General features: G+C 42.7%; 4 protein-coding genes across 6 annotated transcripts; 2 read left to right on the top strand and 2 right to left on the bottom strand.

The window, feature by feature from the left end:
- Nucleotides 1-20,298: 20,298 nt before the first annotated feature.
- LOC139460417 (C-type lectin domain family 4 member F-like) lies at nt 20,299-22,019 on the bottom strand. Its single transcript, XM_071241911.1, has 2 exons — nt 21,981-22,019; nt 20,299-20,979 (listed from the first exon to the last, which is right to left on the bottom strand). Exons 1-2 carry the CDS (start codon nt 22,017-22,019, stop codon nt 20,299-20,301), a joined length of 720 nt encoding a protein of 239 aa, XP_071098012.1.
- Nucleotides 22,020-33,669: 11,650 nt separating this feature from the next.
- Nucleotides 33,670-43,878, top strand: LOC139460812 (uncharacterized). 3 transcript variants are annotated; one of them, XM_071242286.1, is made up of 6 exons: nt 33,678-33,864; nt 37,241-37,291; nt 38,443-38,478; nt 40,271-40,321; nt 42,051-42,281; nt 43,779-43,878. In XM_071242286.1, the coding sequence occupies exons 1-6, from the start codon at nt 33,744-33,746 to the stop codon at nt 43,784-43,786; spliced, it is 498 nt and encodes a 165-aa protein (XP_071098387.1). In that variant the 5' UTR covers nt 33,678-33,743; the 3' UTR covers nt 43,787-43,878. The 3 variants fall into 3 exon arrangements, with proteins under 3 accessions (XP_071098388.1, XP_071098389.1, XP_071098387.1); XM_071242287.1 differs by lacking the exon at nt 38,443-38,478 and having other exon boundaries at nt 33,670-33,864; XM_071242288.1 differs by lacking the exons at nt 37,241-37,291; nt 38,443-38,478 and having other exon boundaries at nt 33,670-33,864.
- A 7,403-nt stretch (nt 43,879-51,281) lies between these two features.
- Nucleotides 51,282-116,527, top strand: LOC139460811 (uncharacterized). The gene is made up of 42 exons (XM_071242285.1): nt 51,282-51,552; nt 56,980-57,403; nt 58,622-58,777; nt 59,600-59,717; nt 66,386-66,506; nt 68,090-68,244; nt 69,439-69,552; nt 70,127-70,261; nt 72,119-72,184; nt 73,738-73,803; nt 74,797-74,978; nt 77,940-78,040; nt 78,438-78,586; nt 79,778-79,833; nt 80,892-81,039; nt 82,216-82,292; nt 82,673-82,783; nt 85,561-85,728; nt 87,121-87,264; nt 88,751-88,832; nt 88,923-89,070; nt 90,671-91,100; nt 92,137-92,292; nt 95,029-95,146; nt 95,661-95,781; nt 96,828-96,982; nt 98,184-98,297; nt 99,411-99,545; nt 100,357-100,422; nt 101,603-101,668; nt 102,085-102,266; nt 103,299-103,399; nt 103,913-104,058; nt 105,353-105,408; nt 106,496-106,643; nt 107,625-107,701; nt 110,630-110,740; nt 111,178-111,345; nt 113,462-113,602; nt 114,135-114,216; nt 114,514-114,682; nt 115,679-116,527. Exons 1-41 carry the CDS (start codon nt 51,282-51,284, stop codon nt 114,658-114,660), a joined length of 5,712 nt encoding a protein of 1,903 aa, XP_071098386.1. The 3' UTR covers nt 114,661-114,682; nt 115,679-116,527.
- A 6,671-nt stretch (nt 116,528-123,198) lies between these two features.
- LOC139460883 (uncharacterized) lies at nt 123,199-142,420 on the bottom strand. Its single transcript, XM_071242358.1, has 4 exons — nt 142,333-142,420; nt 124,620-124,706; nt 123,996-124,136; nt 123,199-123,461 (listed from the first exon to the last, which is right to left on the bottom strand). The coding sequence occupies exons 1-4, from the start codon at nt 142,418-142,420 to the stop codon at nt 123,199-123,201; spliced, it is 579 nt and encodes a 192-aa protein (XP_071098459.1).
- Between the last annotated feature and the right edge of the window lie 1,759 nt (nt 142,421-144,179).

The following is a 144,179-nucleotide window of genomic DNA, read 5'->3' as shown; positions in this document are numbered from 1 at the left end:
AGAAAATATATAAGACAAATTAAATGAACATTTGATAATTCCAAAGTTATATTTGGGACAACCCAGGAAAGAAAAGGAGTGTTTTCAGAGCTCAATACTGAGAGCTTTTACTTACTAAGAGAACGAGGTCGCGTCTGATTCACACACTAACACACATCACACTCTGGTCTACTTCAAACGTTCTGAATGAGATTGTACCGTGTGCACTTTCTTACAGCGATAATAAAATAACTACACATCTGCCTGAGGAATTTGGTGAATATGACTTAGAAATGTTCAAGATACTGTTCAGGCAACCCATGCCATTGAGTGGGTGGCATTCCTGACTTGTAACTGTTCGGGCCTTTATTGAGACCTCACCTCGTTGTGCCTGTAACGACCGCACCTGACTGTGTCTGCTCACTCGACCATGTACTACGCCATACCGCGAGTATGTGTAATATGGCCGCGCTTGAGTAAACAGACTAAAACTCTATTCAGGGTACCCACCCCTCTCCCCGCGAGTATGTGTAACGGAACGCGCCACGTCCTCGTGGCCAGTGTTGTCGACAAATACGCGTACATGACAGTATGTTCACATGGTCAGCGTATGTAGAATCAGGCCAGCCGCTTCAACACCGCTAGATCAATACCGTCTGTGTGTCTGTGTGTGTGTGTGTGTGACAGAATGCCCACATGCTCAGAGTATGTAGATTCAGGCCAACGCTTTAACACCACTTGATCAATACCACGTGTATGTGTGACAGAATTAGGTCCGACCTGTGCAGAGCAACTCTCTCCTTCCCCCTCACACAGGCGCCTTCATGTCAACCGCTTTAACACCACTTGTTCAATACCACGTGTATGTCTGACAGAATTAGGTCCGACCTGTGTAGAGCTACTCTCCCCAACCCTCCCCCCCTCCCTACACACACACACACACACACACTCGCGCCTTTATACACCTTCCATCTATATCTTATGCCAAAATTAGCTTTGCCTGCCATCAGTGAAGAATAGACATGATGGCATGGCCCAAAGCTTTCTCCAGGTTCGAAAAATTGTTCTGGAATATGCCATACGAGCGTTCATTGGAAAGTTCTGAACCCAGAATGATTTTACCTGAAGATATTAAAATGATTTATTTTGCAACATAATCTGCTTCCACATTGATATACTTATGTTGGCGGGATTTTTTCCCAGTTTGCGAAGAACCTTTCGTGGTGATGGCGGTGGAGATGTAAAATGCTTCCACTGTTTCGATTTATGTTTGGACCCAAGCCCATGTTTTGTCCATTGTCACAGATCGTTGCAATAACCTTTCTCGATCAGCTTAAAAAAGAGCTGACCCGTGAAGATCCGGATTAGAATAAGTCTTCAGTAACCCATGGTTGTCGTAAGAGGCGATTAACGGGATCGGGTGGTTAGAATCGCTGACTAGGTTGATGCATGTCATCGTATCCCAATTGCGTGGATCAATGCTCATATCAGTCACTCGACTATATACTGCTATACATATAGCTGTAATAATGCTGAGAACGGCGTAACACAATACACAAACAAACAATCATAAAGCGCTGGACTATCACGAAAAATGTTCCTGGTAGTGTTTGGTCAGGTGTCGCAAGCTTCGGAACCCAACCGCGTAACTGATACGCTCCTCAATACCAAAGTTTCTGTGATAATGGAAGGTACTCTCTCCAGGATAGTTCCTAGTGAACTAACCAAATGACGCCCAGTCATTCGCTGGTCGGTCATCTCCGTATCGTGCATACCCTGTGATACGTCGAGTTATTTTACTGTCCGTTGTGGACAAGTTCTTTTCGTTTACGTGTATTTATTAATTATAACCTTTGAAAGTCGATATGGCTGGAATATTACCGATGTGACTTTAAATTTTAACTCACTCACTCACTCTCCGTATTTTGGTTTCTTGGACGCTTCCTGGAGCTGCTGATGTGACAAACCTTTCAGGACGGGGATCGTCTTCAGGGCTCTCCGTGCTCCTTCCTGGAGCTGCTGATGTGACAAACCTTTCAGGACGGGGGTCGTCTTCAGGGCTTTCCGTGCTCCTTCCTGGAGCTGCTGATGTGACAAACCTTTCAGGACGGGGGTCGTCTTCAGGGCTCTCCGTGCTCCTTCCTGGAGCTGCTGATGTGACAAACCTTTCAGGACGGGGGTCGTCTTCAAGGCTCTCCGTGCCAAGCTTAAACTCTGTTGCCCATGTCTTTACAGTGGCTTAGGAAGGGACATCCTTCTCTAGTGTTGAACCCATATCTTCATGGATGGCTGTGTGTGTTACCCCTTGGTAACGCAAGAACTGATCCCTGCATGTTTCTCAAGGTTGTTCATTACCCAAAGTACACAGACCCTTCGTCTTTCATGAAGTTGTCACAGCGAAACAATTGCTCAATTAACTCGCGTTATTTGTGGATACACCTCCGTGACTATGTAGTGTCCACAACAAAGGTCACTATTATGCAATTTCTTCCACCTGAGGCTTAGAACGTTTAAGTCTTAATACTCGGAAACAATTGGAGTTTGATTTAGTTGTGGCTTGTGAATGTGAATACCCGTGTCTTAAAACAAAAGCATCTTCTCTGTATCAAACGAAAAGCAGAGGGGAGGATGGTAGGAGTTGTAATATGATGTTACTTTCGGTAGCAAAGTGCGGTATCGATGTTATTATTATTGAAAATATATTATTGAAATATATCTTTGAAAACCCCCAAACCTGACCCATACGGCGTGTGTGTGTTATGCACTCATAGCTGTGTGTTGTACCACATGGTTGTGTGTCTTGGACCTTGGTAGCTATTATTATACTATTATATTTGAGGCTGCATTTATGCGTTTCAGTTCGGAGACTGCCTAAGTTATCCTTACACTGGTTAACTCAGGATTGTTCTGGTCAGCCCCGGTTCCCTGGTTCCCTGGTCAGCCCTGGTTCCCTGGTTCCCTGGTTCTGGTTCCCTGGTTCCCTGGTTCTGGTTCCCTGGTTCCCTGGTTCCCTGGTCAGCCCTGGTTCCCTGGTTCCCTGGTTCCCTGGTCAGCCCTGGTTCCCTGGTTCCCTGGTCATCCCTGGTTCCCTGGTTCCCAGAATTATAACCTCGATTGAATCAGGTCACTCAAATTTTAATATTACGCGTCTTGTGTCACGTGAATTGAGTCCAACTTCCCTTGACACAAATGCTCCCCCTACCCCCAATCCCCAGCCCCCACAGCCCTCCTAACATTAGGTGTTGGCGAATCGAGAAGATCCCGACGCATACAATCCTCCCCCTCCCCCCCACCCCACCCCCCCAAAAAAAAGATCAAAAAGAAAGGAAAACAAAAAAAAACCACCAAAACCCACCCTCCCAAACCCATACCTCATGTATGTGTAATACAGTCACGCCCCATTGATCATGATAGAGCTATGCACTGATCAGACTTGGATCCAGGTCACTGGGCAGGAATGCTGTCTTTTCCAGATGGTTTGATGTCTGTGTGACATGCCGTGATGTGACATGCCGTGACAGGTCATCTCGGTGCGTGTCCATCACGTGCTGCAGTGAGAGACATCAGTTACCGTGTTACTGTCAGGCGACTGTCAATCCCCTTTTGGTACGCAGGATTCGGGGTTCTGTGTAGAGGGTACTCCGGACTCGGCAGTGTGGTACGCAGGATTCGGGGTTCTGTGTAGAGGGTACTCAGGACTCGGCAGTGTGGTACGCAGGATTCGGGGGTCTGTGTAGAGGGTACACGGGACTCGGCAGTGTGGTACGCAGGATTCGGGGGTCTGTGTAGAGGGTACACGGGACTCGGCAGTGTGGTACGCAGGATTCGGGGTTCTGTGTAGAGTGTACTGAGGACTCGGCTGTGTGGTACGCAGGATTCGGGGGTCTGTTGAGGGTACTCGGGACTCGGCAGTGTGGTACGCAGGATTCGGGTTCTGTGTAGAGGGTACTCAGGACTCGGCAGTGTGGTACGCAGGATTTGGGGGTCTGTGTAGAGGGTACACGGGACTCGGCAGTGTGGTACGCAGGATTCGGGGGTCTGTGTAGAGGGTACACGGGACTCGGCAGTGTGGTACGCAGGATTCGGGGGTCTGTTGAGGGTACTCGGGACTCGGCAGTGTTGAACGCAGGATTCGGGGGTCTGTGTAGAGGGTACACGGGACTCGGCAGTGTTGTACGCAGGATTCGGGGCTCTGTGTAGAGGGTACACGGGACTCGGCAGTGTGGTACGCAGGATTCGGGGTTCTGTGTAGAGTGTACTGAGGACTCGGCTGTGTGGTACGCAGGATTCGGGGGTCTGTTGAGGGTACTCGGGACTCGGCAGTGTGGTACGCAGGATTCGGGTTCTGTGTAGAGCGTACACGGGACTCGGCAGTATGGTACGCAGGATTCGGGGGTCTGTTGAGGGTACTCGAGACTCGGCAGTGTTTAACGCAGGATTCGGGGGTCTGTGTAGAGGGTACTCCGGACTCGGTTGTGTTGTGCGCAGGATTCGGGGTTCTGTGTAGAGGGTACACGGGACTCTGCAGTATGGTACGCAGGATTCGGGGGTCTAGGTAGAGGGTACACGGGACTCGGCAGTGTGGTACGCCGGATTCAGGGGTTTGTCTAGAGTGTACTGAGGACTCGGCTGTGTGGTACGCAGGATTCAGGGGTATGTTGAGGGTACTCAGGACTCGGCAGTGTTGAACGCAGGATTCGGGGTTCTGTGTAGAGGGTACACGGGACTCGGCTGTGTTGAACGCAGGATTCGGGGGTCTGTGTAGAGGGTACTCAGGACTCGGCTGCGTGGTACGCAGGATTCAGGGTTCTGTGTAGAGGGTACACGGGACTCGGCAGTGTGGTACGCAGGATTCGGGGGTCTGTGTAGAGGGTACTCCGGACTCGGCAGTGTAGTTCGCAGGTATTGATACATGTTAAAGATACGCACGGCTGTTTGTTTGTTGTCTAACGCCGCACTCAGCAATATTCAGTTAATGATTCGTACTACTGGTACACATTGACACCTGTTAATGGTTGGTTGGTTGGTTTGTTGTTTGACGCCGCACTCAGTAATATTCCAGCTTTCTGATGGCGGTCCGTAAATATTTGAGTCTGGACCAGACAATCCAGTGATTAATATCATGCACATCGATCTACGCAATTGGGACCGATGATATGCTTCAATCAAGTCAGCGAGCCTGACCACCCGATCCCGTTACTCGCCTCTTACGGCAAGCATGGGTTGCTAAAGACCTATTCTACCCCGGATCTTCACGGGTCCTTCCGTGTTAATGATTCGTATTATTGATATATATTGATAGATGTCAGTGATACGTGTGAATGGTACGTATTGATACACGATTGTACATATGTACATACTGAAACACGTGAATGATATGCATGTGATTCATCAGCTGATATAAACAGTGCATGTAATTGTTTTCAGTTTGTCAGTATGGCTGTTTCCTTTGGGCGTACGCTTCCCAACACAAGTTGACCCTCACGGATCCTGGTCATGGCCACAGACATATTGTAGATGAGCGTGACTCACGTTGTCTCGTGATGTTTATTTAAAATTGTTCTAAAAAATGTTGTAATCACGTAAAGAGCTGAAATTCATATCATGGTTCAGGTTTAACTCATTCACTGACCGCCATGCTAAATCTGACAGCAGATCGTCAGTCAGCCGGGTATTAGTCGATCTATTGTGATGGTACATGTAGCTATACCACTGCTCTCATGTTTTGTTGACTCCAGTTGTTCTCCGAGTGTTGACTGAAACGTTCCTATCCTCACATAGAAGGAATTGCATCATAGTATCCTTTGTCGTGGGAATTACATAATGTCCTGGAGGTACATCCACAAAAAAACGTGAGTTAATTGAGCAATTGTTTCGCTGTGACAACTTAATGAAAGACGAGCGGTCTGTGTACTTTGGGTAATGTTTGTTTGTTTGTTTGTTTGTTGTTTAACGTTGCACTCAGCAGTAATCCAGCTTTGTGGTGGCAAGCTGTAAATAATCGAATCTGGATCACACAATCCAGTGACTGACATCATGAGCATCGTTAAACGCAACTAGGATATGATGACATGCATCAACCACCCAACCAGCGAGCCTAACCACCCGATCCCGTTAGTTGCCAGACAAGACAATTCAATGATTCTGGACCAAAACTTTTAATGATTGACATCATGAGCATCGTTTCAGGCAACTATGATGACATACGCAACTAGCTAGGATGCGATGACATGCACCAGCCAAGCCAGCGAGCCTGACCACCCGATCCCGTTAGTCGCTCCTTAAGACAAGCATAGTCACCGGTTATGGCGAGCATGGGTTGCTGAAGACCTATTCTGCAGTGATGTTCAGACAAGAAGGTGATGCTCTGGGGAGGAGGTGGAGGGTGGAATGGATGCGTCGAACAACTGTGTGGCAAACTGTCCTGATGTAGTCAGATCGCTGGTCGGTTGGTTGGTTGTTTAACACCGCACTCACAAATATTCCAGCTATATGACGGCGGTCAGTAAATAATCGAGTCTGGACCAGACAATCCAGTGATTGACATCATGTGCATTGATCCACGCAATTGAAATCGATGCATCAACCAAGTCAGCGAACCTGACCACCCATTCCCGTTAGTCGCCTCTTACGACAAGCATAGTCGCCTCTTACGGCAAGCATGGGTTGCTGAAGACCTATTCTACCCCGGATCTTCACGGGTCCAGCCCGGTGGTGTTGGTGTTGGTAGTGGTAGTGGTGGTGGAGTGAGGAGGGTGTGGTGAGAAGGGAAGGGTCGAGCCGATGTAGTCAGCTCGCTGGTGGTGAGAGTCTTAGTGGTGGTGGAGTAAGGGGAGGGGGTGAGAAGGGAAGGGAAGGGTCGAGCCGATGTAGTCAGCTCGCTGGTGGTGGGAGTCTTAGTGGTGGTGGAGTGAGCGGAGGGGGTGGACAGGAGGGGATGGAATCCCAATCTGTCTTCCGGCACGGCTTAATGTATATATACATGTCCTGCCTGTATAACAGAGTAGCCCAGTGTCGCCCCGCATCGTCGTCTTGTTTGCGGTTTCTTCCTGATCACAGAGTCGGAGGTCGGCGTGTATCACTCCGCGTGATGATGTTGAAGGGTGTGACACAACACCCACGTGACTTGCGACTGATGAGGCTGGGGAGTGTCCCCGTTGATGATAGTTAGGTTATGGTAATGTTGACCTGGGAATTTTTAAAATGAAGATTGACCCTGATCGTTTCCTCTTTTTAGCTACACAAGAAGACAGCTGGGCGTATGAGTCATCCTGTTTCCCGGGAAGCAGAGAGATGTAGTTTCGACATCCCCGGATGTAGTGGGACCAAGGTAGCGTCCGACAGACGGACACAGACAGACAGACATAGACAGACAGACATAGACAGACCGACGGACACAGACAGACATTTTTATTCAGTATAAGGCCACTGGCCCAAGATACATTATCAGAGCAGAGATATAATCATCTACGCAATATAGTTACACATACTACACACAGGAGTAGATGTGTATTTGTATCAAAAATAATTTGAGGTACTCTATTGCTTATTTGATCTGCCTTCTGGAGGACTACACTTATGTTGTGTAATATATCATAATCTTATGATGAAATCAGGTTGATGAAAGAGTGTATGGATGGGGGTGGATATATACTGAACCAAATTAAAAACTTCACAATCCTAAAATTTTAACATTTTGACCAGTTATCATTGTGGGCCCTTATTGTATATTAAAACAGTAATGGGCACATATTGTCTTCCGATAACACCCGTTTTTGTGCAGGTGAATCGATCAAAATCATGTGCACAGCACTATAGTGGCAAAAGTGTTTTTTCACGTGCAACTGGTCACGTGGCCATAATACCGCACGTGTTTTCAGCCATACTTGTTAGCAGTCATTAACAAAAAAAGAAAAACACAAGAAAACAAAAGTCTTTACGGCCATTTGTCATGCCACGCCTTTCAAATGTCCTTCTTTGGACATTAATGATTAAAAATTACCATTTGTCCGTTGTATATCATATATGGGATTACTTTTAAAAAGTTTTTAATTTGACTTAGTATAAATTTACCCATTAAGTTTTTTCTTTGGACATTATTAAATTCACACGCAATTGTAAGGGAGAATCTGCCACAGAGGAAATATCATCAGCAAACACTATGGCATATATATCTTTACAGTCCTTTGAAAATATAGGAAAACCTCCCTTACCTCCAAAATCCTCCAGTAATGGTATCAGCTTGTTTGTGTACATAATACATCTTTGCAGGTGCCAGTATTGCAATTGCAATAGCTTGTCAAGCCATCTGAACTCCTCACACAAGCACACAAGCACACAAGCACATAGGTTTGAGTACATCGATGAAAGTACACTCTTCCAAAAAAGAAACGCATAGTTAAAAAATAAGGATATTTATTAAGCGGATGTAAAAGTATCTACACAGAATATGCGTGAACACAATCAAATGAAATTAGACACAGTGATCGACAAAAGCATTGTCGTCATTGTCAGCATCAATTCAGCTCAGTCATTCATTGCACATGTGTAGCAACAAGGGGGCGTCATGGTCAGTACCTGGTCACACCACCTCTTGCAGCCGTCACTGCTCGACACCTCCTTGGCACAGATTGCACAAGTCTTCGGATATTTTCCTGGGGATTTCTTCGCCATTCCAATTCCTCCTGTAAGGCGTTGGCGGGTTGTGCCAGTGTGTGGGGACGCCGGTGACGTTGATGGACGTGCCGATCAAGTTCGTCCCACAAATGTTCAATCGGGTTGAGATCAGGCGATTTGGACGGCCATGGAAGGACATTGATGTTCTCATTAACAAGGAAATTAACTGTTGCACGTGATGTGTGGGGCCGAGCGTTGTCATGTTGGAACAGCTCCCTTTGGCGGTCCAAAGTTGGTAGGATGTGTGGACGCAGAATTTGGTGTATGTATCGATTTGCTGTAAGATTGCCCTGGAAAACCACTTACTGCGATCTACCCGTGTAGGATATGGCTCCCCATACCATGGCACTCCCTCCACCAAATCGGTCCACCTGTCGAACGCAGTTCGGCGCAAAACGTTCATGTCGACGTCGGTATACACGTTGTCTTCCATCCCGTCGTTAAAGAAGAAAACGTGACTCATCGCTGAACCAAACGCGTCGCCAGTTCCCGAGATGCCATGCCTGTGCTCTGTTGCACCAACGGACACGTCGTTGACGGTGTAGACGTCGTAAGACAGGTCCAACTTTTGGTCGTCTCGCTCGAATTCCCACTTCCCTCAGACGATTTCTGATGGTTTGGTCGGAAATTCTTCGCATACCAGGCACTTGTCCTGCAGTGTCCGTTGCTGTAGCAAATCAATTCCGAAGGTGATGCAACCGGATGTACCGATCCTGAGCAGGGGTGGTCACTCTTGGTCTTCCACTTCGGGGATGATCTTGAGTCGAATTAGTGCGGGTATATCGATCCCATAGTCGAGATATGGTGCATGGGTGAACATTGAAGTGTCTTGCAACGGCAGACTGGGACTCCCCTGCTTCCAAACGTCCAATGGCGATATTTCGGTCAGCTGCAGTTAATCTTGGCATTTTTCGATCTCTGTCCACGTCAGAAAATTCGTAATGAACTGATGAATTTTGTACGGTCTTTTATCGTCAGTGTCTCAACTTTTGTTTCCAACACTTTGCACGTGCATTGGGCTGAAAACGTTTTCTGAAAGCAATGTCCGGGCATCCTTTGCAATTTTGCAGATAAACGTTTACAAAAAAAACATTTTGAGATGTGTTTGCGCGCAGTGCACAACAAACATGACATGATTAACGGGAATCAAACATAAGAATTGTCTTTATGACGATTGTTGGGGAAAAATCTAATTGGAATTCTGAAAACACCTATGTGTTTCTTTTTTTTGAAGTGTATATGTTATAAAATATTCCAACACCCTTGATCCTCCGAAAAGTAAAAAAAGCGGCAGTAAAATCTCCCCCTTATTTTTTTCCATGCTTATTTCAGCATCATTGCTTGGAGTGTGAAAATATTGTCAGTAGTTAAATAGTTTGGTCTAAATCCAGGCTGTTTTTCATCAATTACCTTATTTTCTTCGCAATACTGTTGAAGTCTGGAATTAAGTAGCGATGTGAAAACTTTATACTTTTCAATCAACCGGTGAAATGCCTCTGTAATTGTTGACCTGACCCCTGAAGATCAGGGGTAGAATAGCTCTTCAGCAACCCACGCTTGCCGTAACATGTGACTATACTTGTCGCAAGAGGCGACTGACGGGATCGGATGGTCAGACTCGCTGACTTGGTGGATGCATGTCATCGTATCGTATCCCAATTGCATGGATCGATGCTCATGATATACTGGACTATTACTGAGTGCGGCGTTAAACAACAAACAAGCGAAAAGTGTTGACCTCCTTCTTGTCATCAGATTTAAATACTGGACAAATAATACACCTGCTGGGGAAACACACTGGAGGCACGTGACATCGTTTTAATGTTCCAATTAAGTTGATCGGATGTCTGAATGATGCACACAACCATCTGCATGACGTACACAGTCATCTGCATGACGTACACAGACATCTGCATGACGTACACAGCCATCTGCATGACATGTACAGCCATATGCATGACGTACACAGCCATCTGCATGACGTACACAGCCATCTGCATGACGTACACAACCATCTGCATGACGTACACAACCATCTGTATGACGTACACAGCCATATGCATGACGTACACAACCATCTGTATGACGTACACAACCATCTGCATGACGTACACAGCCATCTGCATGACGTACACAACCATCTGTATGACGTACACAGCCATCTGCATGACGTACACAACCATCTGCATGACGTACACAGCCATCTGCATGACGTACACAGCCATCTGCATGTCGTACACAGACATCTGCATGACGTACACAACCATCTGCATGACGTACACAGCCATCTGCATGACGTACACAGCCATCTGCATGACGTACACAACCATCTGCATGACGTACACAGCCATCTGCATGACGTACACAACCATCTGTATGACGTACACAGCCATCTGCATGACGTACACAACCATCTGCATGACGTACACAGCCATCTGCATGACGTACACAGCCATCTGCATGACGTACACAGACATCTGCATGACGTACACAACCATCTGCATGACGTACACAGACATCTGCATGACGTACACAACCATCTGCATGACGTACACAACCATCTGTATGACGTACACAGCCATCTGCATGACGTACACAGCCATCTGCATGACTTGTACAGCCATCTGCATGACGTACACAGCCATCTGCATGACGTACACAGCCATCTGCATGACGTACACAGCCATCTGCATGACGTACACAGCCATCTGCATGACTTACACAACCATCTGCATGACGTACACAACCATCTACATGACGTTCACAACCATCTGCATGACGTACACAACCATCTGCATGACGTACACAACCATCTGCATGACGTACACAACCATCTGCATGACTTACACAGCCATCTGCATGACGTACACAACCATCTGTATGACGTACACAACCATCTGTATGACGCAATCAAATATATATATGACGTACACAACCATCGGTATTAAGCATTTAACCATCTGTATTAAGCATTTAACCATCTGTATGATATACACAACCATCTGTTTGACGCATTCAACCATCTGTATGACGTACACAACCATCTGTATGACGCATTCAACCATCTGTATGACGTACACAACTATCTGTGTGACGGATTTAACCATCTGTAGGACGTACACAACCATCTGTATGACGTACACAACCATCTGTATGAGTGAGTGCTTGAGTGTGGTTTTACGCCGCTTTTAGCAATATTCCAGCAATATCACGGCAGGGGACACCAGAAATGGGCTTCACACATTGTACCCTTGTCGGGAATCGAACCCGGGTCTTCGGCGTGATGAACCATCTGTATGATATACACAACCATCTGTATGACGTACACAACCATCTGTATGACGTACACAACTATCTGTATGACGTACACAACCATCTGTATGACGTACACAACCATCTGTATGACGTACACAACTACTCATCTGACGTATTCACCCTTACCTTTATTCCCCAGGCTGGCTGAACGCCGAGTAGGAAAGTCAGCCTCCCTTGAAAGAAACTCGCGACTTTGCTGAGTGAAACTCTCGCCTGTGATCATTTTACTGGCGCTTCACGGAATTTACAGTGACAGTCAAGCTTCCCCAAGAAACACCAGCAGGTAATGCCTGACGCACCCGTTGTGTGAGGCGAGTTGGACCAACTATCACTACTATACAGGCCACATGTCAAGTCAGATGCCATAATCACTGGACTGTATATAGGGCACTGCGGGCACTGGCGGCAGATCAATTGTGTTTTGTTGAGGATATATTTTGTATCAGTTGAGGGTCACTTTTCTCCTTTCAATAATATATTTTGAAAAAAACAACACACAGTTACATGATCATGAGACCGCTTCCGCGGTCTAGTGGTAGAGCGTCCGCCCGGAGAGTGGAAGGTCCGGGGCTCGTCATTCCGGTGAGTGAGTGAGTATAGTTTTACGCCGCTTTTAGCAATATTACACCAATATCACGGCGGGTGATAACAGAAATTGGCTCCACACATTGTAGGGAATCGAACCCGGGTCTGACGAGCGAACGCTTTAACCACGAGGCTAACCGACCACCCCCGCAGACACAGCGCTACGGGTTGTTCCAATGTTAATACATATAAGTATATAATTGGGGGCACTCCCTCACTCACTATAAGTATATATTCATATAAAACGTCAACACCAGGGGGCCCGTGAAAATCAGGGTAAGAATTGGCCTTCAGTAACCCGTCTATATCGTAAGAGGCGACTGGTGGGTTCGGGTGGCCATATTGGCTGACTTGGTTGATGCATGTCATCGTATCCCAATTGCGTAGATCGATGCTCATGATGTCAATCACTGGATTGTCTGGTCCAGACTCGATTATTTACAGACCACCGTGATGAGCGATGACAGAAGAGATGGTCAGCGGCGTTATGTAAACATGTATCTCTGATTGATACCCTGAATGTAGGTAAGAGATGGTCAGCGGCGTTATGTAAGCATGTATCTCTGATTGATACCCTGAATGTAGGTAAGAGATGGTCAGCGGCGTTATGTAGGCATGTATTTCTGATTGATACCCTGAATGTAGGTAAGAGATGGTCAGCGGCGTTATGTAAGCATGCATCTCTGATTGATACCCTGAATGTAGGTAAGAGATGGTCAGCAGCGTTATGTAAGCATGCATCTCTGATTGATACCCTGAATGTAGGTAAGAGATGGTCAGCGGCGTTATGTAAGCATGCATCTCTGATTGATACCCTGAATGTAGGTAAGAGATGGTCAGCGGCGTTATGTAAACATGTATCTCTGATTGATACCCTGAATGTAGATAAGAGATGGTCAGCATCGTTATGTAAGCATGTATCTCTGATTGATACCCTGAATGTAGGTAAGAGATGGTCAGCAGCGTTATGTAAGCATGTATCTCTGATTGATACCCTGAATGTAGGTAAGAGATGGTCAGCAGCGTTATGTAAGCATGTATCTCTGATTGATACCCTGAATGTAGGTAAGAGATGGCCAGCGGCGTTATGTAAACATGTATCTCTGATTGATACCCTGAATGTAGGTAAGAGATGGTCAGCAGCGTTATGTAAGCATGTATCTCTGATTGATACCCTGAATGTAGGTAAGTGATGGTCAGCGACGTTATGTAAGCATGTATCTCTGATTGATACCCTGAATGTAGGTAAGAGATGGTCAGCGGCGTTATGTAAACATGTATCTCTGATTGATACCCTGAATGTAGGTAAGAGATGGTCAGCGACGTTATGTAAGCATGTATCTCTGATTGATACCCTGAATGTAGATAAGAGATGGTCAGCAGCGTTATGTAAGCATGTATCTCTGATTGATACCCTGAATGTAGGTAAGAGATGGTCAGCGGCGTTATGTAAGCATGTATCTCTGATTGATACCCTGAATGTAGGTAAGAGATGGTCAGCGGCGTTATGTAAACATGTATCTCTGATTGATACCCTGAATGTAGGTAAGAGATGGTCAGCGGCGTTATGTAAACATGTATCTCTGATTGATACCCTGAATGTAGATAAGAGATGGTCAGCGACGTTATGTAAGCATGTATCTCTGATTGATACCCTGAATGTAGGTAAGAGATGGTCAGCGGCGTTATGTAGGCATGTATCTCTGATTGATACCCTGAATGTGGGTAAGAGATGGTCAGCGACGTTATGTAAACATGTATCTCTGATTGATACCCTGAATGTAGATAAGAGATGGTCTGTGGCGTTATGTAAGCATGTATCTCTGATTGATACCCTGAATGTAGATAAGAGATGGTCAGCGGCGTTATGTAAACATGTATCTCTGATTGATACCCTGAATGTAGATAAGAGATGGTCAGCGACGTTATGTAAGCATGCATCTCTGATTGATACCCTGAATGTAGATAAGAGATGGTCAGCGGCGTTATGTAAACATGTATCTCTGATTGATACCCTGAATGTCGTACAGATAACATACACACAACATTTGAAAAATGCTTTTAGTTTATTAAAGTTTCGACTTTCTGCCTAAAACGTCGTCCAAGAAGTGGACCATATGAACTATTAAATGTTAATCTGTTGGAGATGCATGTGCTAGGTCTTGTTTCTGACCAGTGCCAATCGTCCTGGGAATAAGAGCATTATATTATGTCAGACAAGTATATCTAATGCGTGTTCATAAGAGCTTATATTTGAGTGAGTGAGTGAGTGAGTCCCGTTTTGCTTTCGTCTGTTGAATAGAACCCAGACTGCTACTGAAAGTACGCACCACGTTTCTTGAAGATCTGAAACAAACAAAGAAGCAAGCTTCATTCACTTCTGACCATCGGCTATATTGGCTTCATATTGTAACGGTGGTCTACTCGATGAGTGAGTGAGTGAGTTGGGTTTAACGCCACTGTGAACAGTATTCCAGTTATATCACGGCTCGTCAGCTTACTGTGGGAGGAAAGTGATGCGGTTCTCAGACGTTTACCATTTTGCTAAACCCACGAGCACGAGCAGGGAGCTAAAAAAATCTAGTACCATAACCTACGATCATAGATTTCTTGCAAGGGACACAACTATGTACAGCTAATTGCTGCGCCTGTAACGACTGTGAACCGTCTCACTGACGTTTTAACAGAATCCCGCTCTTTTCTCATATCTGAGGATATACGCATTTTGTTACATGTAAATGGCGATGATTATATCGAAATAAAAGTGATTTGCAGCCCACTACTACTACTACTGCTGATAACGACGACGACGACGACGACGACGACGACGACGACGATGATGATGATGATGATAAACACAGTAACTTAAGCGACATGATGGAATGGCTCGATCCTTTCATTACCCTCTTCGCCATGCTTATGGTTTTGAGGCAGAGGTCCATCCATGGTACGACCCGGAATAGTTGGAAAGCGTCATGGAAAAGGATAAATACAAAATTCTTTGGAATTATCCAGACGTATCCAGAAGTAAGTAAGTGGACTTACCTGTAGTCGCCATCTGGCACCTGTATCCATGGGTAACGCGATGGGGATCCGCTTGATCCGTTTGGCTGTAGTACTTTGGAATACCAGTATTTCCCTGGAACGAGATGACAGTGACAGGTGTGTTACAGGTAGATGAAATAACCGTTTGCTCCCACAGCTAAAAAGACCGAGGAAACATCGACGTGAGCGCCGCGGCGAGGTACCCCGCATGTGTTAAGTGTGCAGCAGAAGAATCTACGATTTGCATGTATCCCACAATGCGCCACGACGCCTGACCCACGACCACACCTCCCTGCCCTCCTGTTGTCTGTGGACTGCGTGGATTATGCAGATGCACGGGTTAAAAGCTCAGGTAGCATTTGTTTTGTTTGTTTGTTGTTTAACGCCGCATTCAGCCATATTCCAGCTGTATGACGGCGGTCTGTAAATAATCGAGTCTAGACCAGACAATCCAGTGATTGACATCATGAGCATCGATGATCAGCGAGCCTGACCACCTGATCCCGTAAGTCGCCTCTAACGACAAGCATAGTCGCCTTTTTCCGCAAGTAAGGGCCCTTATGGGTGAAAAATCACATTTTGACTTTTCATTATATTTTAAAACTACAGCATCTTCGGAACACAAAAATACAGTGCGGCTTTAAACAACAAACAACGAAACAAACAAGAATCTTCTATCGTGTGTGAGATACAGATGTCGTGAGTGAGACATTGTTTTACTCCGCTTTGAGCAATCGAACACGGGTCTAATATTGTGCTGACGCTCGTCTGTCGTCTGTCGTAATAATGTGTATGCCGCTCGTATGTCGTCTGTCGTAATAATGTGGTGTCTGCCGCTCGTATGTCGACTGTAGTAATAATGCGTCCGCCGCTCGTTGGTCGTCTGTCGTAATAATGTGTCTGACGCTCGTATGTCATCTGTCGTAGTTATGTGTCTGACGCTCCTACATGTAAGTCGTTTGTCTTAATAATGTGTCTGATGCTCTTGTGTCGTCTGTCGTAATAATGTGTCTGACGCTTTTATGACGTCTGTCGTAATTATTTTTTGTCCAACGCTCGTGTATCGTCTGTCATAATTATGTGATGTCTGATGCTGGTAATAATGTGTCTGAAAGCTCGTATGTCGTATGTGGTAATAACGTGTCTGCCGCTAGTATGTCGTCTGTCGTAATAATATGGTGTCTGGCGCTCATATATCGTCTCGTAATAATGTGATGTCTGACGCTCGAATGTCGTCTGCCGTAATAATGTGGCCGACGCTCGTATGTTGTCTGTAATTATAATGTGTCTGACGCTTATTTGTTCTCTGTCGTTATAATGTGTCTGAAAGCTCGTATGTCATCTGTCGTAATAATGTGCCTGAAAGTTCGTAAGTCGTCTGTCGTAATAATGTGTCTGACGCTTGTTTGTTCTCTGTCTTTATAATGTGTCTGACGCTCGTATGTCGTCTGTCGTAATAATGTGCCTGACGCTCGTATGTCATCTCGTAATAATGTGTCTGACGTAGCCTGGTTCAGAAGTGTATCGCCAGCCTCTTTCGCGTGTTCTGAATGAAAACCAGCTTGTGTGAGACGGACTGTGTAACGATAGGGGCATCAAGTTGATACAAGACAAGACATACTCTGCCTTTGAGAATACGGCCCACACCATCTGGGAGGTGACGGTGACATCGGAGCAGCTCTGTTGGCTGAGCTGGTTTGACTCCTTCCTTCCTGTCCTTGTCATCGTGAGACCATGGGCACTACAGATGTAGAGGGTTTTGCCTGTAACATGAGGTGTGTGGAGCTTGTCATACATTTATCCTTTATATAATAAATTAATTGCATAGATTGTGTAGATTTGGAGTATGGAATTGTTTACCAGATTCGTAATGATGACGGCAACTTGAAGTGTGTGGAGTTTGTGATTGTCGTGTTTACTGAAGGTGGCGGCAGCATAAAGTGTGTGGAGTTTGTGATTGTCTATCGTGTTTACTGTAGGTAGCAGCATGAAGTGTGTGGAGTTTGTAATTGTCCGTGTTGTTTACTGTGGGTGACGACAGCATGAAGTGGGTGGAGTTTGTAATTGTCTATCATGTCTACTGTGGGTGGGGCTAAGATTTTGTACTGTGATTAGACATTGTGTCGTCTAAAGCTACAATACCAGATATTTAATTATTTAAAACCAGGAGCCTGATTTGTTTTTGTAGCAATATCATTTTTTAGTGGGAGGCAATTCTTTCGTTTTCATCAGTCTGATACATTATCATTCTTTTCAAGAAGTTTCAGGGACAATTTATTTTTTTGGATAAAATCCCAACACCTCACCAAATCAAGGTAAGGCTTTGAAATGACTGAAATTCTGTTCTCACTCATTCTTACCGTTTTTGGACACAGCAAACCTGGATGTAGCTGGTGCACGTGCCTTTGTAACTGAGCGACGTTTGCCCCTGTATGAGGTCTCCCTAATGATAAAGCTGGGTCCTCTGATGTAGCTGACGAAGAAGGTCCTGTAAGTGACAGCGCATATCTAGCCATTAGGTATTGCAGGTGTGTGAAGAAGGTCTGTAAGTGACAGCGCATATCTAGGCATTAGGTATTGCAGGTGTGTGAAGAAGGTCCTGTAAGTGACAGCGCATATCTAGCCATTAGGTATTGCAGGTGTGTGAAGAAGGTCTGTAAGTGACAGCGCATATCTAGCCATTAGGTATTGCAGGTGTGTGAAGAAGGTCTGTAAGTGACAGCGCATATCTAGCCATTAGGTATTGCAGGTGCGTGAAGAAGGTCCTGTAAGTGACAGCGCATATCTAGCCATTAAGTATTGCAAGTGTGTGAAGAAGGTCCTGTAAGTGACAGCGCATATCTAGCCATTAGGTATTGCAGGTGCGTGAAGAAGGTCCTGTAAGTGACAGCGCATATCTAGCCATTAGGTATTGCAGGTGTGTGAAGAAGGTCTGTAAGTGACAGCGCATATCAAACCATTAGATATTGCAGGTGCGTGAAGAAGGTCCTGTAAGTGACAGCGCATATCTAGCCATTAGGTATTGCAGGTATGTGAAGAAGGTCTGTAAGTGACAGCGCATATCTAGCCATTAGGTATTGCAGGTGTGTGAAGAGGGTCTCTAAGTGACAGCGCATATCTAGCCATTAGGTATTGCAAGTGCGTGAAGAAGGTCCTGTAAGTGACAGCGCAAATGTAGCCATTAGGTATTGCAGGTGCGTGAAGAAGGTCTTGTAAGTGACAGCGCAAATCTAGCCATTAGGTATTGCAGATGTGTGAAGAAGGTCGTAACGAATCGAGTTTCGACCAGACAATCCAGTGGTTGATGCAACCGACCAAGTCACTGGGTCTGACCACCCGTCTATTCAGATGCCTCTCAAGATAGGTACACGTCGCTTGGGGCCTCTCTTCTTGCCTACAAGAAGCGTCAAGATCCGGGGTTTGCTTGTCGTAAGAGGCGACTAACGGGATCGGTGGTCAGGCTCGCTGGCTTGGTTGATGCATGTCGTCAATCCCAAGTGCGTGGATCGATGCTCATGGTGTCAATCACTGGATTGTGTGTTCAAAAGTGTGTTGTTATTGTATACAGGAAGATGACAATGGAAGTATGTCTGATTACTACGACAGACACGGAACCTTTTTTTTAGTTTGATTAAAAACATGAAAGGTTTAGAAAATATTTGTTGACAACGAGTTTGCGGTGCACATGCTTTGCAACTGCTGCAGTCGACCGAAATCTGCATGACACTTTACGAACCGGATTTCGATTTCGGTGCGCGATTTTGATTGGGCTATGCATAGACTCGTTAGTCCAGCCAACATGTAACTTCATAACACCAGCCTAGTTCGACAAGGGTGGAAACTGACTTTTATAGTCAGTTAACTCCCTTGCCTCGGGAAGATGAGAGAAAGGCGGAAAGAGACACAAAGGGAAAGAGAGAGAGAGAATAAGAGAGAGAGAGAGAGAGAGAGAGAGAGAAAGAATGAGAGAAGTACAGAGAGGCAGACAGAGAGATAGAGAAAGAGAGTGGGAGAGATAGAGAGAGAGATAGACAGAGAGAAAGAGAGGGAAGTAGAGAGAGAGGCAGACAGAGAGAGATAGAGAGAGAAAGCGAGAGAGAGAGAGAGAGAGAGAGAGAGAGAGAGAGAGAGAGAGAGAGAGAGAGAGAGGCAGTAAAGAGAGACAGGCAGACACAGAGAGATAGAGAGAGAAAGAGACAAAAAAGAGAGGTAGAGAGAGAGAAAGAGAGAAGTACAGAGAGAGGCAGACAGAGAGAGGGATAGAGTGAAAGAGACACAGAGGGAAAGAGAGTGACTGACAGAGCGGAGGAGAAATACATACGTTTATGATCATATTTCTCAGTTGCCTTCGTGATCGGAGATACAAACGTCATTTGCCCGCCAATAACTAACAACAACGTCTTCTGTTTCCACCAATACTCCATGTGTGTTATAGCAGGGAAGTCCAACCTCTCCTCAGACAACGCACTATGTGTCTCCAGATTGTAGAACAACACATATCCGTGCGTCGTCATGACAACAAGATCGACTTCCTTTGGTGATTCTGTCAGAGTGGGTGGTCTGGATGTCGGACTGGGTAGTCTGGATGTCGGACTGGGTGGTGTGGATGTCGGACTAGGTAGTCTGGATGTCGGAGTGGGTAGTCTGGATGTCGGACTAGGTAGTCTGGATGTCGGACTGGGTGGTGTGGATGTCGGACTAGGTAGTCTGGATGTCGGAGTGGGTAGTCTGGATGTCGGAGTGGGTGGTCTGGATGTCGGAGTGGGTAGTCTGGATGTCTGACTGGGTAGTCTGGAAGTCAGAGTGGTTGTTCTGGATGTCAGAGTGGATGGTCTGGATGTCGGAGTGGGTAGTCTGGATGTCGGAGTTTGTTGTCTGGATGTCGGAGTGGGTAGTCTGGATGTCGGAGTGGGTAGTCTGGATGTCGGAGTGGGTAGTCTGGATGTCGGACTGGGTGGTCTGGATGTCTGACTGGGTAGTCTGGAAGTCAGAGTGGTTGTTCTGGATGTCAGAATCGGTGGTCTCGGTATCAGAGTGGGTGGTCTGGATGTCAGAGTGGATGGTCTGGATGTCGGAGTGGGTAGTCTGGATGTTGGAGTTTGTTGTCTGGATGTCGGAGTGGGTAGTCTGGATGTCGGAGTGGGTAGTCTGGATGTCGGACTGGGTGGTCTGGATGTCGGAGTGGGTAGTCTGGATGTTGGAGTGGGAAGTCTGGATGTCGGAGTGGGTGGTCTGGAAGTCAGAGTGGGTAGTCTGGATGTCGGAGTGGGTAGTCTGGAAGTCAAAGTGGGTAGTCTGGATGTTGGAGTGGGTAGTCTGGATGTCGGAGTGGGTGGTCTGGAAGTCAGAGTGGGTAGTCTGGATGTCGGAGTGGGTGGTCTGGGTATCAGAGTGGGTGTTTGTGATGTCAGAGTGGGTGGTTTGGATGTCTGACTAGATAGTCTGGATGTCTGACTGGGTGGTGTGGATGTCGGACTGGGTGGTCTAGATGTCGGAGTGGGTAGTCTGGATGTCGGAGTGGGTAGTCTGGATGTCGGACTGGGTGGTGTGGATGTCGGACTGGGTGGTCTAGATGTCGGACTGGGTGGTGTGGATGTCGGACTGGGTGGTCTGGAGGTCAGAGTGGGTTGTCTGAGATTCAAAGCTAGTGGTCTGGATGGCAGACTGGGTTGTGGAGATGTTGGGCTGGGAACTTTCTTTAGGCGAACATCCGGCGCCCCACGTAAAGTCCTTTATTTCTACAAATTATGGGTAAAGAGTGAAACGTTGTTCAAAGCCACAGCATAAAGCAAACAATATCACGATGGCTTGTCATTATGTGATTTAATTTAATTTAATTTATTTGATTAAAATAACAGATAGCCATGACTGAAAGCATGTGCAATGTTTTAAACCCCTCTAACCCACGAAGTTCACCTGGGATCATTTTGTAAAGGCAAAAGTATGCATAAGTCGTTATGATTTCTTATAAAAATGCATTTCTATAGATATATAAATAATACTTTGTTTGTGTTTAAGTATTTAAAAAAAGCATAAACAACATTTGTCTTCACAAATTACACCTCAAGCAGTCAACATATCAACAAAGGAAAAGACAAAGAAATAAATCAAGACATTACCTCTGTACCTCCAGGCAGGTAGAATCTCAAGTTGCCGTCAAGGCACACAGGAGCGTTGGATGAGGATAAGGTCAAGAGCTGACAGAGGCCAGACAATTTGTTGTATGCATGGGCCTTGGCATCAGACATGGCGATGCAGACTGCGCATGACAAATATGTCGGAAAGGACCCCGGAACAGAGACAACTCCGTAATTTGGGATCACGTGACAAGGTGTGCTGTGGTAGAAGGCTATGTGAATGTAAGGTGTCAAATGCCCTACCTTCAGGATGACGAACAGAAACGTTGCAAGACCAGTCATGCTTAATACAAAATTATGTTGCATTGAGAGTTACGATCTGCAGCTACACAATGCTCGAATGTAAAGCACACTTGGATTTGCTGAAGTAGAACAATGTTTCCATCAACAAGACTCATGCTGCTGCCACTGGTGCCTACTCGCTTTGATGCTACAGGAGACTTCAGTTGGGAAATGCTGCTCAGTCAGACTCATACAACCACCGTATATCATCTGACAACCTTATCTCTGGTATAAGGTATATTTACAACAAGAGTACTGATTGCATCTTTTTTTATCGAACGATTTCCTGCTTATCGTATTAAATAAACAAAACAAAAGTACTTTCCTTTCCATAGGATAAGAAGACATTTTATCCTATCTGTCATACAAATCTTTGTTTCTTATAGTGACGTTGAATAGGATCGTGACCTGTGATTTTCTAAATGATGTCACAATTTCCTTCCTGTGTACGTGTTCACCTACAGCTTTTCACCAAGAGAATTTCTACATTGTGATAATCTGTATAGTATAGATTTGATACTTATTTGTAACCACCGAATTCTTGCCTACTTGCCAACTTCCAATAACATTCTGGTTTCAAGAACGGAGAACCATGAACAGAGGGCCTACTACTTATTGTTGCTGCCAGTTTTTTGACAAATTGTATTGCCTATTGTGATGTTAGACTTAATACTGTGTGCTGATTATTCATTGACTTTGTGGGAAAATGTGCTCATTTAACAATGTAGTTCTGTGCATAGCAATTTCAGCATTAACCTTCGCGTATCAAGATAGAAATCACGTCATACAGACATTGTACCCATGTGGGAAACGAACCCGGGTCTTTGGCGTGACCAGTGAACGCTTTAACCATTAGGCTACCCCACCGCACCTATTTTGTAGGAAGACTTCAAGCAGTTGGTACACGATGAAATAATAACTCACAAGCAAAAAATCTTCAAAGACCACTAAGGTAAGAGTATTTGTGTTTCGAGCAACACAGCTCATTTCTGTGGGTGCCACCTGTACTCTCTCAGACGCAGCTCATTTCATAACGTGATAAAGATTCTTTAATGAAATTACTCACGTGATGACTACTTTCTTCCGATGAGACTAACAAGGTATTTTCTGGATGGAAAGGTTTTTACCAGATTGTGGTTAACGAAACGTGATACGATTTCAGCTGACACCTTCTGGCCTAGCTTGCATCAGAATGTGCCACAATGTTGTAAGATTTGTCAGGTGGCTGAAAACTTAATCAGAAAATACTCCCTACCCCTTTGGAGCCCATGCAAGCGTTTGATGAGCTGCTCAGTCATTAGTATGTCATTTGTTTCTGAAATTAAAAGAGCAAACATTAAATTAAAACGGTTAAACTACTTTCAACATATAACTGTTTAATACAGAGATAATATGATCTCATGTTATGCATAAAATGTAATCTTTGTTGACTTGATGAGGAGTGGGGGGACTTTGAAAGCAATCTATTTTTGTCCCAGCTGCTTCCTACAAACTATGTGATAACTGGGCACCATCAAACAATCAATTCAGTTTCAACATAGGCACACATTTATGTGTGTGGATAATGTCCACAAAACAAACTATTAATGTTTTACACCGCTTCCTTCAAACAATTCATTTTTGGCATATTTCTGAACAAATCATTCATTATCAAAATCTTCCTAACACCAGAGTGGGTGGTCGGAATGTCGCATCATGCTGGTCACGGGGTGGTGTGGATTTCGGACTTGGTGTTCGGGATTTTAGTCTGGGTGGTTGAATTGGAATCCTGGTTGGTTGGAATGTCAGTCTTGGTGGTTGGAATGTCAGTCTTGGTGGTTGGAATGTCAGTCTTGGTGGTTGGAATGTCAGTCTGGGTGGTTGGAATGTCAGTCTGGGTGGTTGGAACGACATCCTGCGTGGTTTGAATGTCAGTGTGGGTGGTTTGAATGTCAGTCTGTGTGGTTGGAATGACATCCTGCGTGCTTGGAATGTCAGTCTGGATGGTTGGGATGTCAGTCTGGGTGGTTGGAATGTCAGTTGGGTGGTTGGAATGTCAGTTGGGTGGTTTGAATGTCAGTCTAGGTGGTTGGAATGTCATCCTGCGTGGTTGGAATGTTAGTCTAGGTGGTCGGAATGTCAGTCTAGGTGGTTGGAATGTCAGTCTGGATGGTTGGAATGTCAGTCTAGGTGGTTGGAATGTCAGTCTGGGTGGTTGGAATGTCAGTCTGGGTGGTTGGAATGTCAGTCTGGGTGGTTGGAATGTCAGTCTGGGTGGTTGGAATGTCAGTCTGGGTGGTTAGAATGTCATCCGAACATTTGACGTTCCCGCAAAGTGCCCCTTTTCTTGGAATAATGTGTTATGAATAAATGAGCGTTGTTGAAAGCGTCAGTAATATGCCAGCTGCATCACGGCGACCCGTAGATCTTCGGGTCCCGAACAGATAACCTACTGACTGAAAGCATGTGCAGCCTTCCCTCTAATGACACCACCTGGGCCCTGACACGGAGGCTGACCGAGTGATTCAGTTTCATCGATTCTTACAGCAAACGTTGGAGTATAGGACTTGCACCAACCCGAATCATTCTGTTACGACAAATGTGTTTACAGTCGTGATCGTTTCATAAAAAAAGTATTTAAGATCACTTGGATCAGCTTTATTCTTCAGCAAATATCTACAGATTATCCTGACCCGTGAAGATCCGGTGTAGAATAGGTCTTCAGCAATCCATTCATGCCATCAAAGGCGACTATGCTTGTCGTAAAAGGCGACTATGTTTGCCGTAAGAGGCGACTAACGGGATCGGGTGGTCAGGCTCGCTGACTTGGTTGATGCATGTCATCGTATCCCAATCGATGCTCATGATGTCAATCACTGGATTGTCTGGTCATGCGGCTGGAATATTACAGAGTGCGGCGTTAAACAACAAACAAACTACAGATTATCCCCACAAATTACATTGCAACCAGGTAGCCTGCCAACAAAGATATTGATCTTAATCCAAACATGACCTCTGTGCTGAGAGATCCAGGCAGGTAGTATCTCTTGTTGCTGTCATGGCACACAGGAGCGTTGGATGAGGATAAGGTCAAGAGGTGACACAGACCAGAAATGTTGCTATATGCATGGCCCTGGCCCCAGACGTGGCGATGGTGACTGCGGATAACAGAAACGTTGGACGGACGCCGGAACAGAGACTACTTCGTACGTTTGGATCACGTGACGTACAGATTATCCTGACCCGTGAAGATTCCGGGGTAGAATAGGTCTTCAGCAACCCATGCTTGCCGTAAAAGGCGACTATGCTTGTCGTAAAAGGCGACTAACGGGATCGGGTGGACTTGGTTGATGCATGTCATCGATCCCAATTGCGTGGATATCAATCACTGGATTGTCTGGTCCAGATTCGATTATTTACAGACCGCCGTCATATAGCTTGAATATTGCTGAGTGCGGCGTTAAACAACAAACCAACCAACCAACCGTACGTTTGGATCACGTGACAAGGAGTGTTTTGGTAGAAGACTGTCTGAATGTAAGATGTCACCTAGACTAGTCATGCTGAAAACTGTGTTGTGATCTTAAGAGACAATGACAGTGACGGTCTTCATTTGTATTGATACGTGCAACCATCTTTCAACCACAAGCGCCTAACCACAATTAATCTATAGGACACTTCAGGAGAAAAAGGGTGCTTTCTCTGAATCATGCGACCCCCTTGCACCAGATGACTTCCGTGTACCGCATGACATCTGCAGTAAAGGTACCATTTACAACTGATTGCGTCCTTTGTTATCGCGAAATTGCTGCTTATCGAAGTTTATTTATAGGAAATCTAGCTTACAGATAAAGACATGTACACGATGTTAACAAAACAAACCATGACACCTCTCCCTTCATTCAGATAGGAGTCCGACCCGTGAAGATGCGGGGTGGAATAGGTCTTCAGCAACCCATGCTTGCCGTAAAATGCAACTATGCTTGTCTCAAGAGTTGATTAACGGGATCGGGTGGTCAGGCTCGCTGACTTGGTTGATGCACGTCATTGTATTTCAATTTCGTAGATCGATATGCATGATGTCAATCACTGGATTGTCTGGTCCCGACCCGATTACTTACAGACCGCCGTCATATAGCTAAACTATTGCTGAGTGCGGCGTTAAACACCAAACAAACACACAAATAAAGATAGGAATACATTTGAAGATTTCTCTTCGAAATCAGTACATCATGTTTCTCCTGATGACATTGAATAGTAGTTCGGCCTGTGTGGTTCTGAAGCATGTAACAATGTCATTCTGTGTGAGCGTTTACCTACAGATATCTACGAGAGCAATGTCTACATTGATAATCTAGGATGGATTTACACTGTATTTTAAAGAGACATCACGATGTTAGAAGTGGTTTAAGAGTTAGTTACACATCGGAAAGACTAATGTCTTAATGAGCAATAAAATTGAATGAATGTACTGATCTGATACTAACATAATTAGTTCATTTTATTAATACCTACCAAGTCAAAAACAGTAGGTGAATATTGCTAAAGCCGCACCAACATATATCCTAATTAGTCCAGCAAATATATGACGACGATCACTAACATGTCCCTCATATAAACTGAAAATAAATTGAACACTGACAGAACTGTCATCACTCAGTTTGTAAAACAAAATCTGTGGCTGGGTAATATTGTGTGAAATTGTATTGGTTCAATGAAGACTGGTGTAAGTAATAAACTTGCAACCACATCCCCCCAACCATGTTGGAATTGTAAACTGATGCCGAAAAGAGGGAATTGGTTGATTTTCGGGGATAAAATATCTATGATACGCATCACCAGTATTGTAATTTTAATATAATTATTTTTATTGTATTATACGTACATATATTTTTTACACTTTTAGTCAAAATATGTTTAAAAAAATTAACGTTTGGTTTGAAGGACGACTGTCCATTTTTTTAAATATATTATCGCTAACTTATAGTGTGAGTGAGTGAGTGAGTGAGTGAGTTAATATTTAACGTCACATCGGCAGTATTTCAGCCATATCGTGACGAGAAGTACATTAATAATACACATAATTATACGAAAAATAAAAACCTGTCGACGAAGGACAGTAAAATAACTAGATTTATCACAGATCATGTCTAAAACTAGTAGTTAGCAATAAAAATATAACAACATACGAAACAATACAAGATAAAAATGAGCTATAGATCGCCAGCCACTGAAGAGAGATCACCATGCCAGGGTCCATGGGGACTTACAGTACTTTTGCTACCTGCATGGACCCTAGCCGGATGAGAGAGAGAGAGAGAGAGAGAGAGAGAGAGAGAGAGAGAGAGAGAGAGAGAGAGAGGGGGAGAGAGAGAGAGAGGGAGGAGGGAATGTTCTAACTGAGGCACTACAATGCTCTATACAGGAAGTGATACACGTCCGCGGCCCTATTATGTTGTAGAAAATGCTAAAAAGTGAAAAACACGTACCGCTTGGGCAGCCGAATCTACATGTGTAATAAAGGTGTGTACGAACGGCATGTCAGACACTCTGACTGAATATAAATCAAAAACAAAACACAACAGCCATGCCACGACTGACACCCGACACCCGACTGACACAACACGAGCGGGCCCTGTGTATGAAACAGATGGGAGCAACACATGCCGACATTGCTAGAACTTTTGGGCAGACATCAGACAACAGGAAGACCAAGGGTAACTGCGCCCAATGAAGACCGGTAGGTGCGTACTTTGCATCTCCGTAATTGATTTCTGACAGTGACGTCATCAGCGACGAATGCTTAAGGGCATATATGTAGTGTAGTTGACGGACAGTACTAGTGGAAGGTTCAAGGAAGTACGGCTTACAGATCCTACAGAGGACAGTTATTGACAAATTCAATCTAGATCACCAAGGGACTGACCCTGATATTACATGTTTCTAATCAGTGACCAAACGTTATATCATGTTTCAAAAAAAATAAAGATACACCTCCCCGTAAGATGTGTTAAAATAGGGGTTATATGAATAAGTTATTGTCGTCGTGATCACAGGTTGCAGATGAGAATTAATAAGATGAAGTTCAACCAGTGCAACCAAGTTTTTGGCCATGATGTCCACTTGTAACATGAGGACGCTGAACCAATAATTCAGATAGCGAGTGACAGACGTAATCACGGGGACACAAACAGGAAAGACTAGAATGGAAACGTGAGATCACGGGTTAACGTGAACAGCGTCATGACGCCCCTTATATGGCGTTACTCAAAAGTGTACCTCATAGCAGGGTCCATTACTGTCGGCGCGTTTCTGGTGTCCCCTGTCGTGATATTGCTGTACTAGTGCTGAACAGCGGTGCTAGACCATACCCACTCACAGTACCAGTGTATGATTACCGTTATATCAGAACTTGGTGTTTATTAAATCTTTGATGTCTGCTTTATACCAGCGTCTCGTGTTAACTTATTCTAATACGGCATATGTTAACGTATGGCGTTCGTTTGATACTGTGACTGCATTAGTTGTTGCCAATAATGTGTCGTGATAAGCGGGCCTTTCCTGGGAGTCTATGCATGAATGGTATTGTGTATATCAAAGCGTTGCATATTTCATAACGAGGGATTCAAACGTGGGACGACGCTTTGGTCGAATAAAGCGACTCCCCGAAGAGAGAAAGGTATCGGGTTCAATCCCCGGCCGCGTCAGACCAAGAGACGTTACAAGAAGGTACTTGTTGTTATTTTACCAACCGCTGAGCATAACGGAGAAAAAACAAGGCCTGGTCGGCTCGGAGTATGGCCCCATAAAACCGGCATTAGTCCATACTAGAAAAATCAGCCACACACATGCACACACACACCCACACACACCCACCCACCCACCCACCCACACACACCCACACACACCCACACACACACACACACACACACACACACACACGCACGCACGCACGCGCGCGCGCGTACACGTTGCTTTGTGAGTGCAATAACATAGAACGCCACATCAAACACCCATTTAACCTCACCTGTTACACTCACTCCCCTCTCTCCATTTAACCTCACCTCATTCTCTCTCCCCTCTCTTCATTTAACCTCCCCTTTGGGACCCGTCCTCAGCACCCCACTGCTGGTCGTAAAATGCGAAAATGGACAGCCTGTTTGCTGTGGGCTGCGACCCTGTGAAGAAGTCTGGTGGTCTGGTGGTTGAGGGCGACTTTGCCGGCAATAGTGCTTCTTAGCCCAACACAACACTTCGACCCTTACTTTGCCAAGACGGGTGGTAGAATGGGCCCGATTCTATCTATCGGTTGGTCATGTCATGCCCTGTGCATACAATATTCCACGCACACTGTTGGTATTCAAAAATATATTTATTCTAAATGTCTTCAATATATGTCTAAAACTATCAAACTTGCTTAGAGCCCTATGTCCAGAAGGCGGTGGCTCATGGGCCAATCTGGTGATGCTGACCTCCGAATTCTGTACGTCTCCAATTAATTGTCATGGGCCGATAGTTGCAGCTTTTCGTGTCAAATTTGCTGGAGTATGCCACTTCTTTATCCTCGGTCTTTGCAGCTTGGAAATCCGCTGCAGTATGAGACTGTCCTTGTAGACATTCAACGTAGGGTGGGGAAAAGGGGTGCTGAATATTTTTTTCCTTTTGACCCTGGTTCAAAACGTAGATACATTGAGTGTGACAATTCACCTGACGAAAATACCCCGAACCGATCTCACAATTGGCCTCGTTTTTTTATTATCCACACTTGTGCCAAAGAACCCATAAAACTGAATCCGTTTGCAATCTCCAAAGATATCGCTGGTATCTGTGGAGAGGTTACAAATGACACCAAGCTTCGATCCGGTTCTCTCCTTGTGGAATGTGCACGGAGACAGCAATCCTTCAATCTACTCAAATTATAAGAGTTTGTAAATATCACGGTCTATATACTATGGTCTGAGGCGCCGCAATTCGCTGTGCAGAGTTGCGTCCATTGACTTCGAATCCCGGTTCGCCCCGATTATGTTTCTAGGTTTGTCAGTGCCATAGCCGTGCTCGTGGGTTTCACCGAAGTGGTAAACATCTGAGACCTGCATCACTTCGGGCTTTCCCCCCCCCCCCCCCCCCCCCCATATTAAGCTGACACGCCGTGATATAACTGGAATACTGTTAGATGTGGCGTTAAACTCACTCACTCACTCACTCACTGAACACAGGACACTGAACTCATGCAAGGGATTTGTCCGCGACAGAGCACGCTGCCTGTCCGGCATGACCGAGGATGAAATCGTCAAAGAACTTGCCCAACAGTCTGCCACAGCTGTCTAACGATTTACTGTCAAAAAGGATGATGTGGTTGTGCAGAACAACACCTATCTCCAAATTCCACAATCGATCAAAGCCGGTTACTGTAACATCGGAGTGGAAGTGTATATCCCCAATCCACTCCGATGCTACACCTGCCAAGCGTTTGGACATGGATCCAAGACCTACCATGTCTCTACTGTTTGTTACGGCTGCGGTGACACGCACAAGACCACTGACTGCAGGAAAGATGTGAAGTGTTCAAACTACGGTGGGAACCTTACGGCTCCTGCCACGTGTGGAAACGGGAATCAAAATCCCTCCTACCATGAAGCAAAACAGAGTGTTTTTGCACTACTGCAACCACCTCTACCATTTCCTACTCTGCTGCTGTCTCTCGTCTTCCTGTCACCACTGCCTCCATCGACTGCCAGATCTGATCTGACATGGTACGTCTGCCACTGCATACCGCTTCATTACAAATAACAGCTGTGACACCTTCGTCTGTGTCAACAATAGATTTGTCTGGTACTTGGAGACCAATGACCTTCTGAGTGACATCCAGTGTGGTTGTTGCACGGGTGGCCCAGTCGTCTAAGGCGCCGCGATTCGCGGTGCAGAGTTGCGTCCCTTGGGCACGCCAGAAACCTATGATTGTGGGTTCGAATCCCAGTTCGCCCCGATTACGTTCCTAGGTTTGTCAGCACCATACCCGTGCTCGTGGGTTTCACCAAAGTGGTAAACGTCTGAGACATGCATCACTTCGGGCTTTCCTCCCACATTAAGCTGACACGCCGTGATATAACTGGAATACTGTTAAAAGCGGCGTTAAACCCAACTCACTCACTCACTCCAGTGTGGTTACCGAAAAAAAAATAGAAGTACTATTGGTCATTTGGTGCGTTTAGAATCATTTATTAAAAATTCTATTGTCAATAAACAACACTCTGTATCAATCCTTTTCGACCCAGAGAAGGCATATGATACCACGTTGAAACATGGTATTTCAAAAGATTTGCATGAATTTGGATTAAGGGGCAGATTACCTCAGCTCATATCTTAATAATTTCATACTTTGAAGATTACACTGTTTCTTTCATGCTGATTGGCTGAAGGGTTAGTCACGTGATCTGATATTTGGAGTTCACACACCTGTGAACGGACAGAAAAAGTTCACACGATGTGAACATTTTTTTGTGAAATTGATCGTGTGAACTTTTGCCGGAACCACTTTCCGGGGTTTCCCCGAATTCTCGATCGGTGTTTTTCTATTTTCTTTTTAATACCTGCATATATCAGCAATATAATCAATTTAGTATTTTTGCCTGGTCTTGCAACATTTCATCTGACTTATATATAAATAAATGCTTTGGTATGGTGATTGATGTTGTCCAGTTGCCACATATGAAACAAAATGGATTGTCCTTGCGGTGAATTGGATATTCATGGAATATGGAATGGCTATCTTTCAATACTAATAACGCAAGTGAAGAAAATTATTTCTGTAAAATTACTGATGTGAACGAAATTGATCTATTGAGCGATTTTGACTTTGATGCCTTGTTTTCGGAAATGACAGGAATCTCGCACCAATGAAAACAATGTCGTACCCTGCTGACACAGAGCAAACGCGACAGCTGCTGACCAATCCCAAACAAAAACCCGATTTAATTTCGTATCGGGAAAAAAATCTAAGATTTTGAGAAACCATAAAACATAAAAAGGTAAGGAATGAAACTTTTTTTTTCAAAAACTTAAAAAACTTGCCTACCTTCTTTATAGATTGGTCATTGGAGACTAGAAATCTACTGTTCTGGTTTCTGAGTTGGCCGACCTTCTCCGTGCATTCTAGGCTGAGAAGCGGCGGCACATGGGGAAGGACGGGGCACAGAAATGAAGCTGGTATCAGGTCATACAGTAGGTCCATCTCAGGTGACAAGAAACACCAGCTAAGCAAAGTAGTATAGCACACGCAAAAAATCCCAAACTCCAAATATAACACGCCCTGACGTTGAAAATTAACACAAAACACACACGTTTCAGAGCACTCGGTTCAATCCCCACCACTCCACCCCGCATCGTCCGAATTTGTTTGCGATTATCCAAAAACAAGCAACACATTCATTAATCGGTGATATTCCAATATTATTCGGCGAGACCAGTAAACTACAAAGTCTGAAATTATAAGAATTGAACGTCAGTTTGGATGGGTTCATGGAAGTGCGAACGATTTCAAAGCGCTGGTTAAACTGTGTGAACCTCCGAGCTTTCGTTCAATTCTTAAATGTTTAAACATCAGACAATTTCAAGTACGGGTGAGCTCTACCCTGTCTGATCATTTCGATCAAAATCAGGGCGTCCCTCACGCAGCATACCATCAAGTCACACTTCTCGGGATCAAAGTTAATAGTTTCACTGAAGTATTAAACAATAGCGATGATGGTTCACTTTTTGTGGACGATTTCAACATTTCTTTTCGTGGTAAGAATATGAATACAATAGAACGACAGCTACAGATCTGTCTGAACAAAATTCAAAAATGGGCTAACGAAAACGGCTTCAAATTCTCAAAGTGGTGAGAGGATCAGACAACCCTCCTTCACTTGTACAGATCGTTAATACGCACCAAACTAGACTCTGGATCCATTGTCTATGGTGGAGCTTGTAAAAGCAATTTAGAAAAATAAGATACAACACACCATCAAAGCCAAAGACACTGTCTCCTTGGAGGTTTTAGGACCTCTCCCGTGGACGGTTTGTTTGTGGAGGCTGATGAACCTTCACTCGAACAGCGCCGCATTAAACTTTCACTGCATTCAAATAAATCCAATCCAGCATACAATTGTGTTTTCCACCCTCAATATGAAAACCTGTTTCTGTCCAACTTGATTCTATCAGTGTACTGCACTAGTGACCAAGATTACAGACGTAAGATAACATTACACTTTCTCATACAAATTATTATCACTGGATAGATAGACGTACTCTGGGTTTACATTGAATGATATTTGTTTGTTTGCTGTTTATCGCTGCATTCGATCTTTATGACGCCGTATGTATGACAGATCGGCAAGACAATATAGTGATCGGTAGTATGACCAAAGATCCACGCTGTCGGGTACCATACACCGTCAACAAATCACTCAGCATGACCACCCGATCCATTTGGTCGCCTCTGACGGCTAGCGTAGATTGTTGGGGACCTACTCTACCCGGAATCTCCACGGGGTATTTCAACGTCGGTGCCTTTGTTGTAAATATTATCGGCCAGAAATATTCGTCCAGTTTAACAACAGTAATGAGCTAATCTTGACAAACCCTCACGCCGGCGTTATCACGACACTGCGACAACCTCTCCCGCGACCATCCCGCCTGGGAACCTCCAGGTGGCGCCAACCTTGGGTCTGTTGTCGTCCTACCCCGCCGTCATACCAGAGGGACATGATGAACAAACAGAATACCAACCAGGGGGCGGGGCAGGGGTGCACGTGGTGGGGGTGCACGTTGTGGGGATGCGCGTGGCTGCTGCTGATGATGACGGTGGCGGTGATGGGCACGACAGGTATGTTGCATGTTTCTTGTCTCTGTTAAGATACACATTTGTTCCACGGTATTTTTAGCTTAACGTCGCTTTTAACATTATTTCTGTTATATCATGTCTTGACAGCTAAAGGCAGGAGGATGCAGGTCTAATGTGTTTATGAAACACATGGGTACGGGTCCTGACAAAACTAGAAATATAATCAGGGCTGACCCACGCTCATAGTTTTCTAGCACGTTTAAAGGACACAACTCTGCAGAGCGAATTGCATCGCCTCAGACGCCTTGCCTCCCAGTGCTTACCCTGGGTATGTTGACACTAATTCATAACATAATGCTGAGAAGTGACAAATGAAATAATATATATATGCTCAGCTCCAAAATAAACGCACATCCTAAACTATGAATTGTAATATATTACCTTTTCGTTTTCACACATTTCACACGTGTATATTTTGGAGTTGTTCTTAAAACTCACGTTTGTGTTGTTGAGTGGCTCTGTGTGGTGTACACAGCAGATGACGAGATAACGCCAAGAGGTCACACACCCAAGTTGGTCGTGTGTTACAGGTGAAACTGGCCCCACGTCCTGTGATTCCATTGGTTAAAGCCGCACTCAGCAATATTCCACCCATATGTTGGCGGTCTGTAAATAATTGAATCTGGACCAGACAATCCAGTGAATGACATCATGAACATGATATTGCCGGAATATCGCTATAGCGACGTAAAACCATTCTCACTAACTCAGTAGTGTCCCATTTGTTGTAGACAAACGAGATCTAAATTTGTAAATATTTGGCTTTTAGAATGAACAAAGAGACACAAAATGGTATTCATCTCTTGTGCCCAAATGGATGGTGGCTATGGACATTGTCCAATATCAATACCTTATCATCTGCCATGCATTATACGATAGCTACGCGATAAATCACAAAGCAGAATGAAGAACGAAGCATGGTTTATTTCACGATAAAACATTGTTCTAACATGACGTCATTTCTGGAGATTCGAACATGCGCTCGCAACCTGATGACGTGACGTCGTATGTTTGACACGTTATTTGTGAGAGGGAAGTGTCTCGTAAGTTGTTCCCCATAGATGTAGCAGGCAACACAGAAAAACGCGATGACCGAACGAATGCATCCAGCATGGTGAGATATGACAATCGGCACAGAGACAAAGGTACCAGTAATCAACGTGAGGATTGTGAGAATATGCGGGAAATACCCTGTTGTGCATAAAATGGACTTGTCCGACGTTGCCGATATCGGATTTTACAGACGAAGTCATCATTATTTAAATAAGGGTTAATATTTTTAAAGCGTGTTCGTTTTATCAACATCCTCAAAAAGGCTGTACATAGTGCTGATATCTCATATAAGAAATAAATAACTCGTGGTCGTTGTTTATCGTACAATAAAACACTGCAGGGTGACTGCGCCCCTCATGGTTTATTCTCTCTGCATTTATTCTTACGATAAACAACGACCACTCCCACAACGTTTTAAATCTACTCGACGTAACCTGCTGGGCACAAGAAAGCATGCACTCGAAAATTGGATTTGACCCCAAAATTACAAACGCTATCTAAACGTTACTCAGTTGAAAACAGTCGCCGGAACACTGTATACTCAAGGTTAAAAACACATATCTGATACCAGTACAAAATGCATTAGCATCGAATAATCATTTCTTCTTTGTTTACTTATAAGCCGACATCAAACGTGGGTGTATACTTCCTTTTGTCCGGTAGTTTCCTTAACACGTAACAGTTGTTTTGTGTTCAGCTTCAGAGGCTGCATATTTAGAACACCTATTCCGCCAACGATGTAACATAACAATATTACTATTTCATTTTTCTTTCTTTTTTATTTTATTAAATTATTAAATTATGTGTTTGTATTGTTATCTATCGTGTAGTTGTCCGATTCTCGGACACAAACGTTGATACTACCTAATTTCGTTTATCCGACATACTTGTTAATCCGACATACTTGTTAATCCGACATACTCGTTAATCCGACATAATCATATGCAACCATCGATGTCGGATTAACGGGACTTGGCTGTATTCAATAAAGGTTTTTATTTCCAAAATCTGTCATTCTTGAGCGACGTATTTCTTTTGGTGTTAGTGAATGAAGGTTCGGTTAGATCTAACACGGACAATGTGAACGGAAAGTGTTTTTGTATGCAATGAACGCTGACAATATGGAAGGAACTGTGCATAATCTCAACAGGTAACAGACAGATCCGATCAATGAGGATTCCAGATAGGACCAGGTCCCAAGTACACTATGCTGGTCGTAAGAGGCGACCCAGTGGATCAGATGGTCAGGTTTGGTGACTTGGGTGCTGGCATGCCATCCTACTTTAACGGCGTGGATCGCTGGCAATATCAATCACTTGATTGGTTGGTCCAGATTCGATTATTTTCAGAACGCCGTCATACTGCTGGAATTTTGGGGCGTTGTGCAACAGAAGAATACTCACAGTCAGGTCATTTATGTCAAAGTCAAGTCATGGTCATGTCATTGTTACGTCAAACTCGGCTTATTTCCGGTCATCGTCAGGGCATGGACAGGTCATAGTCAGGTCCTACACGGTTCATACACGGATTATGGCCGGTCATGGTCGAGAGATGGTCAGGGCATGGTCAGGGCATAGTCAGGTCATACACGGTTCATACACGGATTATGGCCGGTCATAGTCGAGAGATGGTCAGGGCATGGTCAGGGCATAGTCAGGTCATACACGGTTCATACACGGATTATGGCCGGTCATGGTCGAGGGATGGTCAGGTCATAGTCGGGTCATCCACGGATTATGGCCGGTCATGGTCGAGGGATGGTCAGGGCATGGTCAGGTCATAGTCAGGTCATACACGGTTCATACACGGATTATGCCCGGTAATGGTCGAGGGATGGTCAGGGCATGGTCAGGGCATAGTCAGGTCATACACGGTTCATACACGGATTATGGCCGGTCATGGTCGAGGGATGATCAGGGCATGGTCAGGGCATAGTCAGGTCATACACGGTTCATACACGGATTATGGCCGGTCATGGTCGAGGGATGGTCAGGGCATGGTCAGGTCATACACGGTTCTTACACGAATTATGGCCGGTCATGGTCTGGGGATAGTCAGGGCATGGTCGGGTCATAGTCGGGTCATACACGGATTATGGTCGGTCATGGTCAGGGCATGGTCAGGTCATAAGCGGGCCTCAGCCTCTGATCAATCCCTTTCATCTGTAGTTATCTCCTTCAAATTAAAGATTCCCACGAAATTCACAGGTCTCGTTCTCGGCATCAACTAGGCCCCACAGCGTGCCGAATAAGCGTCGAATGTCAGAATCATTGTTCACCTCAAATTCTTTCTTTGCCTGTTTCAGAAAGTCTGACTACCCATGAAACTGACGACAGTGCCCCCTCTATATTTCAAGGTTAGAGTGTCACTTATTAGAGAAATCCTTTGTTTTCGAAAGTTGATGATTAAGAATAGTGGACCGCCTCTGGTCTAGCGGTAGAGCGTCAACCAGGAGAGCGGAATGTTAGGGGTTTGATCCTCGGCCGCGTCATACCAAAAGACATTAAAAGCGGTACTTGTTTTTACCCTGCCTGGAGCTCGGCATTAAGGTGAGGTGAGGTGAAATGGGGTTTAACGTCGCGGCCAAGATTATTGCACTTATATAGCGACGTGCATGTATTTGTGTGTGTGTGTGTGTGGCTGCTTGTACTAAACCGTACTGATGCCGATTTATAGTGCTAGCTCACTGAGATACCATGCCGCAGTTTAACATGAATACCCCACTCAGACACAGTATACTGACTCCGAGCCAACCAGTCCTTGTTTTAGCCCCTTAATGTCGAGCGCCAGACAGGGTAACAACAAGCACCATCTTTTAACGTCTTTTGGTATGACACGGCCGGGGATCGAACCCCGGACCTTCCGCTCTCCGGACGGACGCTCTACCACTAGACCACGGAGGCGGTCCTCGGCATTAAGGGGCTAGAACAAAAGACTGGTCGACTTGGAGTCAGTATACTGTGTCTGAGTGCGGTATGTTAAACTGCGGCATGGTATTGATTGATAAACACAATTACCCCTGATTGATATGCATAATTACCCTGATTGATATATACAATATCCCTGATTGATATATACAATTACCCCTGATTGATATACACAATATCCCTGATTGATATACACAATATCCCTGATTAATATACACAATATCCCTGATTGATATACACAATATCCCTGATTGATATACACAATATCCCTGATTGATATACACAATATCCCTGATTAATATACACAATTACCCCTGATTGATATACACAATATCCCTGATGGATATACACAATTATCCTGATTGATATACACAATTACCCTAATTGATATACACAAGTATCCCTGATTGATGTATTCTTTTATATTTTCCACTTTTATAATAATTTCGAAGTCAAATTGATTCTTTAATTACATGAAATGTACAACTGCTATCACAAACATATCTGACGATGGTAATGACTGCTCTTTGAACACTTACAACAGCTATAATTGTGTTATGGTTAATTTATTCCGTTTCAGTGTTTAGTAAGATGATCCAGGATATCAGTGATGCCGGTACGTAAGCATGGAGATGTGATGTGAGGTGAAATCAGCAAGGGGAATAGACATTGCTGTACTTGTCACGCATGCGTGTGTGTTAACTGTACCCCTGGAAAATGTCACGTACTTGAAATTGTTTTCATGAGCTGTGTATTATTCAAGTCATGGTGTTCATGTATGTTGTTTTGTGCCGCAGTATATATGAAATAAAGGTATATCACGGCCGCATGTAAATAATCGAGTCTTGGGCAGACAAACCTGTGGTTGATCTTATGAACAACATCGCCCGCCTTCGGGGAGCCATGGCATTCCTATTCAATTTAGACCGCATCCGTGGCCTAGTGGCTAGAGCGTCCAGCTGGAGATTGGTAGGTCGGTGGTTCGACCAGCGGTCGCGTCATACCAACAGACGTTAAGAGATAGTACTTTTGCTAGCCGATCCGAGAAGATTCCGGGGTAGAATAGGTCTTCAGCAACCCATACTTGCCGTAAAAGGTAACTATGCTTGTCGTAAAAGGCGAATAACGGGATCGGGTGGTCAGGCTCGCTGATCTGGTTGATGCATGTCATCAATCCCAATTGCGTGGATCGATGCTCATGATATTAATCACTGGATTGTCTAGTCCAGACTCGATCATTTACATATTCCGTCATATAGCTGGAATATTGCTGAATGCGGCGTATAACAACAAACAAACAAACCAACTTTTGCTATCCTGCCTGGAGCTCGGATTGAGGACTGGTGGGATCCATCTTCCCGAGGCAAGAGAGTAAACTGACTATAAAAGTCCAGTTACCACCCTTGCCGAACTAGGCTGGTATTATGGAGTTACATTTTGGCTGGGCTAACGAGTCTATGCATAGTCCAATCAAATCGCTCACCAAAATCGAAATCCGGTTTGTAAAATGTCATGCAGATTTCTGGCGATTGCAGGTTTTGCAAAGCATGTAAACCGCCAACTCGTTGTCAACAGATATTTTCCAAGTCTTTTCATGTTTTTAATCAAGGTACTCACGTGATTTGATGCACTTCGCGATGTAAGACCCGTTTTATCACAATATAGATCTTGATTATCATTCAGATCGTTTTGACTGGGCGCCGCCATTTTGTTTGAAACAAATGCAAGTGATACGAGAGGTGGAATCTGATTGGTCCATAGGAGAGTCTTAGAAGGAACATAACTCGTATGACCACTGGTGGCGCTACGGTCGAGCCCAGGAATTCCCGCCTAGTTCGGCAAGGGTGGAAACTGGACTTTTATAGTCAGTTAACTCTCTTGCCTCGGGAAGATGGGTGGGATCGGTATCCGTGTTAAACTGAGACATGATATCGCAGTGGGCTGGCACAATAAAACCGACGTTAACCACGTTTCACCTCAACTCACCTACTCAATGTCGTGGTGTCGTGTGACAAGCATGAGAGTGATGGGGAGCTGTTCCAGTGTGGATCCAACAGTGATCCTTACATACACATTACACATAATTATTAGGGGGCACGGGTGGCCCAGTCGCCTGAGGCGCCGCGACTCGCTGTGCAGAGTTGCGTCCCTTGGGCACGCCAGAAACCTATGATTGTGGGTTCGAATCCCGGTTCGCCCCGATTATGTTTCTAAGTTTGTCAGCACCATACCCGTGCTCGTGGGTTTCACCCAAGTGGTAAACGTCTGAGACCTGCATCACTTCGGGCTTTCCTCCCACATTAAGCTGACACGCCGTGATATAACTGGAATAATGTTAAAAGCGGCGTTAAACCCAACACACTCACTCACTCACACTCATATTTATTAACGGTTTTTTTTGGTTTCAGTTTCACAAAAGCCCCACGTTTCAACTACCGTTGCAGCCATACTGAATAAAGGTAAGGGGGACAGGCAAGAAGCAGCCACTGTCGGGATCCCAACAACACTTTCACTCCGCAAATTGATGCGCGAACTAAAAAACAGAGTGAAGAAATAAGCATAGTGTTAGGTTATCTGTGTTACCTGTAAATAACACCCCCAGTTCGCCCCGACTATGTTCTATGTTTGTCAGCACCATACCCGTACTTGTGGGTTTCGCCAAAGTGTTTGTTTGTTTGTTTATTTGTTGGTTAATATAACAGCTATATCACGGCGGTCTGTAAATATTCCAGTCTGGACTTGACAATCCAGTGATTGGCATCATGCGCATCGATCCACTCAATTGGGATACGATGACATGCATCAAACAAGTCATCGAGCCTGACCACCCGATCCTGTTAGTCGCCTCTTACGACAAGCGTAGTCTCCTTTTACGGCAAGCATGGGTTGCTGAAGACCTATTCTAACCCAGATCGTCACGGGTCTTCGGTTAACATCTGAGACCCGCATCACGTCGGGCTTTCTTCCCACATTAAGCTGACACGCCGTGATATAACTGGAATACAGTTCCAAGCTCACTCACCTGTACATAAAACCGCGCTCAATTGAATTATGAACGGGCGTGCACCTAAGCGCTTGTCGTTTCAATTAGAGGTCCTATTTTTGCTTTATAAACGCTGATTCACCCATCGGGATCGTGTATATTCTAAGGTCATGGTGGTTTCAAATTCTGGTTCTATCAGTATATCGGTTGTATCAAAATATGTCGGCTTATATCCTTGGGCTCGTATAAACCTCACTATCGTCTATTGAAGTCATACAGGAAAATCGATTATCTATATTTGTGGAAAGCTATTTTTCGTATCAGATGTGTATTCCATTTTTCCATTTAAAAGCGAACAAAAAAATGCCCCAAATCAGAACGACACAATACAGGATCTGTTTTCCATACCCGTTTTATATTGCTACTTTTACACCCTCAACAAGAACATATAATATTCTACTTATCATCTTCCCGAGGCAAGAGAGTTTACTGACTATAAAAGTCCAGTTACCACCCTTGCCGAACTAGGCTGGTATTATAGAGTTACATTTTGGCTGGGCTAACGAGTCTATGCATAGTCCAATCAAAATCGCGCACCAAAATCGAAATCCGGTTTGTAAAATGTCATGCAGATTTCTGGCGATTGCAGGTTTTGCAAAACATGTAAACCACCAACTCGTTGTCAACAGATATTTTCCAAGTCTTTTCATGTTTTTAATCAAGGTACTCACGTGATTTGATGCACTTCGCGATGTAAGACCCGTTTTATCACAATATAGATCTTGATTATCATTCAGATCGTTTTGACTGGGCGCCACCATTTTGTTTGAAACAAATGCAAGTGATACGAGAGGTGGAATCTGATTGGTCCATAGGAGAGTCTTAGAAGGAACATAACTCGTAATGACCACTGGTGGCGCTATGGTCGAGCCCAGGAATTCCCGCCTAGTTCGGCAAGGGTGGAAACTGGACTTTTATAGTCACTTAACTCCCTTGCCTCGGGAAGATGTATACTTATCTGCATAATTGTATACTAAGAGGTACACACAGTGCGCAATAGAAGAAGACCCGGCATCTGGGGGTTAACTTAACAGGAAGGTGATGCTGGAGACCAAAGCTCTCTGTTTACAGATTTAAAGATTGCCGTCCTCGTACGTCTAGTCAGTCTTGGACGTAACCCTGACGTCACCTTTCTTGTCATTCAGTTAAGTCCGCTTTCGATGACGCCCAATTTGCCACGTTACGCGCAGGCTGGTTCCTGCAGTGTATCGACATGTGTCTCCACGGTGACGTGGACGACCACGGCGCCTTCTCGAACCTCTTCAACGTGAACAATAACGTCACCGTCGAGGCGCTGTTCAAGTGCAATCACTTCTGTGTCGACGCCGGGCCTAACTTTAACAACAAGAACCACTCACCAGACCACATCATTGTCGGTGAGTATAGCCGGACAATATCAAAGTCGGTGAGTATAGCCGGGCCATGCTACAGCAGCAAGAACCACACACCAGACAACATCATAGTCGGTGAGTATAGCCGGACAATATCATAGTCGGTGAGTATAGACGGACTATATCAAAGTCGGTGAGTGTTGCCGGACAATATCATAGTCGGTGAGTATAGCCGGACAATATCATTGCCAGTGAGTATAGCCGGTGCAGCAGGCTCGAATCAGTCCCTTAAAAATTCACTCTAGAGTGTTTTGAGCCGAGGCTGGGATCACTCTAGAGTGTTTTGAGCCGAGGCTTGGATCACTCTAGAGTGTTTTGAGCCGAGGCTTGGATCACTCTAGAGAGTTTTGAGCCTAGGCTGGGATCACTCTAGAGTGTTTTGAGTCGAGGCTGGGATCACTCTAGAGTGTTTTGAGCCTAGGCTGGGATCACTCTAGAGTGTTTTGAGCATGGCTGGGATCACTCTAGAGAGTTTTGAGCCTAGGCTGGGATCACTCTAGAGAGTTTTGAGCCTAGGCTGGGATCACTCTAGAGTGTTTTGAGCATGGCTGGGATCACTCTAGAGTGTTTTGAGCATGGCTGGGATCACTCTAGAGAGTTTTGAGCCTAGGCTGGGATCACTCTAGAGTGTTTTGAGCCTAGGCTGGGATCACTCTAGAGTGTTTTGAGCCTAGGCTGGGATCACTCTAGAGTGTTTTGAGCCTAGGGTGGGATCACTCTAGAGTGTTTTGAGCCGAGGCCGGGATCACTCTAGAGTGTTTTGAGTCGAGGCTGGGATCACTCTAGTGTGTTTTGAGCCTAGGCTGGGATCACTCTAGTGTGTTTTGAGCCTAGGGTGGGATCACTCTAGAGTGTTTTGAGCCTAAGCTGGGATCACTAGAGTGTTTTGAGCCGAGGCCGGGATCGCTCTAGAGTGTTTTGAGCCTAGGCTGGGATCACTCTAGTGTGTTTTGAGCCTAGGCTGGGATCACTCTAGAGTGTTTTGAGCCTAGGGTGGGATCACTCTAGAGTGTTTTGAGCCTAGGGTGGGATCACTCTAGTGTGTTTTCAGCCTAGGCTGGGATCACTCTAGTGTGTTTTGAGCCGAGGCTGGGATCACTCTAGTGTGTTTTGAGCCTAGGCTGGGATCACTCTAGAGTGTTTTGAGCCTAGGCTGGGATCACTCTAGTGTGTTTTGAGCCTAGGCTGGGATCACTCTAGAGTGTTTTGAGCCTAGGCTGGGATCACTCTAGTGTGTTTTGAGCCTAGGCTGGGATCACTCTAGAGTGTTTTGAGCCGAGGCTGGGATCACTCTAGAGTGTTTTGAGCCGAGGCTGGGATCACTCTAGAGTGTTTTGAGCCTAGGCTGGGATCACTCTAGAGTGTTTTGAGCCTAGGCTGGGATCACCCTAATATCTGTTGGTATATATGTTGGTATATATGTAGGTATGTCTGTAGGTATGTCTGTCGCAATTCAAACGTTTATACATCTTTTGTCTTCAGGGCGGTGATGACGTCACGCACGTACTTGGATTAAAGGCAGCTATATAACGCACAAGCATATGTAATGTTTCATGTAAATATATCAGTTATTTGGAAACTAGCAGGTTTACTGTTATCCACGGACGGGGGCTGAATGGTGAGGGAGAAATATCCACAGATTTTGCCCGTAGTCAAATCATCGAACCACAGAACAGGAGATGAACCGACAATGTTTTCAAATTAGAGGGGCGGTCGGGTAGCTTTGTGGTTAAAGCGTTCGCTCGACGCGCCTAAGGCCCGGGTTCGATTCCACACATGGGTACAGTGTCTGAAGCTCATCTGTCGTGTCTCTCGTCGTGATATTGCTGGAATATTGGAAAAAGTTGGTAGACTCATAATTCTTGAATTTGGAAAATATTCGATTCTGGTTGGTCCATCACAGGTTTCAAATCACGATTACCACCTCTTAATGAAACGCACCAAAGAACTTCTTTTTTAATCATTACAAATACTGATATTACAACTACAGGTTACAACAATATTCAAATTATTTGGGGCAGGAGATGTCGGAAAGTGAGTGAGTGAGGGAGTTGGGTTTAACGCCGCTTTTAACTGTATTTACAGTTATATCGCGGCGTGTCAGCTTTATGTGGGAGGAAAGCCCGAAGTGACGCAGGTATCAGACGTTTACCACTTCGGTGAAACCTAAGAGGACGGGTATGGTGCTGAAAAACTTAGAAACATAATCGGAACGAACCGGGATTTGAACCCACAATCATAGGTTTCTGGCGTGCCGAAGGGACGCAGCTCTGCATAGCGAATCGCGGCGCCTTAGACGACTGGGCGACCCGTGCCTCAGATGTCGGAAAGAAAAATAAACTGAGAGAGTGTATATCAGGTTTAGGGGAAACAAGTGAGCTTGAAATCTGGCGCCTTTCTATACCTGATTGTGACGTCACATACTTTGCGTCACAAAGTAAACGGCTTGTCTTCATGATAGCGATTTGCTGTGAAGAGCTAAACTTTGCAGTGCTTCATTGTCTTAAGGGATGTCAACTTTATGTCAGCTAAAGACGTAGCTATGCTTCACACTTTCAATACTTGAAATATATGCGAGTAAAATCTTATGATGTAAGGCAACAATGTTTGAACACATACAGCGCCATACTTTGTTCATATGCTGGTATCGTTGTTTTGTTAATTCAGATCGGACCCGTGAAGATCCGGATAGAATAGGTCTTCAGCAACCCATGCTTGCCTTAACATGCGACTATGCTTGTCGTAAGAGGCGAATCACGAGATCGAGTGGTCAGGCTCGTTGCGTTTGTCGAAGCATGTCATCGTATTCCAATTGTGTGGATCGATGCTCATAATTTCAATCACTGGATTGTCTGGTCCAGACTCAATTATTTCCAGACAGACGTCATATAGCTGGAATAGTGCTGAGTACGGCCTTACACAACAAACAAACAACAACCAATGGTGTCGGCGTTGTGGGATCACAGGACGTAGGGCCAGTTTCACCTGTAACACACGACCAACTTGGGTGTGTGACCTCTTGGCGTTATCTCGTCATCTGCTGTGTACACCACACAGAGCCACTCAACAATACAAACATGAGTTTTCAGAGCAACTCCAAAAATATACTCAATCCGAGAAAATCGCACACCCACAAATGTGAAATGTGTGAAAACGAAAAGGTAAAAGGTAATATATTACAGTTCATACTTTAGGATGTGCGTTTATTTTGGAACTGAGTATATATCCATATTTACTCTGGCCATTAAATAAGCATGTAAATATGGGATATAACTGAATATATCATCAATCGTACCTTGTGTGTAAATATAGGAATGGTCACACATTAACAATTTTGTTAACTATATGCACACTCTATTACTTGTTCGTGTTCATGAAGAAGGCCTCGTCATTTCTCGGCAGTGTGATTATTTACAGACCGCCGTCATACAGCTTGAATATTGTTGAGTGCGGCATGAAACAACAGACCAAGCAACTATAGCAGGATCTCTCGGGGGACATGGGTTTTTTTGCTTCCCGCGAGAGGGAGGCAAGAAGTATGAATAAAGGGGGACGCATAAAACTTCATGTACCCCGAGTAACCCTGCAACAACGAATTTACCTGACCGACATGTTTTAACATTTGACATTGTAAAAAGATTAAAACAAATTCAAAATTGATGGAAAACAGCTGTTCGATTGAGCTGAGGTGAACTTGTGCGATGTGCGAATTTATTGACTCGGGAAAAGCGTGAGGCCTTTTGCTTTGAAGCGGGATATAAAAGGATTTATTTGGGTTTACCGTACCGAAATGCGAGCCCTGGAGATACCGTATTAGACGTAATAAGCGCCAGGCTCATCTGTTGATGTCCTTTTATGATATATAAAATGTACATATCAAATCACTTTTGCGTTTCTTGCACTAACATACAATATATATATTTTAAAAGATCAATTTTAAAAATTTGTACGCTGACACGTATTACTGAAAGACACATTTGTTTGGGTGTATTCCTCACATACTCATGTTAAAATACACAGCGTTTCATGGCGGTAGTTACTGGATTATTTAATTTCTTTCTCCATATCTTTGCAACATCTGATATGGCCAAGAACTTTCGACCGTCCAGTGAAACACACAATGAAGGTGTGGCAACTCTTCACCGGGCATCTGTGCTATGTGTATCATACTAACATCTATGTCATGTAAGGATATCTAAACAATGAAGGTTTTAATCAGGTCTTTGAAAGGCATTTAGAAGTGATACACATAAGGAAGAGAATATATGGTTCTAATTACCCCCAGCCACCCGTTTGACCAGTGTCCATTACCTATTACTTATCTATGATACTGGAGTACTGGCTTACAAAATATAAGCGCTATTACTGTAAAGTGTTGGCTTCCATTGTCTATTGCTAATCACCTATCACCGCCAATCATCTGTTGGCTTCTCTTGTTTTTTTCTACCCTTTGTCAGTTTCCACATTTTGTTGTCTTATTATTTTTGTTGTCCTTACATGTACATTTAGATACTCTCTGCCTCATTCATTCACCTGACGAAGAAGTAAGCATATACAGTCAAGTCCCGTTAATCCGACATCGATGGTTGCATATGATTATGTCGGATTAACGAGTATGTCGGATTAACGAGTATGTCAGATTAACGAGCATGTCAGATTAACGAGTATGTCGGACAAACGAAATTAAGTAGTATCAACGTTTGTGAACGAAAAACGGACAACTACACGATAGATAACAATACAAACACGTAATATAAAATATAAAATAAATATTCATATTATGTTGCATTGTTGTCGGAATATGTTTTCTAATCATGCAAATTCTAAAGTTTAACACAAAACAACTGTTGTGGACTGTATGACTTATTCAAAATACTTTAAAAAGCATAGTCTGGAACGGAAGTCGCAACTTTGAAACTGGTACCTGATGCTTAAGAAAGCTGCTTTCTAAGTGGCTTACGTCGACTTTCTAAGTGGCTTACGTCATTTCATTGGTAGGTCATAGTTCGCGAAAGGTTGTTCTGACGTGACCTGTAAATGGATGTCCTCGTCGATAGCGAGAACTTGTATATGATTTTAATAAGATTGAGGTAATGTAAGCATGTGATTTATCCTGTGTTCTTTATTTTAATCATTAATTGTTTATTGTTGAGAAAGTTTATCTCTGCAGCCCTTTACTTCCGAAACGTTGTGTTCCTCATAATAAAAAAGTTGACATCCATAAATTCTCTTTCTTATGTAAGGTCTTAATGTATGAAAATATAGGTTGGGAGGGTCGTTTGACTTTTGACTTGTCTGACAGGAGATAACGACATTACACAGTGGCCATCCTCTCTAAGTCGTCCATTAACTTTTGACCTCCCTGGCTGGAGATAATAGCATTGTGCAATGCCCATCTTCTGTCAGTCGTCAAGGGCATCACGCGAAATGGGCGATAGGCTCAGATACCGGCATTACACAGTCGTCTCATATCTGTGTTTCTGATGTGGGATGACAAAAGGCTGTTAACTTTAACGTTATCTTCAGACACCTGTTGCGTAAATGGAGTTGGCGCAAGTGGTCAACCTTGGTCTTTCACTTCTGGAACGATAGGATGTCTGGCCAGTTTGGTTGACACTTTTCAGCAGTCTCATTATCAACTGAGGGGCAATTGAAACGCTACCAAATAAATAGTGGTCGTTATTTTTCAACAAATTTGCCAAACAGCAAGAAAACGGTTTGGGACACATAGCTGGAATGCAACTTACCTATTCCCTGTGAACATGTGCACGCGATTCACTTGATTTGCGAGAAAAGTGAATTTAATCACCAAAGAATGCTAAACGTGCACAAAGTTACCCGTATGGCATTATGGTATAAAACTTGAGCAGGATGGTACTCTCTCATCACATGAAACCGTTTTTAAACAACGAACATGCCTCGACTAACCGCAGAGCAGAGTAGTGAGTGAGTGAGTGTGTATGGTTTTACGCCGCTTTTAGCAATATTCCAGCAATATTACGGCGGGGGACACCAGAAATGGGCTTCACACATTGTACCCATGTCGGGAATCGAACCCGGGTCTTCGGCATGACGAACAGAGCAGATGAAGAGAGCCATCGGTATGTTGCAAACGGGAGCGACGCAGGATCACGTTGCCAGGATCATGGGCTGCTTCAAGTGCACCATCGCCAGACTTGTCACACGTCACAGGCAAACAGGCAGTACTGCAGACAGGCCGAGGAGTGGAAGACCCGGGGTCACGACCCCACATGAAGATCGGTGTTTACAGATGCTTCGCCTGATGTCCAGATTCCTAACTGTGACGTCATCATCATCCGTAAAGAGTCTTGGACATCCAGTCAGCAGAAGGATCGTTGCTAGACGACTCCGCCTGTATGGTCTCCGTATCGACCTTTCAAGGGCATGACGTTAACGTTCCTACACCGACGTCACAGACTGAGATAGGCCAGGACTGTACAGCAGTGGCAGCACAGAGAAATTGGCGAGGAGTGCTCTTTGGCGACGAGAGTAGATGCCAGCTCTTCAAGTCTGATGGGCGGGTTCGAATCTACCGACAACGTGGTGAATGGACGGCACGTTGTTGCGTCCAAGAAGTGGAGCCTTATGGAAGCGGTAGTGTCATGGTCTGGGGTGACAGAAGACAGATCTGGTCACATCGACGGAAATCTCACTGCATGTCGTTACATTGATGTGGTTTTGCGGCCTGTGAAACTGGCTTTCCTGCAACGACAACCATGGACGCTGTTTCAGCAGGACAACACCACCCTGACACAGCTCGAGTCACTAGCGACTTTCTGAACGCCAACAACGTGACCGTATTACAGTGGCCAGCCAGATCACCGGACCTGTCGCCAATAGAGCACCTCTGGGACCAATCGCCAATGACGAGGGATGCCTAGGCAATTGCCCTGCAGAAAGAATGGCATAGGATCCATAATCAGGACGTCAGGAGACTCGTGTACTCAGTTCGACGTCGTGTTAGGGACTGCATCGTTTCTGGAGGGGGTCACATCCGATACTGAGCCATATGTGTAGAACGGGACTTTAAAAGAGATCGACGTCAGTTCTGCAGGTGTGATCGAATACTGGACAGTGTCTGCAGAACTTTGAGTACATGTTTTTTTTATCTTGACATTTTCAAATACTATATTTTTTAATAATTATTTTTTAAGAAAAACATTAACTGTTACTAGATTTGCGTCTGTTTGTTTTTTAGACCAGAAAATTGTTTGGTGGCGTTTCTTTTGTCTGTTGGCTTATTTTGATCTATACAGCAAAAGGTTCTGGCAATGTCGCTGTTGGAAGCCCCAAACTGCGTCATACCGACGGCTACGTCTCGCTCCGCTGCTTAGAATATTGACATTTTACTGTTGTGCATTTTTGGATTCTGAATTCGGATTCTTTTATATACTATTCATGCATTACATGCACGTGCAACTACAGAACATCTTTCACATCATTGAGATGAAACGCATTCGTCGTGGTGTTCTGGCGTCACAAAACGCGATGGTCGCGTTAAGATCGTCAATTTTATCTTGATTTCCAAACTACTTATGTACATATTTTTCAAAGAATACCCAAATATCAGGTACTATATATTGTACTTCCCTTTACTTCGTGAAGCAGAAGAAGAGTTGAAAGGAAATCTCAAACCATCGATGAAATAGCAAAACAAAACTATCTCTTAAATACTTAATATCATATAATATTAACAATAATAATAATAGGCCATAGGCCAGGCCAACAAACCTGATCTTGTCCTTTTTGATACATCCAATGAAATCATTTATATCATTGAATTTTCTGTCCCTTTTGACAGTAATGTGATTGGCGAGATTGAGGAAAAACATGGCAAATATGCAGACCTCGTTTTCGAAATGTCAAGCTTGCACCCCAAGTACCAAGTTGTCCGACTCCCCGTTATTCTAGGTGCCTTTGGTTTGGTACCTCCCAATCTGTTGACTGACAATGGGAGAGTACTCGGGTTTGCTGCCAGGAATACAGCCCTTCTGACAATCTGGGTAATGCAGAAGGCTGCAGTGTTGGGGAGTCTTCTCATTCTCCGAAAAGTTCTGGGTGGGTTTGACGAAGCAGTGATTCCTGGGAGAAGTCCCATTCGCTGTTTGGCTGCGTGTAGAGAGAGCAAGGGCCCTGAGCTGATGATGAGCCTATCCAGCGTGACAGTGCCAGAATCACCTAAATCCTCTTTGCTGCATTCTGTATTTTAAGCTGTACAGAATAATAACGACAATCATTATCATAATCACAATACTAGGTAATTTATAATGTGCCTGGCTTTCAACTGGAGAGCTACTCAAAGGAGTCCACCGGGAATAAAGATCACACAGGCACATGGGCGTCTTGAAACAAACGAGTCTTTAACAATCTTCGGAGTGGGCAGAAGTTTCAGCTGACTTTATGGAGAGAGGAAGAGAGTTGTATGTGGATGGGGTTGCAACAGAGAAGGATCATTCGGTTTTATTCGGTTTTCCGGAACCTTTAAATTCATCGTATCGGCCGAAAGTATAGTGCGGCTAGAGCGAACAAGCAGTTGGTCTGTAAGGGCACCTTGCCTCGTCCTGGCAGACAAGTGGTCAATAGTGTTGGCAATGTTCGAGGGTCCCAGCATTCCCCGTGAGGCAGAGTATGTTGATTACACAGCTCAACTACATCTCATAGATACCCAGTCATCTTACACACATGAACATTTCCAAACAGCCAGGTACAGAAGCCAAGGCCGCTGACAGATCAGAGGATCCGTGCGAGTTTTATCTCCTGGGGTTACTAGCTCAACCATATAAATAAGCAGGCTTGACAATATGTTTACAGAGACTTGGTGAAGGGTGATCACACCTATGTATTAAGACAGGCTTCAGCGGATAGTGCAAACCCGCTACGAGATCTGTACAAAGTGCTAGTGAGATCTCACTGTAACAGGCCCTAACAGCAGCTCAGTGGTGGTGGTTGTGTTCCTCTCTGATCATGGCTTCCAATAGTTATGAGCTCCCGGAAAAGGAGGACCAGAAGCCTGGTCTCCGTGTTTCCCCCATCACTGGGGGAGTGTTGGCGTTTCTGGCTATAGCTGTGGCTGTTGGGGTAGGACTGATCGTGCATTTCGTGGAGAAAGGCAAGGAGGTCACGTGTGTGTGTTCCCCCGCCATTGGGACTGCAACCCCGGGGGAGTCCGGGCTCCATAGGGATGCTGCTGTGGAAGGATGCAAGGCTCTAGCCAGAGACCCCATGTCAGAAATATGTGAGTATTTTGATGTGCCTGTTTGTTTGTATCTTTAACGCCACACTCTGCATGAGGGGGTGGTCGGATAGCCTAGTAGTTCAAGCGTTCGCTCGTCGCACCGAAGACCCGGGTTCGATTCTCGACATGCGTACAATGTGTGCAGCCAATTTCTGGTGTCCCCCGCCGTGATATTGCTGGAATATTGCTAAGAGCGGCGTAAAACCATACTCGCTCACTCACTCTAACTAGTGGCCTATGTGAGTCCGGATCATCCAGTGATTGATTCTTAAGCAACGCTCCACGCTGTTGGAGAATGCTGACACACAGCCATCCAAGTCAACGTGGAATCCCTCGAAGGTGTGTGGATTCGGATTGAACTAGTAAACAATAACTGCTTAGGAACTGATCGCACATACATGATGCGTAAACATTTAGCCATCATTCCATCAAGTATTATGGTTTATTTGTAATGTCTAAATCCCGCTTTTATCTTTTCCGCTTTGCATGAAATTTCAACGAAAAAAGAAATTACATGTCAAACTCTGAGAATTCAGAACTTTGGAAACTGGTAAATAATAATAAACTCTCATTTTGAAGTTTAAGGGATTTCCAATGGTTTGATTTGGTTTTTTTGCTGATCACATGACCCGTTCTTTTTTCAACAAACTTCAAAATGTGACGTTTACAGAGTATAATCGACCCCTATTACATCACGTGTTCGTTTGAAATGTGAACAATTCCAAATTCAGACATAACACTGTGTAGCATTTTCTCCTATTTTGAGAGATTCGATAGCTCTATGTTTTTAGAATATGCTTGGAAGAGTGTCGTATCAATAATTAGGAAATTAGAAAATAGAGACATTCAATGATTTGGTAAAATCGACAAAAATTGTCAAAGTTTCCGTCCTGTGTGACGGCATGATTGACACAAAATCATGCACAACGAAAACTTTTACCGTCATTTCTGACTAATTCTCTTGGTTAAAATGAAACACATAAAAACAAATAACAATATGCAGATTGACAGAACGTTTCAGACTACTTACATGGCACATTTATGTATGTACGATCCTTGAATGAACAAAAGTCCCCACATACAATCCCGCATACTGATGTCAAAGGACACACGATTTTGAGAAAGTTGATCACCGGCTGCGGTGTCATACATCAAAATATATTGTACATATTTGGTAACTTCTTTGAGGTGGAGGTTGGGTGAAAATGAAAGTCATTTCTGATGTTGAATTAATAACTCTTTGATTAACAATGAGTCGTGTTTTTTAATATTTATATTAACGGAACTGGAACTACTTTGTTTTGCGTAAGTGTTAAGAATATATCCGCTATTGGGTCATGGCATGCCAACATGACGGGTAACGTATATTGTCTCAAATGTGCGTCACAGTAAAATTGACATCCTTTAAACTTCAAAATACGAATTTATTTCATTTCTTAACAACATTCCATTTGATTAATTCATCACAAATATTGGAAAAACAAATTTTGGTCATCCATATTTTCAGACATCCATTTATATACCGTATTTGAAGTAATAAGCGCCCCGCTCCAATAACGTCCACGGCGATAACTGCTCATATTTTGGCTTGTGACAATCCCAATTAGCACCCCTTCCGATCGATCAATGTACACAAGACTTATTTATTCGCGTAAAATACGCGCTCGTGGTTATATGCACCCTTAATTATGGGCAATTAAATTCTGAAAAAAATATATCTGTCGTATGTAAACATTTCAGGCTGTCAGCATAAACCACGAAATTTATCTTTCAACTCTTTTTTCCACCAAAATAATATTCTAATAAGAGCCCCCTATTTCTAATTTTGAGGCGTATTTATATGTTCAAATATATGTTACAAAATGCAAAGTTTCCGTTACTACAACATACAATGAATGTTTGACAGTATATTTCGTGCACAGAATACGGTAGAAAGAGAAATGTATTTAAAGTTTTGTGGACAATAGAAAACTTGCTATTTGACGCTTTTCTATACTGAACCGCAACATAAACGTCACCATGGAGAAGATATATGAGAAACATTATTTTTCCAAACACTGTAAACATACTTTGAGACATATTAAAAATATGAAACTTGGCAAAACTGATCATCAAGGTTGAAACTAAAGTGTTAAATGTTCTTAAAGTGAAACACAACATTTGTCTCTGTGAAAATGGCAGCACAAGTCAGTATCTCGTGTGTCCGCCATGTGCATTGATGACTGCCGTGCAACGTCGATACATGGAATGGATGAGGCGGTTGATGAAGGCCAAAGGCACTTGAGCCCACACTCTGAGGAACGCCTGACGCAGTTCAGCTGCAGTTGTCGGCCTTGGTCGGACGTCATTCACCCGTCCATTAATCTCGTCCCACAGGTGCTCAATGGGATTTATATCGTGACTGAGGGCAGGTGACTACATGGTACTGATGCCATTCAGCTGGAGGAAGTCTCTTGTTGCTCTCGCAGTGTGGGCACGGGCGTTATCATGCTGAAACTCGTGGTTGTGGCGACGTGCCAAATGAGGTATGGCGTGTGGTCTCAAGACTTGATCAATGTACCGAGCTGCTGTGACACCATTGCCTCTACCTGGACCGATGTTCTAGACCACAGGGCCGACCCTCTGTGCAAGATCAATTCCACCTCCCACCACACAAGCATCCGAATAACGTTCCACACGGCGTCGCCAGACTCTCTCTCTGCCATCTGCTGCTGAGATACAGTAACGGCTCTCGTCTGAGGAAAGGACTCTTCTCCACTGCTGGTACGCCAATGCTGGTGCGGTGCTGTGTTGGCCACTGAAGACGGTCCCAGCGATAACGTTGGTCCTCGGTGTGGCCTGTGACAGTTGAGGCTTCTGCTCGTCAATCGTCGACGCACGGTGTCCGAATTTATGTGTTGCTGGTGTGTCCACATGGTCTGTCGAGCAGTTTCAAAGCAGTAACAAAGCGATCGTGGAGATGCTGTCTCACAGTATGACGATCCTGATGTCGGTTGGTGACCCTTGGTCTTCCACGACGTGGTCTGTCGTCTGTAGTGTTGGTGGTCTGTTACCGTTGCTGGGTCCTGTATATGGTCCTTACGTGGATTTAAAATGCATTGGCTATTTGCCGGGCGGTTTCTCCAGCTTGCAATCGTCCAAGAGCGTTGTGTCTCTGATTTCTTGTCAATCTTGGCTTGTGGTAGCAATTCAATAACGAATGAATGTTATCCGATCTGGGTGGATTTTTACAGGGCAAGAAATGGGGGAACGCATATGTATTTCAGTTTGCATGGAACTCGTGCATCGGGTTACCATGGCCGTTGCCGTGATGCCTTTGGGTGATCGGTTTTATTGTCATCTGCTTTTTTTTATCACCATATTGCATTTTTCCGGTCAAGGTAATGTTAAATTTTAGAAACTTTGACAAAAATTACCCAGATATTTAAATGACAATTTTTCATGTTACTTTGGGTGACGTTTCTTTTGCGGTTAAGTATATATACGAATGTGACGTCATATCTTTTGTGTCATAATTAGCGATAGGACGTCGTAATAATCACGCACGATGGAGAACGACACCTTTGAGAGGCTTTCTTAATTTTCTGCTTAAGCATAGAGAGCGCCATATTTTGTTTAGGGGCTCCTGTCGGTGATTCCGTAAAAGTCAAACTGACAACCCACTCAAAACACTGGACTCAACCATGACGCATTACTCAATATATTTGCTGACACGAATGAGTTCGCGTTTTATTTAGTCATGGTAGAATGGAGCTAAACATACTGTGTTTTCAATGAAGATCAAGGTTACCTGTAGATTTATCTTAGCTGAATTTAATATGGAACCGAACGCGTGTATCGCCAAATTACGCTTTACACTTTAATCACAGTATTACTCCCGCACCGTACATACGTTCACGCAGGTAATTTCAAGTAGCAACCGAACACACCAGACTGGATGTTGTTTAAGCTTGCACCTTAGTCCCAGCTCACCGCACCGTCTGCATGTACAGCATGTAAAGGACAGCCGAGATAAATACGCGCTGCATGGCAACACCGACATGTTATTGTGCAATTGTGTGCACTCACGCTGTTCCGCTAATATATATGTATGCTTGATTAGACTTGTTTGTTTGTTGTTAAACGACGCACTCGGCAATATTCTAGCTATATGACGGCGGACTGTAAAACTCGCGTCTCGACCTGACAAACCATTGATTGAAATGAAGAACATCGATCCACGCCAATGGAACACGATGACATGCATCAACCAAGTCAGCGAGTCTGACCACCCGATCCCGTTAGTCGCCTCTTACGATAAGCATTGTCGCCTTTTACGGCAAGAATGGGTTGCTGAAGACCTATTCTACCCCGGATCTTCACGGGTATCCTAGATTAGAGCGAGGCCGGGTTGCACCCTGATACCCTGTGAGTGTAGCAGGCTGCCTTGACCTTGACCATGCTTCCATGATCACCTTATGCTGCGGACACGGTCAGCCAAGTTGTCTAAGGTGCCATAATTGTTGTTCGGAGTTGCGTCCCTTGGACGTACCAGGACCAGGATTTCTTCAACTCAGTACCTTCATCCATGGACTTCATCAAGTGATGAAAAAACACCCTTCATCATTTGATGCTTTTCTTACCCTGTTTTATAATTGAAAAACTGTCAAAACAAACCAAATTCACTCACAAGCTCACCAATGGTCCATCTAGTTTGGGAACAGCGTCTTGACACGTTATCTCGATCAGGTAAAGATCAGCCTCGATTACCCAGTGTAGTATGACGCCAATCTTTTATGACAAATACCCGTGACTCAAATGCCAAAACCTGCTTCATTTCGGAAGTGGAGTCATCATGTCAAACTGTATAACTAACTTTTTATCTTTCCATTTCTAGCGCAAAATTGCAATTTGATTAGAAGGACTCCAGCATCAAGTAATATGAATCTGGCTTCCATATAGCTATTTCCTAATGAGGTCATGTATTGTATCATAATGGATTTGGGAGTGAGTGAGTGCGTGAGTTGGGTTTAACGCCGCTTTTAACAGTTTTCCAGTGATGCAAGCCTCAGACGTTTACCACTTCGGTGAAACCCACGAGCACGGGTATGCTGACAAACCTAGAAACATAATCGGGGCGAACCGGGATTCGAACCAATAATCATAGGTTTCTGGCGTGCCCAGGGGACGCAACTCTGCGCAGCGAATCGCGGCGCCTTAGACGACTGGGCCACCCGTGCCCCCCACATAACCCTGAATAATGGTGGGTCCTTATACGAGATGTACGTACGTTAGCCTTGCTCCATGCTATAGTCTTCGGCAAGCCCAGATAAGCTTACATTACATATCTAAGGACGCCAGTCTATTATAAGGAAAACGTGTTCTTATTGTCCAGAAAATCTAGAAATATTAATTGGAACTCATATAATCATTGTTTTAATGTTTCAGGTGGGATATGCAAAGCTGCAAAACCAAAGGAAGATGTTATATTCCTTCCTAAAACTGTCAAGCCGATATTTTATGATCTTGAAATGAGACCAAATATGTACGAAGGGGACCCGTCGGCCTTCACCTTTAACGGTCATGTGAAGATAACTATTGAGTGTCTGCAACCATCGAATGACGTCATTCTACATGCTAACAAACTTGACATCACTTCCGGGTCAGTTGAGTTTGGGGCGGACGATAATTCGGACGATGTGAAATATGTGTCACATGATCTTGATTCAGGCAATCAGCTTCTGAAAATACATTTGAACAAAAACATGGTCAAGAACAGGGTCTATTACGTGAAGATGAGCTTCACTGGACCTTTGAAGGATGATCTTGTGGGGTTTTATCTCAGCTCCTACAAACGTGGAGACACAACGGTGTAAGTACCTGCTTATTGTTCTCTAATTTAAACGTTATTTGTAGAGTAAGTAACGCCCTGGTGAGGTCCGGGTTAGAATTGGTCCTCAGTGGTAAATATACAAACAACAGATGACTTTCTCGATAAAAGAAGAAAGTTTATTTCGCTTGACGTTTTTAATAAAAAAAATGACTGAAGTTGATTCTGATGATTTGGCATTCTATTTGTTGAGAATACTATCATGGAATACTGGACACTGTCGGTCGTTTATTATACTAATCCATATCTTACCTTTTAATAGTTTCCAGCTTCAAATCAAAGCATTTTACAATATTCTGTTAGATTCTAAGTTCAAACAAAATATGAGTTTAAATGGGAGGAGATTATTAAGGAAGTCTATTCGGACTTTGAGTGGTAAAAAAGCCCATGAAATATCATTATATGAACAGATTACGGGATATGGTGATTCTTCATTATGTCTTTTCTGTAGTGATGAACCTTGTGATTTTGCACAAGTGTTTTGTCAACTTAAACCAGACTGAAATCCATCATTGGATAAACACCAACGCTTCTCTAGGAAGAACATTTACGAAAGTAAATGTAATATTAGTTTTTTTAACTTCAAATAACGATACATTGATCTCAATGACTTCGGCTCTTAAAGATCTTATGATCAAGTACCATTCATGAAATGCTCTGCTGAATACACAGAGGATCCAGATGGTTGAGGGATTATTGTATAACAAACCAGTGTTCAGCCTGTTCAACATGTAATAATAACAAATTTGTCAAATTCTATCTCGTTGCTACACCACAGATTTAGCTTCTTATTGAATGTTCTTATTCATAGTCAATACGAATCTAAGACTTTCACATGTACCATGTCATATGTATTGTGACTTTAATGTACTGAAATGTGTATGTTGTGTCCTTTACAAAACCAACAAGGGCAACGATATGAGGATGAACTTTACTAGATCTTTGAAGGATGATCTTGTTAGGTTTTATCTCAGCTCTTTCAAACGCTACAAACGTGTAAATATTCTATGGGCACAGTGGCCCAGTCGATGTGGAGAGTTGCGTCCCTTTGGCATTGCAAGATCCAATGACCATGACCCGGAATGCCACATTCGCTGTTTGCCGTGAATCACTATGGTTTTCGTTACAGCCGTGAATGTAACTGTTGTTTGGAGTGTCGAGAACCAAACCCACCCATTGTACGCAGGTTGTATGTCGTAGGTACCTGGCCACCACCCAGTTCGAATCTACAGACGCCCGCAAAGCCTTCCCGTGTTTCGATGAACCTGAACTTAAAGCTCACTTCAACATCACCTTAGTACGGAGGCAGGATCTCTCCACAATCTCCAACATGAAGTTACAGAGGACAGAGAATAGGTGAGCAGCCGACGTTTGCGTCCACGTTTGTTTGTTTGTTTGTCTGTTGTGTAACACCGCACTCAGCAATATTCCAGCTATATGACGGCGGTGTGTAAATAATCGAGCTTGGCGAGACAACCCTGTAATTGACATCATGAGCCTCGATCTGTGCAATTGGGATACAACGACATGCATCAACCAAGTCAGCGAGCCCGACCACCCGATCCTGTTAGTCGCCTTTTACGACAAGCATATTCACCTCTTGTTGCAAGCATGGGTTGCCGAAGACCTATTGTCTACCCGGATCTTCCCGGATCGAGCAGCCTCACGGCTGAAGAACATCAATTCACTGTGAATATCAATACATAATTTTAGTTGCAATCTCCCGAATGGCAGCCGCAATCCCTCACAGCCTCAAGGACAGGGGTTGCCCAATCGTCAAAGTCACTCAACAGAGTTGCGCCACTTAGGCACACCAGAAACCTATGAATGTGGTTTCGAATCCTGTTTCGTCCCGATTATGTTTGAAAGTTTGTCAGCACTATTCCCGTGCTCGTGGGTTTCACAAAAGTGGTAAATATCTGCCACCTTCTCTCTCGCATACTGACATACAGTGATATAACTGCAATACTGTTAAAAGCGGCGTTAAACTCAATTCCCTCACTCACTCACAGCCTCAAAACAGTATGTGAGAAAACTAATACACGCACCTGAAACACACGCAGTGTTATATAATGCTTATAGTGACACATGCTGCTTGTCAAATGAATGTGTTAATGCATTTAGCCTGTACAAGTAAAGTTGACCGATTTTCCAGTGCCATTTGTTTTGTTTGTCAAGGGAACCTGGTTTCGTTGCCGACATCTACCCAACAACTCCTATCATGTCCACGTATCTCGTGGCCTTCATCGTATCCGACTTCCAGTATCTGTCCAACACGACCAGGAGAGGGCTGGAGGTGAACTTTGTCAAGACGTTTTGACACATCGAGTGCATCTAGCGCAGAGCGGGACCCAACAACATCGGAACGAGGGGGCTCGGGGGGGGGGTCACGTGTATAGCGCGTGATACTTGAAGTGTTGAAGTTAGTCTGACGTCTTATGGCAAGCATCAAAGGCATGTGCATGGTATACATGAATGAACGAATGTACCATCCAGGTAACATTGATTAACTGAATGAACGAATGTACTATCCAGGTAACATTGATTAACTGAATGAACGAATGTACCATCCAGGTAACATTGATTAACTGAATGAACGAATGTACTATCCAGGTAACATTGATTAACTGAATGAACGAATGTAGTATCTAGGTAACATTGATTAACTGAATGAACGAATGTACCATCCAGGTAACATTGATTAACTGAATGAACAAATGTAGTATCTAGGTAACATTGATTAACTGAATGAACGAATGTAGTATCTAGGTAACATTGATTAACTGAATGAACGAATGTACCATCCAGGTAACATTGATTAACTGAATGAACGAATGTACTATCCAGGTAACATTGATTAACTGAATGAACGAATGTACCATCCAGGTAACATTGATTAACTGAATGAACGAATGTACCATCCAGGTAACATTGATTAACTGAATGAACGAATGTAGTATCTAGGTAACATTGATTAACTGAATGAACGAATGTAGTATCTAGGTAACATTGATTAACTGAATGAACGAATGTAGTATCTAGGTAACATTGATTAACTGAATGAACGAATGTAGTATCTAGGTAACATTGATTAACTGAATGAACGAATGTAGTATCTAGGTAACATTGATTAACTGAATGAACGAATGTAGTATCCAGGTAACATTGATTAACTGAATGAACGAATGTAGTATCTAGGTAACATTGATTAACTGAATGAATGAATGTACTATCCAGGTAACATTGATTAACTGAATGAACGAATGTAGTATCTAGGTAACATTGATTAACTGAATGAACGAATGTAGTATCTAGGTAACATTGATTAACTGAATGAACGAATGTAGTATCTAGGTAACATTGATTAACTGAATGAACGAATGTAGTATCTAGGTAACATTGATTAACTGAATGAACGAATGTAGTATCTAGGTAACATTGATTAACTGAATGAACGAATGTAGTATCTAGGTAACATTGATTAACTGAATGAACGAATGTAGTATCTAGGTAACATTGATTAACTGAATGAACGAATGTAGTATCTAGGTAACATTGATTAACTGAATGAACAAATGTAGTATCTAGGTAACATTGATTAACTGAATGAACGAATGTAGTATCTAGGTAACATTGATTAACTGAATGAACGAATGTAGTATCTAGGTAACATTGATTAACTGAATGAACGAATGTAGTATCTAGGTAACATTGATTAACTGAATGAACGAATGTAGTATCTAGGTAACATTGATTAACTGAATGAACGAATGTAGTATCTAGGTAACATAAATTAACTGAATGAACGAATGTAGTATCTAGGTACCATTGATTAACTGAATGAACGAATGTAGTATCTAGGTACCATTGATTAACTGAATGAACGAATGTACTATCCAGGTAACATAAATGAACTGAATGAACGAATGTAGTATCTAGGTAACATTGATTATTTGAATGAACGAATGTACTATCCAGGTAACATAAATGAACTGAATGAACGAATGTACTATCCAGGTAACATAAATTAACTGATTGAACGAATGTACTATCTAGGTAACATTAATTAACTGATTGAACGAATGTGCTACCTAGGTAACATTAATTAACTGATTGAACGAATGTACTATCTAGGTAACATTGATTAACTGATTGAACGAATGTGCTATCTAGGTAACATTAATTAACTGATTGAACGAATGTACTATCTAGGTAACATTAATTAACTGATTGAACGAATGTACTATCTAGGTAACATTGATTAACTGATTGAACAAATGTACTATCTAGGTAAAATTGATTAACTGATTGAACGAATGTGCTATCTAGGTAACATTGATTAACTGATTGAACGAATGTACTATCTAGGTAACATGAATTAACTGATTGAACGAATGTACTATCTAGGTAACATAAATGAACTGATTGAACGAATATACTATCTAGGTAACATTGATTAACTGATTGAACGAATGTGCTATCTAGGTAACATTGATTAACTGATTGAACGAATGTACTATCTAGGTAACATTAATTAACTGATTGAACGAATGTACTATCTAGGTAACATTAATTAACTGATTGAACGAATGTACTATCTAGGTAACATTAATTAACTGATTGAACGAATGTGCTATCTAGGTAACATTAATTAACTGATTGAACGAATGTGCTATCTAGGTAACATTAATTAACTGATTGAACGAATGTGCTATCTAGGTAACATTAATTAACTGAATGAACGAATGTACTATCTAGGTAACATTGATTAACTGATTGAACGAATGTGCTATCTAGGTAACATTAATTAACTGATTGAACGAATGTGCTATCCAGGTAACATTAATTAACTGATTGAACGAATGTGCTATCTAGGTAACATTAATTAACTGATTGAACGAATGTGCTATCTAGGTAACATTAATTAACTGATTGAACGAATGTGCTATCTAGTTAACATTAATTAACTGATTGAACGAATGTGCTATCTAGTTAACATTAATTAACTGATTGAACGAATGTGCTATCTAGGTAACATTAATTAACTGATTGAACGAATGTGCTATCTAGGTAACATTAATTAACTGATTGAACGAATGTGCTATCTAGGCAGCATTAATTAACTGATTGAACGAATGTGCTATCTAGGTAACATTAATTAGCTGATTGAACGAATGTGCTATCTAGGTAACATTAATTAACTGATTGAACGAATGTGCTATCTAGGCAGCATTAATTAACTGATTGAACGAATGTGCTATCTAGGTAACATTAATTAACTGATTGAACGAATGTGCTATCTAGGTAACATTAATTAACTGATTGAACGAATGTGCTATCTAGGTAACATTAATTAACTGATTGAACGAATGTGCTATCTAGGCAGCATTAATTAACTGATTGAACGAATGTGCTATCTAGGTAACATTAATTAACTGATTGAACGAATGTGCTATCTAGGTAACATTAATTAACTGATTGAACGAATGTGCTATCTAGGTAACATTAATTAACTGATTGAACGAATGTGCTATCTAGGCAGCATTAATTAACTGATTGAACGAATGTGCTATCTAGGTAACATGAATTAACTGATTGAACGAATGTGCTATCTAGGTAACATTAATTAACTGATTGAACGAATGTGCTATCTAGGTAACATTAATTAACTGATTGAACAAATGTGTTATCTAGGTAACATTAATTAACTGATTGAACGAATGTGCTATCCAGGTAACATTAATTAACTGATTGAACGAATGTTCTATCCAGATAACATTAATTAACTGATTGAACGAATGTGCTATCCAGATAACATAAATGAACTGATTGAACGAATGTGCTATCCAGATAACATAAATGAACTGATTGAACGAATATACTATCCAGATAACATAAATGAACTGATTGAACGAATGTGCTATCCAGATAACATAAATGAACTGGTTGAACGAATATACTATCCAGATAACATAAATGAACTGATTGAACGAATGTGCTATCCAGATAACATAAATGAACTGATTGAACGAATATACTATCCAGATAACATAAATGAACTGATTGAACGAATGTGCTATCCAGATAACATAAATGAACTGATTGAACGAATATACTATCCAGATAACATAAATGAACTGATTGAACGAATGTGCTATCCAGGTAACATAAATGAACTGATTGAACGAATATACCATCTAGGTAACATAAATGAACTGATTGAACGAATGTAGTATCTAGGTAACATTAATTAACTGATTGAACGAATGTACTATCCAGGTAACATAAATGAACTGATTGAACGAATATACCATCTAGGTAACATTAGTTAACTGATTGAACGAATGTGCTGTCTAGGTAACATTAATTAACTGATTGAACGAATATACCATCTAGGTAATATTAATTACCTGATTGAACGAATGTGCTATCCAGGTAACATTAATCAACTGATTGAACGAATATACCATCTAGGTAACATTAATTAACTGATTGAACGAATGTGCTATCTAGGTAACATTAATTAACTGATTGAACGAATGTGCTATCGAGGTAACATTAATTAACTGATTGAACGAATGTGCTATCTAGGTAACATAAATGAACTGATTGAACGAATATAACATCTAGGTAACATTAATTAACTGATTGAACGAATGTGCTATCTAGGTAACATTAATTAACTGATTGAACGAATGTGCTATCGAGGTAACATTGATTAACTGATTGAATGAATATACCATCTAGGTAACATTAATTAACTGATTGAACGAATGTGCTATCCGGGTAACATTAATTAACTGATTGAACGAATGTGCTATCTAGGTAACATTAATTAACTGATTGAACGAATGTGCTATCGAGGTAACATTGATTAACTGATTGAACGAATATACCATCTAGGTAACATTAATTAACTGATTGAACGAATGTGCTATCTAGGCAGCATTAATTAACTGATTGAACGAATGTGCTATCTGGGTATCATTAATTAACTGATTGAACGAATGTACCATCTAGGTAACATTAATTAACTGATTGAACGAATGTGCTATCTAGGTAACATTAATTAACTGATTGAACGAATATCGTATCTAGGTAACATTAATTAACTGATTGAACGAATATACTATCCAGGTAACATTAATTAACTGATTGAACGAATATACCATCTAGGTAACATTAATTAACTGATTGAACGAATGTACTATCCAGGTAACATTAATTAACTGATTGAACGAATGTGCTATCTAGGTAACATGAATTAACTGATTGAACGAATATCGTATCTAGGTAACATTAATTAACTGATTGAACGAATGTGCTATCTAGGTAACATTAATTAACTGATTGAACGAATATACCATCTAGGTAACATTAATTAACTGATTGAACGAATGTGCTATCTAGGTAACATTAATTAACTGATTGAACGAATGTGCTATCCGGGTAACATTAATTAACTGATTGAACGAATGTGCTATCTAGGTAACATGAATTAACTGATTGAACGAATATCGTATCTAGGTAACATTAATTAACTGATTGAACGAATGTTCTATCCAGGTAACATTAATTAACTGATTGAACGAATATACTATCCAGGTAACATTAATTAACTGATTTAACGAATATACCATCTAGGTAACATTAATTAACAGATTGAACAAATATAGTATCCAGGTAACATTAATTAACTGATCTGTCTCAGTGTTGTACTGCATTAAAACTGTGTGTATTAAGGGACGTATAAGCACATTTTTTCTGCTTCAGGTTTTTATTTCGACGTGTGATGTTATGATATAAGCATCTTAAAAGCTTGCAACTGTTTGATTAAGATAGCTAAAAGAATATGTTTTATACATGTTTTATTGAACCCGAAGATAGGTTACTTAGATTGAAGTGGTAATTAAAGACATAGGATTTTCTGTGACTCACACATTAAGTGACTGTCTAAAGGATTCATGTTTTGGGGAAGTCAGGAATAGAGCAATAGGAAACCTGCTTCTGTTGTTTTTTTAATTCAAACACGTTTCTGGAAGATGTTCAATTTCAATTTTTTATTCAACGTACTGAGGAGGCCACAGGCCTATAGTACAATCATGATTACAGGAGCAATTGGTACAATCATATCATTTCCAAACTTGATTTTCTTTGTATAAAAGCATGTTATATGTACATAGAAAGATTTCTTATGGTTTCAATGTTGCTTGTGGTCAGTAATAGTTTAAACTTAAATGTACAATGGTTTACATGAAAATATTTGGGTAAATATACTTTTCTTAGTTCATCATAATGCGGGCATACTAGTAAAAGGTGATACTCGTCCTCAATTAATCTGGATGATGTTAAAACTCCTATAGTAAATATAATTATTGGAAGGTGATACTTATGACAATTCGTTCTCACATTCAACATGCGATACAATTATAGTGTGACAAACTACACATAATGGCGGAGATTTTGGCACGATGAGGGCGATGTCGGCCGAAACAACACCATGTCATCACCGCCATGACGTTTCATATTTGATTTCACTGTAGCAAATCAATCTTTGATGTGCTGGTGCCTATCGCAATGTTGGCATATAGGTTTAAATAGCTGTGACTGGTTTACCAGGCGTTGTATTTCTTTAAGTTAGCCACAAAGCCGCCAACTACCGGCTTAGAATTGGTCACAGCGTTGTCTGTCGTTTCATTGGTTGGTCAGGATCGGTTGATTGCATGCCATTGTATCCCGGCGTCGTGGGACGTTGCTCATTACATCACTCACTTGTTTGTCTGGTGGCCCAGACTCGAGTAAAACAAACAAATACTTACCTAAGACAATAATGGGCATTTCTATCATCACCATCTGTGTATCAATCATTTCTGTTTCAAAGTTTTTTTCATTCAGGCACATTGGACGTCTTTCGAAATCATTTTTCACACATGTCAAACGATTGTTATGTTTCTTGTATTCAAGTACCGTATCTGGGCCCAGAATGAATCCATGAACGCCCTCCAGTATGCCATGAGTGTTGGAACCCGGACCATCTCCTTCTATGAAGAATACTTCAATATATCCTTCCCACTCCCAAAGCAAGGTAGCCCTACACAACACTCAACTTCCAAACATGCTTCCCACACCCACCAGGTAGCCCTACACAATACTCAACTTCCAAATATGCTTCCCACACCCACAAGGTAGCCCTACACAACACTCAACTTCCAAACATGCTTCCCACACCCACAAGGTAGCCCTACACAATACTCAACTTCCAAACATGCTTCCCACACCCACCAGGTAGCCCTTCACAACACTCAACTTCCAAACATGCTTCCCCCACCCACCAGGTAGCCCTACACAACACTCAACTTCCAAATATGCTTCCCACACCCACCAGGTAGCCCTACACAACACTCAACTTCAATATATGCTTCCCCCACCCACCAGGTAGCCCTACACAACACTCAACTTCCAAATATGCTTCCCCCACCCACCAGGTAGCCCTACACAATACTCAACTTCCATATATGCTTCTCACACCCACCAGGTAGCCCTACACAACAATCAACTTCCGTATATGCTTCCCACACCCGCCAGGTAGCCCTACACAACACTCAACTTCAATATATGCTTCCCCCACCCACCAGGTAGCCCTACACAATACTCAACTTCCATATATGCTTCTCACACCCACCAGGTAGCCCTACACAACAATCAACTTCCGTATATGCTTCCCACACCCACCAGGTAGCCCTACACAACACTCAACTTCAATATATGCTTCCCCCACCCACCAGGTAGCCCTACACAACACACAACTTCCAAATATGCTTCCCACACCCACAAGGTAGCCCTACACAACACTCAACTTCAATATATGCTTCCCACACCCACCAAGTAGCCCTACACAACACACAACTTCCAAATATGCTTCCCACACCCACAAGGTAGCCCTACACAACACTCAACTTCCATATATGCTTCCCACACCCACCAGGTAGCCCTACACAACACACAACTTCCAAATATGCTTCCCACACCCACCAGGTAGCCCTACACAACACTCAACTTCAATATATGCTTCCCACACCCACCAGGTAGCCCTACACAATACTCAACTTCCATATATGCTTCCCACAACCACCAGGTAGCCCTACACAACACTCAACTTCCAAACATGCTTCCCCCACCCACCAGGTAGCCCTACACAATACTCAACTTCCATATATGCTTCCCACACCCACCAGGTAGCCCTACACAACACTCAACTTCCATATATGCTTCCCACACCCACCAGGTAGCCCGACACAACACTCAACTTCCATATATGCTTCCCACACCCACCAGGTAGCCCTACACAACACTCAACTTCCATATATGCTTCCCACACCCACAGGGATGGTGGGTGGGTGGTTGAGTGAGTGAGTGAGTGAGTGAGTGAGTGAGTGAGTGAGTGAGTGAGTGAGTGAGTGAGTGGGAGAGATCACAGACTCGTCCTGATTCTGTTTCTTGGTTTGTCAGCAACTTTCTATGTTCATGGGTTTCACCAAAAGTGAAGATTAAACGACTATGACAACTTCCCTCCCACAGGGTGACACGCTTTGATATAACGAAAATACTGTAGGGCGTGACATCCCCCAAAACAAACCTCACACCTGACCAATCTGACATGTTTTGCAGACATGGTTGCGATTCCTGATTTCGGTCCCGGTGCCATGGAGAACTGGGGCTGTATCACATACAGGGCCATCCGCCTGTTCTACACTGACGGCGTCACAAGCTCCTCTGCTAAACAGTCCGTGCTCGTCGACATCACACACGAACTGGCTCATCAAGTTTGTTTGTTTGTTTGTCTGTTTGTTTGTTTAACACCGCACTCAGCAATATTCCAGCAATATGACGGCGGTCTTTAAATAATAGAGTTTGGACCAGACAATCCAGTGATTGAGCATCGATCCACGCAATTTGGATACGATGTCCAAGTCTTAGAGCCGGACAACCAGATCCAGTTAGTCACCTCTTACAATAAGCATAGTTGCCTTAACGGCAAGCATTGGTGGCTGAAGACCTATTCTACCCCGGATCTTCACGGTTAATAGTTATAACGTCTCCGTTTCAGAAGTGGTGCATTGGTGGTCCAGTCGTCTTATGCGACGGAATGTTCTGTGCAGGATTACTCCAAAGAAGATGCATCAATTCAGTTTTTCCTCCAATTCAGTTTACTTATCAATTATTCACGCTAATGTCTACGTCACCTTAGCTTTAGATCGATCGAGTGGTCAGACTCTCTGACTTGAACGATTGCATGTCATCACTGGTTTGTCTGCTCAAGACTCGATCATGTACAGACCGCCGTCATCAAGCAGAAATATTGCAAAAACAGTGTGGCTTTAAACAACAAACAAATCAACAAATATATTTTTTATAATTGTATATTTATTCCGAACTCGCGTCCAGTCTAGCCATTTTGGATGGTTGTTAATTGCATGCTTATGAGCAAGAGAGATTCTGTGCCAAGTTAGTAATACAAATGTGTTGGTGACGTCACTTCCGGTGATGACTGATGGGTGCAGGGTATTCATCCCCTTAGAATGAGGAGTTGGTGACGTCATTTCCTGTGAAGACTATTGGGTCCAGGGTATTCATCCCATTAGCATGGGGAGTTGGTGACGTCACTTCCTGTGATGATTGATGGGACCAGGGTGTTCATCCCATTAGCATGAGGAGTGGGTGACGTCATTTCCTGTGATGACTATTTGGTCCAGGGTATTCATCCCATTTGCATGGGGAGTTGGTGACGTCACTTCCTGTGAAGACTGATGGGTCCAGGGTGTTCATCCCTTTAGAATGAGGAGTGGGTGACGTCACTTCCTGTGAAGACTGATGGGTCCAGGGTATTCATCCCTTTAGAATGAGGAGTTGGTGACGTCACTTCCTTTGATGACTTATGGGTCCAGGGTGTTCATCCCATTAGAATGGGAAGTTAATACACTGGATAATGGAGGATAATCTGATTCTTCCTGTTGCAGTGGTTTGGCGACCTGGTTACCATGAAGTGGTGGGACGACCTGTGGCTCAATGAAGGCTTCGCGACATTTTTTGAATATTTTGGCGCAGACCACATCGAGCCCGACTGGGATATGGTGAGACAGGTTCACTTACACAGAGCAGGTTCAATATACGTAATGTTACACCTTGTCTTAAACCATTAGTCAATAATAACAACTGAACTAATGATGGAGACAACGTTAAAGGAAGCCAATGCGCGGCACCCAAAGGTTGGGAGACCTAACATAACACGTGATCTCAATACGTCACAATGGTACACGGGACACCAATGAAACAGCTACTTGTTGATATTTTATGTAGACAGTCCCGTTTGCCAAACATTTTGCGAAAACGTAAGTCTGGATTTAGGATTAAGCAGCTCTTGGAATGACTGTTCCTTTGACTGCCTTTGAATTCAGCATTTGACAAGCTGCCTGCATTCCATCGTAACATATATGATCTTTTTTATTCCTTCGACATCAGATGTCCGATATTACAGACTATCTATATTCCTGATGTCATCACTTGACATACAGAGACGCACAAGTACATAAGTAACTTGTTGTGGTCTCATTATGTTTTTCATCAGTGTAAAATGTATGGTGGGTTTTTTTTACTTTTAGAATTAAATGATATATTTTTTTGGATTTACGTACCTCGTTGTTTCAGTATAACCAGTTTGTTGCTGAAGAAATCATCCCCGTGTTTGAAACTGATGGAATAGTGACGTCACATCCGGTTTACGTTGATGTGAAGAAACCCGATGAGGTTGAACAGATTTTCGATGACATTTCCTACAACAAGGTAAGCGGGTTTCATTTGCTGCGTTTCCAAATAAAGTTCTTAGTTGAACTTAATTTACAACAATTAATAAAAAAATGAAATAAAAATGTGCAATCGTTGTACAATCTCAGAAAATTACAGGCCGCAAAGATATATACGATGTGCGATTGTTGTTCATGATATCAATCCCAGACAATTACAGTCCGCAGAGAAATATACCCTGTGCAATCCTTGTTCAATCCCGGACAATTACAGTCCGCAGAGAAATATACTCTGTGCGATAGTTGTTCAATTCCAGACAAGTACAGGGTGCTGGGAATATATACTCTGTGCGATAGTTGTTCAATTCCAGACAAGTACAGGGTGCTGGGAATATATACTCTGTGCGATAGTTGTTCAATTCCAGACAAGTACAGGCTGCTGGGAATATATACTCTGTGCGATAGTTGTTCAATTCCAGACAAGTACAGGCTGCTGGGAATATATACTCTGTGCGATAGTTGTTCAATTCCAGACAAGTACAGGCTGCTGGGAATATATACTCTGTGCGATAGTTGTTCAATTCCAGACAAGTACAGGACGCAGTGAAATATACTATGTGCGATCGTTGTTCAATCCCATACAATTACAGGCCGCAAGGATGCAGTTGAAATAGCGTTAACCACTGTGTACAAACAACAAGAAACAAATAGACAAACTTACAGTTCGCCCTACTATCGGTCTTAACTTGACATCAAACACTGGGCCACGCTGGATTCTTGACTGACTATAGCTGTAATAGTGCTGACAGTGCGTTATCAGACCCTTATCCCATATATTATCATATGACGTCACTGACTGTTGTGTGAGGATAGTTGGACCTCCTACTGGTCTAGCATCCGCCCGGAGAGCAGGAGGTCCTGTGTTCGATCCCCGGCCTTGTCTACAGGAAGACGTTACAATATGGTACTTGTTACCCAGTCTGCGCTGCATTTTCTTAAGGTGCTCAGACAAGGAGTGGTCGGCTCGGAGTCAGTAATCTGTGTCTGAGTGGGTTTTGCATGTTAAACTGCGGCATGGTATCTTAGTGGGCTGGCACTATAAAATGGGCATTAATCCAGACTAGTACAATCAGCCCAACACACACGTACATGCACGTCGCTATATAAGTGCAATAGTCTTGGACGCAACGTTAAACCCAGTTTTACCTCACCTCTCACTACATTGTATTTGGCGAATGATAAACACCACTGTATGAGTCATGGCTTCCAGAGCTGACTTCTACGTAAGCCGAAAAGTGGCATTTTAGTACCAGTCTTTTTTTGTAATCGAAATTCCTCGTCACTTCGATTATTTTCTCGTTATCTCGTCATTTCAAGTTTATTTCAATTATTTTCTCGAAATTACGATTTTTTTCTCGTAACTTCGATTAAGTTCTCAAGACAAATAATTGAAATAACGTGAAAAAAAGAAATGTCGAGTTATTTAAAAAACCTTGAAACAACGAGAAAATAATCCAAGTAACGAGAGAAAAAACGTAATTTCGAGAAAATAATTTAAATAACGAGATAAAAAAATCGTTTAAGTTTTTGTAATAAATGTGAAACAACGAGAAAATAATCGAGATTATCAGAAAACAATCGAAGTAACGAAAAAAATTGAAATAACGAAAATATGATCAAAATAACAACAGAAAACTACAAATTTCGAGAAAATAATAAACAACTCAAATAACGAGAAATTTCGATTTGAAAATAATTATAAATTTATATGCTACCAAAGTGGCACCATTAGGCTTTCAAAGACTTTAGCTTGGCGCGACATTACAAAATATTCTAAATTCTGATTGAAGCATTGTTGATGCGAGACATATTCCCATGTCATGTTTGTGTGATTCAGGGAGGATCTGTGCTGCGGATGTTGAAGTTTTTCCTGGGTGATGGAACCTTCCAGCGAGGACTCACCGTATGTGTGTCAATACGTGATAACGCAAGGATGGGCTCTCAGCTCAGGGATTCACTATATAATCCCCCACTCAACTCCATATCCCTGTACAACGAATCATTATCAGACTACACACTCAACTCCAAGGAACCAGTACAACGAATCAGTATCAGTTGCCCACTCAACTCCATATTCCTGTACAACGAATCATTATCAGACTACCCACTTAACTCCAAGGAACCAGTACAACGAATCAGTATCAGACTTCCCACTCAACTCCATATCCCTGTACAACGAATCAGTATCAGACTCCCCACTCAACTCCATATCCCTGTACAACGAATCAGTATCAGACTCCCCACTCAACTACATATCCCTGTACAACGAATCATTATCAGACTACCCACTCAACTCCATATTCCTGTACAACGAATCAGTATCAGACTCCCCGCTCAGCTCCATATCCCTGTACAACGAATCAGTATCAGACTCCCCACTCAACTCCATATCCCTGTACAACGAATCAGTATCAGACTCCCCACTCAACTCCATATCCCTGTACAACGAATCAGTATCAGACTCCCAACTCAACTCCATATCCCTGTACAACGAATCAGTATCAGACTCCCAACTCAACTCCATATCCCTGTACAACGAATCATTATCAGACTACCCACTCAACTCCATATCCCTGTACAACGAATCAGTATCAGACTACCCACTCAACTCCATATCCCTGTACAACGAATCAGTATCAGACTCCCAACTCAACTCCATATCCCTGTACAACGAATCAGTATCAGACTCCCCACTCAACTCCATATCCCTGTACAACGAATCAGTATCAGACTCCCTACTCAACTCCAAGGAACCAGTACAACGAATCAGTATCAGACTCCCCACTCAACTCCATATCCCTATACAACGAATCATTATCAGACTACCCACTCAACTCCATATCCCTGTACAACGAATCAGTATCAGAGTCCCCACTCAACTCCAAGGAACCAGTACAACGAATCAGTATCAAGCTCCCAAACAGCTCCATATCCTTGAATATCCTACGAAAATCGTTTGATAAACATAACAGATCAAATTCCTTTTTTATATTGAGTAATGTGTTTGGGCTGGACGTAAGTTGAAAGTTGGTGATCAGATCTAAGAACCTATTTGGCTATCCTCACATCATCGCTCAGAGTGCAGGTCTGCTAAGATCAGGGTTGTGTGAGGGAGTACTAGTGGGTACCAGGTGAACCATAATCCCCCTTAAGAGGAAGTCATCGAGCGATACCCACAGGCCGAGAGATCTTAACTAACACGTGACCAAATATGTAGTTTCTTTATGGGTACAAAACACCAGTGTTGTACCAATTTATATTATGATTAATTTGTAGAAGAAACTGTGTGTCTAAAATAGCCAGATAATGTCAAACCGTTTTGAGTTCAAGCAGCGCTTTGAATTTGTGTTCGAGCTACCGTGAAGACAGTGATGTGAATGTTAATGTGACTGCATGTTCTACAGAGATACCTTGAAGACAGTGATGTGAATGTTAATGTGATTGCATGTTCTACAGAGATACCTGCGATCCCGGGCCTATAGCAACGCTAACCACGACGACCTGTGGGCGGCCCTTGAAGCGGTGAGTTCATTTATCTAAAGGAGACATGTGTGGCAATATCGTCGAGGGCGCCGCCATTCGCTGTGTAGAGATGCACGCCAGAAACCTATCATAGTTTCCAATGCCAGATCGCCTCGATTATGTTCGAGAGTCGTCAGCACCTTATCCGTGCTTGTGGGTGTCAGCAAAGTGGGAAACATTGCGTCGGCTTCTGCTCCCGCGTCAAGCTGATACGCCATTATATAACTGGAATAATGTTCAAAGCGACGTTATACCCGACTCATTTACTCACATACTCACTTATCTTAAAGAACACAATTAATCAATATCAGCAAAATCCTTCTTGAATTTATAACAAAAAATACTTTCTCATCAATGCCATAACAAATTCATTATCATAAACATATTTTTTGTCTCTAAACACAAAGTACAAAAGTATCTATGTATTTAATATTTAACAAGGGGATTGTACATGAATTAATTACCTGTACGTCTACAATCATTTCCAATGGACGACTGGGGTCATAGCTTTTCTCTTCACATTTTGATCACAAAAAATAATTGTTGAAAGAGTGCTTCTGTTTTCCAAATTTCGAATTATATCACATTTTTATGGGTGATAAAGATTTATATTTTAGCTTCGAAAACAGAACCACGCGGCTTCTAAATATTCCTGAGGTGACAGAAATCAAACACGTCATCGAGTCGGACCTCCGTGTGGTAGCGAGATGAAAGCATCTCACAGTATTTTAGTAATTACAGTAAACTACGGTTATAACGAACTCAAAGGGACTACTAATTTTAGTTTGTTATAACCGTAATTCGTTATAAGCATATATACAGCATAACTACAGCATATAGTCGGGACTAAAAAGTTAGTTCGTTATATCCGTTGGTTCGTTATAAGCGTGTTCGTTATAACCGTTATTTACTGTACCATTATTTTAATCCAATCGTGGAGCTATATTCTGTAAACAAAAGATGGTGAAAATAAAGCTGACGGTGTTTTATCAGCAAGCTAAAGAGGAAAGTAAGGACGTCCCTGTCGCCGACACGATGAAGACGTGGACGCTGCAGATGAACTACCCCGTGGTCAGCGTGTCCAGGGCGGGGAGCAGCCAGCTGCAGCTGAAGCAGGGTCGGTTCCTGCTGGACCCATCAGCAGCGGATCCTGGTACCTACCCGTCCCCCTTCCAGTACGTACATCATTAAATGTGCTCACAGAGTGAGTGAGTGAGTGAGTGAGTGAGTGAGTGAGTGAGTAAGATGTTGTTTTACTCCTCTGGGCACGTCTTTCTTCCAGTACGTTCATGAGTAAATGTGTTCACCGAGTGAATGAGCATGTTTTTTCGCCGCTATTACCAATATTCCAGCAATATGACACCAGAAATGGGCTTGTACCCTTGTACAGAATCGAACCCTGTTCTTTGACGTGACGAGTGAATGCTTTAACCACTAGGCTACCCACCACCCTGAGTGAGTGAGTGAGTATTAGTTTATTCTCTGGACACGCCCCGTTCCAGTACGTCTAAGACTAAATGTGTTCAGCGAGTGAGTGAGTATGGTTTTACGCCGCTTGTAACAATTTTACATCATAATCACGGCGCGGAATCCCAAGGACAATACAGTGGACTTAACACACTGTGATCCCTTCCCATACTGACAAGATTGTACGATTCCGACGACATATCACGATATATATACCAGGGGAAAAGTTAGCTTCAAGATTGCTGGTGCGGCGTAAAGCAATATTCACTCACTCACTACCCCAACACAGGTCACCAGGGGTTAATTTTGAAAAGTTGTTGCTTTGGTTGTAGGTAATGTCAGTGTGTATTGGTTGCAGGTAATGTCAGTGTGTATTGGTTGCAGTTAGTGTCAGTGTGTATTGGTTGTAGGTAATGTCAGTGTGTATTGGTTGCAGTAAGTGTCAGTGTGTATGGGTTGTAGGTAATGTCAGTGTGTATTGGTTGCAGTTAGTGTCAGTGTGTATGGGTTGTAGGTAATGTCAGTGTGTATTGGTTGCAGTTAGTGTCAGTGTGTATTGGTTGCAGGTAATGTCAGTGTGTATTGGTTGCAGTTAGTGTCAGTGTGTATTGGTTGCAGGTAATGTCAGTGTGTATTGGTTGCAGGTAATGTCAGTGTGTATTGGTTGCAGGTAATGTCAGTGTGTATTGGTTGCAGGTAGTGTCAGTGTGTATTGGTTGCAGGTAATGTCAGTGTGTATTGGTTGCAGTAAGTGTCAGTGTGTATGGGTTGTAGGTAATGTCAGTGTGTATTGGTTGCAGTTAGTGTCAGTGTGTATGGGTTGTAGGTAATGTCAGTGTGTATTGGTTGCAGTTAGTGTCAGTGTGTATTGGTTGCAGGTAATGTCAGTGTGTATTGGTTGCAGTTAGTGTCAGTGTGTATTGGTTGCAGGTAATGTCAGTGTGTATTGGTTGCAGTTAGTGTCAGTGTGTATTGGTTGCAGGTAATGTCAGTGTGTATTGGTTGCAGGTAGTGTCAGTGTGTATTGGTTGCAGGTAATGTCAGTGTGTATTGGTTGCAGGTAATGTCAGTGTGTATGGGTTGCAGGTAATGTCAATGTGTATTGGTTGCAGGTAATGTCAGTGTGTATTGGTTGCAGGTAATGTCAGTGTGTATTGGTTGCAGGTAATGTCAGTGTGTATTGGTTGCAGGTAATGTCAGTGTGTATTGGTTGCAGGTAATGTCAGTGTGTATTGGTTGCAGGTAACGTCAGTGTGTATTGGTTGCAGGTAATGTCAGTGTGTATTGGTTGCAGGTAATGTCAGTGTGTATTGGTTGCAGGTAGTGTCAGTGTGTATTGGTTGCAGGTAATGTCAGTGTGTATTGGTTGCAGGTAATGTCAGTGTGTATGGGTTGCAGGTAATGTCAGTGTGTATTGGTTGCAGGTAATGTCAGTGTGTATTGGTTGCAGGTAATGTCAGTGTGTATGGGTTGCAGGTAATGTCAGTGTGTATTGGTTGCAGGTAGTGTCAGTGTGTATGGGTTGTAGTTGGTGTCAGTGTGTATTGGTTGTAGTTAGTGTCAGTGTGTATGGGTTGTAGTTAGTGTCAGTGTGTATGGGTTGTAGTTAGTGTCAGTGTGTATGGGTTGTAGTTAGTGTCAGTGTGTATGGGTTGCAGGTAGTGTCAGTGTGTATGGGTTGCAGGTAATGTCAGTGTGTATTGGTTGCAGGTAATGTCAGTGTGTATTGGTTGCAGGTAGTGTCAGTGTGTATTGGTTGCAGGTAATGTCAGTGTGTATTGGTTGCAGGTAATGTCAGTGTGTATGGGTTGCAGGTAATATCAGTGTGTATGGGTTGCAGGTTGTGTCAGTGTGTATGGGTTGCAGGTAATGTCAGTGTGTATTGGTTGCAGGTAATGTCAGTGTGTATTGGTTGCAGGTAATGTCAGTGTGTATGGGTTGCAGGTTGTGTCAGTGTGTATTGGTTGCAGGTAGTGTCAGTGTGTATTGGTTGCAGGTAGTGTCAGTGTGTATTGGTTGCAGGTAATGTCAGTGTGTATTGGTTGCAGGTAATGTCAGTGTGTATTGGTTGCAGGTAGTGTCAGTGTGTATTGGTTGCAGGTAATGCCAGTGTGTATTGGTTGCAGGTAATGTCAGTGTGTATTGGTTGCAGGTTGTGTCAGTGTGTATTGGTTGCAGGTAATGCCAGTGTGTATTGGTTGCAGGTAATGTCAGTGTGTATTGGTTGCAGGTAGTGTCAGTGTGTATTGGTTGCAGGTAATGTCAGTGTGTATTGGTTGCAGGTAGTGTCAGTGTGTATACCCCATGTTGCTACTTTAAGGGTTGGTGTGCAATGTGTTTCAGATATTGGTTGCAGGTAGTGTCAGTGTGTATACCCCACGTTGCTACTTTACAGGGTTGGTGTGCAATGTGTTTCAGATATTGGTTGCAGGTAGTGTCAGTGTGTATGCCCCACGTTGCTACTTTACAGGGTTGGTGTGCAATGTGTTTCAGATATTGGTTGCAGGTAGTGTCAGTGTGTATGCCCCACGTTGCTACTTTACAGGGTTGGTGTGCAATGTGTTTCAGATATTGGTTGCAGGTAATGTCAGTGTGTATTGGTTGCAGGTTGTGTCAGTGTGTATACCCGACGTTGCTACTTTACAGGGTTGGTGTGCAATGTGTTTCAGATACAAGTGGAACGTCCCCTTCACGTTTACAACCAGCTCCCAGAAGAACTTCAATGTGACTGATGCGGACATTGTCTGGGTGATGCGAAATGCTGAGTCAGGTTGGCGCTGACACAATCCGTTTTTCTATGTTTGTTTGGTGTTCGCCGCACGCAGAACTATTCCAGCTAAACAACGGCGGCATGGGACTTATCGACCGTCGGCCAGATAAACCAGTGGTTGATATTATGAGCAATACCTTACCTCGTCAAAGCGGATATTTCATATTCTAGTAAATGCTCCTCATGGACCATATTGTAATTTTATAATCGCTAATAAACTTGAAACATATTTAATACACATTCCTCCCCACTTTTCCTTTAAATTGCTATTCTTTAGGAGAATCTTGTGACCGGCCGCCAGTAGGAACCGGAAGATGGGATAAAACTCTGTTGTAAGGACGTTTATGCAAGTTGTATGATAGTTTTGACAAAGTAAAATCACTTTTGTATTTTTCAGACGTGTATCCTACCAATGTAAACATACCGGATACAAGTGATGGCTCGAGTTGGATTCTGGGTAATGTGCAACATCACGGCTTTTACCGCGTCAACTACGACGTGGACAACTGGAACAATATCATCAAACAACTCAAGCGGGACCATAACGTGAGATCTTTGGTTTTATCATAACAATGTTAAGGCTTAATGACACGATACATCCAACGTATAAAAAGGTATCTGTTAGGGTCACGTACGCATACATGTCCCAGAAGGAAAGGTCGTGTACACAAACAAACATGGCGTCGCCCTTGTCTATCGGCGATCGGGTCAGAATTAGTAATCGAGGATCTGGATAATTTCTCGGATAATTGTTATGATTACGATATCATCAATCAGTTTCGGGAAGGGAAGCAGATGAGGCATTTTACAAACTTTGGCATCCTTAAAGTTGTAAACTGAGAAATTGGAAAACTGTGTAGCGAGGATAAGTTTCCATATCTGCTGCTTGGGAATTTAATTAAATGTTTCCCCTCTTCATGTTCTTTTGGAGACATCTGACTGTATTCCTAACGTTATGACAGGCCAGCCGGACTCTAAACAAGAGTGACGTCTGTTCCTAACGTTATGACAGGCCAGTCAGACTCTAAACAAGCGTGACGTCTATGTCTAAAGTTATGACAGGCCAGTCAGACTCTAAACAAGCGTGACGTCTATGTCTAACGTTATGACAGGCCAGTCAGACTCTAAACAAGCGTGACGTCTAATACACTGGATATGTTTCCCTTGATAACTTGATAAAGGGCAATTACTCAATCGATGTACCGATGGACTACCGCGAAAGGCCATCACTGACCAAATAGAAAATGTCCACTGCCTCATCACTGACCATGTGAATTAACATATTAATGTGCTCACATTCCAGGACAACTTGCTATGTTTAGGTGCTGATTGTGAGTGATGAAAAAATGTTTACAACAGAATATAAGGGTGACATTGTATGATAAAGAGTCTATTACAACTGTTTTGGGATGATAAATATCGCGTTTTAGGAATAAACGCTAAGTATTTATAATGTTTGTTCCTAATACAGGATACTTCCCCCAACACACAAGCGTGATAACCTCTGTATATTCGAAATATGTACACATGGACGGGAGACAGATTCATGTCTTGTAGCGCGCGTCACTGGAAGAGTTCATTAAGAGACTGCTGTTCTGTCTTGCTTTGAGTTATCATCATGAAGGGTTGGTCAGTATGCAATACCATTTATTAAGACGAAATATTCGATTAAAGAGATTGATTTGCCGAGGTAGCCGTTACATGAATATCATTATCAGCCTTCCAATGTCTCCACAGGCCATCATTCCAATCAACCGAGCTCAGATAATTAACGACGCAATCGACCTGGCAAGGTAAGAATGGCTTTCCTTGAACTGTCATGAACATGAGCGGGGTATCACTGGCGTCTAAAACGTGAAAGCATTGTTTTTTATATTGTTGTTTATCATTACCGTTCGTTTGTTTGTTTGTTGTTTAACGCTGCACTCAGCAATATCCCAGCTATATGACGGCGGTCTGTAAATAATCGAGTCTAGACCACACAATCCAGTGATTGACATCATGAGCATCGATCCACGCAATTGGAATACGATGTCATGCATCAACAAAGTCAGCGAGCCTGAAAACCCGTTCCTGTTAGTCGCCTTTTACGGCGTGCAGGGGTTGCTGAAGACCTATTCTACCACGAATCTTCACGGGTCATATCATTAGTAAATAGCAACAAAAATATATCTAGCAGCGATCAACATTGTTTAACTGCATGAGTAAATGATTTTGACGTGACGTGACGTGATGTGTAGCATATTTCCATAAATCAGGTTTATGCCCAATGGATCATCTACATAGTTTCGTATAAAAGCAATAATGTTCACGTGATTTTTCAATTCATATTTTTTTTATATAGAATGAGTGAGTGAGTATGGTTTTACGCCGTTTTTCGCAATAATCCGGCAATATCACGGCGGGGGACACCAGAACGGGGCTTCACACATTGTGCCCATGTCGGGAATCGAACCCGGGTCTTCGGCGTGACGAGCGAAAACTTTAACCACAAGGCCGCCCAACAGCCCTTTTTTTTTAAAGAAATGGCCTATATTAACAAACGATGTTTATTTGAACCCTTCCAGCACCTTTCGACTACGTAATGCCAACAAAGATGTCCTTTTAAGGTCCTGCCAATTATCATCTGTGACGAAATGTCAAATATGACAACTTATGTTTATAACGCCTTCCACAAGCAACCTCTATGTGACGCGTGACCTGTGCAAACACATACAAAATTAGTTGAATCCTTTCTGGGAAATAATGTCAAAAAAAAAAAAAAAAAAATCCTTTCTGGGTTTCCCCACCCCAATCAAGCTGAAAGATTGTTCAAGGGCGTTAACCCTAACTCTCCCCGTGCCCCCCACAGATCCGGGCTGCTGGACCAGCGTGTGGCCCTTGGGACACTGGAGTACCTCTCGGCGGAGGTGAGCTACTACCCCTGGACAGTAGCCCTTGCAAAGCTGGACTATATGGACGCCATGTTGAGGGACACAGAGGTTTATGGCGCGTTCCAGGTGCGTGTACAACAGGATTGTCACCGATCGGTCCGTGAATTTCGATTTTACGATTCGATACACGATGCGCCTACCCGCGTACCTATTCGTGGGTTAATTTCGATTTTATAATTCATGAGTAATATTTGTGAAGTTTTGCATAAACATGATAACTAATAGGGCATTATCACGCAAGGGTTGAGTGAGTGGGTTTTCCGCCGCTTTTAGCAACATTCCAGCAATATCACGGCGGGGGACACCAGAAATGGGCTTCGCACATTGTACCCATGTCGGGAATCGAACCCGGGTCTGCGTAGTGCGAGCAAAAAAATGTGTCATGTTATCTGAGAAGTTATGTATGGTTTGCTATTCTAAGTATCTTTGAGAAAAGAGAAGTCGTCCAGGGAAATAGACAGCGCCATTATTCAGTATTTGGTCATTGCGTGCATGGTGTGATGTTGAAATATACTGAACAACACACGTGTACAGAACAACACGTACAAAACAACATACGTATACATTGCATCACACATGTACGTACAGAACAACAAGTCTACAGAACAACACACGTCTGCAGAACAACACACGTGTACAGAACAACACACGTGTACACAGCATCACACGTGTACAGAACAACACACATCTACAAAACAACACACATGTACAGAACAACACGTACACAGAACAACATACGTCTACAGAACAACACACTTCTACAGAACAACACACGTCTGCAGAACAACACACGTCTACAGAACAACACACGTCTACAGAACAACACACATCTGCAGAACAACACACGTCTGCAGAACAACACACGTCTGCAGAACAACACACGTCTGCAGAACAACACACGTGTACAGAACAACACACGTGTACACAGCATCACACGTGTACAGAACAACACACGTGTACACAGCATCACACATCTACAAAACAACACACATTTACAAAACAACACACATGTACAGAACAACACGTACACAGAACAACATACGTCTACAGAACAACACACTTCTACAGAACAACACACATGTACAGATCAGCAAACATGTACAGAACACTACACGTGTACTAAACGATGCACGAACAGCAACTCACCCAACACGTGGAAGGACCAAACGTTGTTACTCAGCAGATGTCGATAAGGATACTGGCTCATAACACAGTTGTTGCTGACGTTTCTTGCTGTGACAGGGGTTCCTGAGAGCAAGCAGCACGGCGGCCTTCCAGCACTATGGGTTTGAGGACTCCGGCACAAACCACATACAATCGTATGTAAACTGTCCTCATACATGAATCATCACGACGTCAGAGTAATTCATAAACACACGCCCAGATATAGCAGGAGTCGTACAATGGACTCTGTGTGAGCAGAGATTACTTATACTTAATGGAATGGTTTTGTCGGTTTTATTTATAATTATTTTCAAAGTATTTATTCATAACAATAATGACAAACATCACATGCAGTCGTACACTTTATGAGACTAACTGAGAAACGAATCACAGGCACACACACGTAGTACCATCTCATCTATTCTATATACGACTTCTTAGCATTGTCGAGCGAGGTTTCCGGACCAGTCCGCGCACTGGGTATTGCTTTGGAGGTTTTGTGGTTATTGAAAGTAAGTTTTTTGTGTTATGCCAGGATTGCTCAGAGGGTGATTGTCAACGCAGCATGCTCGTCCTCGAACCCAGCGTGCCGACAACGTGCCACGGAAATATTTCAGGCATGGAAGGAAAATCCACACGCAAATCGGTACGTTCTCTGTTCCTGCTGCCGTGATTGTTGATGTACATGATCGTGATCGGAACTGCCATTACCTGCACTCCTTCCGTTACATGCAAGCTGCAGGTTGGATGGGTGGAAGGATGGGTGATGGATGCAGAGATATATAGATGGATAGGTGGGTGGATGGATGGATGATGGATGCATAGATATATAGATGGATGGATGGGTGGATGGATGAATGATGGATGCAGAGATGTATAGATGGATGGATGGGTGGATGGATGAATGATGGATGCAGAGATGTATAGATGGATGGGTGGATGGATGGGTGGATGATGGATGAAAAGATATATAGATGGATGGGTGGGTGGATGGATGGATGATGGATGCATAGATATATAGATGGATGGATGAGTGGATGGATGGATGATGGATGCATAGATATATAGATGATGGATGAGTGGATGGATGGATGATGGATGCATAGATATATAGATGGATGGATGGGTGGATGGATGGATGACGGATGCATAGATATATAGATGGATGGATGGGTGGATGGATGGATGATGGATGCATAGATATATAGATGATGGATGGGTGGATGGATGGATGATGGATGCATAGATATATAGATGGATGGATGGGTGGATGGATGGATGATGGATGCATAGATATATAGATGGATGGATGGGTGGATGGATGGATGATGGATGCATAGATATATAGATGGATGGATGGGTGGATGGATGGATGATGGATGCATAGATATATAGATGGATGGATGGGTGGATGGATGGATGATGGATGCATAGATATATAGATGGATGGATGGGTGGATGGATGGATGACGGATGCATAGATATATAGATGGATGGATGGGTGGATGGATGGATGATGGATGCATAGATATATAGATGATGGATGGGTGGATGGATGGATGATGGATGCATAGATATATAGATGGATGGATGGGTGGATGGATGGATGATGGATGCATAGATATATAGATGGATGGATGGGTGGATGGATGGATGATGGATGCATAGATATATAGATGGATGGATGGGTGGATGGATGGATGATGGATGCATAGATATATAGATGGATGGATGGGTGGATGGATGGATGATGGATGCATAGATATATAGATGATGGATGGGTGGATGGATGGATGATGGATGCATAGATATATAGATGGATGGATGGGTGGATGGATGGATGATGGATGCAGAGATATATAGATGGATGGATGGGTGGATGGATGGGCGGCAGGGCGGTTTAATGGATGTATAGATATATAGATGGATGATAGATAGACAGACAGACAGACAGACAGACAGATAGATAGATGATGCATAGATATATACATATATACTCTTCACACACAAAAAACGCAAATCCAGATGTTTGTGAGGTGGGAAATGAGTGTATACGAGGAACCGTACAAGGTATTGTGCCAAAATGTTGTATAGAGAACAATTGGTGATTGTTACATAGGAAACGTCCAAGGTGAAGGTCAGCTATCATCAATAACGCGTATGTCCCTCGTTGGAATCGATTGCCCATGGAAGAGACGAGTATGCGAATCACATCCTGGGGCATGGTAGCCCTCTCGGCCTGCAACGCAAAAGCCAACTGCTGAAACGTCTGGGGTTGTGGTTTACGACGGCGTAGCCGTCTTAAATTCATCCCACAGGTGCTCTATCAGGTTTAGGGATCTTTAGGGCAAGGGGAGAACATCAACGTTGTTGTTGTGTCGGCAGGCTCTTGTGATCCATGCTGCATGCGGGCGAGCGTTGTCCTGCTGGAATACACCGTTGCCGTTAGCTGCAATTGCGAGGATGTATGGAAGGAGAATTTCGTTGATGTATCGTTGAGCCGTAAGATTGCCCTGGGTATGGACCAAACCTGTCCTACCATGATGAGAGATAGTTGCCCACATCATAACGCTACCCACACCAAATCTGTTTACTTCCTGTACGCAGTTCTTCTCGAAGTCTGTAAAACTGTGCACTTCCATCCTTTCGGAGAAGAGAAATCTTCATTCGTCGCTTAACCAGAAATCTCTCCATCGCAGTTGAGGTCACACCCTGTGTTGACGACACCAATGCAGTCGTTGTCGCAATGTTGTCGACTCAATAAGACACGTCGAACAGGACGTCTTGCTCGTAGACCTGCTGCTCTTAAACGGTTTCGTACGGTCTGGTGGGAGATTCTGCGCGGGTATTTGGAATGCGGTTGAGGTGGCTGTGGTTATCCTTTCACATAGGTGGCGCATTCGGATGTAGCGATCTTGGGCGGGAGTGGTTACTCTTGGTCGTCCCGACTTTGGCCGATCACGTGTTGACCCATGCTGTTGTAACCGATCCCATAGCCGATGGTGCTGAGTGCTGCATTGAAAACCTGGCTACAGCTGATCGGGATTCCCCTGCCTGCAAGCGGCCTATGACGTTGGCGCTTTGCACTTCTGTTAATCTTTGCATGTTGTTAAACTGTCATTGTTCGATTGACCCAAATGCCAGGCAATAAAAATAAATTATTCATTTTGCACCTCTTGGTCCGCTAATTTTGCTCTTATGGCCAAACATACCCGTTTTGCGCTTCTCCTTTTTTTTGAAGAGTATAGATGGATGGATGGATTGGCTGATGGTTTGGTGGAAGGAAAGATAAACCTATTCCCAAGCGTTTGACTAAAGAGTTACATACAGCTCCTGCTAAACCGGTCAGATCTGTTTTCATCAATGTATCCCTTCCGTGGTACGTTGAAAGTACTGTCGTGACACAATGTATTCTAATTCCAGAATCAACCCCGACCTCCTGCAGACAATTCTCTGCACTGGCGTCTCTGACGGTAATGCTGATGACTGGAACGTCCTCTACGACAGATACCAGGCAGAGACGTCGCTGTCAGTCAAAGACGACATGTTGATGGCGTTGGCTTGTTCTAAGGAACCCTGGGTCATTGACACGTGAGTACTGGAAACTGGGCACATTCTTTTCATCCAGGTTTCATCCAGACCATTATATAACAGCTTTTGTTGTCAATTCAAAAGACCAGTGCGATAAGTATGCAAATAAGACCACCACCAAGTAGGAAGTACAGTAAACTTCGTTTAAAACGAACACGCTAATAACGAAGTAACGAATATACCGCACTGGGGTTTTTTTTAGTCGCGGAAATTTGCTGTTTTATATCCTGTATATATGCTTTTAATGAACTACGGTTATAACGAACCTAAATTAGCGGGCCCTTTGAGTTCGTTATAACCTTAATCAACTTACATTTATGCTTTATTCATAGACTGCTTTAACAATAAACTATTCGCGGGCGTTCCCACTAAGGGTGGACAGCCCTTGTGTTCAGGTGTGTGGGCGATGTGTGAACAACCATGGCTGCAACCCATTTAGCACTACAGTAAACTACGGTTACATATGCGTCAAACTCATATATACTGTCCATATACAGCAAATGGGCGGAACTAAACAATGTTCGTAATATCCGTCAGTTCTTTATAAACGTAGTCTACTGTATGTGATAAATGATAAATGTTTATACGCGGATCTCACTGCGAGACATTTCCAACTGAAACTGTGATTGTACAAGGCATTCTATGACAAGGAGGTTACTACCCTCACTCACATGTTTCTGTATCAAATAATAATACATTCTATGTATCGCCGGGGCGGTCGGGTAGCCTAGTGGTTAAAGCGTTCGCTCGTCACGCCGAAGACCCAGGTTCGAATCCCGACATGGGTACAATGTGTGAAGCCCATTTCTGGTGTCCCCCGCCGTGATAGTGCCGGAATATTGCTAAAAGCCGCATCGCTGCATATCGTTAATGTTGTTTCACGATATCACCTCTCAGATGATGGCTCGACACATTTTCACGTTTTTTTGTTTGTTTTGTTTGGCACCATTACTCTGATATCTTACCGATGTTAAAAATACAAACATTGAGCAAAAGAGTATTATTTAACAATATCCCAGCAACATCAACAGAGGAAAATATTAAACGTCAATGCCAGAGTTCAATCAGCGTCGAATATCCGACAAAATAGACTTCACTTGACCTAAAATTAAAAATAACGGTGAAACTTCTATGAATGGGTCATTGGAAATCAGTGATGACACCAGGTGTTCGCGAAGGGGGAAAGCAGGTCACGCCCAATCGGTAACACCTGTCACTCACACAATTGCCTAAAATTGTTTGAGGCCATCGACTATCAAAAAGAGGAATGTATTCTAAAACGAATCGATGATGGTAGTTTAGAACACCAAAAGGTTTTAAACGAGCCAAATCTTTCATACCAGTACTCGTTCCAAGCCGACGGTTATTAATTAAAACTTCTACGTTTCACAGGTATCTTAAAAGAACCATCACGGCAGGTGAGATCCCCAAGGCTGACACAACTCGAGTATTATATTTCTCTCCAAACCTCAACGGCAAAACGCAACCATTCGTCTGGAATTTTCTGAGGCAACATTACAATCTACTGAGAGACGAGTAAGTACTTTTGAATTTCTTGTAGTTGAACATGTGTTACACTAAAAGGGACGAATAAGTACTTTTGCATTTCTCGTCCCCGAGGTTTTATCCAACTTATGAACCGACCTAATCCACAAAAATGCCAGAAAAAATATGAAAACATTGATATACCTTAAAGTGAAAGGATTTCGTTCAAAGCGTGCGAGAAAAAAACAACACGTGCAGCATGGACTAGCTGGAGTCATGACATGATAAATTAAACAACTGCTCATCACCTGCCTCAGTAGCTGAGTGGGGAAACAGTGGACTACAAAACTAAACACGATATGTGAGGTTGCAGGTTGTAAAGAAATGGTGTCTTTTAACCATTCATGAAATAGAATTGTGTTCTTTTCAAAACCTAGGAATTACAATTGAAATGTAAAACCTCAAACCAGGTTTAGGAGTAACCCAGTTTTGGAACAACGCAGCCGTCATTCACTCACTGGATTATATTGTGGAACACTCCGTGTCTGTGTTGATAGAGTACCAATGTCTTGTGCATCAAACACTGTACATCACTGATATTCCTGTCAAAAGCACAGGATAATAGCCTGTATTCAGCTGATTTCATATCATGTCCCCCAGGGTTAAAAGGGACCTCAATGCTTGTTGTAAGAGGTGATACATTTGGAGAGAAGGCGATGATTTGTTTATTGCACGTCTTCTTAATCGACAGCGTTGGGCTTTGCTCATATTATCTGTCACTGCTTTATCTGGCCTAAATTCTATTTCCAGGAGGCTGAGACATACAATATACAGTGATGTTGTTGTATATATAGCCGAAAGTGACATACAATATACAGTGATGTTGTTGTATATATAGCCGAAAGTGACGTACAGTATACAGTGATGTTGTTGTGTATATAACCGGAAGTGACATACACTATACAGTGATGTTGCTGTGTATATAGCCGGAAGTCACGTACAGTATACAGTGATATTATTGTTTATATAGCCGGAAATGACATACAGTATACAGTGATATTATTGTTTATATCGCCGGAAGTGGCACACAGTATACTGTGATGTTATTGTTTATATAGCCGGAAGTGACATACAGTTTACAGTGATGTTATTGTATTTATAGCCGGAAATGACATACAGTTTACAGTGTTATTGTTGTGTATATAGCTAGAAGTGACATACAGTATACAGTGATATTATTGTTTATATAGCCGGAAGTGGCATACAGTATACAGTGATATTATTGTATATATAGCCGGAAGTGGCATACAGTATACAATGATGTTATTGTATATATAGCCGGAAGTGGCATACAGTAAACGGTGATGCTACTGTATATATAGCATCATTAAGTGACTTATGTCAGTACTGATATTCTTGACCCTCCGCCCATGTAATAATGTCCACCGCCATGATGGCCTGAATATTGCTTAAAACAGCATAAAACTATACTCACTCACTCTCTCACTCACTCACTCACTCACTCTTGCCCCTTCAGCTACAGCGCCAGTTTCTACTACTTCGCTAAGATGATCCTATCTGCAACAGGCACATTCAACACAGAGTTCCACCTCAAAGAGGTAAGATGTATCACATCCACTTACTGGCTGCAACAACGTTTGAAACAGTACCAACTTAATCTGATTGTGATATTGTTCTTGTTCTGACAGTTAGAGGCCTTCGTCAATTCCACTGCTGACCTTGGCATTGGCGTAACGGCCTTCTCGCAGGCGATAAGTCAGACTAAGGCCAACATAAAATGGATGAAGAAGAACTATCCCATCATCAAACAATGGCTGACGGACCTGGGTTACTACAGTATGTACATTGTCCATTAGCTACTACTTGAAGGTTTAATTACAGTAAACCTCGTTAGTACGGACTCCTTGATATACTTACAGTAGACCTCGTTTGTGCGGACTCTTTGATGGTGTAATGACAATAAACTCGTTTTTACGGATATCTTGATGTAATTACAGTAAACTTCGTTAGTACGGACACCTTGATATACTTACAGTAGACCTCGTTTATGCGGACTCTTTGATGGTGTACAATGTGTGAAGCCCATTTCTGGTGTCCCCCGCCGTGATATTGCTGGAATATTGCTAAAAGCGGCGTAAAACCATACTCACTCACTCACTCACTTTGATGGTGTAATGACAATAAACTCGTTTTACGCACATCTTGATGTAATTACAGTAAACTTCGTTAGTACGGACACCTTGAAGGCGTAATTACATACACCTCGTTAGTACGGACTCCTCGAAGATCTAATTACAGTAAACCTCGCTAGTATGGACTCCTCCATGGTGTTATTACAGTACACCTCGTTAGTACGGACACCCTGAAGTGATTACAGTACACCTCGTTAGTACGGACACCTTGATGTGATTACAGTACACCTCGTTAGTACGGACACCTTGATGTGATTACAGTACATCTCGTTAGTACGAACACATTGATGTGATTACAGTACACCTCGTTAGTACGAACACCTTGATGTGATTACAGTACACCTCGTTAGTACGGACACCTTGATGTGATTACAGTACACCTCGTTAGTACGGACACCTTGATGTGATTACAGTACATCTCGTTAGTACGAACACCTTGATGTGATTACAGTACACCTCGTTAGTACGGACACCTTGAAGTGATTACAGTACACCTCGTTAGTACGGACACCTTGATTTGATTACAGTACATCTCGTTAGTTCGGACTCCTTGAAGGTGTAATAACGGTAAACCTCGTCAGTATGGGCACCTTTGTTTTTCAGGACGATTATTGTTGGTAACGTCCACACCTTATTAAAAAGATATGACTACTTACCAATGATTCTGTAATCCGGACACACTCACTGGAAATTCTACGTCCTGGTAAATGGGGAATCTCTGTGTGATCCTCAATGGATCCGAATAGATGAATATGAAACAATGAAACAGAAACGAAACTAAAAAATGTCTTCAACAAATTTCTCAAATGATTAACGTAGTCTAATACGTCTGATTTATCGTAAGGAGCTGATGAACTTTGTGACATGGGGGCGTTAATGCATTAGAAAAACACACGATTGTGTAGTCTTTATTCCTGGTCAAAGTGCCAGTACAGTACTACTGGTGAAGTACAGTCCAGAGCAATCCCCAGGTTTCCCGTTATGTTTAACAGACTAATCTAGTGTGGAATAACGTTAACGGTGTATATTTCCATTCTGCAATCACTTTTGAATATTCTCGATATTGATTTACTTAATCAGAAGATTCGAATCAAAACCTTTTCTGATTGGCACAGTTGATTTGAATCAAGGAACCGGTTCCAATTTCAAAATAACAAGGTTACATTTACAACGTTAATTCTACATTAAAGGATATGAGTATTTCCCAAATGACAAATATGTACCTTGCTCTTTGTGTTCAACAGAGGACCACAATCAAAAGGAACAACGTACAACCTCTGAAGACATATTCCTCCCTACAAACGTCAAGCCCCTCTCTTACGACCTTGAAATGAAACCCAACATGTACGAGGGGGACCCGGCCAGCTTCACATTTGAAGGTTCTGTCACGATACACATCAAATGTCTTCAACCAACAAGCTATGTTACTCTTCACATCAACAAGCTCAACATCACTTCCGGTTCAATCGAATTCGGACCGGATGCTGCGGGTGTACCTGCAGTCCGATACGTGTCACACGAGCAAAACAAAGATAACCAGTTCTTGACGATCCACGTGAATGAGGAACTCAAGAAAGACGAACTGTATCAGCTGAAGATGAACTTCACTGGGCCACTACGAGATGATCTTGCCGGGTTCTATCTCAGCGCTTACAAAAACGGAAACACCTCGGTGTAAGTGACGTCATATAGCCTTGGACACAATTACTTATTTATACCTACGTCGAGTTAGTCTGAACACCCTGATATTAAGTTTGGAAAACAATTTATATCACCTCCCTTTCAGAATGTTGAGCCAAGTCGTTAAAGCTTTCGCTCGTCACGCTGAAGACCCGGGTTCGATTCCCGACATGGGTACAATTTGTGAAGCCAATTTCTGGTGTCACACAGCCATGATATTGTTGGAATATTGCTAAAAGCCGCCTAAAACCATACTCACTGTTGAGGTCTGATTGGTTCAAATGATCTTGATAAAATAATACAAATTTATTTTTGAAGAAAAAACTCCCTTTTACCCCGCCACGAAGTATTTCTGAGCGGCGACAATAAATATCTTGTACACCACAAGGAAGCAAAAAGCTGAACGTTGTTACTGAGTTTCAGTGGTACATTCATGTAATTTCAACAGCTATTTTGCCATTTACGACAAATGGAATCTGCTTCGGCAGAAAATCTAGGCTGGTTATTCTCTTGCATTGTTATGTTAACGAGTCAATAAAAGTTAACCTCCGCTTAATCGAACATCTGTTTTCTATGAATTTTCAATTGGTCTTAATTATCTAACAACGGCGATTTAAACATGTCGGCCAGATCAATTCGATGAAGCATTCTCACTTAGAGTATATGTGTTTAGAAACAACAACGAGACGCTAAATCCATATATCCCATCTGATACTACTATAACTTATAGTAATTTTAGGAAACAAAATAAAAGATGACATGATTCGTAAGTTCAAGCAACGGCTTCAACATTAAATTCCATGGATCAACTGATCGCTGAAACGTCGATTTCTTATTTCATATTCTGGAATCTTCAAATCAATGTGCACAAAAAATGTACTTCTACAGATCCCTTACGCTACCAAGTTGTATTCATTCACTCGCCGGAATATGGTCGTTCTCTGTGTCTTCCGTTTGCCTGTCGGGTAGTTAAACCAGCGCGATTAAGCTGAATCCTTTAATAAGAACGGTGTATATTTGCTCACTGCAGGTATCTGGCGACAACCCAGTTCGAGTCCTCCGATGCACGAAAGGCATTTCCTTGTTTCGACGAGCCGGCCCTGAAGGCGACGTTTAACATTGTACTTGTGAGGAAGAAGGGCTTCTCATCGACGTCAAACATGCCGATTAATCGAACGGAAGACAGGTAGAGTTGGGACTGACTTACATACATGGGTTTACTCACAGCACGTACCTACAAGGTGGCCACGTGACCAGGGTGTCTCAAGATGTCAAACAGACATCATCTGCATCATCAGCATTTTCATGATTTTACAAAATTCTGATTGGGCATCAAAAATATTCTTGGACTAACTTGGATGACAATCAGCCAATGTCCTTGAAGACCGATATTAAACCATGTTTATTATGACATATGCTGTGCAAAGAAGCTAGGAGACGTGTTATAGGTGCAACTATAGGAACAAATACCCATGCCAGGCAATGGCAGTAAGTGATGTTTGTGCCAAAAACATTTCCGAAGAAATCAAGCTCCCGAATACAGCATTGTGACAATCATGAAGCACGTGACCTCGGCCGTGACAGCACGTGCAAGGGGTGGTATGCTATTTTTACCATTGTCACTCAGACTCGGTCGTGAACAAACGCATATTGTTTTCTTGGAACCAAATGCTCAAAGGCTCTTTATTAATCACCTTTTATCATTAATGTTGATTGGTTGGTTCGTTGTTTAACGCCGCACTCAGCAATATTCCAGCTATATGACGGCGGTTTATAAATAATCGAGTCTGGCCCACACAATCCAGCGATTGATATTATGAGCATCGATCCACGCAATTGGGATACGATGACATGCATCAACCAAGTCAGCGAGCCTGACCCCCCGATCCCGTTAGTCACCTCTTACGACAAGCACAGTCGCCTTTTACGGCAAGCATGGGTTGCTGAAGACCTATTCTACCCCGGATCTTCACGGATCTAATCGTTAAGGAAGCAACAACATTGATTATGCGAGGGTAGCACGGTGCTGAACGTTTGCGTACCATCGGCATGTTGCGGATGGGCACTATTTAAAACATTTTAACCCCAAACGCTTCATGTTTCTACATGTGTCATCAGCAGATAAACACATAACGTCGACGATCGACGCCGCTCTTGTCACCTAAGGGCAACAACTCCAACCCAGGACAGATAAGTCAGAACAGTGGTATGAAGACATCGGTTACAGACTGCCACTCAGATAAGGGACCAGTTGCAACAGGCAGCTGGTGTAAGAGTACATGCCCAGACGGTGCGAAATCGTCTGCAAAGATGGTTTTTGCGTGAACGTCCACGTTTCCTCGCACTACTTACTGTACGTCTTTTGACTCAGAGGCGCCAGTGGTGTAGGGACCTTCAGCACTTGGAAAATCGACGTTGGGCTAACGTTATGTCTACAGACGAATCGAGGTTCAACCTCGGCTTCTATGACAGAGGCGATCGAGTTTGGAGACGTCCTGATGAACGTTTTCAAGACGTTAACGTCGTATGGCATGATCGCTGTTGGGGCGGGTCCATAAGTGTGTGGGGTGGTATCACAATGGCAGGAGGAACTGCGCTCTATGTTGTCCATGCAGAGTCACAGGTCAGTAATTTGGGACAACACCATTGCACCACTCGTGGTGCCATTTGCACAAGGTTCCATCTCATCTTATCAAGATTATAATGCACGTGTTCATCGTGCCAGGATTGTGACCTAATTCCTCCAACAGCAAACATCTATGACATGCCATGACCAGCCATGACTTTCACTTTTCCCGCACTGAACACGTCTGGGGCATAATTGACAGACGTGTACGTCAACGTCAAAATCCACCTACTTATCTCAATGAAGTCGGCGTTGCTATCACTGATGAGAAGAACAGTATGAGTTAATTATAAGCTGACATTGGTCGACTCATCGAAAGCATCTCTGGACGAGTCCGTACATATCTGGCCACCAGAAGTGAATTATACGATATAGGTTGCCTGCAAAATACAAATTGTAAATTTGACCACCGACATCTTTAACGACCTAGTGCGCTATCATCTCATCACACCAACCACTAGGACGCATTATATCCGACCACCTACTCCCAAGCAGATATGATCATATCAATTCAGTTTGCCAATACCATATAGATCAGATTGATACCCACTATCCCCTACTTTGCTGATATTTAAGTCTGATGCTGCACATTATCCATTGGGCCACAGAAAGATTTGGTCTGTGTCATGTACACAAGAGAACGGTGACAGGCAAACAGTGATGAGTTTGACACCCCGAATTTATTTTATCATCTCGTGTCAGTAGCATGGGAATCTTCACTGGTCCATGAACCAATAATACCCGTAAAGATCCGGTGTAGAATAGGTCTTTAGCAACACATGCTTGTCGAAAGAGGCGACTATAGGGGTCGGGTGGTCAGGCTTGCTGACTTGGTTGATGCATGTCATCGATCCTAAATGAGTTGATCGATGCTCACGATGTCAATGACTGGATTGTCTGGTCCGGACTCGAGTATTTACAGACCGTAGCCATATAGCTAGAATATTGTTGAGTGCGGCGTTAAACAACAAACAAACACGCAAACGTGATTCCTGCGTGACATTGAGTGATCTAGTCACTAACTCAGTTGTTGTTTCTCCCAGAGCAGCTGTCACATTTCCACCTTGTTTGTGTCGTGAACCTCCAGATATTGTCGGTAGTGTAGCCAAATAGTCTGGGTTCGATTCCTCATAAATTATGATATGCCCATGGCCATTTTCGGAGTCGACCGCCGTGATACTGTTGAAACATTGCGTTAAATCGTTATGACTGTCGGAATCACTTACTCCTAAAGCACGCATGTCTTGAATGCTTCCTGCAAAAAATGTAGGTTTGATGATGTGTGTTTTCTTGAAGGCAAGGCGGTTACCAAGCCGACATCTACCAGACCACGCCCCTCATGTCGACATATCTCGTGGCGTTTGTTGTTTCGGATTTTGGATTTATTAACGGAACAACATCTCGTGGTTTACAGGTATAAATTGCATAACAACTATGAATTCACGTTGTGTAATCGGCGAGTACTGTAATAGTAATGTATTATTTATTCAATATATCCTTCTTTATGCATTTTCTATAATAAAATATATATTGTTTATCACACCCACATGCATCGTATAACCCCTACATGCTGCCCATACACACACGCATGCATGCACGCACACACACACGCGCACGCACGCACACACACACACACACACACACATTCTACCACAGTGGGATCGGTGACATAGCGCAATACATTGTTTTGTTTGATGTGAGAAGGATCACCAAATCATGCACTCAAACTATTGATTAGGACGTCAAAACATGTCAGAAATTTAATATGCCACTGGGGAAATCAAATATATCACGTCAAACATCGAATGGCTATGTCAAAAGTCAAATATCTTACGCCAGAAATGTAATATCTCAAATAATGTATCGATATATTTTTTATGTAGGTACACAGGGATAATACCCGGATACATACTTCCTATTTGTTTCAGTATCGTGTATGGGCGAGGAAGAACGCCCTATCTCAGCTGGACTACGCCCTGCAAGTGGGGACGAAGGTCATCTCACATTACGAGACATACTTCAACCACACGTTCCCCTTACCGAAACAAGGTATACACATTCCCCTGACCTAAACAACGTATCACACATTCCCCTTACCTATACAAGGAATCACACATTCCCCTGACCTAAACAAGGTATCACACATTCCCCTGACCTAAACAAGGTATCATACATTCCCCTCACCTAAACAAGGTATACACATTCCCCTTACCGAAACAAGGTATCACGAACTCCCCTTACCTAAACAAGGTATCGTACATTCCCCTCACCTAAACAAGGAATCACGCATTCCCCTGGCCCTAACACGGTATCACATATTCCCCTTTACCACAACAAGGTTTCACACATTCCCCTCACCTAAACAAGGTATCACACATTCCCCTGACCTAAACAAGGTAGCACACATTCCCCTGACCTAAACACGGTATCACACATTCCCCTCACCTAAACAAGGTATCACACATTCCCCTGACCTAAACAAGGTATCACACATTCCCCTGACCTAAACAAGGTAGCACACATTCCCCTGACCTAAACAAGGTAGCACACACTCCCCTGACCTAAACAAGGTAGCACACATTCCCCTGACCTAAACAAGGTAGCACACACTCCCCTGACCTAAACAAGGTAGCACACATTCCCCTGACCTAAACAAGGTAGCACACACTCCCCTGACCTAAACACCCAAAGAGTTCCTGACATTATACTCGAATGTCAATGATTCCTTCATGCGAGAAGAGTCTGAATCAGGCTCTGATGTCACTCATGTCAGGGTATATCTTTATTTCAAATGGCTTTATCACTTCAACCAAATCAGTGCCTGGGATAAGTTATACATAATGAGAAAATTGGGCCTCATATGTAGATACACTTAAGAAACTGAGATGATTCTTTGACAAGAGAGAAACTATCTGTACCGGCTTGCAACAACAGCCATGTAGTGTGCGTGGTGTCTGGCTGTTTAACATTGCTCTGATTAAATCTCAGGTGCATTGACGGACCTATTCCCACACTAAACTTACTGAATCCATAACCGGGACCTCGTCTAGGCGAGTTCACAAACGATGGACGATATATTTTGATAATATTTTCAGATATGATCGCTATCCCCGACTTTGCTATGGGAGCCATGGAGAACTGGGGCATGATCACCTATAGGGAGAGTCTGCTGTTATTCAAGGAAGGCATCACCAACAACTATGCTAAACAACAGGTCTTGGTGGCCATTGCTCATGAACTGGCACATCAGGTAAAGAAGATTATGTTGCGTAAAGAACAATTGATTTCACCACATGACTTACTGTCGATTTCGTGAAGTGAACGAATGTCGATTACCTCAGGTAATTACTGTTGATTTCATCCAGACAAGAAATGTTGATTTCGTCAAATATAAACTTAATGCGAGCCCAGTGTGGCAAAGACATCGGCAGTCTAAGACACTGGTCAACCTGAGAGCACATTAGGATCATCACCGGGGGATTCGACCCGCGACAAGATGACCCTTGGTCAATGCGCCAGAGTTGCTTCACTTAAATGCTCACATTAAAGGGCAACTAAACTCAACATAGTAACTTGTATGCCTTATTAATACTTCAGAGCATACTTATAGACAAATACTTTACCAAAATCAATTTTGAAAGTGACAATCAAAAATGACATTCCCAAACGAAAAAATACGCCACGAGAGTGCGGTGTTTCAGTGATCGAGCTGGCGTCCATTATTCCTGCTTCCACCTTGGATTTTTTAATTGCATTACGGGCATTTTCTGTCTGCTTAGTCACTTGATTACCGTGTCCACAGCTTATATCAATCTATGCTTTATTCACAAAGACTTATAAGATATCTTCAGGTGTCTAATCAGAAGATAAATCACTGGTAATCAATTCCTCATAATTCTGTCAAATGATTTATAATAGTTTTACCAATTCCTCGTAATTCCTTCAATGATGTATAATAGTTATACCAATTCCTCGTAATTCCTTCAATGATGTATAATAGTTATACCAATTCCTCGTAATTCCTTCAATGATGTATAATAGTTATACCAATTCCTTGTAATTCCTTCAATGTTTTATAATAGTTATAGCAATTCCTCAAAATTCTTTCAATGATTTATAATGGTTGGCTAATTAAGGTGCCCTAATTCGAAAGGGTTCAAATCCCAAATTCACACTGATTATGGCCGTTGCACCATGCCCACGAAAGAGATAAACGTCCATGACCTACATCACTTGGGGCTCTACCTGTTCGAGCTGGCACGCTGCAACCCACTACTCACTCACTTCGTGTGCCTATTGTCACTGTTACTGTCAGTGATGTGGTGAGACACGGTGAATTTCAGGCTCGAATTTCCACATGGGTACAATTTCTGACGCACACTTCTGGGGTCCGCCATGACATTGCTGGAATCTGCTGATGGTGGCGTAAAACTAATCCCATTCACTTTCAGTGGTTCGGGAACCTGGTGACGCCAAAGTGGTGGGACGACCTATGGCTGAATGAGGGTTTCGCCACGTTCGTCGAATATATGGGGTCCGATCTTGTAGAACCAGAATTTAACATGGTAAGTGATACATTGTTGAGTAACAATATCTTTACAATGGCTCGGTAGAGTTGAATTTGTCAAGTTGTGCGGAGGTTCAGATAGTTTTTACCCCAAACCACTGATGATTCCATATTATATTACAAAAGATGTTCCTTTGAAATATATACCGGGAACATATTCAATATCGTTATTCCTCCATAATGTAACCACGGATTCCGGGGTGGACGATTAAGTAGAATAGGCACTGGAACTGACTTATGAGAATACTAAAGAGTTGATTTTACTTTGTGTGAGTTCATTGGAGTACAAACCTTCATAGAGTGAGGGGGGCGTTTGGGTAGCCTGGTGGTTAAAGCGTTTGCTCGTCACGACGAAGACCCGGGTTCGATTCCCGACATGGGTATAATGTGTGAAGCCCATTTCTGGTGTCCCCCGCCGTGATATTGATGGAACATTGCTAAAAGCGGCGTAAAACCATACTCACTCACTCATAGAGTGAGGGCCAAACTGTATGAACGTCGGAGCTTGTGCCTTTCATACACCTATGAACGTCAATTTCGCGGTCATGTGACTGATCTCTCGTCCAATGGAAAAGCCGTACTTCGTGTACACTTCACATTTAATAACATATTTTACAAACAAGCATTACATGTCAATGTTATGAACCGTTTTAGTAACACGTCAGTATATTTGATTGCACGAGTATTTGAGAATTCTTTGCACAGAAGCATCACATTATAATGCAATTAACTTTCTTAGTTACCTTTCAGTATATTTGATTGCACGAGTATTTGAGAATTCTTTGCACAGAAGCATCACATTATAATGTAATTAACTTTCTAAGTAACCTTTCAGTATATTTGATTGCACGAGTATTTGTGAATTCTTTGCACAGAAGCATCACATTATAATGTAATTAACTTTCTAAGTAACCTTTCAGTATATTTGATTGCACGAGTATTTGAGAATTCTTTGCACAGAAGCATAACATTATAATGCAATTAACCTTCTTAGTAACCTTTAAGTATACAAGTATTTGATGCGGTGCACAAAACAACTTGTGTAGCCCAAGGGGACGTGCCCCGATGATGAGGCCATGGCACACAGTAACATCCTGATGCTTGTTTTCAGTTTGAGCAGTTCGTGGTGGAAGAGATGTTCCCGCTTTTCACCGAGGATGGCTTAGTGACGTCACATCCGGTCTATGTTGATGTCCAAACCGTCGACGAAATCAACCAAATATTTGACGACATTTCCTATAACAAGGTTTGAGTTTTTCTTCCTTTGTAGACGTTTATTATGAACTTAAGACAAGTGTTTAACCGCGTTGAACGTGAGATAATGAATTACATTATAAATATATATACATTTATTGCCATATATTATTTAGAATTAAGGTAAAATGGGTTTTAACGTCGCGTTAATGTATGTTTGTGTGTGTGTGTGTGTGCGTGCGCGCGCGCGTGTGTGTGTGTGTGCGTGCGTGCGTGCGTGCGTGCGTGCGTGTGTGTGTGTGTGTGCGTGTGCGTGCGTGTGTGAGCGTACGTGTGTGTGTGTATGTGTGCGCGCGCGTGTGTGTGTGTGTTGTCACAGACTCACAGGGTGTACGTCAACCCATGGCCCCCTTGAGACCGGTCGACAACCTATTGGTTCGTGGTCTCTATGCATCAGCATTTCATACCATGTATATCAAATGTCATAACTTTCTAATTTCGGCGATTTCATATATATTACAATTAACTCATATCTGCTTGACAGTTGCCATGGAGAGTAGTTTCTTTTATATACATATTGTGGTTGGTTATTATAAAATTAATTATTTGTGTTTGCTTATTCTTTTCTTCTCCTTTGTGAAATCCTTTGTATTCTATTGAAGCCAGGTACGAGAGGAATACAACAGTGTCGTGTGTTAAAAGTTCTTGAACAGTGCTGCCAACGTTGTCATTCCTTGTCCCCCAGAACTATGTATCCTGATACATCATGACGTCATAGTTATATTAACATAATATAACTTGTGTATTTAAAGATGACTATTTCGGGAGATAATTGAGCGTTGACGTGTTGGATTTAATTTCAGGGAGGGACGGTGTTAAGAATGCTGAGGTTTTTCATTGGCGAAAGCACGTTTCAGAAAGGTTTATCCGTAAGTAACATATATCTAGTAACAGTACTGAAGTATGAATCTATACGTGTCAGTATCAAAACATCTGCCTTGTTCAATAGCAATAATTCATGATTTGAAAAAAACCCAGAAATAAGAACTATTCGAATGTCTACTGGAAAGTTGTTAGCCTCCTACGAATGGTGTGCAGTACATCACTAACAGCTCGCATGTGTGAAGTGTGAATACAATACTGTCCATGCTCACCCGCTGCATATAAACAGAATACACAACAAACAGTATATTTCCGCAGGCATCCAAGAGTCGAGGTATTTTTAGTTGGACATTATAAGTTGGACAAAATAGACTTCCACGCTATCATCAGGTGTCTCCATCTGAAGTGCCAACTCCATCCGCGATCCATGCGGACACGGTGTCAACTGTAGGCGATGGTGCACCTTCCTTTGTCACTGTAAAGAGGTGGGAAGCGGCGTCGACGATGTGGATAGAGCCCCTTAAAGGTTATACAAGATCAGGAAGACCTCCAACTTACGGAAAATATGACTATGGATGAACAACGAGTCGCTGCATGTCAGATGACCAAAATATTAACCATCTCCCATGAGAGAGAGTTTGCAACATTCCGAGGAAAGAATTGGGCATGATAAAATGAATCAGGGCTTCTTACTGAAAATTTCCTCTTACTGTTAACAGAGATACTTATAGCATCATGGCATGGCGTGCGCGTTTGAGGTGGACATATTGTTGTTAACAGAGATACTTATAGCATCATGGCATGGGTGCGCGTTTGAGGTGGACATATTGTTGATAACAGAGATACTTGTAGCATCATGGCATGGGGTGCGTGTTTGAGGTGGACATATTGTTGTTAACAGAGATACTTATAGCATCATGGCATGGGGTGCGTGTTTGAGGTGGACATATTGTTGTTAACAGAGATACATATTGTTGTTAACAGAGATACTTATAGCATCATGGCATGCGGTGCGTGTTTGAGGTGGACATATTGTTGTTAACAGAGATACTTATAGCATCATGGCATGGGTGCGCGTTCGAGGTGGACATATTGTTGTTAACAGAGATACTTATAGCATCATGGCATGGGGTGCGTGTTTGAGGTGGACATATTGTTGTTAACAGAGATACTTATAGCATCATGGCATGGGGTGCGTGTTTGAGGTGGACATATTGTTGTTAACAGAGATACTTGGAGAACCGGAAGTACTCCAATGCGGACCACAACGACTTGTGGGCAGCGCTAGACTTCGTGAGTACCAGTGAGTGAGTGAGTGAGTGAGAGTGAGTGACACTACGGTAATATCAGTCTGTCCTCGTTACTTTGGGGGAAAGCTCTGAATGGCATTTAGAAGTGATAAACATAAAAGAATGTATGGATGTCAACTTCTTTATTATAAGGAACACAACATTTCGGAGTATAGGCTTACTCATTCATCACCTCATGATTAAAAAGTTGACATCCACAAATTATTTCTCAAATTTACTGTTTTGGTAAGCCAGAGGGGGGCAGCTGTGAACATGGAATTGCGGCGCCCTCGACGTATCTAAGTAGTATAGCGGCCTGTACGTTATCGGGGGACCAGACTAACAAGATGTTGATATTAAGAGCACCGCCCAACGCCGAGTTTTTAAATAATCTTAATCAGTCCGACCTACTTGATATAGCAAGCAAAGTCTGAGAAAAAGACTGTAGACGTGGTGGACACGATGAAGACGTGGACGCTGCAGATGAACTACCCCGTGGTCAGCGTGTCCAGGGCGGGGAGCAGCCAGCTGCAGCTGAAGCAGGGTCGGTTCCTGCTGGACCCATCAGCAGCGGATCCTGGTACCTACCCGTCCCCCTTCAAGTACGTTCATCATTAAATGTGCTCACCGAGTGAGTGAGTGAGATGTTGTTTTACTCCTCAGTGCACGTCCGTCTTCCAGTACGTTCATGATTTAATATGACTAGTGAGTGAGTGATCCGGAGTAGAATACGTCTTCAGCAACACATGCTTGCCATAAAAGGCGACTATGCTTGTCGTAAGAGGCGACTAACGGGATCGGGTGGTCAGGCTGACTTGGTTAATGTATGTCGTCGTATCCCAATTGCATGGATCGATGCTCATGATGTCAATCACTGGATTGTCTGGTCCAGACTCGATTATATACAGACCGCCGTCATATAGCTGGAATATTGCTGAGTGCGGCGTAAAACAACAAACAAACAAAGTGAGTGAGTTGGTGTGGTTTTACCCTGCTGGGCACGTCCACTCAAATCATATGTTTAAGTGGGTTGTTGCCAAAAATATTGGTGGAGTTGATTTGTGTTAAAGATGCCTTTGCTTCGAAACATATTTTTACTCTGGAAGGCGAAGCCGGACAACGCATGAGTTGTTTCGCGAAATCCTGGTATCGTCACTATTGGACAGTGGATGATAAACACATGACATGAATCGTTCAATGGACCAGTTTAGGAGACATTTGTTATAATGGTAATGGTTTTGTCTCAAATCTATAGAACAAATAAATTGTCGTAAAACCTTAAAATTACTTTCTCGAGTTTTACCGATCGTCCACCAAACCGAACCCCTCCCCAATTCAAAACTTAGCCAGATGAAGTTATGCAATACGATCACGTACTAGGACGAATGGTGAAACATAAAAAAGTTGTTCGAAAATGTGTTTCCAAATGGAGAATTCAAGCCGTGTTTTCTGCGTGGCTATCTACAAGGACTACAGACGCCCCTGTCGTTTTCAACCAAGGTGTATATAACCATATGATTACAACAACTTACACTTGCCAATTACACCGTATAATCTGACGTTTTCATTCAAAATATAGTGCGAATGTAGGAAGGAATCATGTATATTAATTTTCATTTTGAAATATTTTTCAGTTATAAATGGGACATTCCTTTCACCTTCACAACGAGTTCAGAGAGAAATTTCAGCAAGACTGATGCAGACATTATATGGATGAAAAGAGAGGATGAATCAGGTATCACACTTCTTATACACTGAAAGTCGAAGCTTACTTGACCATATTGCATGGATCGATTTCAATCACTGGATTATCTGGTCCAGACTCGATTATGTACAGACCGCCGTCATATAGTTGGAATATTGCTGAGTACGGTGTTAAACAAACAAACAAACAAATTTGTACCGAGTTGACCTAGGTTTGATACATGTTAGTGACAGAGGAAAATCGCTTTATCTCGAACTATCGTTTAAGACGATGTAGATGATGTGGGAATCGGAGTCTAATTCCGATTCTTCACTTCTTTTGAACTCCGGGATCGCCTCCATGGTCAAGTGGAAAGAGCGTCTGAGGTAGGTCTTGTCATACCAAATGACGTAAATATTACCTTTTAGGGTCACATGATCGTGTGTAATAACTTTCTGATGACTTCAAAATCTGATATCTTTACGTCATCAACCCCTCGTAGCTTGTTGGTTATTCTCTTTTTTATAAATAGTGTCAACACAAATTGTACCTTCACTTCTTCAGACAAGTACACTACATCACTGTCTATTCCGGCCTCCGACCAGACCAGTTGGATCATCGGTAACATCGGTCTGTATGGTCTGTACCGTGTCCAGTACGAGGACAGCAACTGGAGGGGTCTCATCCATCAGCTGAAGACTGACCACACGGTAAGAAAGGCTGGAACCGGTCAGTACAGATGTTTCCTGGTCACGTGCACGAACTGTAAGTTTGATACTGCACATGCGCGGAGCTTCACCATACCCATGGCCACTGGTGTCACAAGGAAGACCGGCATCACTGTCTTCTCTCATCAAACTGACTGTCATGTTTCACGGGGTGCGTTGAACCCAACCCTACCACTCCCTCTCACAGCTTGGTTTCTTTGTTTGTGTTTGTTTGTTGTTTAACGCCGCACTCAGCTGTTCCACCTACCGCTGTGTCCCCCTGTTCAAGATGTCAAGTTGTACACATAACATGATAATTTCTGATAGGAATAGAAACAACAAACTGCAGATATTGTTTGGTACAGAGTATTCATTGTCGTGTACCGTACTGGCATTTAATAGACTATTCTCGATTTTGAGTTATTTCTCAATTCATAGTTCTCATTTGGAGCCAAACGGACTGAATAGAGTACGCCGTTCCTCCTTCTGATGAGATGCGGGGGGCACGGGTGGCCCAGTTGTCTAAGGCGCCGTGATTCGCTGTGCGGAGTTGCGTCCATTGGCCACGCCAGAAACCTATGATTGTGGGTTCGAATCCCAGTTCGCCCCGATTATGTTTCTAGGTTTGTCAGCACCATACCCGTGCTCGTGGGTTTCACCGAAGTGGTAAACGTCTGAGACCTGCATCACTTCGGGCTTTCCTCCCACATTAAGCTGACACGCCGCGATATAACTGGAATACTGTTAAAAGCGGCTTAAACCCATCTCACTCACTCACTCTGATAAGATGCGACAAGGTCGCCTAGAGGTTAAAGTCTGTCACTCTAACGACCAGGGTTGGTTTCTCCTAATGGCAGTTTCTGTGATGGATATACCGGGTGTTGGTTAAATATGGCTGTAAGCGGAATAAACTACTTGTTTAGTTTAAACATATTTTATTCTCATGAAAAGAATTGGGCACAATTTATCACAACTTGGACCCCCCTCTCCCATAGATTTACGTGTATGTTTATCTACAATTAATGGATCATATGACAGAAAGGAAAGAAAACAAATAAACGTATGTACATTTGCATTGCTCACCCAAACCTTTTTTTGTTTTCTTTATATATGTATGTACATTCCCAAAAATGTTTTCGTTCATTTGATTGGGTAAAATTGCATTGCCAACTAGAATCGGGTTTAGCATACCGGTTCTCACAGTCCTGATAAATGTATCAATGCATTGTTTTAGACATGGTCTAAGTATCATACTTCTGTTATATTATAATGTCCATCAATTACCACCTTCCTCCAGGTGATAGACAGGACCAACAGGGCACAGATCATCAACGATGCCTGGGACTTGGCAAGGTACGTATGCCGGAAATCAAAGCTATTCATCTGAGGTCTTCTAGAGTCATCGGCATTTCGTCTGAATTGTTCTTCATCGCTTCACGGGGCGGTGGGTAGCCTTGTGGTTAAAGCGTTAGCTTGTCCCGCCGAAGTGAGTGAGTGAGTATGGTTTTACGCCTCTTTTAGCAATATTCCAGCAATATCACGGCGGAGGACACCAGAAATGGGCTTCACACATTGTACCCATGTCGGGAATTGAGCCCGCTTCTTCGGCGTGACGAGCGAACACTTTAACCATTAGGCTACCCGACCGACCCTGTCACGCCGAAGACTAGGGTTCGATGCCCCACAAGGGTACAATATGTGAAGCCCATTTCTTTCCATTTCTGGGTTGCTGAAGACCTATGTTACCCCGGATCTTCACGGCTATGTATTGAATGAAGCAATCATGACGCATGTATCACTGGCAGGGTGTACACCCAATGACAGAATGCCGTACACCCGCTGCTTACACATGTCCTGGTGTATCCAAGACGAGGTCACAAGCTACATATTTTCGGTGACAATGACCGCCATTTTGTGACCGCAGTCGGACTTTCAGCAACGTTTGGCCAGGGTCCACTTGCACAAATCGATCTTAGTGCTAAGATGATTGTAACTCACATACTTTAACATAGGCTTACGATAGTCTTAGCATTGAGATCGCTTTGTGCAAGTGGATCCAGGATCAATTATTTTGGGACAAAGCATGTGACGTAATCAACCATTATGACGTCATGATATGCTTATTGTCTGTCCAGCCTTCTTGTGTAGGGTTTTATAAGATGGCAACGGAGCAGTCCAATAGTTACATTTCTATAACGAGCGAAAATAATATGACAAACAGCTAAATCGTTTCTAGTTTCGGATTTTAAAGCTAATCTACATTGATCATTACTTAGTCACTTCTAAAAGCCATTGACATTAATTAGCTTGTGTCTGCTCCTCAAATGATATCACTTCATAGTAATGATCACAGTACTGGTTTTTAAGGAACCTCGGAGACGACAATCACAGCACTGTCGCTAATTAGAATTACAATCAGTGTTACACCTATTTGTTTCAGATCTGGCCTTCTGGACCAAGATATAGCCCTTCAGACTGTGGAGTATCTGAGCAGAGAGAGTGATTACTTCCCCTGGACTGCCGCTAGAGGGAAACTAGCCTATGTGGACACTATGCTGCAGAACACGGAGATGTATGGGCGGTTTAAGGTGAGTGACTAATGAGCACACAGGTAGGGTGATTAGCTCCCCTGGACTGCTGCTAGAGGGAAACTAGCGTATGTGGACACTATGCTGCAGAACACGGAGATGTATGGACGGTTTAAGGTGAGTGACTAATGAGCACACAGGTAGGGTGATTACCTCCCCTGGACTGCCGCTAGAGGGAAACTTGCCTATGTGGACACTATGCTGCAGAACACGGAGATGTATGGACGGTTTAAGGTGAGTGACTAATGAGCACACAGGTAGGGTGATTACCTCCCCTGGACTGCCGCTAGAGGGGAACTTGCCTGTGGACACTGTGCTGCAGAACACGGACATGTGGGGACCTTACTTGCCCTTTGGAAGCTGACATCTTTATATTTTCTTTAAAAAACTGCAACTTTGGTGGATATAAAGAATAAGTTACTCGCATCGGGTAGTAACGGATCGCCTGTACCTCGTGAATTAACAGTGCTTTGCAAATCCTTGAACTTTTCATAATTTATTCAATCGGGACAGATAATGCGTACCTCGGAGGTTATTTTCGAACTAACAAGCACAGGCTGAAGCAGGTGTTTCGGTGAGGACTACTAACGTTCGCAGATATAGCTAGCTGATGCCTGATGTATATGACTAACTGGGGGGAGACGATGGGTCGCAGAAGCATTTCGAGACAGTTTAAATAAAAAGTCATTAAGGAAATGTTTATATGTCTGGGTTTAATAAAGTTGCCATTAGTAAATAAGCACAGTTTGCAGATTAATTTCTTTCGAAACGTCTTCTTGGGGTGAAGTTCAGATTGAGAAAGACGATGAAAGACATAATCTCTCACACTCACAAACCGCCAACTTTTATAACAACTTTGCCTTTTATTATGATTTGTCTTCTTGGACAACGAACATGTGAAAATGGTGATAAGTTTTATGTGCATATCTTGAGCGCGATAAAAGGGCGAACTGCATTCAAATAAATTTCTTTGTTTTGCAGACATTTATGCGAAACATAACAGCTACACCGTTTAGTAAAGTAGGTCTGAATGACACAGGCGCTTCCCAACTTGAATCGTAAGTATAATTGTTAGAATGTAAACTTAAGTAACCGTGTATTGATATTTTATGGACGTTTTATTTGCACTATTATATGCTTTATACATGTATGTTAACCGGAAATGATGATCAGAATTAACTGCCCCTTATGTTTGAATATATGTGTCTGTTGACATTCATGCATCGTCGATGTCAGATATGTGTACGGCTCTGTGAATAAATTTTTCATCCAACGAGAGTAGTTGAAGCCTCTATCAAAACAAACCATTACATCTCACTCTGTGTACATGTATTCCCATATATGATATGTATATCGTTTCATAGACAATTACCCTAGCACTCTACTGCTTGTAGTAAGAATTGCCGAATTTGGATTGGGTGGTCAGGCTCAGTGACTTGGTGGATGGCGTAACATCTTGGAGTTTTGCTCATAATATCGGCCACTTGTCCTTCCGTCCCTCTGTCATTTATGACCGACGTGAGGTAGCTGGAACATTGTTGAGTAGTAATGTGCTCCACGATCAAGTTTCAATTTCCTCTCTAGAGTTTGTACTCCGCATCATGCGTCTCATGTGTATTCAGGCACAACATCAGCAGAGTGACTGTTGCACATCCTTAAATTTGCGTCCACAGACAAACAACGAACGAAATTTTTAAGCTAATTGAATTGCTGGGACACCACACTCCTATAAGGAGAATCTTACCTCTCGTTCAGATTGATCTCGTCAAACCTTGTCCTTTAGATGGTAACTCTCAGCTCTTGTGCTGATTGAAGAGAATCCTTGTCCTTTAGAAGGTAACTCTCAGCTCTTGTGCTGATTGAAGAGAATCCTTGTCCGTCAGAAGGTAACTCTCAGCTCTTGTGCTGATTGAAGAGAACCCTTGTCCTTCAGAAGGTAACTCTCAGTTCTTGTGCTGATTGAAGAGAACCCTTGTTCTTTAGAAGGTAACACTCAGCTCTTGTGCTGATTGAAGAGAACCCTTGTCCTTAAGAAGGTAACACTCAGCTCCTGTGCTGATTGAAGAGAAGCCTTGTCCTTTAGAAGGTAACTCTCAGCTCTTGTGCTGATTGAAGAGAACCCTTGTCCTTCAGAAGGTAACTCTCAGTTCTTGTGCTGATTGAAGAGAATCCTTGTCCTTCAGAAGGTAACTCTCAGCTCTTGTGCTGATTGAAGAGAAGCCTTGTCCTTCAGGAGGTAACTCTCAGCTCTTGTGCTGTCTGAAGAGAAGCCTTGTCCTTTAGAAGGTAACTCTCAGCTCTTGTGCTGTCTGAAGAGAAGCCTTGTCCTTTAGAAGGTAACTCTAAGCTCTTGTGCAGTCGGAAGATAAGTCTTGTCCTTCAGAAGGTAACTCTCAGTTCTTGTGCTGATTGAAGAGAATCCTTGTCCTTCAGAAGGTAACTCTCAGCTCTTGTGCTGATTGAAGAGAAGCCTTGTCCTTCAGGAGGTAACTCTCAGCTCTTGTGCTGTCTGAAGAGAAGCCTTGTCCTTTAGAAGGTAACTCTCAGCTCTTGTGCTGTCTGAAGAGAAGCCTTGTCCTTTAGAAGGTAACTCTAAGCTCTTGTGCAGTCGGAAGATAAGTCTTGTCCGTCAGAAGGTAACTCTCAGCTCTTGTGCTGTCTGAAGAGAAGCCTTGTCCTTTAGAAGGTAACTCTCAGCTCTTGTGCTGTCGGAAGATAAGTCTTGTCCTTTCGAAGGTAACTCTCAGCTCTTGTGCTGTCTGAAGAGAAGCCTTGTCCTTTAGAAGGTAACTCTCAGCTCTTGTGCTGTCTGAAGAGAAGCCTTGTCCTTTAGAAGGTAACTCTAAGCTCTTGTGCTGATTGAAGATAAGTCTTGTCCGTCAGAAGGTAACTCTCAGCTCTTGTGCTGTCTGAAGAGAAGCCTTGTCCTTTAGAAGGTAACTCTAAGCTCTTGTGCTGATTGAAGAGAACCCTTGTCCTTCAGAAGGTAACTCTCACCTCTTGTGCTGATTGAAGAGAACCCTTGGCCTTAGGAAGGTAACTCTCAGCTCTTGTGCTGATTGAAGAGAATCCTTGTCCTTCAGAAGGAAACACTTAGCTCTTGTGCTGATTGAAGAGAACCCTTGGCCTTCAGAAGGTAACACTCAGCGTTTGTGCTGATTGAAGAGAACCTTTGTCCTTCAGAAGGTAACTCTCAGCTCTTGTGCTGATTGAAGAGAACCTTTGTCCTTCAGAAGATAACTCTCAGCTCTTGTGCTGATTGAAGAGAAGCCTTATCCTTTAGAAGGTAACACTCAGCTCTTGTGCTGATTGAAGACAAGCCTTGTCCTTTAGAAGGTAACTCTCAGCTCTTGTGCTGATTGAAAATAAGCCTTGTCCTTTAGAAGGTAACTCTCAGCTCTTGTGCTGATTGAAGAGAACCCTTGTCCTTCAGAAGGTAACTCTCAGCTCTTGTGCTGATTGAAGAGAAGCCTTGTCCTTTAGAAGGTAACTCTAAGCTCTTGTGCTGTCGGAAGATAAGTCTTGTCCTTTAGAAGGTAACTCTCAGCTCTTTTACTGATTGAAGAGAATCCTTGTAGTTCAGAAGGTAACACTCAGCTCTTGTGCTGTCTGAAGAGAAGCCTTGTCCTTTAGAAGGTAACTCTCAGCTCTTGTGCTGACTAAAGACAAGTCCTTATTTGAGAAGGTGACATTCAGTTCTTATACTTGTTCAAGCCCACACTGGTGTCTTTTCTAACAATCTCGTGTAAAACGCTAGTCCGTGTTTCGGTTGCTTGTCGTATTCCGACTTTTACTGGTATTTTGTCCTTTTACAAAGCTTTTTGTCAAACCTAGACCAATCTAAAGCTTACAATAGCGTTTCAAATGTTTTTTGGTAGTCAGTAAATCTCACCAGGATACTCCTCTAATTAAGCACATGTGGCTCAGTGTGACAGGAGTAACAGTGGTCCTGAGGTTAAAGCAACGTCTCTGTTGCTTCTCTGCAGGTTTGCTCGGCGGGAGATTGTGGGGGCAGCGTGCGACGCCTCCAGTCGGAAATGTATAACACAAGTGACAAGTCTGTTCAAGAAGTGGAAAGAAAACTCATCTCTAAACCCGTAAGTCAGACGGCAGTAAATGGAAAAAGCTCTGTGCAAATTCTTGTATTAAAGACTGGTCAGTGTAGGACAACATTGCTGCTTGATTGAGGAAAAGGAATAGAAGAAATCATTCATTTTCACCTGTGTCATATTTTTCCATGATATAGTTGATGTGTCAGGCTGTACCCCGTGCTGCGGAAGACAATCCTCTGTACGGGGACATACAGACGCGAGATCAGGAACACACTCCATGATATAGTTGATGTTTCAGGTTTTACACCAAGCTGTGGAAGAGAATTCTCTGTTCGGTGACCTACAGACTTGAGATGAGGAACACACTCCATGATATAGTTGATGTTTCAGGCTGTACCCCGAGCTGCGGAAGACAATCCTCTGTACGGGGACATGCAGACGTGATATGAGGAACACACTCCATGATATAGTTGATGTTTCAGGCTGTACCCCGAGCTGCGGAAGACAATTCTCTGTACAGGTGTGGCGGAGGGGGAGGCAGAGGACTGGTTCGAAGTGTACCGCAGATATCAAGCAGAACCCGAGATTGCCATTAAAGGTGATCTACAGTATGCGCTGACATGTACCCGCACCGAGTGGATCATACACACGTAAGATAAATGATCATCGTGACGTATAACCCAATAACGTAATAGATCCATGATGAATATCTCCAATAGGAATATTTCGATGACGCATATACCCAAGACATTTATCTCAGTGACGTATGTGTCCTTGTCATATATCTGCATTGCGCATATCCCCATTACTTAAATCCTATTGATGTGTATCACCATGATGTATATTGGCATGACGTTAACCCGATGACTTATGTCTTCATGACGTGTCTCCCCATGATGTATATATCCGTGTCGTATAACTCCATGACGTATATCCCCATGACCTATATCTCCATGACGTATTACTCAGTGACATATATCTCTGTGACGTATATCTAAATGACGTATAACTCGATAACGTATAATTTTATGACGTATTTCCCATGACCTGTATCTCGATGACGTATAACTCAGTGACTTATATCGCCATGACGTTCATCTGCACGACGTATATCTCCACGATGTCTCTATGATGTTAAGGTCTATCTCTAAGACGTATATTTCCATGACGTTTCAGTCCGTGTTACATATATCCCCAATACGCACCGTATATCCCCATGACCTATATCTCCATGACGTATAAGTTAGTGACTTATATCGCCATGACGTTCATCTGCACGAGGTATATCTCCGTGATGTTTATCTCTAAGGCGTATATCTCAGTGGGGAATGGCTCTATGATGTTAAGGTGTATCTCTAAGACGTATATTTCCATGACGTTTCAGTCCGTGTTACATATATCCCCAATACGCACCGTATATCCCCATGACCTATATCTCCATGACGTATAAGTTAGTGACTTATATCGCCATGACGTTCATCTGCACGAGGTATATCTCCGTGATGTTTATCTCTAAGGCGTATATCTCAGTGGGGAATGGCTCTATGATGTTAAGGTGTATCTCTAAGACGTATATTTCCATGACGTTTTAGTCCGTGTTACATATATCCCAAAGACATACCGTATATCCCCATGACCTATATCTCCATGACGTGTAACTTAGTGACTTATATCGCCATGACGTTCATCTGCACGAGGTATATCTCCGTGATGTTTATCTCTAAGGCGTATATCCCAATGGCATATGTCTCTATGATGTTAAGGTGTATCTCTAAGACGTATACCTCTATGACATGTAACTCCATGACGTAAAACCCGATGGTGTATATCTCCATGACGTATAACTCGATGACATATAATTTTATGACGTATATCCCCATGACCTATATCTCGATGACGTATAACTCAGTGACTTATATCGCCATGACGTTCATCTGCACGACGTATATCTCCACGATGTCTCTATGATGTTAAGGTCTATCTCTAAGACGTATATTTCCATGACGTTTCAGTCCGTGTTACATATATCCCCAATACGCACCGTATATCCCAATGACCTATATCTCCATGACGTATAAGTTAGTGACTTATATCGCCATGACGTTCATCTGCACGAGGTATATCTCCGTGATGTTTATCTCTAAGGCGTATATCTCAGTGGGGAATGGCTCTATGATGTTAAGGTGTATCTCTAAGACGTATATTTCCATGACGTTTCAGTCCGTGTTACATATATCCCCAATACGCACCGTATATCCCCATGACCTATATCTCCATGACGTATAAGTTAGTGACTTATATCGCCATGACGTTCATCTGCACGAGGTATATCTCCGTGATGTTTATCTCTAAGGCGTATATCTCAGTGGGGAATGGCTCTATGATGTTAAGGTGTATCTCTAAGACGTATATTTCCATGACGTTTTAGTCCGTGTTACATATATCCCAAAGACATACCGTATATCCCCATGACCTATATCTCCATGACGTGTAACTTAGTGACTTATATCGCCATGACGTTCATCTGCACGAGGTATATCTCCGTGATGTTTATCTCTAAGGCGTATATCCCAATGGCATATGTCTCTATGATGTTAAGGTGTATCTCTAAGACGTATACCTCTATGACATGTAACTCCATGACGTAAAACTCGATGATGTATATCTCCATGACGTATAACTCGATGACTTTTATCTTCGTGACGTATATCTCAATGACGTATAACTCTATGACGTATAGTCTGATATCCGTGCCTCTGTCTTCAGTCTTCTGGAACGTGCCATCACGCCGTCAGAGATCAGCCGGTCTGACACAACACGTATCATGTTCTACGTATCCAACAGCGCTCGGGGACAACCAATAGTGTGGAACTTCATCAAGGCTAACTGGCCACTTCTTCGTGATGAGTAAGAAAAGCTACAATACACACATGCTTTAGGTCAACCCTGCATTGAACAGTATTTCAATTATATCATGGCGTGTCAGATTGATATAGGTGAAAGGCAAAAACGGATGCAGGGCTTATCACTATGATGAAACTCATACTATTTCAGTTGTGTCAATGCTTGTGTTCTCGAGCATTGAGTCGATGGTCTCACCATCGAGCGGATAGTTATCTCAAGTTCAATTCAAAGTACAATCAATGTCGATGTTCTGACTATTGACCACGCCCTGTCATACTCGGAGTCACATCCCACACGCCAAAGAGTTTTCGAATGTGTGGACAGGCAAAGTTTGGAAAATTGGCCATTGTCACTAAACTAAGGCTAAGGGAGAGAACTGATGGATGTCAACTTCTTTATTACGAGGAACACTCAGGTGAATGAAGGAGTAAACGTTGTGTTCCTCATAATAAAGAAGTTTCAAAGACTAAACAAAGGTTAATGTGATGATTTCAAGATGTATATATGTATATGAAAAGAAATACTTTTGTTCTAGGTTCAGCGCTACTTTCAACTATGTTGCTAAGATGATCACAGGTTCAACCCGAGGCTTTAATTCCCAGCAGCAGCTGCAAGAGGTTTGTTTGTTTGTTTGTAATTTGTTTGTTTGTTTGCACTATTGAGATTAAGTAAGGATCAGACTATCAAGAGATGAAAACGTCACAGAACCTCACCACCTGTCGTCTCTTACCACCAGCATAGATTACTGGGGACCAATTCTAACCTGGAATTCCCTCGGCTCAGCTGTCAGAGGTATAAAACATGACTTTCTTATCACTGGTCGAACACAACTCTCACAGTACAGGACTATATGTTGATGTGTAATGCTACATGGCTGTCATGACACATTCTTTTTTTCTTCACTGATTGGCCAGATTGAGGACTTCGTGAGATCAACTCCTAATCTTGGAACTGGGGAACGGGCTTTCCACCAGGCACTAGAACAAACCAAAGCGAACATCAAGTGGATGAACAAAAACTACCCCGGTGTGAAGAGATGGCTGGAAGAGATGCCTCTTTAAAGGCAGTTGCCTTCTATGTACAGTAAGTTACACGCAGACTCAGAACTATGGCCTGGCTCTAATCTGGAGTTCGTAGTGAGTGAGTATGGTTTTACTCCGCTTATAGCAATATTCCAGAAATATCATGGCGGGGGACACCAGAAATGGGCTTCACACTTTATACCCATGTCGGGAATCGAACCCAGGTCTTCGTCGAACTAACGCTTTAACCACCAGGCTATCTGATCGCTCTTATAAGGAGTAAGTGAGTTGGGTTTGGCGCATCTTGGAACAGTATTCCAGTTATATCACGGCATATCAGCGTAATGTGGGAGGAAAGCCCAAAGTGATGCAGGTCACAGAAGTTTACCACTTTGGTGAAACCCACGAGCAAGTGTGTGGTACTGACAATACTGGAAACATAATCGCGGCAAACTGGGATTCGAACGCACAATCATAGGTTTCTTGCGTGCCTAAGGGACGTAACTCTGCACATTGACGTGTCTCCTTTAATCAGGAAGTCGAGACACGTCATGGTCAATGACGAAAGGTTAGCGTGCACCACTTCTCTGGCCTAGTGGATAGAGCGATTGCCCCAGAAAGGAAAGTTGGTGTTTCGATCCCCTGGCAACGCTAAAGACAACACACGTTAAATAGTGGTATTGGTACATGTTGTTACCCTGCCTCGCGGTCTGCACTAGGGCAATAAATCAAGACTTGGTGCCAAACTGACTCATTGTAAGACTGTGGCATGGTATCTCATTTGTCTAACATAATACAATCTTGACTAGTACAAGCAGTACACACACACACACACACACACACACACACACACACACACACACACACACACACACACACACACACACACACACACAGACACACACATACACACACACACACGTACATTCACTTTGATATATAAGTGCATAATCATGGACCTGTGAATCAGTTCCAAGCAGATGCCGTCTTTCAAACAATGGGCATATAGTAATTCCCTTTTTTCTCTTCCTGACTGACCCAGTTTTCTGCATTTCAGATCCAGAAGAAGGACACCGTGATTTCATCTCAGCATATTTCACACACTGAAATCATGCTTCACGATCACAACGTCATTCAATCCGTTCTTAAACACACACCCCATGTGACTTCCTTTTTAACATGTCAAAATACAAATCTGTATTTAACCTTTACACCATGTAGTCTGTGGAAGACCACAGCCGTTAAACAAGAAAATTGCCATTAGTGTTACCTGATAAATGATTCTTCGGAATAGTTAGGCAATAATTATTGTATCTACGAGTATATTGACATGCGCAGATTATAGGCATACAGTTTATGAGAGTGAGTGGGTGTGGTTTTACGCCGCGTTTAGCAATATTCCAGCAATATCACGGCGGGAACACCAGAAATGGGCTTCACACATTGTCCATGTCGGAAATCGAACCCGGGTCTTTGGCGTGAAGAGCGAACGCTTTAACCACTAGGCTACCCGACCACAGTTTATGCGAGTGGGAGTTAATTGAGAGCCCGACACAGCCGCAATGGTTGAACAGAATATTGCTGTCGATATATCGTTCTGTTTGAGTTATTGTGCATAAGTAAAGGAGTCATGCAGAGTCTATGTAGAAACAATATCTGTATGTGCACCTTTAATTTGCAGATCTTTTACAACATGGCTGTGTGTGACTATTGATAACAAATGAGTGAGTGAGTTAGCATTTAAAGTCACATCGGCAATAGTTCAGCCATATCGTGACGGTAACCGATGAGTGAGTGAGTGAGTGAGCGAGCTAGGAAACTGTTCAATATATGGTGTTCTAAATGCCCGATTGTGTAGCTTTCAATCATGACAATATTGTTATTTGTTTATTTAAACAGATGCTTCTTTTTATTAAAATATTTTACTGATGTTCACGGTGTTGTGACTTCTGGCCATGTGACTGATAATTCATCTGACTTGAGTAGAGAAACGAGTTTCTCTATCTACACATGTTATTTAAACTATTCGATCACAGTGATACGTACTGTATAGTTGAAACCTCTGCATGTGCGTGACATCACACTTGACATAATCATATACATTAATGAGTGAGTATGGTTTTACGCCGCTTTTTGCAATAATCCAGCAATATCACGGCGGGGGACACCAGGAATGGGCTTCACATATTGTACCCATGTCAGGAATCGAACCTGGGTCTCCGGCGTGACGAGCGAACGCTTTAACCAAAAGGCTATCTGACCGCCCCACGATATACATTAATAAACGATGATCGTAATTATAGAAAAATGAACCAACATCGAAATACCCCCACACAATAACACAGCTGTATTGTATTAACCCAGTTTCAGTAAACAGAGCTGCAGATTAGTAGTACACCTATAGGTCGTATTCACTGACACCTGGTGTCCTTCCGGGGTGGAATAGGTCTTCAGCAACCCATGCTTGCCGTAAAAGGCGACTAACGGGATCCGGTGGTCAGGCTCGCTGACTTGGTTGATGCATGTCATCGTATCCCAATTGCGTGGATCGATGCTCATGATATTAATCACTGGATTGTCTGGTCCAGACTCGATTATTTACAGACCGCTGTCCTATAGCTGGAATATTGCTGAGTGCGGCGTTAAACAACAAACAAACAAACAAAACCTGGTGTCCAAATCACGGGAACGTCCTCCAGCCATTCTCAGAAGGTAGCCACTACTATTGATGCATTTATTCCCATGACCAGTCACGTGCTGATGTATCTGTATGCGTGATTCCACTTCGTCCGTTTGTTGGTTAACGCAGTCAACAATTGTCCAGGAATATGCCCGGACTTGTTAATAATCGACCAAACAATCCAGTGATTAATATTGTGCACAACGACCCGTGTGGTCGGTGTACGATGACACGAAATCAACCGGGTCACCCGCCTGACCGCCCCATCCATCTATTCGCCTCTTACAACCAGCATATGTTGTGGAGGACTCATTTTGACCCTCATTTTGACTCCGTTTAATGGGATCGGGTGCTTAGGCTTGGTGTCTCAGGTGACTGAACGTCATCGTTCCCGAATTTACTGGAGTAAAGAGTAACAACTTTAGTTTCACGGTCCACGTTTCGACTGCTGTGACATGACTTGTTACCAAATGTAGATAGTTTCACTGAAATTCCCACTGCATTTCCATGGCTGGTTATCGTGGAGCTTTTTACCCTCAGCGTTCACGGCGTCGGACACTGTGACTGGTTTAACATAATAATAGCCGACAGTCAGGAGGCACTCTTCTCTCAAGCAGTCGTCTGAGTATTGGTATGAAACTTCTTTGGCAGAAGAGGATTTGTAAAGTTTCAATCATGTTGGAAGGGCGTTGGCGTGGTTGCTACACGTGTTAAGTCGCAGAGCCGGACAGCTGGGCTGATTCCCGACATGGGTACAAAGTTGTGTCCCCCCGCCACGTGGCTGGAGTACTAGAGAAGCTATGCAAGACTATCGAAGAGACCAATGAAATAGCGAGTTACAAACCAGCCTCAACTTTGGGTTGGCGATATCAACAAGTTGGTGGCCAGTCCCATTGATTACGATAGGGTTTGCGCTAATTTCAACATTGACATCAGACTGACATGCAAAAGAAGGCCGTCAAAAGTATTTATTGCTGTGGCAAGTCCTTCCCTACCAAATTCTTCATTATCTCAACGTTTCATTGGTCGTTAAAACGTTTCTCAAAAAAAAGGGACTAAATTTATCTACATGCAAGTCCTGGAGCATCTTCCCGAGGCAAGGGCGCTAACAGTCCAGTTTCCACCCTTGCCGAACTAGGCTGGAATTTCTGGGCTCGATCGAAGCGCCATCAGTGGCTATTACGAGATATGTCCCTTCTATGTCCCTCCTATTGACTAGTAAGATTCCATCCCTCATATCACTTGCATTTGCTTTAAACAAAATAGCAGCACCGAGTCAAGACGATCTGATTGATAATCGAGATATATATTGTAAAAAAACGGGTCTTACCCTAAAAGTCAATCAAATCACTTAAAGGGGCCGTCACACCATGACGTTCTGGTCAACGTTCTCTGAACATTTCAATCGTTCAATTTTTTAACGTTCTAGAATGAGGATGACACATCTGGCGTGTGATTAACGTGTGCCTAACGCATGACTAGCGTGTGTCTAACGCACGAGAAGCGTGTAACAGCGACCAAGTAAGATACCCCTGAAAACCATTAGCGTGTGCTAACGTGCCACTGGCGCGCGACGAACGATTTGTCAACGTTAGACGAGCGTGTGACTAACGTGTGACTAACGACAGAATAGCGTCTGCATGTGCTGCGTGCGCTGCGTGCGCTGCGTGCGCTAGGGGACCGTTCAGCGGTCGTTGGCAGGTCGCCAGTGAGTCGTTCAATGCAAAGCAAACGATTAGTAACAACCAAGTAACGCTAGAGTAACGACTGACTAACGATAGCCGAACGCGTGCAACGCTTGGCGAACGTTAGTAAAAGTTCCACGAACGTTCTTAAACGTTCTTCAGCGTCTAAAATTAAACGTTGAAGAACGCTGGTTTCAGTGAGAACTTTTGTGCATGTTCAAAACTTTTTTCCGGACCAGCGTTCTCCGCCGATTCCCGGCGATCACCGCCGTTCACTAGCGTTCACACAACGCTCTTCTGGCGCTATCCCAGCGACCATGGGCGACTACCAACGTTTCCTCAAACGTCATAGAACGCTGACCAGAACGTCATGGTGTGACGTCCCCATTATGGCACCTTGATGGAAAACATGAAAAGATTTGCAAAATATCTGTCGACGGCCAGTTGGCGGTACACATGCCTTAAAATCCTGCAGTCGACCGAAATTTGCACGTTAAAATCCATGTGGTTTGCAAACCGGATGTCTAGTTCGTCACGCGATTTTGATTGGACTATGCATAGACTCGTTAGTCCAGCCAAAAGGTAACTCCAGAATTCTTGCCTAGTTCGGCAAGGGTGGGAACTGGACTTTTATTGTCAGTTAACTTCATTGCCTCGGGGAGACGGCCCTGGCGATCGAGTGCAGGAGATCAATTCTAATGGCATACCTCATATATATTGACATGGAAAAAGATAGCAGTGCCACAGCGCAGTGGGGACGGCAGTTTTAAAACTGTTATGATGTACTACATGCACTAGGGAGTCTGGTTTAGAATGTGTTCCCATCGGTGTATGCCGTTTTTAAAAGGCGACATAATGTATCGGGCAGACAGGCAGGCAGGCTCGGTTACTTGGTTGATGGGGGGACACAATGGAACGATGCTCATAATGTCAACCAGGCGATTGTCTGATGGTTTCAATCTGTGGAACAGCTGCTACAGAGATGAATTCGGCCAAGTTCCAAGTGGAGTTCCAGCAACAGACAAACAAAGCATGAGCTACTTTACTTACTGAAGTTAATTGATAATTGAAAACTTAGATCTGTTTTCGTTTCATACGTACATGAAAGAAATGGCTCACTTTGGTATTTTGTTTAAAAGATATTGTTGTTGGTAATCACGTAGAATATTGTGTTCTGTATTTACAACGTGTTAAGGCAATATGTTTTGAAGTAGTGTCTATAACATCAGTGACGACAGTTAAAAAGAGAAAAACCCTTTCCGCAATCAAAGATTAAAAACATAGGTTCATAGGATCATAGGTTGCTGGCATGCCTAAGGGACGCAACTCTGCACAACGAATTACAGTGCTTTGGGGCGTATCTTCCCCCACCAGTGGCTTGGTATCTTACAGAAACAGCGTCCATCTCTAACCTGGCACAGTATTTTGATGGTGTCGTCATGGCTTCAATCTCTAACCTGGCACAGTATTTTGATGATGTCGTCATGGCGTTAATCTCTATCCTAGCACAGTATTTTGGTGATGTCGTCATGGCTTCAATCTCTAACCTAGCACAGTATTTTGATGGTGTCGTCATTGCTTCAATCTCTAACCTAGAAACAGTATTATGATGGTGTCGTCATGGCTTCAATCTCTAACCTAGAACAGTATTTTGATGGTGTCGTCATGGCTTCAATCCCTAACCTGGCACAGTATTTTGATGATGTCGTCATGGCGTTAATCTCTATCCTAGCACAGTATTTTGGTGATGTCGTCATGGCTTCAATCTCTAACCTAGCACAGTATTTTGATGGTGTCGTCATTGCTTCAATCTCTAACCTAGAAACAGTATTATGATGGTGTCGTCATGGCTTCAATCTCTAACCTTGCACAGTATTTTGATGGTGTCGTCATGGCTTCAATCTCTAAACTACAACAGTATTTTGATGGTGTCGTCATGGCTTCAATCTCTTACCTAGCACAGTATTTTGATGGGGTCGTCACTGATTTTGGGTGATCCGTTGAAACAATATTTTCACAGCAATAATCATCTCGCACACATACAGCTTTCTCCTCTGCTTGGGGAACAGATGCATACTTGGAGCAATGTCACTTACCAAAGGTGACACCCCATTTTCGTAAATACTTCTTTTATTAATGCCGAAGCTCCATAGTTTGCATGAGTTAAACGTTCGGAGCGCGGTCACCTACCCAACTGTTTTCACTCGCCAGCTTCATCTTATTTGTAACCAGTGCGCTATATATATATATATATATATATATATATATATATATATATAGTGAGTGAGTGAGTTGGGTTTTAACGCCGCCTTTAACAGTATTCCAGTTATATCACGGCGCGTGGAGGAAGGCCCGAAGTGATGCAGGTCTCTGACGTTTACCACTACGGTGAAACCCACGAGCACGGGTATGGTGCTGACAAACCTTTAAACATAATCGGGGCGAAACCCACAATGATAGGTTTCTGGCGTGTCCAAGGGACGCAACTCTGCACAGCGAATCGCGGCGCCTTAGACGGCACTGGTCCTAGCAAAGCGGGATCAGTAGCCATATCTGTGCTTGTAGACCTCTGCGGCTTGGAACCTTTTCCACAAATTAAAAAAGTTGGATTTGGCCGAAATATGTTTGAATTGTTACCTTGCTAAATACAATGTTTATTGCTAATACAGGATATTTACGATCCCAAAACACACTCGCGTGATAACCTCTATCTATATACACAGGGCTACAGCAACCAACACTTCGTGTCACTGAAACCACTGTCTTGCTATGGCCCACAATTAAAACTATTGTTTTTAAATTATTTCACTAATTTTGTCTTCCTGTTAGATCAACCTTGCAGGATAGTGCACATTTAATATAAAATGAATTATCACCCAAAACTGGCTCCCACAGGTGCTATCGCTTGGGTGTGATCAGGTAATATCTACATTGCTTTGCAGACCATTGTGACGTCATTGGTTGCCATGACCTCACAATCAAATGACATCACTAATGGCTCTGCCACTGAAGATGTTTGCAGTACTTTTTACACTTAAGACACTGCTTATTACTGCCTACAAACTGAAGAGGTTGGAAGAATGATGTTAGATGATAAATAAAATCTCATCCTTTGATATCAAATAATATCAAACACTCTTTGATAATAGTGGGAAAACTCCTCGGCAAGCAAGATACCCAGCGTACTGACGGTGTACATAGAGAACACCTCGCAGTTTTTCCACTGTAATCAACTCGTGCTGATATATTTGATATCAAAAGACATTCGGGTGAAACTCTTTATTTTACAACCATTCGCACACATTTGCTCTGAACAGAAAAAACCAAACACGCACACGCACAGACACACACACACACGCACGCACGCACACACACATACACACACAGACACACATACGCAAGGACGCACACACACACGCACAAACACACACGCACGCACGCACGCACACACACATACACACACATACGCACGCACGCACACACACACGCACAAACACCCACGCACACACACACGCACAAACACACACAAACACGCACGCACACGCGCACAAACACACACACACACATACACACACACGCACACGCACACGCACACGCACACACAAAAACACACACCTGTCAGTTATGTTACCTTTGTTGTGTGTCAACACATTGAAACACTAAGTTAACCCAGACAACATTCATTGTGAAACCAACAAACAACAAAGAAATGGGATACATGTAGCAATTGTATTGTAACATTAACAAGGTTGACAGATCTATACAAATTACTGCATGGTAATTACAACTACAACACAAAAGAGAGGCAGTAACATATAACGGCAGTACAATTACAATGGCAGTATAAATTTCTATAGCAGTGGTAATAAAACTCACCCAGCAGTAGTCAAACTTCCAAAACAAGACGTAGTTGGCTGGATATCCAGGGTGAAACCGCCGATCTTGATGAAATGATATATATTGTGTGAGATGATAGAGACACGCGCTTGACCCCTTATGTCATCAAAGTTGGACGTGAAGCTTCACAAGAAAATATTAAGTCATCCGTGTATCGGTATTTCTTCAATACACTGGCTGCATCGCGATAGTCTCCCTTATGTTGATATAAGGTGAAGGCTATTGTTCAGGGCATTCACGGCCCGACGACAGTTACAGACGGTAATACACACTACTTCAGAAAACATTGCTTCGACATACGTTGGATATTCTTGTTTACCAGCAACAGTCTCGTTGGAAAAGGGAACGAAAGAATGCCGCCTTGCGATGTGTCTCTTGCACTTCCAGCCAAGTGGTGTTGTGAAGGAAGCACTTGAGGCTCAAAGTTTCGACAGAGACAGACTTGCACATGGCTTGTGTATAATTCCTGCATACTCCGACGCAGTTATGGTACGACACATACGTCATGTTTGTCACTGAGTGATGTTTTATTTGCTTTGCAACATATGTTGTGAAGGAGTCCTTAAACGACGTGCATTCTGCAGAGGAAATGAAAACAATCTTAGTTATCAATTAACAACAAGAAGTAAAGTGGCGTATGTTTTGTTAGTTGTGGGACTCATATATTACAAACTCATCAATATCGCAGCTAATCCAGAGATTGAATCAATCAGACAATCCAATGATTGACATTATGAGCATCGTTACAAGGTCGTTGTTGTTTAGCGCCGCACTCAGCAATATTACAGCTGTGACGGCGGTCTGTTAATAATCGAGTCTGGACCAGACAATCCCGTGATTGACATAAGGAGCAGAACTGGGCCTCCCACATTGTACCCAGGTGGGGAATCGAACCAGGGTCTTCCGTGAGACGAGCGAACGCTTTAAGCACTAGGCTACGACAAACAACCACTACCCCCCCACCCCCACCCCCACCCCCCCCCCACCCCCCCACCCCCCCACCCCCCACCCCCTTAATTTGAACAACGTCTTAAACTGCCTCCAATACTTACACAAGTATGCATCCCGAAACCATCAACAACGGTCTCCTGATCGTTTTGTTGCAAACTTACCAGCTAAAGATCTGCAAATGTTGGCCTTGTGGTCAAAAGAATAACCGACCTCACAGACACATCGTCCAGCGATGCAGTCCACTCGGGGGACCTCCACACATCTGCTAGACATGCTGCACTTGCAGGATACGCCGCGCGGGCCTTAAAACAAGATGAAGATCATTTGAACAGACCTACACTCCGTTCAGAGACCATTCTCTGGTCGACCTGGGATTTGTTCGGAAAACATAGTCTGTTCAAGTAAAATCTGGAAAAAGATTATTTCACCGTACGGTTTACAACAAATAGCAGCGACCTGACCATGATCATTGTCATAATATCTCTGATAAATGAGTGTCCATTGTACGATTCTCATCATATCAAGAGCATGTGTTTATGAATCTCTATCCGCAAAAGCTCTGGACCATTTGTGAAGAATGAACGCAAAAAGTACCACTTGTGAAAAATAACCTGGTATCAGTTATATTTATGCTTCTAAAACACAGTCGGGAATCGTACAATGGTCTGAGTGAAGATTTCTTATGACTATGGAAAGGACTTTTGTTAGCAAATAAGAAGTCCTCGAAGTGGATGGCAGTCATGTTTAGTCATGTTTTTATTGCATTGATGGAGTTAAAATCCTACCTCGTTTTGGACATTTAGGGCGAAAGGAGCATTTGGGTCGATTTCTTTGTGTTCTTTGTGGTGCTGGAGCAGCGGCAGATACAGATGCTGCAAGCAGACGAATACATAAATATACCCCGCCATCCTCGTCCTGTTACGGTGAACAAACTGACGGAAAAACGTGCTTCATATAAGTTGGTGCAAATGTTAATGATTACGACATAATATTTGGTCACTGACTACGCATGTATTAGGGTACATAAAAAAGCAGTAAACTATGGTTGTAACGAACCACTATTTTTAGTTCGTTACAGCCGTGGCTCGTTATAAGCATTTATAGCTAAAATGGATAGAATTATCGTTAAACCGCCCGCACGTTATCAGAAATGAGCGGGCCACTGTATCTTGATGATGCCCTCATATTGCTTGACGACGGTCCATTATCAAGCCCGTTGCTAGGTGACGTCATAGGGTAGAGAAAATGACGTCACGTATTATAGTGACGTCATCTAGTTTGTTCTATGACGTTTCCATATTTGTAAAATGTGGTCAGTGACATCAGTGTTGATTGCAGTAAATGTTTCAAAACCGATGTTGTTTCTTTTTATTTGATAACAAATTCCATCCATTTTAGCTATAATAACGGTAACGCTCTTTTTCAGGGCATTATCATTTGCAGAAGCCCTCGGTCTTTTAAACTGCCCTCCTTCGTCGTGCATTTAATGGAAAACATCGGGCTTCTGCAAATGATAATGCCCTGAAAAAGAGCGTTACCCTTATAGTATACAGCATATATACAGCAAATGGCCGGGCGATGCTGGGCCAGTGTGGTGCCAATGTCAGGCCGATGAATTTGCCGACGTTCGGCCGATGTCCATCCGATGAGCAAAACTTCATCGGCCCGATGATGTAGCCGACGGTAGGCCGATGCAGGGCCGATGCAGGGCCGATGCAGGGCCGATAATGGCATGCTACCTGGGTATGAAACCAACTAAATCCCCAGCTTATCGATGGTGAATGGAGTGTATTTGTTTTCTTCACTGTATTTGTGCAAGGCATCGTTTTTCACATCAAGTTCCAAAGCGTATTAAAAAACATTCAGACAGTAATATACCTACTGACATATGTAAAATACAGTCTGGGTGAAACATTGCCACTTCTCATGTTGATACGTACACGTAGAAGTTCCATTAATGCTTCTTAAACCATAAATTCCACAAAAACACAGAAGAGGTATCACAACTTCTCCACCGAAACTTTACACAAAATGGCGACCGAAGTTGAAGGTCGCTTAGCAGTACTTTTCATGAGAGAAAAAACGTCGAAAGCATGGCTCTCAAATGAAACCAAAACGCACATGATAAACTTTGACACACCCTTTTGGGTCTGTGTTGTTCATGATGTGCGGCTGATTACATGTTATTTCCTTTTCGTATGTTTAATGAGATGTGTCAATTTCTGAAAAGACATGATGTTCTTCACTATCTTATCTTTTTTGGTAGTCCACGATAAATTAAACAATATAATAGTGTTCATTTACATGTTATGTTAAATCGACTCTTAATGGCTATTAAGTCCTTATAAATGAATAATTTTGATATAAGAAATTGCAATTACTCATAAAGTTGATATAAAAATTGTATTTAATTTATGAACATGTTCATGAAAATATTAATATGTAATACCGTATTCGACGTAATAAGCGCCCCGCTCTAATAAGCGCCCCCGGAGATATTTGCTAATATATTGGCTAGTGAAAAATCCCAATTAGCACCCCTTCCGATTGATCAATGTACACAAGACTTATTTATTCGTGTATAATACGTGTGTTATATGCATCCTTAATTGTGGGAAATTAGATTCTGGAAAAATATATCTGTCGTATATAAACATTTCAGGCTGTCAGCATAAACCACGAAATTTACGATCTTTTAACCCTGTTGTTTTTCACTAAAATAATATTCTAATAAGATCAGAACTAAATAGAAGAAGTTATTGTAAACTGAGAAACAAATATAAAACAGAATGCAGACAACACCTTAACTCTTTAAGACATCTGAAATTGAATAAATTAACCAACTCATTAAACAACTCAAAGCTTTTTTGGAAAGAGATAAAATCTCTACGTAATCCAGTCATTGCACGTAATAATATTACAGGTCCTGAATGGCTTCTCCATTTCAAACAGGTTTTTGGAAATAACCATATTTTCGACGATAACATCCATGATGTTGCTAATGATGTAAATTTATCTGATGTTGAGCGAGATATTTTAGAATCGGAAATTGAAGTCGCTGAAATACACGATGCCATTAATACACTTAAATCAGGTAAATCTCCAGGCCCCGATGATGTCCTAGCTGAAATGTTAAAAAGTTCAAAACATATCATTACTCCCTTTTTGCACAAATGTTTTAACGAAATATTCAGAAAGGGTATATTCCCAAATGCATGGTCTAGATCGGTCATTGTGCCTGTATTCAAAAAGGGAGACGTGACTAACCCCGATAACTATAGAGCAATTTCTCTAACAAGCATCTTAGGTAAACTGTTTGCTATAATTCTAAACAGTCGTCTTTCTACCTGGGCTAATGTTTTTGACAAAATCCCACCAACTCAAGCTGGCTTTAGAAAATCATATTCACCAGCTGATAATATTTTCTCACTTTATGCTATTGTTCAGAGATATCTCGGATGCCGAAAACGAAAACTTTATATTGCCTTTGTAGATTTTAAAAAAGCTTTCGACACTGTTGACCGATGTAAACTTTGGGATTGTCTTAGGGCAGCTGGTGTTGGTGGGAAAATGTTTACCATTTTAAAATCAATGTATGAAAATGTAAAATCTTGTATACGACATAATAGTGGAGTCACCGATTATTTTGACTGCCCCATGGGAGTTAAACAAGGTTGTATCTTGAGTCCTCTCCTATTTTCATTCTTCATTAATGAGCTTTCCTTTGATGTTCAACAAAACGGTAAACACGGAGTGCAATTATACCCTGACCTTTATGAATTACTTATATTACTTTTTGCCGATGACGTGACTCTAATCTCTGACTCTATTATCAGACTTCAGAAACAAATTGATATACTATACAGTTACACTGTGACATGGAAGCTATCTGTTAACTTGGAAAAAACTAATATTATCGTATTTAGGAGGGGAGGTCCTCTTGCATCGAGAGATAAATGGTTCTTTAATAACCAACCTATAAATGTTACAAACATGTATAAATACCTCGGTGTTGTTTTACCGTTTAACCTTAATCTTAAACATCTCGTTAACGATCTCGCGCTACGAGCAAAAAAGGCCCTAATAAATCTATTTGTCGTTCTAGATAAATTGCGTGTTATCTCACCTACTATCTTCTTCAAAATGTTTGATGCTCAAGTTCAACCAATCTTATTATATGGATCAGAGGTCTGGGGTTTTGAAACCTATTACAATATTGAAAAGGTACACTTAACTGCATGTAAAAGATTTCTAAATGTTTCTAAATCGGCTCCAAATCATATGGTCTATGGCGAATGTGGCAGATACCCGTTATATATTTGTTCATATTTACGTTTACTCAGATACTGGCTAAAAATAACAGAGATGTCGCGGGAACGAATCCCCTAAAAATGCTACGAAATGCTTGTCTATCGTGATAATGTTGGTTACGTAACCTGGGCATCAAACATTAAGCATTTACTCTTCTCTCACGGATTTGGATATGTTTGGCTTAATCAAAGCGTTGGAGACAAAATGTATTTTCTTAGCTCTTTTAAGCAGGTAGCAATTGATATGTTTACTCAAAATTGGAGGTCGTCACTAGATAACAGTACACGCTACGACGTTTATAAAACCTTTAAATATTGTCTAACACCAGAGGTTTACCTGCATACTATAACACAGAGAAAAATTAGAGACACATTTATTAAACTTAGGCTAGGGTTAAATGATTTGATGTGCAACAGGGGTCGCTCCTCCTCTATTCCGAAGGATATGCGTTTTTGTCCATTCTGCGAAAACCATATTTAAAACGAATTACACTTTTTGTTTATATGTCCAATTTACGACAACCTAAGATTGAAATATATGCCTGATATAACTAAGAACCACTATTCCATGAACAAAATATTATCTTTTAATGGTATCTCTAGTAAAAAATTAACTAAGATATTACAATACATCTATCAAAGTCTACGAGTGCGTAGTAAACTACTTAGTAAATCCGATATGTCCAGAAATAATAAGTTGTTTTGAAACTTTCGCATCTAGATCAGGAGTATCTACATTTCATTTTTGTCTGTTTGTTTCTACTAGAAATGCATATACATTTAAATTGTCAAATTGTCCTGACATGATGAGTATATTTCTGATAGATCCTCCTGATAGATCCTTTTCTATTGAATGTCGCGCTATGGCTGAAAGCCGTTGCGACGTAAAACTTCATATTTCCATTCCATTCCTTTTGTATTCCTTTTGTATTTTTTACTACTACTGCTGCCACTGTGGTTATTACCAATGTTATTACAATACCTTTATTATATGTCAAGCATCATATTAGTTATCAAATAATTATAAAATGCGCTGTACAGCTGTAAATAATATTGTTTATCTGTATGTGTATATGGGCCAATGGCCTTTCATACAATAAAGATTGATTGATTGAATAAGGGCCCCCTATTTCTAATTTTGAGAGCGCCCTGGGCGCTTATTATGTTGAATACGGTAATCTTTGTACATTGTGTTGAGAGAAAGAGAAAGATGACCATCGATGGATGAGAAGGATAAGTCTGGACCTGGTGTTGGCCAAGCTGGCCGCTGTACACACAGCTTCCGTCTGTATCACACAGCTGAAGAGTGAAAGGCTGTGTGTGCTGGTATATTATGGAAGTTATGACCCATGTCAGTACAACTAACTATTTATTTATTGATGTAATTCCTGAAAGTGAATGTGTATATGAGGAAAAGTTTGTATCTCTGTCTAATAATATATCTGATTCTTCTTTTCCAGTTTGGTGACTGTCACTAATTGTATTTTCAAGTCTTTTTTTACAAAATAAATATAATTGTGAAAATAATCGAAGTAAGAAATACTGTTATGGATTGGATAGAAAATCATCCATCATGGTTGATTATTTATTCTACCATGACATTGAAGAATGCTTGATTCTGATTGGTTAAAAAGAGGTTTCCTTTTTGCTACGGAAACCTCTTTTAAATACACTAAGCCTTTTCACACGATTCATAAAAAATGGCTGCCGATTGATCACCTCTAGGAACTGTAAAACATATTGATATTTCCTCTATTACACGCTTGGTCTCTAATACAAGCCAGGTCAATGGCTCTCATGAAATTAATACACAACCTAGCTCGAATAGAGGAAATACGGTAGTTTGATATCGGATGTTTTTGGCGTCGAAAAGTTGTTCTAAATCGTAATCCTGAATACTTCGGTGATGAGATTACAAGACTCTATGAAGGCATATCTTTTGCATATAACTGAAATGTTTATGAAACTGTCAGGGACATGTTCGAAGTGAACAGCCTGGGAATAGGTAATTTCGATGTCATTGAAACAACCGACAATGAAAGTGAAATATAACATTATCAAAATGTTTTTGAAGAAACTTTATTTATGACAACATAACAAACCTTTTTGTGTTTCACATTCATTGCCATCTCTGTCAACCACCACCGTAAGGATTTGGAAGGAGGGTTTTTGAAAATCAATCAGAAAACACTTCTCCCTTCGAAAGGCCACGAAAACAATGTCCCGACATCACTAACGGCACAACTTATCAAACTTGATGAAATTCATATTAGAACACACACAATTAAGAAAATCATACACAAACCACTTTTTCTGGGCCACAAATGTCTATTGCGCATGCTATTTACAAACTGGCTTTGAATCCGTGAAATTTATAGGTCAAACCATGCAGATTCCTGGTGTCAAAATATCCGGCTCGTCTGCAGCCTAAAAAATAAGATGTTCAGTCATACTCAGTTCCATTGGTAATCATATTGTACCAGTAGACTCGATCATTCCCAGTAAATCTACAGGTTAATGTTGAACCACATCATAGAGCAGGGTTTGTGAGGTGTGAGTAACTGTGATTGGGGTCAAGTTCTGCCACATCCAAGTTCAGGGTGGAGAGCCATTTATTTTGATTAATTTATTATTTACTGGGGGCAATTGCTAACTAACAAATAAGACTTACACGTGTTAAATACATAGTAGAATGTTAATTCATAAAGTTTGTTGTAGAAATATATTCGTTTAGTATTTTGGAAAAAAATATTTCCACAAGTCACCCTACAATGGAAATGTTCGATTTCCCCAAAATGACCTCTCTCGCATATTTCCAAGAAATGACTTGGTCAGTCCAAGCAGTGCAGAACAGGATGGTAGAAATTAAAACATCTGTCTTTGGACTAAGTTTGGAGGGTTTTTGTCAACTTCTTTTTGAAAAAAAATATGTGTTTTGAACACTTATTTTGAACTGATCATGACTAAGGTGTTTTTAATCTTGAAATTTAGTAATATTTGTTATGTATATAACCCCATGTTACCACTTTTCGGAATGTTCTAAGATTTGGGACTTTGGTACCCTGTGTTGTTACGCGTTGCAAGATAGCACCATTTTCAAAGCGTTGTTGGCGTCATGGTTGAATGGAGATAAACCTACTGTGTTTTGAAATTTGATGTAGTCCCACTGTAGATACCTCTTATTTATACATTTGAAACCTCGCGCTAAATGTCCGTTTTCGGGGCAGTTGTGCTGGGGCTCTTGCGGCACATCAAGCGTTATCACTACCGGTTGTACACAACCGAAATGGTCATGTGCATTACCGTTGTAAGCGAACATGTACATCAACATGTCACTTTACATAATGAAGTATAGTAAACATTACCTACATAGCCATAGAAATCAATTGAAAATATAATACGATGTTCGTGACAGATATTTCAATTTTTGGATGAAACATCCACTGTCTCATCGACGTCATGATTGAAAATAACACATCATATGCCAGTTGTTAATTTCTTTTAAAGTTTTATGTATTTGGACGTGTCGAAATCATCTTGCATGATTGCCATGATGTGACATGATGTAAACAGTGACTGGAAGTGAGATCGGGAAAACACGACCAGATAGCGACGTTACAATATTTGGAATCAATTTTAATGTGTTTCTCATCCACCACTTACGACAACTTGCAGATCACCACAAGCACATTCAACCTACAATTACATACAATGGTGTTCATAAGCTTTCTTTCTCCTTTGAAGTCAAACAGAAAAGTAATCCGGAGACAGAGTAAATCCAAAATCCCGAACACCGCGGAACATGGCCGACGACATTTTGAAAATATGCAAAACTGTCCATTCAAGAGGCCTTTTCGAATAATTTCTCCTTCACGCGTATTTTTTGGTGTTCTGTTGTTTGTACACTCCTTAATATTTATAAACGAAAATAAAACAACAATATTCGGGATATATAAAGATACGAGACCATCTCTTTCATTCACCAGAACGAAAATTGCGTCGACGTACAGTAAACTACGGTTAAAACGAACTCAAAGGGACAACTAATTTCAGCTCGTTACAACCGTAGTTGGTTATAAGCATATATACAGCATAACTACAGCAAATAGTCAGAACCAAAAAAGTAAGTTCGTTATAAGCGTGTTCGTTTTAACCGTAGTTTACTGTACCAGTAGAAATGTCCGCCATCGAACGGTAGGAGTATTTTTAAAAATTGAGTGAACCGCTATACATTGACCGTGAAAAATACATGTATATGTTGGTGTGATAGAAGTAAAAATATTATGTATACGGGCATTTTCGTTACAGATTGGCTAAGATATTTTTTCCCCAAAAATGTAAACAATCGCTGATATGATTCAAGATTTTCTACACTGAAGAAGACACCACAAGGCGAACAACATATTTTGAAATGTTGTTTCGTTTTTCTTCATATTGAAGTATGTAACTTCATAGTTAACGTTACACGTGACAATGGATACGAGTATGTTGGAAATAAACCACACATTTCAGGCATATGATTTTATTTACTTATTATAAACATTGATTTCAATAATATGCATTTTCCGACATGATATTCCAACGATTACGTTGAAGTTTTTACTAAGTTACGGGAAAAATGGGTCAGTGAGTCAGTGTGTGTGTGTGAGTGTGTGCGTGTGTGTGATATTAAGTGTGTGAATGTGTGTGTGTGAGTGTATGAGTAGGTGTGTGTGAGTGTGAGTCAGTGTGTGAGTATGTGTATGTCAGTGTATGTGTGTGTGTGAGTCAGTGTGTGTGTATATGTGTGTGTGAGTGTAGGTGTGTATGTGTAAGCGAATGAGTGTGCTTGTATATATGTGTGTATGTGTGAGTATATAGATGAGTGTGTGTGAGTGAGTGAGTGTGTGTGAGTGTATAAGTGTGCGTGAGTGTATGAGTGTGTGAGTGTATGAGTGTGTGTGAGTGAGTGAGTGTGTGTGAGTATGTGTGTGTGTGAGTGTATGAGTGTGTGTGAATATATGAGTGTGTGTGAGTGTATGAGCATGTGTGAATGTATGAGTGTGTGTGAGTGTATGAGTGTATGAGTGTATTTGAGTGTGTGTGAGTGTAGGTGTGTACATGTGAGTATGTAGGTGTGTGTGAGTGTATGAGTGTGTGTGAGTGTATGAGTGTGTTTGAGTGTATGAGTGTGTGTGAGTGTAGGTGTGTGTGTGTGTGTGTGTGTGTGAGTGTATGAGTGTGTGTGAGTGTATGTGTGTATGTGTGAGTATTTAGGTGTGTGTGAGTGTAGGTATGTGTATGTGTGTGAGTGTGTGTGTGTGTGTGTGTGTGTGTGTGTGTGTGTGTGTGTGTGTGTGTGTATGAGTGTGTGTGAGTGTGTGTGAGTGTATGTGTGTATGTGTGAGTATTTAGGTGTGTGTGAGTGTAGGTATGTGTATGTGTGTGAGTGTATGAGTGTGTGTGGGTGTATGAGTGTGTGTGAGTGTATGAGTGTGTATGAGTGTAGGTGTTTATCTGTGAGTGTATGAGTGTGTGTGAGTGTAGGTGTGTTTGTGTGAGTATATAGGTGTGTGTGGGTGTATGAGTGTGTGAGAGTGTATGAGTGTGTGTGGGTGTATGAGTGTGTGTGAGTGTATGAGTGTGTATGAGTGTAGGTGTTTATCTGTGAGTGTATGAGTGTGTGTGAGTGTAGGTGTGTTTGTGTGAGTATATAGGTGTGTGTGGGTGTATGAGTGTGTGAGAGTGTATGAGTGTGTGTGGGTGTATGAGTGTGTGTGAGTGTATGAGTGTGTATGAGTGTAGGTGTTTATCTGTGAGTGTATGAGTGTGTGTGAGTGTAGGTGTGTACATGTGAGTATGTAGGTGTGTGTGAGTGTATGAGTGTGTGTGAGTGTATGAGTGTGTTTGAGTGTATGAGTGTGTGTGAGTGTAGGTGTGTGTGTGTGTGTGTGTGAGTGTATGAGTGTGTGTGAGTGTATGTGTGTATGTGTGAGTATTTAGGTGTGTGTGAGTGTAGGTATGTGTATGTGTGTGAGTGTGTGTGTGTGTGTGTGTGTGTGTGTGAGAGTGTATGAGTGTGTGTGAGTGTATGTGTGTATGTGTGAGTATTTAGGTGTGTGTGAGTGTAGGTATGTGTATGTGTGTGAGTGTATATGTGTGTGTGGGTGTATGAGTGTGTGTGAGTGTATGAGTGTGTATGAGTGTAGGTGTTTATCTGTGAGTGTATGAGTGTGTGTGAGTGCAGGTGTGTTTGTGTGAGTATATAGGAGCGTGTGGGTGTATGAGTGTGTGAGAGTGTATGAGTGTGTGTGGGTGTATGAGTGTGTGTGAGTGTATGAGTGTGTATGAGTGTAGGTGTTTATCTGTGAGTGTATGAGTGTGTGTGAGTGTAGGTGTGTTTGTGTGAGTATATAGGTGTGTGTGGGTGTATGAGTGTGTGAGAGTGTATGAGTGTGTGTGGGTGTATGAGTGTGTGTGAGTGTATGAGTGTGTATGAGTGTAGGTGTTTATCTGTGAGTGTATGAGTGTGTGTGAGTGTAGGTGTGTTTGTGTGAGTATATAGGTGTGTGTGGGTGTATGAGTGTGTGTGAGTATAGGTGTGTATATGTGAGTATATAGGGGGGGGGGGGGGGGGGTGAGTGTGTGTGAGCACATGAGTGTGTGTCAGTGTATGAGTGTGTGAGAGTGTATGAGTGTATGAGTGTGTGGGTGTATGAGTGTGTGAGATTGTAGGTGTGTGTGTGTGTGTGTGAGTACATAGGTGTGTGTGAGTGTTTGAGTGTGTGAGAGTGTATGAGTGTGTGTGAGTATAAGTGTGTATATGTGAGTATATAGGGGGGGTGAGTGCATGAGTGTGTGTGAGCACATGAGTGTGTGTCAGTGTAAGAGTGTGTGAGAGTGTATGAGCGTGTGAGTGTATGAGTGTGTGTGAGTGTATGAGTGTGTGTGAGTGTAGGTTGTATATGTGAGTATATAGATGTGTGTGACTTAAGTGTGTATGTGTGAGTATATAGGTGTGTGTGAGTGTAGGTGTATGTGTGTGTGTGTGAGTGTATGAGTGTGTGTGAGTGTATGAGTGTTTGTGAGTGTATGAGTGTGTGTTCTGTGTGAGTGTATGAGTGTGTGTGAGTGTATGAGTGTGTATGAGTGTAGGTGTTTATCTGTGAGTGTATGAGTGTGTGTGAGTGTAGGTGTGTTTGTGTGAGTATAAAGGTGTGTGTGGGTGTATGAGTGTGTGAGAGTGTATGAGTGTGTGTGAGTATAGGTGTGTATATGTGAGTATATAGGGGGGGGGGGGGGGTGAGTGCATGAGTGTGTGTGAGCACATGAATGTGTGTCAGTGTATGAGTGTGTGAGAGTGTATGAGTGTGTGAGTGTATGAGTGTTTCCAGTGCGCAATGTAAACAAAATAGCTGAGAGTGTATGAGTGTATGAGTGTGTGTGAGTATAGGTGTGTATATGTGAGTATATAGGGGGGGGGGGGGGGGGGGGGGGCGAGTGCATGAGTGTGTGAGCACATGAGTGTGTGTCAGTGTATGAGTGTGTGAGAGTGTATGAGTGTTTGAGTGTATGAGTGTGTGTGAATATATGAGTGTGTGTGAGTGTATGAGCATGTGTGAATGTATGAGTGTGTGTGAGTGTATGAGTGTATGAGTGTATTTGAGTGTGTGTGAGTGTAGGTGTGTACATGTGAGTATGTAGGTGTGTGTGAGTGTATGAGTGTGTGTGAGTGTATGAGTGTGTTTGAGTGTATGAGTGTGTGTGAGTGTAGGTGTGTGTGTGTGTGTGTGTGTGTGTGAGTGTATGAGTGTGTGTGAGTGTATGTGTGTATGTGTGAGTATTTAGGTGTGTGTGAGTGTAGGTATGTGTATGTGTGTGAGTGTGTGTGTGTGTGTGTGTGTGTGTGTGTGTGTGTGTGTGTGTGTGTGTGTGTGTGTGTGTATGAGTGTGTGTGAGTGTGTGTGAGTGTATGTGTGTATGTGTGAGTATTTAGGTGTGTGTGAGTGTAGGTATGTGTATGTGTGTGAGTGTATGAGTGTGTGTGGGTGTATGAGTGTGTGTGAGTGTATGAGTGTGTATGAGTGTAGGTGTTTATCTGTGAGTGTATGAGTGTGTGTGAGTGTAGGTGTGTTTGTGTGAGTATATAGGTGTGTGTGGGTGTATGAGTGTGTGAGAGTGTATGAGTGTGTGTGGGTGTATGAGTGTGTGTGAGTGTATGAGTGTGTATGAGTGTAGGTGTTTATCTGTGAGTGTATGAGTGTGTGTGAGTGTAGGTGTGTTTGTGTGAGTATATAGGTGTGTGTGGGTGTATGAGTGTGTGAGAGTGTATGAGTGTGTGTGGGTGTATGAGTGTGTGTGAGTGTATGAGTGTGTATGAGTGTAGGTGTTTATCTGTGAGTGTATGAGTGTGTGTGAGTGTAGGTGTGTACATGTGAGTATGTAGGTGTGTGTGAGTGTATGAGTGTGTGTGAGTGTATGAGTGTGTTTGAGTGTATGAGTGTGTGTGAGTGTAGGTGTGTGTGTGTGTGTGTGTGAGTGTATGAGTGTGTGTGAGTGTATGTGTGTATGTGTGAGTATTTAGGTGTGTGTGAGTGTAGGTATGTGTATGTGTGTGAGTGTGTGTGTGTGTGTGTGTGTGTGTGAGAGTGTATGAGTGTGTGTGAGTGTATGTGTGTATGTGTGAGTATTTAGGTGTGTGTGAGTGTAGGTATGTGTATGTGTGTGAGTGTATATGTGTGTGTGGGTGTATGAGTGTGTGTGAGTGTATGAGTGTGTATGAGTGTAGGTGTTTATCTGTGAGTGTATGAGTGTGTGTGAGTGCAGGTGTGTTTGTGTGAGTATATAGGAGCGTGTGGGTGTATGAGTGTGTGAGAGTGTATGAGTGTGTGTGGGTGTATGAGTGTGTGTGAGTGTATGAGTGTGTATGAGTGTAGGTGTTTATCTGTGAGTGTATGAGTGTGTGTGAGTGTAGGTGTGTTTGTGTGAGTATATAGGTGTGTGTGGGTGTATGAGTGTGTGAGAGTGTATGAGTGTGTGTGGGTGTATGAGTGTGTGTGAGTGTATGAGTGTGTATGAGTGTAGGTGTTTATCTGTGAGTGTATGAGTGTGTGTGAGTGTAGGTGTGTTTGTGTGAGTATATAGGTGTGTGTGGGTGTATGAGTGTGTGTGAGTATAGGTGTGTATATGTGAGTATATAGGGGGGGGGGGGGGGGGGTGAGTGTGTGTGAGCACATGAGTGTGTGTCAGTGTATGAGTGTGTGAGAGTGTATGAGTGTATGAGTGTGTGGGTGTATGAGTGTGTGAGATTGTAGGTGTGTGTGTGTGTGTGTGAGTACATAGGTGTGTGTGAGTGTTTGAGTGTGTGAGAGTGTATGAGTGTGTGTGAGTATAAGTGTGTATATGTGAGTATATAGGGGGGGTGAGTGCATGAGTGTGTGTGAGCACATGAGTGTGTGTCAGTGTAAGAGTGTGTGAGAGTGTATGAGCGTGTGAGTGTATGAGTGTGTGTGAGTGTATGAGTGTGTGTGAGTGTAGGTTGTATATGTGAGTATATAGATGTGTGTGACTTAAGTGTGTATGTGTGAGTATATAGGTGTGTGTGAGTGTAGGTGTATGTGTGTGTGTGTGAGTGTATGAGTGTGTGTGAGTGTATGAGTGTTTGTGAGTGTATGAGTGTGTGTTCTGTGTGAGTGTATGAGTGTGTGTGAGTGTATGAGTGTGTATGAGTGTAGGTGTTTATCTGTGAGTGTATGAGTGTGTGTGAGTGTAGGTGTGTTTGTGTGAGTATAAAGGTGTGTGTGGGTGTATGAGTGTGTGAGAGTGTATGAGTGTGTGTGAGTATAGGTGTGTATATGTGAGTATATAGGGGGGGGGGGGGGGTGAGTGTGTGTGAGCACATGAGTGTGTGTCAGTGTATGAGTGTGTGAGAGTGTATGAGTGTATGAGTGTGTGGGTGTATGAGTGTGTGAGATTGTAGGTGTGTGTGTGTGTGTGTGAGTACATAGGTGTGTGTGAGTGTTTGAGTGTGTGAGAGTGTATGAGTGTGTGTGAGTATAAGTGTGTATATGTGAGTATATAGGGGGGGTGAGTGCATGAGTGTGTGTGAGCACATGAGTGTGTGTCAGTGTAAGAGTGTGTGAGAGTGTATGAGCGTGTGAGTGTATGAGTGTGTGTGAGTGTATGAGTGTGTGTGAGTGTAGGTTGTATATGTGAGTATATAGATGTGTGTGACTTAAGTGTGTATGTGTGAGTATATAGGTGTGTGTGAGTGTAGGTGTATGTGTGTGTGTGTGAGTGTATGAGTGTGTGTGAGTGTATGAGTGTTTGTGAGTGTATGAGTGTGTGTTCTGTGTGAGTGTATGAGTGTGTGTGAGTGTATGAGTGTGTATGAGTGTAGGTGTTTATCTGTGAGTGTATGAGTGTGTGTGAGTGTAGGTGTGTTTGTGTGAGTATAAAGGTGTGTGTGGGTGTATGAGTGTGTGAGAGTGTATGAGTGTGTGTGAGTATAGGTGTGTATATGTGAGTATATAGGGGGGGGGGGGGGGGTGAGTGCATGAGTGTGTGTGAGCACATGAATGTGTGTCAGTGTATGAGTGTGTGAGAGTGTATGAGTGTGTGAGTGTATGAGTGTTTCCAGTGCGCAATGTAAACAAAATAGCTGAGAGTGTATGAGTGTATGAGTGTGTGTGAGTATAGGTGTGTATATGTGAGTATATAGGGGGGGGGGGGGGGGGGGGGGGGGCGAGTGCATGAGTGTGTGAGCACATGAGTGTGTGTCAGTGTATGAGTGTGTGAGAGTGTATGAGTGTTTGAGTGTATGAGTGTGTGTGAATATATGAGTGTGTGTGAGTGTATGAGCATGTGTGAATGTATGAGTGTGTGTGAGTGTATGAGTGTATGAGTGTATTTGAGTGTGTGTGAGTGTAGGTGTGTACATGTGAGTATGTAGGTGTGTGTGAGTGTATGAGTGTGTGTGAGTGTATGAGTGTGTTTGAGTGTATGAGTGTGTGTGAGTGTAGGTGTGTGTGTGTGTGTGTGTGTGTGTGAGTGTATGAGTGTGTGTGAGTGTATGTGTGTATGTGTGAGTATTTAGGTGTGTGTGAGTGTAGGTATGTGTATGTGTGTGAGTGTGTGTGTGTGTGTGTGTGTGTGTGTGTGTGTGTGTGTGTGTGTGTGTGTGTGTGTGTGTGTATGAGTGTGTGTGAGTGTGTGTGAGTGTATGTGTGTATGTGTGAGTATTTAGGTGTGTGTGGGTGTATGAGTGTGTGAGAGTGTATGAGTGTGTGTGGGTGTATGAGTGTGTGTGAGTGTATGAGTGTGTATGAGTGTAGGTGTTTATCTGTGAGTGTATGAGTGTATGAGTGTGTGTGAGTGTAGGTGTGTTTGTGTGAGTATATAGGTGTGTGTGGGTGTATGAGTGTGTGAGAGTGTATGAGTGTGTGTGGGTGAGTGTATGAGTGTGTATGAGTGTAGGTGTTTATCTGTGAGTGTATGAGTGTGTGTGAGTGTATGAGTGTGTATGAGTGTAGGTGTTTATCTGTGAGTGTATGAGTGTGTGTGAGTGTAGGTGTGTTTGTGTGAGTATATAGGTGTGTGTGGGTGTATGAGTGTGTGAGAGTGTATGAGTGTGTGTGGGTGTATGAGTGTGTGTGAGTGTATGAGTGTGTATGAGTGTAGGTGTTTATCTGTGAGTGTATGAGTGTGTGTGAGTGTAGGTGTGTACATGTGAGTATGTAGGTGTGTGTGAGTGTATGAGTGTGTGTGAGTGTATGAGTGTGTTTGAGTGTATGAGTGTGTGTGAGTGTAGGTGTGTGTGTGTGTGTGTGTGAGTGTATGAGTGTGTGTGAGTGTATGTGTGTATGTGTGAGTATTTAGGTGTGTGTGAGTGTAGGTATGTGTATGTGTGTGAGTGTGTGTGTGTGTGTGTGTGTGTGTGAGAGTGTATGAGTGTGTGTGAGTGTATGTGTGTATGTGTGAGTATTTAGGTGTGTGTGAGTGTAGGTATGTGTATGTGTGTGAGTGTATATGTGTGTGTGGGTGTATGAGTGTGTGTGAGTGTATGAGTGTGTATGAGTGTAGGTGTTTATCTGTGAGTGTATGAGTGTGTGTGAGTGCAGGTGTGTTTGTGTGAGTATATAGGAGCGTGTGGGTGTATGAGTGTGTGAGAGTGTATGAGTGTGTGTGGGTGTATGAGTGTGTGTGAGTGTATGAGTGTGTATGAGTGTAGGTGTTTATCTGTGAGTGTATGAGTGTGTGTGAGTGTAGGTGTGTTTGTGTGAGTATATAGGTGTGTGTGGGTGTATGAGTGTGTGAGAGTGTATGAGTGTGTGTGGGTGTATGAGTGTGTGTGAGTGTATGAGTGTGTATGAGTGTAGGTGTTTATCTGTGAGTGTATGAGTGTGTGTGAGTGTAGGTGTGTTTGTGTGAGTATATAGGTGTGTGTGGGTGTATGAGTGTGTGTGAGTATAGGTGTGTATATGTGAGTATATAGGGGGGGGGGGGGGGGTGAGTGTGTGTGAGCACATGAGTGTGTGTCAGTGTATGAGTGTGTGAGAGTGTATGAGTGTATGAGTGTGTGGGTGTATGAGTGTGTGAGATTGTAGGTGTGTGTGTGTGTGTGTGAGTACATAGGTGTGTGTGAGTGTTTGAGTGTGTGAGAGTGTATGAGTGTGTGTGAGTATAAGTGTGTATATGTGAGTATATAGGGGGGGTGAGTGCATGAGTGTGTGTGAGCACATGAGTGTGTGTCAGTGTAAGAGTGTGTGAGAGTGTATGAGCGTGTGAGTGTATGAGTGTGTGTGAGTGTATGAGTGTGTGTGAGTGTAGGTTGTATATGTGAGTATATAGATGTGTGTGACTTAAGTGTGTATGTGTGAGTATATAGGTGTGTGTGAGTGTAGGTGTATGTGTGTGTGTGTGAGTGTATGAGTGTGTGTGAGTGTATGAGTGTTTGTGAGTGTATGAGTGTGTGTTCTGTGTGAGTATGAGTGTGTGTGAGTGTATGAGTGTGTATGAGTGTAGGTGTTTATCTGTGAGTGTATGAGTGTGTGTGAGTGTAGGTGTGTTGTGTGAGTATAAAGGTGTGTGTGGGTGTATGAGTGTGTGAGAGTGTATGAGTGTGTGTGAGTATAGGTGTGTATATGTGAGTATATAGGGGGGGGGGGGGGGGGTGAGTGCATGAGTGTGTGTGAGCACATGAATGTGTGTCAGTGTATGAGTGTGTGAGAGTGTATGAGTGTGTGAGTGTATGAGTGTTTCCAGTGCGCAATGTAAACAAAATAGCTGAGAGTGTATGAGTGTATGAGTGTGTGTGAGTATAGGTGTGTATATGTGAGTATATAGGGGGGGGGGGGGGGGGGGGGCGAGTGCATGAGTGTGTGAGCACATGAGTGTGTGTCAGTGTATGAGTGTGTGAGAGTGTATGAGTGTTTGAGTGTATGAGTGTGTGGGTGTATGAGTGTGTGAGAGTGTAGGTGTGTGTGTGTGTGAGTATATAGGTGTGTGTGAGTGTTTGAGTGTGTGAGAGTGTATGAGTGTGTGTGAGTATAGGTGTGTATATGTGAGTATATAGGGGGGGTGAGTGCATGAGTGTGTGTGAGCACATGAGTGTGTGTCAGTGTATGAGTGTGTGAGAGTGTATGAGTGTGTGAGTGTATGAGTGTGTTTGAGTGTATGAGTGTGTGTGAGTGTAGGTGTGTATATGTGAGTATATAGATGTGTGTGACTGTAGGTGTGTATGTGTGAGTATATAGGTGTGTATGAGTGTAGGTGTATGTCTGTGTGTGTGAGTGTATGAGTGTGTGTGAGTGTATGAGTGTGTGTGAGTGTATGAGTGTGTGTGAGCGTGAGGGTGTATCTGGGTAAGAATAGATACCCAGCAACCTATGCTGGTCGAAAGATGCGACTAAATGGATCGGGAGGTCCCGAGGAGACGGTGTGGATCTTTGCTATCAATATCAATCACTGGATTGCATCGTCCAGACTCGATTGTTTCCGGGCCGCCTTCACATAGATGGAGTATTGATGATTAAGGCGTTAAACTACAAACACACACACTCTTCCCTTGGGATTGCACACACGGGGTGACACACATTGGTCACTCTAGATCCACATTTCAGACAACCCTACAGATAAGATAGGTGGTTAGGAATATCCATTGGAGAATAATGTAACTTATATGACGCAGGTGCGGTGTAAATTTACTTACCTTCCGAAATTGCATATATTCGTGCATCATCCGAGACTTTGTCCAATGACACTGGACTCCCGTCTGTCACACTGAGGTGGCGGTACATGGTACACTGGTAGGTGGTACGCTTGTACTTCAGGGCGAGACATCCAGGCACTACGCTGCATTCTACATTGCACTTCAAGAGAGATACAGCGCTAACTTCGCCTAAAACCTGGAGTTTAAAAAAAGGTTTGTCAATTTTTTTAAACCTTCTTCCCAGTATTTTTGCTTCTTGTGGTAAGACCAACAGCAGCATCAACACGGAAACAACAGGTAGGAACATCGTGTACATCGTCTGCTTTCTGTGGAGCAAGAAACAGTCTGACTGCCTCGTTTGTTCAACAACATATATGACACACAGCCTACAGTACTGTTCAAAACTAACGTTCCCGCGATTATGAGATGATCCTGGTGACAGTAACCTCATACACAGAGAGAGACACATACACATGCACGCACAAATACACAGACAGACACACACACACACACACACAACAGAGAGAGACACACAGCCTACAGTACTGTTCAAAACTAACGTTCCCGCGATTATGAGATGATCCTGGTGACAGTAACCTCATACACAGAGAGAGACACATACACATGCACGCTCAAATACACAGACACACACAGAGACACACACACACACACACACACACACACGCGCGCGCGACAGAGAGAGACACACAGACACATACGCAGAGATGTACACACACACAGGGTGGCCCAGTCGTCTAAGGTGCCGCAATTTACTGTGGTGAGTTGCGTCCCTTGGGCACGCCAGAAACCTATGATTGTGGGTTCGAATCCCTATTATGTATCTAGGTTTGTCAGCGCCACACCCGTACTCGTGGGGTTTTACCAAAGTAGTCAACGTCTCTGAGACCTGCGTCACTTCGGGCTTTCCTCCCTCATCAAACTGACGCAGTGATATAACTGGAATACTGTTCAAAGGGGCGTTACACAAACTCACTAACTTATTCCAGTGAACATATTGCGAATTTTACTTGTCGCTCATTTGCAGCACAATATTTTGGGGATGTTGGGACGAACCATGTTGTAATGGTGTATATCATTGAATAGAGGTGAGGTGAAATGGGGTTTAACGTCGCGTCCAAGATTATTGCACGTTATAGCGACGTGCATGCACGTGTGTGTGTGGCTGCTTGTAGTAGTCCGGACTGATGCCGATTTATAGTGCTAGCCTCCTGAGATACGATGCTGCAGTTTAACATGAATACCCTACTCAGACAGAGTATACTGACTCTAAGCCGACCAGTCCTTGTTTTAGCCCCTTAATGCCGAGCGCCAGACAGGGTAACACCAAGTACTATCGTTTTACGTCTTTTGGTATGACGCGGCCGGGAATCGAACCCTGGACCTTCCGCTCACCGGGCGGACGCTCTACCACTATGGCGGTCCACACCTTAAGGAGATAAACTTCATAATCTATTGTACGGCTGCAGATTCTCAATGGATGCCATTTCTCTATATACACACACAGACACACATATATATGTAACACTCTGTGCCAGGTTGTAGTGCTTGTTGTGTTTGCACCCCGGACCACCCAGCCTTATCCTAGCTAGGCTTAGGGTGAAACCTTCCTATTTGTCGTGTCTTGAACCAAGCTTATATATCCATAGGTCATCGGTCGGAGGTTTCTGACGGGCGGACGCTCTACCACTAGACCACGGAGGCGGTCCTCATTTAGAGAGATAAGAAGGAATTATTTATGGGTATATTTTCCTGCATTTATCTCTCACGTTTAACCAAAAGAATCTCACGGGAACATTTAGAAGTTTGATATTGGCTTAATACACAAG

Source organism: Haliotis cracherodii, unplaced genomic scaffold (assembly GCF_022045235.1).
Source record: "Haliotis cracherodii isolate W230 unplaced genomic scaffold, xgHalCrac1.p SCAF_14, whole genome shotgun sequence".
NCBI lineage: Eukaryota > Metazoa > Mollusca > Gastropoda > Lepetellida > Haliotidae > Haliotis > Haliotis cracherodii.
Note: the sequence above shows the minus strand (reverse complement) of the source record. Positions and strands in the feature narration are given on the sequence as shown.

Coding starts and splice junctions, on each gene's coding strand:
- LOC139460811 (XM_071242285.1), top strand. CDS start 51,282: ATGGCTTCCAATAGTTATGAGCTCCCGGAAAAGGAGGACCAGAAGCCT. Junction 95,782..96,827: donor GTTCCCCTTACCGAAACAAG/GTATACACATTC, acceptor TAATATTTTCAG/ATATGATCGCTATCCCCGAC. Junction 107,702..110,629: donor GGCGCTTCCCAACTTGAATC/GTAAGTATAATT, acceptor GCTTCTCTGCAG/GTTTGCTCGGCGGGAGATTG.
- LOC139460812 (XM_071242286.1), top strand. CDS start 33,744: ATGATGAACAAACAGAATACCAACCAGGGGGCGGGGCAGGGGTGCACG. Junction 33,865..37,240: donor GGCGGTGATGGGCACGACAG/GTATGTTGCATG, acceptor TGCCTGTTTCAG/AAAGTCTGACTACCCATGAA. Junction 37,292..38,442: donor TGCCCCCTCTATATTTCAAG/GTTAGAGTGTCA, acceptor ATTCCGTTTCAG/TGTTTAGTAAGATGATCCAG.
- LOC139460883 (XM_071242358.1), bottom strand. CDS start 142,420: ATGTACCGCCACCTCAGTGTGACAGACGGGAGTCCAGTGTCATTGGAC. Junction 124,137..124,619: donor CCCTAAATGTCCAAAACGAG/GTAGGATTTTAA, acceptor TCTTGTTTTAAG/GCCCGCGCGGCGTATCCTGC. Junction 123,462..123,995: donor CATTTGCAGATCTTTAGCTG/GTAAGTTTGCAA, acceptor TTTCCTCTGCAG/AATGCACGTCGTTTAAGGAC.
- LOC139460417 (XM_071241911.1), bottom strand. CDS start 22,019: ATGACTGGTCTTGCAACGTTTCTGTTCGTCATCCTGAAG. Junction 20,980..21,980: donor TTCTGTTCGTCATCCTGAAG/GTAGGGCATTTG, acceptor TCTGATACCCAG/ACCACCCACTCCGACATCCA.